This window comes from Salmo salar, chromosome 07 (assembly GCF_965601325.2).
Source record: "Salmo salar chromosome 07, fSalSal1, whole genome shotgun sequence".
In the NCBI taxonomy this organism is placed as follows: Eukaryota; Metazoa; Chordata; class Actinopteri; order Salmoniformes; family Salmonidae; genus Salmo; species Salmo salar.
In genome coordinates, this window is record NC_138297.1 from 57,555,001 (window position 1) to 57,672,500 (window position 117,500).

Genomic DNA, 117,500 nt, shown 5'->3' on the forward strand with positions numbered 1-117,500 from the left:
TCAATTTACAAAAAAAACCCCGACGTTTTCGTCTTTTGAGCTTATAGTCATGAAATCTATGCAGCCTACTCAATCACTTTTTATAGCTACTGTTTACAGGCCTCCTGGGCCATATACAGCGTTCCTCACTGAGTTCCCTGAATTCCTATCGGACCTTGTAGTCATAGCAGATAATATTCAATTTTTTGGTGACTTTAATATTCACCTGGAAAAGTCCACAGACCCACTCCAAAAGGCTTTCGGAGCCATCATCGACTCAGTGGGATTTGTCCAACATGTCTCCGGACCTACTCACTGCCACAGTCATACTCTGGACCTAGTTTTGTCCCATGGAATAAATGTTGTGGATCTTAATGTTTTTCCTCATAATCCTGGACTATCGGACCACCATTTTATTACGTTTGCAATCGCCACAAATAATCTACTCAGACCCCAACCAAGGAGCACCAAAAGTCGTGCTATAAATTCTCAGACAACCCAAAGATTCCTAGATGCCCTTCCAGACTCCCTCTGCCTACCCAAGGACGTCAGAGGACAAAAATCAGTTAACCACCTAACTGAGGAACTCAATTTAACCTTGCGCAATACCCTAGATGCAGTTGCACCCCTAAAAACTGAAAACATTTGTCATAAGAAACTAGCTCCCTGGTATACAGAAAATACACGAGCTCTGAAGCAAGCTTCCAGAAAATTGGAATGGAAATGGCGCCACACCAAAGTGTGTCTTTGGTGTGTCTTCCGACTAGCTTGGAAAGACAGTACCGTGCAGTATCGAGAGCCCTCACTGCTGCTCAATCATCCTATTTTTCCAACTTAATTGAGGAAAATAAGAACAATCCGAAATTTCATTTTGATACTGTCGCAAAGCTAACTAAAAAGCAACATTCCCCAAGAGAGGATGGCTTTCACTTCAGCAGTAATAAATTCATGAACTTCTTTGAGGAAAAGATCATGATCATTAGATGCAAATTACGGACTCCTCTTTAAATCTGCGTATTCCTCCAAAGCTCAGTTGTCCTGAGTCTGCACAACTCTGCCAGGACCTAGGATCAAGGGAGACACTCAAGTGTTTTAGTACTATATCTCTTGACACAATGATGAAAATAATCATGGCCTCTAAATCTTCAAGCTGCATACTGGACCCTATTCCAACTAAACTACTGAAAGAGCTGCTTCCTGTGCTTGGCCCTCCTTTGTTGAACATAATAAACTGCTCTCTATCCACCGGATGTGTACCAAACTCACTAAAAGTGGCAGTAATAAAGCCTCTCTTGAAAAAGCCAAACCTTGACCCAGAAAATATAAAAAAAAACATCGGCCTATATCGAATCTCCCATTCCTCTCAAAAAAAATTAAAAAGCTGATGCGCAGCAACTCACTGCCTTCCTGAAGAAAACAATGTATACAAAATGCTTCAGTCTGGTTTTAGACCCCATCATAGCACTAAGACTGCACTTGTGAAGGTGGTAAATTACCTTTTAAGTAATGGCATCAGACCGAGGCTCTGCATCTGTCCTCGTGCTCCTAGACCTTAGTGCTGCTTTTGATACCATCGATCACCACAATCTTTTGGAGAGATTAGAAACCCAAATTGGTCTACACGGACAAGTTCTGGCCTGGTTTAGATCTTATCTGTTGGAAAGATATCAGTTTTTCTCTGTGAATGGTTTGTCCTCTGACAAATCAACTGTAAATTTCGGTGTTCCTCAAGGTTCTGTTTAAGGACCACTATATATTTTACCTCTTGGGGATGTCATTCAAAAACATAATGTTAACTTTCACTGCTATGCGGATGACACACAGCTGTACATTTCAATGAAACATGGTGACGCCCCAAAATTGCCCTTGCTGGAAGCCTGTGTTTCAGACATAAAGAAGTGGATGGCTGCAAACGTTGTACTTTTAAACTCGGACAAAACAGAGATGCTTGTTCTAGGTCCCAAGAAACAAAGATATCTTCTGTGTTGAATCTGACAATTAATCTTGATGGTTGTACAGTTGTCTCAAATAAAACTGTGAAGGACCTCGGCGTTACTCTGGACCCTGATCTCTCTTTTGACGAACATATCAAGACTGTTTCAAGGACAGCTTTTTTCCATTTACGTAACATTGCAAAAATCAGACATTTTCTGTCCAAAAATGATGGAGAAAAATGTATCCATGCTTTTGCTACTTCTAGGTTAGACTACTGCAATGCTCTACTTTCTGGCTACCCGGATAAAGCACTAAATAAACTTCAGTTAGTGCTAAACACGGCTGCTAGAATCTTGACTAAAACCGAAAAATGTGATCATATTACTCCAGTGCTAGCCTCTCTACACTGGCTTCCTGTTAAGGCTACGGCTGATTTCAAGGTTTTACTGCTAACCTACAAAGCATTACAAGGGCTTGCTCCTACCTATCTTTCCGATTTGGTCCTGCCATACATACCTAGACGTTTGCTACGGTCACAAGATGCAGGCCTCCTAATTGTCCCTAGAATTTCTAAGCAAACAGCTGGAGGCAGGGTTTCTCCTATAGAGCTCCATTTTTATGGAATGGTCTGCCTACCCATGTGAGAGACGCAGACTCAGTCTCAACCTTTAAGTCTTTATTGAAGACTCATCTCTTCAGTTGGTCCTATGATTGAGTGTAGTCTGGCCCAGGAGTGTGAAGGTGAATGGAAAGGCACTGGAGCAACGAACCGCCCTTGCTGTCTTTGCCTGGCCGGTTCCCCTCTTTCCACTGGGATTCTCTGCCTCTAACCCTATTACAGGGGCTGAGTCACTGGCTTACTGGTGCTCTTCCATGCCGTCCCTAGGAGGGGTGCGTCACTTGAGTGGGTTGAGTCACTGACGTGGTCTTCCTGTCTGGGTTGGCGCCCCCCCCCCCCCCCCCCCCCTTGGGTTGCGCCGTGCGGAGATCTTTGTGGGCTATACTCGGCCTTGTCTCAGGATGGTAAGTTGGTGGTTGAAGATATCCCTCTAGTGGTGTGGGGGCTGTGCTTTGGCAAAGTGGGTGGGGTTATATCCTGCCTGTTTGGCCCTGTCCGGGGGTATCATCGGATGGGGCCACAGTGTCTCCTGACCCCTCCTGTCTCAGCCTCCAGTATTTATGCTGCAGCAGTTTATGTGTCGGGGGGCTAGGGTCAGTCTGTTATATCTGGAGCATTTCTCCTGTCTTATCCGGTGTCCTGTGTGAATTTATGTATGCTCTCTCTAATTCTCTCTTTCTTTCTTTCTTCTTTCTTTCTTCTTTCTTCTTTCTTTCTTTCTTTCTTTCTTTCTTTCTTTCTTTCTTTCTTTCTTTCTTTCTTTCTCTCTCTCTCTCTCTCGGAGGACCTGAGCCCTAGGACCATGCCTCAGGACTACCTGGAATGATGACTCCTTGTTGTCCCCAGTCCACCTGGCTGTGCTGCTGCTCCAGTTTCAACTGACTGGCTTTCTTGATGTCTATAGTATTTTCTCTGGTATGCAATCTGGTATGCAATTGGTAAGAAGAATACCCCTCTTCCCACAGGTGTGATTACTACCTCTGAGTGTTTAGAGGTAGTCACCTCATACAAGTACTTGGGAGTATGACTAGACGGTACACAGTCCTTCTCTCAGCACATATCAAAGCTGCAGGCTAAAGATAAATCTAGACTTGGTTTCCTCTATCGTAATCGCTCCTCTTTCACCCCAGCTGCCAAACTAACCCTGATTCAGATGACCATCCTACCCATGCTAGATTACGGAGACATCATTTATAGATCGGCAGGTAATGGTGCTCTCGAGTGGCTAGATGTTCTTTACCATTCGGCCATCAGATTTGCCACACATGCTGCTTATAAGACACGTCACTGCACTCTATACTCCTCTGTAAACTGGTAATCTCTGTATACCCGTCGCAAGACCCACTGGTTGATGCTTTTTTATAAAACCCTGTTAGGCCTCACTCCCCTCTATCTGAGATATCTACTGCAGCTCTCATCTTCCACATACAACACCCGTTCTGACAGTCACATTCTGTTAAAGGTCCCCAAAGCACACACATCCCTGGGTCGCTCCTCTTTTCAGTTCGCTGCAGCTAGCGACTGGAACGAGCTGCAACAAACACTCAAACTGGACACTTTAATCTCAATCTCTTCATTCAAAGACTCAATCATAGACACTTACTGACAGTTGTGGCTGCTTTGCGTGATGTATTGTTGTCTCTACCTTTTTGCCCTTTGAGCTGTTGTCTGTGGCCAATAATGTTTGTAACATGTTTTGTGTTGGTACCATGTTGTGTTGCTACCATACTGTGTTGTCATGTGTTGCTGCCTTGCTATGTTGTTGTCTCGGTCTCTCTTGTCGTGATGTGTGTTTTGTCATATATATATATATATATATATATATATATATATATATATATATATATATATATATATACTGCTCAAAAAAATAAAGGGAACACTTAAACAACACAATGTAACTCCAAGTCAATCACACTTCTGCGAAATCAAACTGTCCACTTAGGAAGCAACACTGATTGACAATACATTTCACATGCTGTTGTGCAAATGGAATAGACAACAGGTGGAAATTATAGGCAATTAGCAAGACACCCCCAATAAAGGAGTGGATCTGCAGGTGGTAACCACAGACCACTTCTCAGTTCCTATGCTTCCTGGCTGATGTTTTGGTCACTTTTGAATGCTGGCGGTGCTTTCACTCTAGTGGTAGCATGAGACGGAGTCTACAACCCACACAAGTGGCTCAGGTAGTGCAGCTCATCCAGGATGGCACATCAATGCGAGCTGTGGCAAGAAGGTTTGCTGTGTCTGTCAGCGTAGTGTCCAGAGCATGGAGGCGCTACCAGGAGACAGGCCAGTACATCAGGAGACGTGGAGGAGGCCGTATGAGGGCAACAACCGAGCAGCAGGACCGCTACCTCCGCCTTCTTGCAAGGAGGAGCAGGAGGAGCACTGCCAGAGCCCTGCAAAATGACCTCCAGCAGGCCACAAATGTGCATGTGTCTGCTCAAACGGTCAGAAATAGACTCCATGAGGGTGGTATGAGGGCCCGACGTCCACAGGTGGGGGTTGTGCTTACAGCCCAACACCGTGCAGGACGTTTGGCATTTGCCAGAGAACACCAAGATTGGCAAATTTGTCACTGGCGCCCTGTGCTCTTCACAGATGAAGCAGGTTCACACTGAGCACATGTGACAGACGTGACAGAGTCTGGAGACGCCGTGGAGAACGTTCTGCTGCCTGCAACATCCTCCAGCATGACTGGTTTGGCGATGGGTCAGTCATGGTGTGGGATGGCATTTCTTTGGGGGGCCGCACAGCCCTCCATGTGCTCGCCAGAGGTAGCCTGACTGCCATTAGGTACCGAGATGAGATCCTCAGACCCCTTGTGAGACTATATGCTGGTGCGGTTGGCCCTGGGTTCCTCCTAATGCAAGACAATGCTAGACCTCATGTGGCTGGAGTGTGTCAGCAGTTCCTGCAAGAAGAAGGCATTGATGCTATGGACTGGCCCGCCCGTTCCCCAGACCTGAATCCAATTGAGCACATCTGGGACATCATGTCTCGCTCCATCCACCAACGCCACGTTGCACCACAGACTGTCCAGGAGTTGGCTGATGCTTTAGTCCAGGTCTGGGAGGAGATCCCTGAGGAGACCATCCGCCACCTCATCAGGAGCATGCCCAGGCGTTGTAGGGAGGTCATACAGGCACGTGGAGGCCACACACACTACTAAGCCTCATTTTGACTTGTTTTAAGGACATTACATCAAAGTTGGATCAGCCTGTAGTGTGGTTTTCCACTTTAATTTTGAGTGTGACTCCAAATCCAGACCTCCATGGGTTGATAAATTGGATTTCCATTGATTATTTTTGTGTGATTTTGTTGTCAGCACATTCAACTATGTAAAGAAAAAAGTATTTAATAAGATTATTTCATTCATTCAGATCTAGGATGTGTTATTTTAGTGTTCCCTTTATTTTTTTGAGCAGTGTGTATATATAGATATATATATATATATATATATATATATATATATATATATATATATATATTATTTTTTTATTATCCCAGCCCCCGTCCCCGCAGGAGGCCTTTTGCCTTTCGGTAGGCCGTCATTGTAAATAAGAATTTGATCTTAACTGACTTGCCTAGTTAAATAAAGGTTAAATAAAAAGGCTCACCTCACACCCATATAGACTCAACTCACACCCATTTGAAACATTAAAAAAATCCCAAAATAAATGTACAAACAGGGTATAAATAAACATCTCAATAACTAGAAATAAATAAAGAGGAGGGTCTAAGCTTCTATCGAAACTTGTGTTTCAACTCTAAACAATGAGTGCAGGAGGAGAGGTAGTTACAATGGAGGTATCACTGATCAGCTGTTTAGAGCAAATCCCCCCCTATGTCCCCTATGCTCATTGTGCATGACTCAACACATATTAAAAAGTACAATATGCAATATGTATTGGTGTTCAATTGTTCAACATAAATGGAAGGTTCCCGGGCCCATAAGTAGTTTGGTCGTGACCAGGGTAGACCTGTAGTGCCATCTTGTGGTACTTCATGACCATGCCTCCCTTCACTACCACATATTAGGTCAATTAGACTCACATGCAGACACCCAGCGTAACTTTTCCTATGACTATTCTAAACAATATAGTCATATATAGTTTTAATGTGAGGTTTTCTATGAAGTCATTGGGCGTGTTCCTTTGCCCAGGCGTTGCTGACGCCTGCCAGATCTTAAAACGCTTGAATAGGTATTTTACGTATCAGCTAACCACATCATATGTTATAACAATCTGGTGCCCGACAGCACAGTCGATTACGTGGCACACAACCATTGGTTGATGCAAAGTCTGAGCATGGGAAACCGACCATTGTTTAATTTGAGTAGGCTATTGACAAGGAAAATGATTGATCTTGAGGACTTACCAAACAGAGAGGAGGGTTGCTTGTGAAAGCCTTGACAGTCCTTGGTCCAACTCAAGTGAGCAACTTCTGAATGTGCATTTAGAGTTGGTTGGAGTGAAAAGCCATAGTTTCTGCAACTGAGAATTGAATACTTTCTTGGGGATATTCTCATTAGGGAAAAAGATGGTCCTCTCTTTGACTCCTCCGTCCTCTCTCCTCCATGACCCGGGAAACCGATGAGTGGTCGAGGGAGTGTCAATTATTCTTTTTTTTTTGTATTTTATTAGGATCCCCATTAGCTGTTGCAAAAGCAATAACTACTCTTCCAGGGGTCCCCACAAAACATGAAACATGGCATAATACAGAGCATTAATAGACAAGAACAGCTCAAGGACAGAACTATATACATTTCAATTAGTTAGTAGGCGAACGGAGGAGTGTCCTCGCCTCCTCGAAAGCCTCGTCTCGCAGAGGAAGCACAAGAGTATCCTACCTGAGTACATTGCGGAAGAGTTTTGAGATCCACCACACCCCCCTTTGAAACAGCTGTTGTTTACTCAGAAGAGAAAAGCTTGCACATATTAAAAAACGATATGCTACTTATCCTTTTATCTATGACATGTCTAGTACAACTAGCTAAATCCCTTTTTACTACTACTATACACATTTCATTTGGGATTCCACCCCTGTCCATGTCATGTGCATGATGGCACACTAGTGAAGGAAGTGAGGAGAGTACAGAGGACGGAGGAGTTGAGAAAATGAATTGGGAGAATCTCATTTGCATACTCCTCGTGTTCTCTTCTTGCCTGATAGGACATCCAACTAGTTCAAATTGCTGCCATACAAATTAACAGACAACATATTTCTGGAAAAAAATGAATACTAAACATTTTGAAATACAAAAGAATCAATGCAATTGTGTTGTTTGCATCACTTATTGCCCAATGTTACATATACGGAACAAACTTTTAAGTGACTATACTACACCAAGAATAAATATTTTTCCTAGAAATGTATTGAATTTCAGAAACTCACCTTTTTGACAATTTACAACACAATTCGGAGAAACATAATTCACTTTTTTACCATTGTTGAAGTCCACCATTTTCAGCGCCAATCTCTGAACGTGTAAGTGTCAAGTGTATAATAGGATCTCTTCTTGACGATCGTGGCTTCCTTTTATGTACTGATCGGGTTCAGACACTTTACCAGGTGTTTAAAGACACTGTTACATATATGTAACATTGGGCTTTAAAGGGTTAACAAGGTGATCAACTTTCCCATATTAATTTTCAGTACTTCAGTATTCGTTGCTTGTATGATAATCAGCAGGACAACAAGACGAGTATAAGAGGAATATACTTTTTGGATTTGACAGAACAATAATGATTAAATAAACTGAGATGGCTGTATAATATGCTACACACTTTAGATGATATTATGTTGGAATGCCTTGGTAGATGTATGCATAGCTATCATCACATATCACATACAAAAACATTGTCAGGAAATCAATATACAAAGAAACACCCACCTTGTTTTATTTGTACAGATATTTAATATTTAGACTTGGGGCAACAGCCGTTGTTTTTACAGCACAATTTGCATAATTTATCAATACCTCCTGTGTACAATCACAAAACCATGACATTAGATTTTTCTGTTTACATAGAAGTGGAAAACCAGACGGATTTTACAAGCATAATCTTTGTACAGTCAGCATACATCTTTAAATAATCTGAGAATTATTCTTCAGAATTTCGTTCCCCTCGTAACGTTTGATCTCTCTGTCTATCTTTCTTTTTAAATAGAATTTCTGGACACAAAAATAGTATGAACGAACCACCAACTAAACATGCAACATCCATTGTTGTGAGCACATTTAAATTCTCCTGCAACTACTTGAGTTGATAAGATAAGGTTTGTCTGTGTTTGTATACTCTGGTAAAACTCTGTTGTGTCCGGTGTAAGGACAAGGTTTATAAGGTCTTTACTCCAAATATCTCCTGTAGGTATTCTGCCATGTCAAGAGAGTAACATACTGCTTGTGTTTTCATCCCGTGATCATATGCGTTAATGTCAGATATCAAGGAAATATTTCGGTTTCCTCTTGTAGAAAAAAAATATATGTATTTACAAGGTAGGAAACAAAGAGATGGCATTTCCGGTGTGTGTGTGTGTGTGTGTGTGTGTGTGTGTGTGTGTGTGTGTGTATATCTTAGCTAGACCACACACATAGGAAAGGGAGGTCACTTTCAGGAGGACTTGGCCATGCATGGTGTGGTATGGAGAAACTACTCACCCACGCTTGTATCAAAAAGGATCCATCTCAGGTGGGTAACCATTTTAGATAGAACATCAAGTCATTACATTGTTCAACTTTTTTTGGTCATTTTTCAAATTACATATATACTGGAAAAATACAACTATTTAAAAGTGGGGGTGCGTAAAAACTCAGTGAAAAGCTGGAATCTGGTGGGAATGTGTCTCTGGTGTTAAGAAAGTGTATCCTTAGATTCTAGTCTATGTGTAGCTCAGTTGGTAGAGCATGGTGTTTGCAACGCCAGGGTTGTGGGTTCGATTCCCACGGGGGGCCAGCACAGGAAAAAAAAAAAAAAACGTAAGAAATGTATGCATTCACTACTGTAAGTCGCTCTGGATAAGAGCGTCTGCTAAATGACTAAAATGTAAATGTAAATGAGTCACTACTGTGTGTGTGTGTGTGTGTGTGTGTGTGTGTGAGAGAGAGTCTGCTGGGACATTGGGCTGAAGACTGAGATTCTGGGTTGAAATACAAGCACTGGATAATTTTGCTGAAAACAAAATACCTTTCCAATTAGCTATGTACTGTACATCTAACATGTGATGATGTAAAAAACATATGAAAACAACAGCTTATGTGCAATAAATAAAGTTGCATTTAACAGTATGAGAAAGCATACTTATACAAATCAAATCTTAAAAGTTATATGTTCTTATTCATTCCCAAACTTGAAAGCAGTAAAAAAAAATATACATGTGAACAATACACAAACAGAATAACCCATTGTCCCTTAAAATGCATTGCTAACTCAGACTGTAGAATCTAGATTGACTCATATAAGTCAGACACAACACGAAGTCTATGTTGCATAGAATCAGCTGGATAAAACCTGTGGTGTTTGGTCAATGTTTGGCAAAGATCAAAGGTCAAAAGGTCACTATCAAACCAACCAGCCCTCACACACCTTGACCCTAGGCAGGACATCACTCTGAGTGTGTCCTTTCAACTGAAAGCCATGTTACACACCTTCAAACCTCACAGGTCCATAGCTTAGAGATGCACACCAGCCCATAGCAAAATAATGTGTCACCAGGACTATGAAAAAAATACCAAAATGTAATCATTGTAGCATTTCTTAATCAAAGCAACTTTGATTGAACTCACCTACAAACAATAGACCCAGCTACCAACCTCTCCCCATAGACAAACAGAGAACCCCAATAGGATAGTTTGTACCTAGACATGTGATGGAGATAGACATACCAACAGAAACAGTCCAAAGCATGCCGCATCCACTAACTCCCCCACCCCACCCACCCATCCAATGTATAGATAGACAACTGTTTGGAGGGGACCCTGATATATGAACCATGGGACACACTTTACTATACTATATGGTCAACTATATTATATTACTATAATATATGACTATATAATTTATTTAATATATTCATTTGATATACTTATATATATATATATATTATATTTCTCTACGAGTGGGGACATACTGTATATTCATCTATACATTCCATAACTTGACAAAGTGCTAAGTAAAACATGACAGTGTGCATGTGAAGAGATATTTCAAATGTGTGAATGTAAGGAGAAGTCAGAACTACGCTAGTCTTATGCATAGCAGTTCACTGTGTATCTTACTATGAGAAAAAACAGGCTTGAATCACAGCTAAAACCTGTGCCCAATATTTCACATTCCAAAAATAATACATTAAGCCACAATCATCCACAACGGATTGTCTGTGATAAGAATATATCTATTTATCTCTCACAACGACAGTGTACTCAACTATATACAAAGTCAACCTCATAGGCAACAATGCAACTTTTCACTGTCACGTTCATTAGGTCACCCAACCTTAACATTTTGCAACTGAAAACTAAAATGAGCATTTCTTCCTGGACAACAGCAGGTAGTCCCCTCCTTGTTTCAGTCTGTTTTCTTCCATTTGGTGCCTAATAAACATGACCCTGTGCACAAGACTACCCAGTCTGTTTAAACCACACCAATTATACTTAGAACAATGTTTATATAATATATCTGATATATCAGCATCTAAATTTACATCTAGAGAAAGAAGAGAAAGGGAAATATTGTTGTCCCAAAATGTAAAAACATGCTTGTCAAGGGCCAGATGAGGGAGTCATTTCAAATGGACAATTAGAATTAAAGTGAGAGTATGTCACAAAATATACTGTGCGTCCCTGGATTCAAAATTCTTCATTCATCATTCAGTACTTAAACAATTGAGGAGAATAATCAATAAAACTCTAATAATCATAATTATAATACAAAAATAAGAGGTGCAATCTCCATAGAATAAATCTTCAACATTTAATTCCCAAAATGCTTCATAAATGAATTAAATTCTTCTAACAATATAGAATGCCATGAGGGGAATCCACAGGTAGTTATAATTTCATTCATAAATAAAAACATCTTCAGTCAAATAAAGCAATGAGAGAATTTAAACGTGTCCATCCCCTGTATTTATGTGTCAGTCTCTTACGATCATCTTTCTTTGTGGTGTGTTTGAATGTGTTTGTGACTGTGTGTGTGAGCGTGTATGTAATACCTGGTTGATTCTGTTCTTGCTTTGTTGCCTCAATGTCCTCCTCCCTCCCCTGGCTACACTACTTCCTGTAAACACAAGGTAATTTCCTGTAAACACATACCTACTTCCACCCCACGACCCTTATCGCCAAATGCATGTCAAACAAAGGTTCTCTCCCCAATCCCCAGTCACAGCTCAAGCAATTCAAACTCTGACCCCTGACCCTTGACACCAAAACTCAAGATCCACAGGATACGTAAGAGATGTCTAACTCCCGCACTCTAACGGTCCTCGCCCCCACCCCAGTGGTGGACCTGTGAGTATGTCCAGTACGTCCATAAATAGTGGATCAGTGATGGAGACAGTAAACTCGAGCGCCCTAGCCATCCTCGTCTTTCTCTCTGTGAGTTAAGAGCCTATAGAATAGACAAGGTTAATTGTAGGTTCTTTAGGAGTGGATCTGAGCAGAGCTAGCCAGCAGTTTGTGCCAGCTGACCACTCGCTTCCGCACGTCCACCTTATCCAGCCAGATGTAGGCCTCTCCGATCAGGGTCTTCTTAATGAACTTCCCCCCATTGGACACCAGGAAGAGCTGGACAGAGGCGAGAGAAGAGTTAGACAACAGGAAGAACTGGACAGAGGAGAGAGAAGAGTTAGACACCAGGAAGGGCTGGCCAGAGGAGAGAGAAGAGTTAGATACCAGGAAGAGCTGGACAGAGGAGAGAGAAGAGTTAGACACCAGGAAGAGCTGGACGGGAGAGAGAAGAGTTAGACACCAGGAAGGGCTGGCCAGAGGAGAGAGAAGAGTTAGACACCAGGAAGAGCGGCGGGTGCCCGGAGGGCGGCCGAGGAGAGAGAAGAGTTAGATACCAGGAAGAGCTGGACAGAGGAGAGAGAAGAGTTAGACACCAGGAAGAGCTGGACAGAGGAGAGAGAAGAGTTAGACACCAGGAAGGGCTGGCCAGAGGAGAGAGAAGAGTTTGACACCAGGAAGAGCTGGAGAGAGGAGAGAGAAGAGTTAGACACCAGGAAGAGCTGGACAGAAAAGAGTTAGACACCAGGAAGAGCAGGAGAGAGGAGAGAGAAGAGTTAGACACCAGGAAGAGCTGGACAGAGAAGAGTTAGACACCAGGAAGAGCTGGACAGAAAAGAGTTAGACACCAGGAAGAGCAGGAGAGAGGAGAGAGAAGAGTTAGACACCAGGAAGAGCTGGACAGAGGAGAGAGAAGAGTTAGACACCAGGAAGAGCTGGACAGAGAAGAGTTAGACACCAGGAAGAGCAGGAGAGAGGAGAGAGAAGCGTTAGACACCAGGAAGAGCTGGACAGAGAAGAGTTAGACACCAGGAAGAGCTGGACAGAAAAGAGTTAGACACCAGGAAGAGCTGGACAGAGGAGAGAAGAGTTAGACACCAGGAAGAGCTGGACAGAGGAGAGAGAAGAGTTAGACACCAGGAAGAGCTGGACAGACGAGAGAGAAGAGTTAGACACCAGGAAGAGCTGGACAGAGGAGAGAGAAGAGTTAGACACCAGGAAGAGCTGGACAGAGGAGAGAGAAGAGTTAGACACCAGGAAGAGCTGGACAGAGGAGAGAGAAGAGTTAGACACCAGGAAGAGCTGGACAGAGGAGAGAGAAGAGTTAGACACCAGGAAGAGCTGGACAGAGAAGAGCTGGACAGAGGAGAGAAAAGAGTTAGACACCAGGAAGAGCTAGACAGAGGAGAGAAAAGAGTTAGACACCAGGAAGAGCTGGACAGAGGAGAGAGAAGAGTTAGACACCAGGAAGAGCTGGACAGAAAAGAGTTAGACACCAGGAAGAGCAGGAGAGAGGAGAGAGAAGAGTTAGACACCAGGAAGAGCTGGACAGAGAAGTGTTAGACACCAGGAAGAGCTGGACAGAAAAGAGTTAGACACCAGGAAGAGCAGGAGAGAGGAGAGAGAAGAGTTAGACACCAGGAAGAGCTGGACAGAGGAGAGAGAAGAGTTAGACACCAGGAAGAGCTGGACAGAGGAGAGAGAAGAGTTAGACACCAGGAAGAGCTGGACAGAGAAGAGTTAGACACCAGGAAGAGCAGGAGAGAGGAGAGAGAAGCGTTAGACACCAGGAAGAGCTGGACAGAGGAGAGAGAAGAGTTAGACACCAGGAAGAGCTGGACAGAGAAGAGTTAGACACCAGGAAGAGCTGGACAGAGGAGAGAGAAGAGTTAGACACCAGGAAGAGCTGGACAGAAAAGAGTTAGACACCAAGAAGAGCTGGACAGAGTACCCGGAGCGCCAAGTCTAGGTCCAAGAAGCTTCTAAATAGCTTCTACCCTCAAGCCATAAGACTCCTGAACAGCTAATCAAATGGCTACCCCGACTATTTGCATTGCCCCCCCCCCCCCATACGCTGCTGCTACTCGTTGTTATTATCTATGCATAGTCACTTTAATAACTCTACCTACAGTACTGTAGATGTACAATTTACCTCAATTACCTAGACACCGGTGCCACCACACATTAACTCTGTACCGCTACCCCCTTTATATAGCCTCGCTACTGTTATTTACTGCTGCTCTTTAATTATTTGTTATTCTTATCTCTGACTTTTTAATTTTAGGTATTTTTCTTTGTATTTTCTTAGAACTGCATTGTTGGTTAAGGGCTTGTAAGTAAGCATTTCACTGTAAGGTCTACTAGACCTGTTGTATTCTGCGCATGTGATAAATACAATTTGATTTGATTTGAGAGAGAAGAGTCCTGTTTAGAACAGACATCTAGCAGACACTTTGATCCAGAGTATTCTTGGTAACCAGGACCAAACATTGCGTGTGAGCGAGCTGGCCAGCTACTCGATTTATGTAACTTTCTGTCACAAGAGTTCATATCCAGCGTGACACACAGAGCATGTGATATAGGGGGCAGCAGTACAGCACACATACGAGCATCTTACGTATTATACTTTAAATGTCATATAACAGTATCTAAGACAAGAAAAGAGATGCACGAGGTAAATAGACATTCAGACAGACAGACAGACAGACAGACAGACAGACAGACAGACAGACAGACAGACAGACAGACAGACAGACAGACAGACAGACAGACAGACAGACAGACAGACAGACAGACAGACAGACAGACAGACAGACAGACAGACAGACAGACAGACAGACAGACAGACAGACAGACAGACCTGCAGAGAGTGGCCGGTGGGGTTCATGCAGAATCTGAAGGTCTCGTTGAAGGAGGGCTCGCGGTCGTGACGACATACCCGGGTCTTCTTCTTGATGATCCTCTTCTGGGTCGCAATGTTCACCACATACAGCTTCACATAGAGGTCTGTAGACACACACACTTGCACTCATATAAACACACACTACATTTGTCACAAAAGAGTTATCTTCTATATGTGTGTGTGTGTACCTGAATTCACATGTATCTGTAGCATTTGAGTGTTTGTTTGTGTGCGAGCGAATGTGCATCGACATGAGTGTGTAAACGTGTGTGTGTGTACATGTTTGTGTGTAATGTACATGTGCATATAGCAGTACCTGGCAGGTGGTCTGGAGACTTGAACTTGTAGGTGATGTTTCTGCACTGGAGGATCTCCAACACCAGCTGGTCTCCCTCTGTCTTCAGCTCCTTCCTCAGAGCTATCTTGATCTCTCCCATTACCTGGGTCTTACCTACACACACACACACACACACACACACACACACACACACACACACACACACACACACACACACGTGGAGGTCGGTGCCGTTTTAAGATGAGGGAGGACAACAACAAAAAAATTTACGAGCATGGCCTTATTTCTATTACAGCACATTGGATGACTGTCAGTCATATTCCATTCACCCAATTCAATGTAACAGCAATAGGTTTAGCTACTACATGATACTACAATTTTCCCTGTACCCATCATGAGGTTGCTACAACCTAGTCTGTGAATGCAAGTTTACAATGTAGGTGCACAGGTGGAGGGAAATTTGAGTAATCAAAGTGACAGACATTGACACATTCACTCTTGCCTGCCTCTAGCTGAGCTAGGGTGTAATCATTAGTCCAACAATTGAATATGAGAGTTTTCATTGGACAAATTCAGGTATGTTGATCCCCCGTTTCGTTCCGTTTGCTTCCATTTAAGAAACTTTTTTTTTCAACAGAATCGGCGGAATGAATACACCCGTGATCACATACAAACACAGTTCACTTTGATCCCTTTGATCGTTGTGTAATCCCTTATCACATCTACATGCTCTCCTCCTCTCACCTTTTCCCTTCACTTGTGGATTTCACTGCATTAGCTGCCTGTGACCAGGCAAAACAAACTTTCCAAGCCAAACCTTCATATCATAACTGCTAACTGCTACACACAGCCTACATCGTTGTCACCATATTAACGTCATAGTCAACATAGCCACTAGAACTAATGTGTTAGTAAACCCGCTATAATCATGCAGTGCAGTGTACAGTCAGCAGCAAGCAGTTTAGCAGTTACACCAGCGGGCCCCTGTGGCAATAAATTAATCAAACCAAAAGCTTACCTTGACTTGGAAAAGTTCCAGTGTTGGATAGCCATATCCAGCTAGCTAACATTGCATCCCTCTCTGTTTGAGCCGGTTTGTTTGAGTAGGCTAAACTAGCTAGCTGCATTCGCTAGCTAAGTGAAAGTGAAAAAAATACAACTAAATATATCGCTCTCTCCTTCATTTTTAAAGAAATGAATTTGTTCAAAACTGTTCAACTATTGTCTTCCTCTTTGAGTCAACTACTCACCACATGTTATGCACTGCAGTGCTAGCTAGCTGTAGCTTATGCTTTCAGTACTAGATTCATTATCTGATCCTTTGATTGGGTGGATGACATGTCAGTTCATACTGCAAGAGCTCTGATACGTTGGAGGACGTCCTCTGGAAGTTGTCATAATTACTGTGTAAGTCTATGGAAGGTGCTGAGAACCAATAGCCTCCTAGGTTTTGTATTGAAGTCAATGTACCCAGAAGGGGACGGAAATTAGCTGTGCTCCGGCTACACCATATTGCTATCCTACAGAGTGCTGTTGCGTCTACTGTCGACCTTCATTGCAAAACAGTGTTTTAATAAATGATTTGCTGTCGTGAATATATTTAGTATAGTTTTATCTAAAAGGATAACTTTTTTAATGTTTCACTATTTTAATGAAATTCAATAAAGATGATGGTCCTCCCCTTCCTCCTCTGATCACTAGAGTGTTCCTTCCATGACACGTGTCAGTACTGTATGAAGTATGCTCATAAGGTCAGATGAATGTGACTGGTGCTGTCACTTCTTGATGACTTATGACTTCACACCAATCATAACACTCACACTGGGGTTCAACTAAACCTGCCCTAGAGAGCAGACCAGCTAACCATAGTTATATCTGAGGGAGGTGTTGACACATATTGTACACACTGAAGCTCACAAGGACATACTCACACCTATACACACACATGCATGCACACCATAGAATTACACTTCCACCTCCAGGTGGTATACACACACACACACACACACACACGCACCACTGTGACTTACCCTCAGAGTCCATATTGGACATTGGTGACATCATCACGTCGGTGCCATTTGGAATCTTCCCACTGTCCGGAACAAGATCATATCAAAATACAGAAATATATACACTGAGTGCACAAAACATTAGGATGTAAAATACAGTATATACAATAACCAAACTCACAACCGAGGGACCTGGAAGATGGCACTGTCCACGGCATTAGTCCCACCCTCATCCTCCAATAGGCTGTAAGCACTGCCACTCAGACCGCTGTCCAATGAGGCGGCTGTTACCTGGGCGTCGCCGGACCTGCCGGGCCGTGCTGTATGGAGATTGGACCACACAAGTCATGAAAGAGAGAGGAAGCCCTATATAGGCCTGGTTGAGAATGTACTGCCTTATGTGGGTGCACTATAGCTCTCAATAAAGGCCTGGGTAACTGTCTCCTTTGGTTCCATTTTTTATATAGTATTACACTACCCATGCCTACTGTTACCATATTATATATTATTTAGCACTGAGTGTGATGTATAGCTCTTCCACTTTATGTGACATAACATGGTGTGTGTGTGTGTGTGTGTGTGTGTGTGTGTGTGTGTGTGTGTGTGTGTGTGTGTGTGTGTGTGTGTGTGTGTGTGTGTGTGTGTGTGTGTGTGATCTACAGAATAAGGGAAGCCAACACCTCTCATCCAATACACACCAAATTGAATAGCACCACAATATTATAGAAGACAGACATGAAGCATACATGTATGGGCAGATGTAGTAACATACATACAGAATCATCCCTCACACATAAACAACATTTTCAAACGGCTTCATCATTGGACACACAGAGAGAACACAAGGACATAGACACATAACGATCCAGAGAAACAGTATCAAACATTAAGCAACATAAATATGTTCACAACAGACCAAACAAAAGACCCACAGACCCTATTACACGTTAGTAATCTAAATGTTGGACTACGTGTGTGTCTCTGCTTTGTGGGGCTAACTAATCATCTTACTCTAAAACACATTGACATAAAGTTTCTTATAAGCAATTTTACATTTGTTATGCAATCATCACAATTACATCTTAGTAACTGATCGTAGTTTCAAAACTTGAATTGTTTAAATGCCTATTTATGTGTTTGCTTTGCAAAAGTTACGTATAATAAATGCACTGTTTATATTCACAGCAACTTCTACAGTAAGTAAGTGTGTAACTGACTGGGTTTGACCTGGGTCTTCTTTGTTCCACAAGACTGTGTTAGCCAGACGAGCTAAAGTCTAGGCACTTTGGGTCTGGCAAGGTTATACACAAAACCACCTCTGTTACATAAGTGCAGTGGTGAGATAGATATAGAGTATGACTGGTTGGTTGTGAATGGCGTGGCGTGGGATGTGTGAGTCACGTGACATGAACTGGATCTATGCTGACGCTCTTCTCTCTCAGGCCTCTCGACACGACAAGAAAAAATAAATGTTTGCTAATACCATTTAATGACCCAAGGGAAAAACGGAGTAAAAAAGTGTACAGGTACTTTATAAAGTATTATAAACTGCCCTGAATGCTGATTGGCTGAAAGCCGTGTTATATCAGACTGTACACCATGGGTATGACAAAACATTTATATGTACTGATTTAATGACGTTGGTAACCAGTTTATGATAGCAATAAGGCACCTTGGGGGTTTGTGACATATGGCCAATATACCGCGGCTAAGGGTTGTGTCCTAGCATTCCGCATTGCGTCGTGCTTATGAACAGCCCTTAGCCGTGGTATATTGGCCACATACCACACCCCCTCGGGCCTTATTGCTTAATGGTTTTATGGTAATTGCTGTCAAAGCCTGATTTATTGTTAGGGAACAATGCCGGAGCCCTGGATTGATAGTCTATTTCCTGGTATTAGCAAACTGTGTCTCGCTGCATGAATCTCTGGCTGTGTGGCTGGCTGTGTGGCTGGCTGTGCGTTAGCTCTTTCTCTCTTTCTTTCTCTCTCTCTGGTCACAATCTCTCCTAATATCCCTTTCTGTCTGTTGTACCTTGTCAGATCTCTTTCTGTCTGTTGTATTGTGTCAGATCTCTTTCTGTCTGTTGTACCTTGTCAGATCTCTTTCTGTCTGTTGTACCTTGTCAGATCTCTTTCTGTCTGTTGTACCTTGTCAGATCTCTTTCTGTCTGTTGTATTGTGTCAGATCTCTTTCTGTCTGTTGTACCTTGTCAGATCTCTTTCTGTCTGTTGTATTGTGTCCGATCTCTTTCTGTCTGTTGTACCTTGTCAGATCTCTTTCTGTCTGTTGTATTGTGTCAGATCTCTTTCTGTCTGTTGTACCTTGTCAGATCTCTTTCTGTCTGTTGTACCTTGTCAGATCTCTTTCTGTCTGTTGTATTGTGTCCGATCTCTTTCTGTCTGTTGTATTGTGTCAGATCTCTTTCTGTCTGTTGTATTGTGTCAGATCTCTTTCTGTCTGTTGTACCTTGTCAGATCTCTTTCTGTCTGTTGTACCTTGTCAGATCTCTTTCTGTCTGTTGTATTGTGTCAGATCTCTTTCTGTCTGTTGTATTGTGTCAGATCTCTTTCTGTCTGTTGTATTGTGTCAGATCTCTTTCTGTCTGTTGTATTGTGTCCGATCTCTTTCTGTCTGTTGTATTGTGTCAGATCGTTTTCTGTCTGTTGTACCTTGTCAGATCTCTTTCTGTCTGTTGTATTGTGTCAGATCTCTTTCTGTCTGTTGTATTGTGTCAGATCTCTTTCTGTCTGTTGTATTGTGTCAGATCTCTTTCTGTCTGTTGTATTGTGTCCGATCTCTTTCTGTCTGTTGTATTGTGTCAGATCGTTTTCTGTCTGTTGTACCTTGTCAGATCTCTTTCTGTCTGTTGTATTGTGTCAGATCTCTTTCTGTCTGTTGTATTGTGTCAGATCTCTTTCTGTCTGTTGTATTGTGTCAGATCTCTTTCTGTCTGTTGTATTGTGTCAGATCTCTTTCTGTCTGTTGTACCTTGTCCGATCTCTTTCTGTCTGTTGTATTGTGTCCGATCTCTTTCTGTCTGTTGTATTGTGTCCGATCTCTTTCTGTCTGTTGTATTGTGTCAGATCTCTTTCTGTCTGTTGTACCTTGTCCGATCTCTTTCTGTCTGTTGTATTGTGTCCGATCTCTTTCTGTCTGTTGTATTGTGTCCGATCTCTTTGTGTCTGTTGTACCTTGTCCGATCTCTTTCTGTCTGTTGTATTGTGTCCGATCTCTTTCTGTCTGTTGTATTGTGTCAGATCTCTTTCTGTCTGTTGTACCTTGTCAGATCTCTTTCTGTCTGTTGTACCTTGTCCGATCTCTTTCTGTCTGTTGTACCTTGTCCGATCTCTTTCTGTCTGTTGTATTGTGTCAGATCTCTTTCTGTCTGTTGTACCGTGTCAGATCTCTTTCTGTCTGTTGTACCTTGTCCGATCTCTTTCTGTCTGTTGTACCTTGTCAGATCTCTTTCTGTCTGTTGTATTGTGTCCGATCTCTTTCTGTCTGTTGTACCTTGTCAGATCTCTTTCTGTCTGTTGTATTGTGTCAGATCTCTTTCTGTCTGTTGTATTGTGTCAGATCTCTTTCTGTCTGTTGTATTGTGTCAGATCTCTTTCTGTCTGTTGTATTGTGTCAGATCTCTTTCTGTCTGTTGTACCTTGTCAGATCTCTTTCTGTCTGTTGTATTGTGTCAGATCTCTTTCTGTCTGTTGTACCTTGTCAGATCTCTTTCTTTCTGTCTGTTGTATTGTGTCAGATCGCTCTCTTTCTGCAGGTGTGCGTTAGTAGTATCCCAGCCTGTCTCTCTCCGGCTGCAACAATCTTTGCAGTCAGTCACACGACAGAGACGTGCGACTCTCACCTCCTTCCCTCTGTGGCCTCTCTTCAGACATGGCTTTCCTGAAGGTCAGGTGTCTGCCGTCTGCTTGGCTCCCATTGGCCGATGCTGCCGGGCCCGGCGGGGCGGGGAGCGAATCGGATTGGGCTTTCTGAATGGTGAGCACGCCCACTATGGTGTGTCTGTGGTGCCTCAGGGAGAGGCGGCCTCTTTGGGCTGGGGGGTAGGAGACTGGAGGGGGTAAGGGGCGCAGGCGCGGGACAGGGTCACGCCAAGGGGGTAGAGGGCAGAGGTCAAGGCCGGGGGCAGGGGGCGGGCAAGATGGAGACTCAGAAAGCAGGAATATCATCACCATTGAAACCAGCTTTACTGTCAGTCACATGCAGCCACAGTGCGCTGTGCACAGTCGCCCCGGCCCTCCACATCACATAGGGGTGGGCCGTGGGCCGTGGAGCGTGGGGCGTGCAGCGTCTACTGATGTGCATTGTGGTCCAAAAAAAAAAAAAAAAGGGTGGGTGGGAGAGGGGCAGTGGACTGCATGCACAGCCATCTCCGAGTAGAGTAGCTTCAGAAAGCCGGCCATTTTGGTATAAAACAGAAACCAAAATAAGTCCAAAACACAGGGAAAAAAAGGGATGAATGAAATTTAAACGGAGGGAGAGGGTTAGGTTGGGAGACTTTCTTCTGAGTTCATCGTTGTAAATGCTTGGATCAGGTAGCTGAAACGATTCAAGTGATATATAAGTGTAATTCCTAGCCTTCCCTCTCTTCGACCATGACACCATGACTAGTCCAAACTGAATAAAATATACTGTGTCTACTAATCTACTGAGTCTACTGTGTGTACCATGGTAGTCATTGACTTGATTAGTCATGTGAGAGCTCTGGCAGTGGTGCTGTGTTCGGACACTGATTGACAATTGGTCCCAAAGTGACTTTTCAAAAGCCCTACTTCTTAGTTTGGAGTCAGTCTTGTTTAAGATCATCGTTGTCATTCTGTGACATTGTGTTAACTGTCTTACGAAATGAATTAATACAAGAACATTTAAAAGAATGTTTGAAACAAACTTGGTTTAAGGGAGGATGATTAAGACTGCAACCTTATCATTTGTTATTTAAACGTTTAGTTCCAATTTATGACATAATTTAACAGAGGGTTTAGTGTCTGTTTTTAGAAACGTTAGTTTAATTGTAGTAATTGTATATTTCCTTTTTATCAAACTTTTAATCAATGAAGTATAAAATGTTTTTAACAGCAATCTTAGTGGCTCTGGAGGTTTGTTGAAACAGGGTAAACTTAGGAGTAAACTTAAGTGTAAACTCTAAAACAAGAAGTGCTAGAATACGGTAAGTGTGATGCTGGATCTACACACCGTGGGAACATACAGAAGAGAAGCAGTGAGAGGGGGGGAGTACGGAAGGCACCAGAAGTAGGAAAAAGAAAAAAAAGGAGGGGAAAAAAATAGAAGGAAAGGGGGAAAAAAGAGAAAACAAAGAAAACAGCTGAAAGTGGACAGAAGGGGAACAGATGAGCGCAAGGCGGCCATGCTGCGGAGGCTTTATTTGCGTCTTTTACTTGGTTGGAGGCGGTGCTGTTGCTGCGAAGCCGGAGCTTCACCCGTTGCTACAGCGACACCGCCGTCGCCATCCTGCTGGTGTTGCCTTGCACTTTTGCGAGGCGCCGCACGTGGAGCCGCACGTGGCGTATGTTGGCTGTGGCCCTCGGACGGGGAAGGCTTCGATGTGCCGGGGCTACTGTGAGATTTCTCAATAGTGGGCACCTGCGTGTCTAGAACAACCAAATTCACCAATTACCATCTATTATTACCATTAAAGCTACCATCTGTTGTTGTGCTCTTCTGTTTTTACATCAGGGCTAGATAGCTACTAAGCTACATGCCACATTCTGTAGCGCCCTGTTTAAATGACCCTTTGGAAGTGGGTATTTTCCAATTGTTTGGGCCACATAAGTTTTCCACTTAAATTTGGGGTTTTCCAATTAAGTTTAGGGTTAAGACTGAGGAGGTGGGGGTTGTTTTCAAGCCTTCCATGGCCATGTTGTGTAAGGACGGGAATGGAGGAAGCTGAGAGTAGGAAAAGTCTGAGCTGAGGGGAGTCATGGCAACAGCAGAAAATAAAAACATGGCAAAGCAAAGAGCATGAATCCAAAGCTGTAATGGGTGAGTCTGAATAGTGAGGGAGAAGTGACAGAGGAGGGATAGAAAAAGAGACAGAGAGAAAGAGAGAGACAGGCAGAGAGATAGATAGGCAGACAGAGAGAGAGACAAAGACAGCTAGAGAAAACAAGAGAGAGAAGTGAGAGACAAAGACAGATAGAGAAAACGAGAGAGAGAGAGAGAGAGAGAGAGAGAGAACGAGAGAGAGAGAGAGAGAGAACGAGAGAGAGAGAGAGAGAACGGGGGGACGAGAGAGAGAGAGAGAACGAGAGAGAGAGAGAGAGAACGAGAGAGAGAGAGAGAACAAGGGAGAAAGGGAGAAAGGGAGAGAGAACCAGAACAGGTACAGATAGAGAGAAAGGAGTAGGGTAGGCTGTTCATGATGACTAAGAGGTCAGAGGGAAGGGAAAGACAGAACCTCTCCTACCCTTGGCTGGATCAGGGAAGATCCCGTGGCTCCGGCTCTTGATGACCGACGACTTGGGCGAGTCCTGGTTCCCGTGGGCGGGGGTTTTGGGGGAGGCGTGCTGCGAGGGGGGCTTGGGCGAGTCCTGGTTCCCGTGGGCGGGGGTTTTGGGGGAGGCGTGCTGCGAGGGGGGCTTGGGGGAGTGCTGGCGCCCCTGGGCTGAAAGAGAGCGCCGGTGGTGCTCTCCCTCACTCTGTTCCTTCAGAGGGAGCCAGCGTGGGACGTTATCCATGTTAGCTGTGTTGGACAGGTCCATCAACACCTAGAAGAACACCCACACACATCCCCTTTAACATCAAGAACACCCACACACATCCCCTTTAACATCAACCTCACATAGTGGATGGCTGCTACTTATAGGTAACTTACAGCAGCATCACGGTAATGTATGTCACCCTCACAGAAGTGCTATGGACAAAATGCATGTCTCTCTCTCTCACCTCTCCCAGAAAGTCGTTGGAGGAGCACTTGTCGTAGTCCCACACGCTCACCTCCAGCAGCTTCTTCCTCAGCTGAAACACACCGCGCACACAACACACGCACACATTATTATTCCTCGAAACTCACAAATGCAGTTTTCACAGTAACCAACACACGTGAAACACACAGGACATTGTGGTTATTCCAAAAGCAGTTAGTGATACTGTACCAGTACCTGTTCCAGGTGGATGTTCTTATAGATAACAGTCTGGTTCCACTCTGGGTTCAGACTCTGGCCAGCTTGTTTTGATCTCCTCTTATTCTCAGCACTGGAATCACACACAGACAGAGCAGGCCATTAGCAAGGTATATACACACACACACACACACACACACAAAACACAGAAATTCAGAGCACAATAGCACAATGTTAGGGTGCAGGGCACAATGAAAGGAAGTAGCGAGCTATGTTAAGATGTAGGGCACAATGTAAGGGGGTACGGAACAATTTAGGGCACAATTAAAATGGAAGACTATAGGGAACAACACTGGATACAATGGAAACCACAATATCAAGAACAACGTCAGGGTGTGGTACAAAGTAAAACACAATGTTAGAAAAACAATTTAGGGTATTTTATATGTCTGACAGACATGTAGGGAAATGAGTTATGGGAAAGTGGGGAATCATATGTTAGGTCATATCGTAGCGATTAGAGGTAGAGTCTACTGTAGTATGCATATTAGAACACAATCTAAGGAGGTAGGGAACAATATGAGGGCATAGGGCAGAAGTGTACAATGCATGGGAGTGGAAAGGTGTTAGAGTGAGTACACAGTGACTTGCTGGGGTTATACGCTCGTCACCAGCTCCACATGCATTGGGCCCTGAGCCTTCAACTCAATCGTCATCACAATCCAGGTCCAACCTTACTACAACCTAACAGCAACCATCAAAGTCAAAAGTCAGAGTGGGCAAATCACATACCTGGCATTCTGGACAACCATGACCTGACTGAATGGGTCCAGCATGCATTAAATATAAGAACAGCATACAAAAACAAGGGTCAGTGTCAGGGGGAGGGTGTAGGAGTGTGTGTGGGGTGTGTGTGGATGTAGTTTTGGTGGGGGGGTTAAGTGAGCAGTGAGGGTTCAGGTGTGTGTGTGGGGGGGGGGGGGGGCAGGTGTGTGTGTGTGTGTGTGTGTGTGTGTGTGTGTGTGTGTGTGTGTGTGTGTGTGTATTTGGGGAGGTCAGTAACAGGGAAGTGGACATGGGGCACAGGATATGTGTTGGGGCAGTGAGAGAGGAATGTGTGTATTGTGAGTGTGCATTTTCCCCCAGCGTGTGTGTGCTTGTATATGCATGTGTGTAACACTATAAAAGTCCAGTGGTCTCTAAGGACTCCATAGATAAGGGTAGGGTAAGTGGGAGAGCTGATTACAACATGACATAATCACATTGAGCACTGAGATCCAGACGGCTACAGTGTGGATCGTATTACGAGCTATTATGAGTCTTATCGATTTCCCTGCTCTATTCTGCCTAGCAACAAGAGCAAAGGGGAAAACTCAGCAGAACTACATGGCAAAATATAACATCATTTACATCATGTTTAGGGTATTACATGTGTGTCGTTTGACGCTGGTTAGGTGTTAATGACTCACTTCATAAAAACTAGGTATCAAATGTCTACATAGAAACCGTTCCCGAGAATGGTATTTACATTTCATGTCATGTGACAGGCTTGTAACAGGCTTATCATAGTGGCATCATGGAATTGATCTGACATCAGGTGTGGGTGCATAGAACACAAAACATGCCATGGCCAGCTAAAATCAATCGTTAATCGATTTTAAGATGAATGGGAGTTCGTTTTGAGCTTTCCAAAATGGCTTCCTTTTGAAGTGGTCTAGCCATGGTTTTAATGGTAATTTTGGTTCTATGCATTTCTTCCGTATGAATGCGTTTGTCTACATGACCTGAAATTCATAAGGCCTTTTACACACGTGAAACACCCTGAAACTAAACTAATCACCTTTCCAGTGTTTTATATACACTTAACACAATTACAGTAACACTTTACCACACAACCATTCAACACTGCTATCGATAATGCTTCCACTGCGATATGACACAGTTCCTTATTAACTCACAGTGATGGACATCCGATAAGGAAATGCTCTGGTAACATTACAGAGCATAGATACATGGACAGAGCACAGCAACAGAGCAAGGATGAAAAGTGAAAGAGTTACATAATGGCTGCAGTGTGTAGGCTACTATAGGTGATCTGTGAAGTATACTTAACTTCTCTCACCAAAGAGATTGTTCTCTCCTTGACTTGACTTGTTCCAGTGTTTCTGTCCCTACCTCTCTGCTTTAGTCTAGAATCCAAATGGAATACCACTCCTCACTGCAAACTAAACTGTATATACTTTCAATTCAATTAAAAAAAAAGTGATATTCAGTTTGGATTCCAGACTAGCTTTCTTTCTTTGGTAGGGTTGTAGAATTCTGATAAGTTTCCCAAAATTCCCAAGTTTTCCAGAAATCCGGATCGGAGGATTCCGGATAAGCCGCTTATTCTCTCCTGACTCCAAGAATCTTCCAGCCAGGATTTTATTTAGAAACCTGGGAATTTTGTGAAAGTTATCAGAATGTTGTAAACCCTACTGGTAGCGTATCCAACAGACTCACCCCCTCCCCGGTAGGAGGTAGACTTTGACGAAGGGGTCGGAGTAGCCGTTGTTGTCTCGGGGGGCCAGGTTCCTGGCTTGGAGCACGTGAACAATCAGGTTCCCCAGCTGCTTGTCATAGTTGATTTGAAGCTGCAAAATCAAGAGACGGTGGAATCTCAACGAGACAACTGGTCTTAGTAAAACACCTTATGAAGTGCATGGATATACAAGCAGTGGTGAGTCAAGGAATGTCAAAACAAGGCTTGGTCAGCTGACCTGTATCTCTCCAGTAACAGGGTGGGATTGTGTCTTCACTGCGTCCGCAGACTGGAAGATGAGAGAGAAACACATTTAAAAACAGCAAGAGTGTGTGTGTGCATGCAAAGAACTGTCAATGAGTACAGAATTATGCATAAGATTAGTTAGAAACGCTTTCAAACTAAAATGCATACAACATACAGTATGTGCCAATATAGAATTTCCTCTATTGAAAATTAGACAGTTCTTTTGAACATAAAATATGTTCTAGTCATGCAACCAGAAGATGACGCCTGTGTTCAATTTATCTCCACATCATCCTCCACCCGTTCACCTTGCTGCTGTGGCGTTTCTTGCTGACGGAGGGCGACCCCGGCTGGCCCGGACTCTGGATGGCGCTAGAAGTGGCCGAGGCGGCGCCTGAGACGGCAGAGTGGGGTCCTTTCTCTCCCCCCACCGTGGAGGAGGAGGACGTGGCGGTGGTAGGTGGAGGAGCCTGCTGCTGGGACACCTTCTGTAGCTCTGCAGCCAGTTGCTTCGGATCCACCCCCGGAGACCTGGGGGGTCTGTCACCTAGAGCACAGACACACACGTATGGACACAAATTCACAAAGAGAAACACACACACACACGTTTGAAGTTATGGAATCATTCACTGTGGTAGAGGCCATAGTGATTGAAATATTCTAGTTGCAGAACCTTAAGGGATTTTGTACCTTTAGTGAGGAGAGTCAAGAGAGAGAGGGGAAGTTGAGAGAGAAGGGGAAGGACACCCTGGGGTGAAGAGGCTAAGCTCTTAGTCTACCTGGTTTGTTCTGGTCTGGGAGATCAAGGTGCTGAGAGCCCTCAGAGTCAGCCAGCATGTTCAGATCTCTGAGAGAGAGGGAGAGAGAGAGGGAGAAAGTGAGAGAAAGTGAGAGAGAGCAAGAGAGAGTGGGTAAGAGAGAGAGAGAGAGACAGGTTGGGAAGAGAGAAAAGAGAAAAAAAATGTGTCAAAAAGAGAGGACAGAAATGAGTGTGAGAGAGAAGTCACCAGTAAAGTGAGGGAGTGCGAGGCAATGAGATGAATTTAGAGAAGACTGAGATTTTAAAAAGAAATGTATTCTATGTGAATCAGAAACGGCCCACTCTAGAGAACTACTGAAGCTAATGAAGACTGCTCACTTTCAAATATTTGAGGTGGAACCCCCGCAAGGCTCTTACCAGTGAGTGTAGGTGGCTGTGCTCAAATATATCTTAAGGCTTAAATTCCTCCTCCTCTATCAAATCGTGACGAACGATAAAGGGAGAAGAGAGAGAGGAAGGTAGCTGGACAGAGAGAAACTGAGAAGGAGAGGGAGAGACATAGAGAGAATGAGAGTGACAGGAACAGAGAGAGAGAGGTAGCCTAAGACCAATAAGAAAGGGAGAGACAGTCACAGAGAGAAAGTGGGACGAACAGGGCGAGGAAGAAATATGCTCACAGTCTCACGCAGAGTTCTGCCTCGCCACACTGCTGTACCACAAGCCCCTGCACTTCCTCGTAGGTCTTCCCCGTCAGAGGAAGCCCGTTCCACTCCAACACCTGCATTCCTATATTCCCCCACACACACACACACACACACACACACACACACACACACACACACACACACACACACACACACACCACCACACACACACACACACACACACACACACACACACACACACACACACACACACACACACACACACACACACAAACATAGTTAGTTTATTATATGAAATGTATCACACCTAATTCTCACACTCAAAAACTGAAACCAATTAGCTAAGTGTAAAGTGTATCACCTCACACACAAACAGAAACACACCACACCATCATCAATAACACACAGTACCAATGAGTCCTGTTTTAACACCACAACACACTGCTGTGCAGCCTCCTATAAACGCTAACTCTTTCTCCAACAACCCCATGCTTCGAAGAAAGTTAAACCACATGACCACAGGGTCAGTAGCAGGGTTTGGATCAATTCCATTTCAATTCAGTCAGTACGAGATCACATTCAAATTCTAGAATTGAAAAGTGTTGCTTTTTCACGTCTTCTACTGAAGTTTTCATTCACTTCCTGAATTGAAATGGAATTGACCCTGGTCAGTTCAGGAAAAAGCACCACACACACACACACACACACACACACACACACACACACACACACACACACACACACACACACACACACACACACACACACACACACACACACACACACACACACACACACACACACACACACACACACACACACACACACACACACACACACACACACACACACACACACACACACACACACACACACACACACACACACACACCAGTCCTTACAGCACTGCAACGAAAACACACTCTGTGCTGTCCAGCAGCACTCACACAGGTGAAAGCGAGTCTTGACGTAGGCCAGGTAGACTCTCTGACTGCGCCGGTGCTCCTGAGCTGTGTTACCCACATGGAGTTTCACACTAGTTACTCAGTGACACAGTATGGCAGTATGACTCATCACACACACTCGGCCTGAGCCTTCGCACCTGCTAGAATTGACACAATTCTGTATTCACACCGCTCACTGTGAGAAACCATGTTCCAAAGTTTCAGCGGAAGTGTCACCTTACACAGAGACACTTTGTTTGGAACTGACACAGTCATAGCTGCAGCTCTCCATGGTAACGTTTTCGCTGACAAAACGATGAGCTCTGCTAGAGTGAAAGGTAACAGTTTCACTAGGCTACTATCCATCTCCTTCAGGCCTGGATGTTTTAGTCATCGGATAATAAATACTTCTGGTGAATGCAACTTCTTGGGATCATCTTAAATGTGTGTGTTAATGAGGGCATGCAGATATGTGGAGTAAGAAGAACATGTATTTAATTTGAATGAGGATTGATGATCTGCACTGTTTGGAGATGGACATTTATCAGGGCCGTGTTCAGTAGGGAAAACATCTTGAAACAGAGAGCTACTGGATCTGAATTTGTACAATAAGAAGAACACAGGTGTTCATTATCAGGTGCAAAATGTTTTGCGATGGTGTGCCCTAATGAACACAGCCCAGGTGTTGACTGTATGCAGAAGAGCTTGAAGATGGTGCCTCCACAGCTGACCTATTAGACGAGTGCAGAGGTGAGATCCAACCTGTCACAGCATTGATAAATACACACACAGGTCCAGACCAACCTGTAGTTAAAGATCATTCTCAGACAGCTGATACAGAGGAATAACAGCTGTTATTCAATTTATAAAAATGTTATTTAACCTTTATTTAACTAGGCAAGTCAGTTAAGAACAAGTTCTTATTTACAATTCAAGCTCATGATAAATCAGAGAGAGAGGGAGGGAGGGAGGGAGGGAGGGAGGGAGGGGGAGGAAGGGAGGGAGGAAGGACAAAGATAAATTGAAGGAGGAGAGAGGTCAGGTGCAGGGAAAAAGGGACAGAGATAAGGGAGGGAGGGAGGGAGGGAAAGATGAAGAAAAATGGGGAGAGAGGGCACACACACACCGAATGCATGCACGCAAACACAATAACACAGACACACACACAGTGTGACAGATGGATGGCCCTAGCTCCCACCAGGTGGCTCTGGGCTGTATCTCTTCCCTCTTCTCTTTACAGTCCTCCGACCCACCTCTCATACATCAGGCCCCAGACAGCCCCTACAGAGGCAGGGGCCACAGCCGTGCTAATTCACAACCGTCCAGCATGGACCCTGTACAACCCCCAGACTGAGACAGAGAGAATGAGAGAGAGACCAGAGAGAGAGAGAACGGAGAGAGACCAGAGAGAGAGTGAGAGAGATACCAGAGAGACCAGAGTGAGAAAGAGAGAGACCAGAGAGAGAGAGAACGAAGAGAGACCAGAGAGAGAGTGAGAGAGATACCAGAGAGACCAGAGAGAGAAAGAGAGAGACCAGAGAGAGAGAGACCGGAGAGAGACCAGAGAGAGAGTGAGAGAGATACCAGAGAGAGCAGAGCGAGAAAGAGAGAGACCAGAGAGAGAGAGAACGGAGAGAGACCAGAGAGAGAGTGAGAGAGATACCAGAGAGACCAGAGCGAGAAAGAGAGAGACCAGAGAGAGAGAGAACGAAGAGAGACCAGAGAGAGAGTGAGAGAGATACCAGAGAGACCAGAGTGAGAAAGAGAGAGACCAGAGAGAGAGAGAGACCGGAGAGAGACCAGAGAGAGAGTGAGAGAGATACCAGAGAGACCAGAGTGAGAAAGAGAGAGACCAGAGAGAGAGAGAACAAAGAGAGACCAGAGAGAGAGAGTGAGAGAGATACCAGAGAGACCAGAGCGAGAAAGAGAGAGACCAGAGAGAGAGAGAGACCGGAGAGAGACCAGAGAGAGAGTGAGAGAGATACCAGAGAGACCAGAGCGAGAAAGAGAGAGACCAGAGTGAGAAAGAGAGAGACCAGAGAGAGAGAACGAAGAGAGACCAGAGAGAGAGAGTGAGAGAGATACCAGAGAGACCAGAGCGAGAAAGAGAGAGACCAGAGCGAGAAAGAGAGAGACCAGAGAGAGAGAGAGACCGGAGAGAGACCAGAGAGAGAGTGAGAGAGATACCAGAGAGACCAGAGCGAGAAAGAGAGAGACCAGAGAGAGAGAGACCAGAGAGAGACCAGAGAGAGAAAGAGAGCGAGAAAGAGAGAGACCAGAGACACAGAAAGAGAGAGTGAGATAGAGAAAGATACACAGCACCACTGGGCGTGGTCTCCCTCCAGTCAAATCAATAAGTCTCATGAAATTCATTTCTGTTAATAGGACACAGCCATCCATCTTCAGATAGTGTTGTATTGACAACTGGCCAGGAGTGAGACTGTCTAGGGATAAATGGACAATGCTTACTGCTTGTTGTGCCTAAGGCACCTTAGTTTGGATTCAGATCTATACCACTCTGGGCCCTAGCCCTACCACTGAGTTTTAGCACATTCCCAGAGATGTAGTAGTGAAATAATATGGGTAAACCCTGACCGAAGGTCAAGATGACAGGAGTAAAGTAACAGAAACTCTAATGTGAACATTGCTAAGTTGGAGTAATAGTTGCTAACTTACAAAGCCATTCCGAAACATACAATGCATTTTGAGCTTTGATTGAAGAAAACCTGTGATATCATTACATTCAGAATTCTGAAAGCGCTTGGGTGAAATCTCTCAAACATTTCGTTCTCTAAAGCTCCCCTCCCCATGGACCATTGCCTGGAGGTGACAAAACAAAATGCAAATTAACTTCTATTTTTGTCATCTCCGTGTCATTCCCCCTCAGTCCTCACATCTCACTCAAGTCAGATTCCTCTCAAACCATCTGTCAACAGTGAGGATAGAGAATGACAGGAGAGAAAGGTAAACAGAGAGAGATACGGACAGATAAACAAATGGATTTAAGGAAACAGACAGATGGAGAAAGACAGATAGAGCTACGATTCCTTCTTCTGATAAGAATCACTCATGTCCAGGCTTGGACTACTTGATTCTTGCAACTGATTGATTCTTAAAGGGGAAGTACATTTCACATATAGAAATGTCTCTCTCAAATGTTTTTTTGAGCAACATAAGCACTTGACTGATATACCCATTTTGCACCATTTCATATTCATTATGGCCACGCAGAAAATGAAAACAAGCATTTCTTATGGGACGAGTTCAGGTATTCCCTTCCTGGTTCAGTCAGTTTGGTGCCTAATGAATACGACCCAGAAGTACAGTATATATCCCAAGATTTGTGAACTTAACTTACCCTCTAGTATCTTCCCAGTCTGTTGGGCAACTCCTCCAGGTAAGACTTTAGCTACGTAGGCTCCGATGTCTCCGTTGGTCCCTGGAACCTCTTTACCTCCCACCACTCTGATACCCAATCCATTCCCTGGAAATGAAGAGGTAGAAACCCACAAATGAGTGAGAAGCATGAACACACACAACTATACACATGCACGTACAGTGGTCAGACACCCATTAAGAGTATGCATGCACAGGAATATGTATCCAGAGTAGAATGTAGACACACACATTTATGTGCACGCACTCACACACATACATACATACACATGCACACGCCCACATGCAGACACACAGTAGTTTAGAGATCAGTCATTTAAACTAAAGAGTAAATACACGCTTATCACACTGACACAGTCATCCAAATCCCACAGACAAATGGTTCATTTTAGCACTTCTCCACATAAACAAGCACCTTCTTTGTGGCCTGCTGTCTAATTGCAAAAAGCTTATCCGGTGTGTCAATGATACGCCATTTTGAGCCAGGATGGATGACTGATAAGAGTGGAGATGTGCCAAATCAACAGAGCAGCCATGAAATGTCTACCCCATTTTGGGTCAAGACAAACATTAAGACCTGTCACTGTGTTAAGACAGCTGTGTTTATGACAGATTGTGTCCATGTGCAAGGTAAACTGTGTTTCCCTTACCTGATACGCTGCGGTCCTTGGGATCCCTCTGCAGTTTGACTCTGGTGTGAGGAAAGGGGTAGTAAACAACCTTCCCCTGAGAGACACATACAGGAAACTACATAAGTATTTTATAGGCTATTACACCTCAACAGATAGCTGCAGTTACGGATACAAATGCATGCTTGAAAATGTCTCCACAATTATGTAGTCATGAATATGTATGCAATTAGTTTGGGTTATTTCTGCAAGAAAGAATAAACAGTAAAGCATTGTTTAAAAGTCTGTGCATACGGGCATTTCTCAACTTTATGACTTGTGCCGTGGGTGGGTGTGTGCGTCGTGGGTGGGTGGTTGCGTGGGTGTCACCTGTCTCCTGTCCGGCCCTTGTCCGTTCTCTGGTCGTCCCTCGCGTGGTTTGTCAAACCAGTCCGTTGCCTCTCGCTGTAGGTGGTAGGCTTCAGAGACAAATAGGCCATGATCATTAACCCTGTCAATCAGTCCCTTCTAACCTATCAGTGGGGACAAGCTTTCTGATTGGTTGGAAGAGGATTGCATGCTGGAGAGGGGACATGCAGTTGAAACAGGAAGGAAGAGAAAGAGGCCTCCAAGAATGGTAAAAATGTAATAATTTAGGGCATTTTAAGATATAAATGACAAGCAGCTAAATGATAATACTTTCCTGTTGAAATATTTAACGCCAGGGGTAACTTTAACTTATCTTAGCTTATGGCAGATGTAATTTATTGGCATTAATGTTTGGCATGTTTTTGGTGTCATGTTTTTCATACTATCATGCCAACCTGACCAATGCTCTTTTTAGTTACTATGGCACAGTATAGGGTTAGTCCGTTTTCTTTCCATAGTTTATCACAACCAGCACCAGTTACTGTACAGTATGTAACCATGGTAACAGTCTGATGTTTAGGCCAGTGTAGCTCACTTTTAGAGTGCTGGTAAATGTGAAAATAAATGTACGGTTCTGTATCTTTAGATCAGCATTGACAAACTGCAGGTTTGAATTTCTGATTGGTGTAAAGCAACGTCCCTGACTCATCAATAAGGAACAAACGGTACACAGAAGCCAGCTAACATCGACCAACATTGAGTCATATTGGAAATACATGTTGACGTCTGGAATGGTTAAGATGTTGGCTTATGGATGATTGACAGGTAGGGGGCAGGGGAGGAGAATGGAACTAACATGTTTAAGGTTATGGTTAAGGTATTGTCTACATGTTGGCTTATGGATGATTGACAGGTAGTTGGCAGGGGCGGGGCAGGATAATGGAACACCCTAGAACTAATACTCTACCGTTTGGGATATTCTCATGTGATTGTGGGGGATCATCTCTGTTCAGTGCCAGCATGGAGTCACTTAGGGCTGTAACCAAGGGAAATTGATAAACATGGAGTTTTCTGCCCTATATGACATCATGTAGGTCAAAGGGTCAAGTTCTACACACTTATTATGGGATAGGGTCATAGGGACTAGGGTGTTTACTTCCTGTCATGACAAGACCTATTGGCACAGATGTAGATTTTGTTGTTCATATGTATATGAAATCAAGTAAACGGTGTTATGAAGGGGATTGTTTTAAAATAGACAGGGTTGTCAGCAGAATAGAGATGGAGACATAATCGTGAGAGAAAAGAGAACTGTAATGCCTGCATTTTGTTGGAGCATGCGTAAAAGACCCAGATAAAGAGTGACATCACAGAATCAGGAAGAGCTTTGTTCATGCTACAATAAACATTATATTCCCCATGCAACATGTACAACAAAGGTATGACACCCATGCACGTATTCAGACAAACACATGCAAATTAAATGTATTTATTATAGATTAACGGAACATGCATTAACATAACATGCATTGGAAAACCCTTAGAGATGGACATGTGAGAAAGAATTCTAGAAAAGAGAGAAAGGATCCTTCCCATTCATATAGAAATTGTCAAGTGTATATCATCCAAATAAGAAATACTGCACTGATGCAATGATAATACTGTATGTATCTGACTACCACAACAAAATACATTTAAACCTTCCAATAGATCTGTAATAGGCCTATCATTGTCTAAATAGATCATGTATAATGTAACATAACATGCAGTGTTCACACAGATACACATTCCTATGATGTATCATATTTTGTCCTCAATTGAACTACTGAATTTGAAATAAACATCAAATATCTGAAGGACAAAGCAATAAACACATTCCATAACATTTTGCTAGCCAGAGGTACTTTTTCAATTTATCACTTTTGAGAAAGCGAGGCTCTTTTCCCATTTCCCTGCACAATCTGACCTGAGCTTTCAAGTAGAGGGATTATTCTACTCCCAACACCTGGGCATTACATAAACAAGCAAGTTGTGAAATACTACGGAAGTCCTCTAGGACTTAATGTACAAAACCATATTTTCAAGTATGTCAGTTATAGAGCAGAAATGACAACATTTAGCAAACTACACTGCTGATCAGTTTCAGAGAGAGAATGCTATTGGAGGAAGGATACCTTCTACATATATATAAGTGACAGACATTCTAGAGTAACATACATAGAGCTTAAATAGGAAAATATATCTTATATAGTGATTCCAACGCAGACACAATCACATGCATTTAGAGACCAGAAGAGACCCAAATGAGGGATTAAACACCAAAAGACATCAACATAGACAAATACAAAATACAGCAATTACATTCAGTAAAGTCAACTTGTCCTTTGTATTGAGACCAATACATCAAATCAAAGGAAGAGGGAATGAATACATTCAGAATAGACAATAGATGAAGAAACCAGTAAAGACACAGATAAGACATAAAGAAAGTCAAAAGTCATGGGTGGTGCAGGTGGGTGGTTCATTGGGTGGTATATTGGGTGGTATATTGGGTGGTATATTGGATAGTTTATTGGGTGCATACAAGCAGAGTCAGTTTGAAATAGGAAGAAAACAATTCTGAACTGATGCCGTTGTTGTTTACCTTCGCAGTCCGACATGGTGCCCTGGAGGTCGTCCATCAAGACGTAGCCCCGCCCCCTCGTTGGCTCTTCCCTCAGGTGCTGCTGCTGCTGGGAGTCCTGCAGGGAGAGGCACGAACCAAACTGGTCCCGTGAGTCGGCCGAGATGGGTGGCAGGGGCCCCGCCGATGCCCGCGCCATGCCCATAGGCTGGCCCACAGGACTCAACGGGCTCTCCTCCTCAGAGTTCTGCGCCACGATGGGGATGCGCCCCCGGCCGCCCTGCACGATGGGCAGGCTGGTGGGCTTGGCACGCCCTGATGGCATCTGGTAACTATCTGAGGCCGCCTCACCGTCCCCCTTGAGCCTCAAAGAGGAACTGGATAGGTCCCGTTTGAGTGAGAGATCCAGGCCATAGACGGAGTTGGGCCTAGAAGAGGGCCGTGACCGGCTGCCACTGGGGTAAGAAGTCGAGTCCAAGGCCAGGCTCTGGCCGAAGTTGAGCGAGCCAGCCAAGTTGGCACCCAACGTGGAGCCCAGGTACTTCTGCTGCTCTGCAATGTTCTTGCGTAGTCCAAAGGTGATCTCGTCCTGAAGGAGCCGGCTGGATCTGGGAGAGGCACTAACGTTACTGGACCCTAAATAGCTGGTATAGTCTGTCTCCAGACTCCTGCCGTCTTGCATCGAGGAGTACTTGGAGACTTTGGGATCGGTCAGCGGGGCTTTGTGCTTTTGGTACAGCATGGACGCCGGGAGCTGCTTGGCTGCCTGCTTCTCTAGGGTCAGCCGGCTGATGCTGTATTTCTCCGTCTTGGGGTAGTGTCTTTGGGAGTAACTCTGGGAGGAGGAGACACCCGAGCTGGGGGTGCCGTAGTAGTTGTGGGAGAGACCCGTCAGCGGGTCCAGGCTCTCTGTTCCCCCTGTGCTCCTTCGGAACTCCTGCTTCAGCTGCTGCTTGAGGAGCTTCAGCTCGTAGGGGTCATCCATGGAGTCCTCATCGTCTGGGGTCTTTCCATACCCGGAGTGGAGCCTGGAGCTGGAGCCCAGGTAGTCGGTGGAGGTTAAGTCGGCTGCACTTCTTCGCAACAGCCTTTCTGCTTTAGCCAGCTCCTTCTCAGCCTGGGCGTAGCTGGATGAAGCCAGACTCGTGGAGCTCTTGGCCAGCTCTGCCGCATCTTCTAGGAGGACGTAGCTTCGTGGAGTGTGGTGGTGGTGCTCCACGTCTCCATAGAAGGAGTCGGCCGACACGTTGGACATGGGGCTGCCAGCCATACTGCCCCCCACCTCCAGGGCCCGGAGGTCCAAGTGGTTACCGTACTTGTCGTACCTGACCCCTCCCATGTAGGCAGAGGACACGGGGTCGGGCTGTCGGCTGATGACTTCGTACTTTGACGACGCGTCCAACTCTTGGATCAGGGCCGCCTGCCTGGCTGCCTTCTGCTGGAGAAGGAGCATCTGGTGGTAGCTCTGCTGCTGGGAGCTAGACAGGGAGGGGACTGAGGAGTAGATGGACTGAGACTGGTAGGACTGGGGGGACTGGTAAAGTGACTGCTGCTGGTACAGCGTCTGGCTCAGTGGGTACTGGTACTGGGAGTATGTGCCATACTGGGCCTCGTGTGTGGTCTGTGGTGGCACAAAATCATCCAGCTCTGACTGGGGTGCCGTCCTGGGGCGCTCCAGCCCGTGGCTTCCAATCTCTTCATCTTCTCCACTGCCGCGGCCGCTCCGTGTCTCCCGGATGTTGCTGACCTCGCTGTCTGACATGTAGTCACGATCCTCGGCCACGCTCTGCAGGTAGGCCCGCTCCCTCTTCTCCCTCTCCTTGAGGAGGGCGTCTTTCCTGCGGTTGATGCCCATCTCCAGGTAGCGTAGCTTGGCGTCGATCTCCTTCTCTTCTTCGTCCAGCTCCGCCTGCTTGTGGCGGAGCTTGGACGACTCACGCTCCACCATATCCAGCTCACGGTCGATATCCTGCAGGATCTTGGCCCTCGCCATGTTGGTGTTGCGGCACATGCGACGGCGGGCCGAGCCAGTGCTGTAGGCCGTCTGGCCGGCGGCTGTTGCCTCCTCCTCCGAGGGCGGGTTGGGCAGGGTCCTTTTCACCTTCTTGCCGGTGCCAGTTGGGGTGCTGCCCGACGAGCTTTTTCCCTGGCGGAGAAAACCAAAACAAACAAATAGTTATAAAAACGAGAATAAATTGCTTCTTTAATTATTTATACTCAAGCGTCACATTGTGATTTCACACTGAATGGGTACAGCATCTGAATGATGACTTTCTCCAAACCTTTACTACATGGACTAAATTAACTGGAAAGAAGTGTTAAATCTTTCATGATTTCAATTATCTGATTAAATTAATGGATGACTAAAATAGAAGAGCGATCTCTATCCCGGTGTCTCTGTGTCCTGATTACAATCAGGCACGGACAAGAATCTGGTGTCCTCAGAGTGAGGGAAAGCTTATTGAGAAACACAGCATATTGATTGCTGGTGAGTTTCACAGGAAGATACTGTATGTGCCCCTGGCCATAAATGTTACTTACTACCTTAAGAGCAGCCTAAAAATATGTAATTTATTCACATTAAACCCCTATGGATCTGTGGCATATCAATACTTTCCTACAAGCTCAGCTGTTTGTCCACCCCTTGTATGTACAGTATGAGGAGCTCTGTGGTGTGTCACTCAGGCAGAGAACTGATTTATATACCCCGGGAGAGGGCCAGAGGAACAATGAGAGGCTTGATTAAGTATGTATAATGCTTGGCTGGTATACCATATACAGTGCCTTCGGACAGTATTCAGACCTTTTAACTTTTCCCACAATTTTTTTTACGTTACAGCCTTATTCTGAAATGGATTAAATAAATAAAAATCCTCAGCAATCTACACAACCTATATACAGTACCAGTCAAAAGTTTGGACACACCTACTCATTCAAGGGTTTTTCTTTATTTTTACTATTTTATACATTGTAGAATAATAGTGAAGACATCAAAACTATGAAATAACACATATGGACTCATGTAGTAAACCAAAAAGTGTTAAACAAATCTAAATATATATTGTATTTGAGATTCTTCAAAGTAGCCACCTTTTGCCTTGATGACAGCTTCCTAGAGCTGGTCACCCGGCCAAACTGAGTAATCAGGGGAGAAGGGAGGTGACCAAGAACCCGATGGTCACTCTGACAGAGCTCTAGAGTTCCTCTGTGGAGATGGGAGAACCTTCCAGAAGGTCCACCATCGCTGCAGCACTCCACCAATCAGACCTTTATGGTAGAGTGGCCAGACGGAAGCCACTCCTCAGTAAAAGGCACATGGCAGTTTGCCAAAAGACACCTAAAGACTCTCAGATCATGAGAAATAAGATTCTCTGGTCTGATAAAACCAAGATTGAACTCTTTGGCCTGAATGCCAAGGATCACGTCTAGAGGAATCCTGGCACCATCCCTTCGGTGAAACATGGTGGTGGTAGCATCATGCTGTGGGGATGTTTTTCAGCGGCAGGGATTGGGAGACTAGTCAGGATCGAGGCAAAGATGAACAGAGAAAAGTACAGAGAGATCCTTGATGAAAACCTGCTCCAGAGCACTCAGGACCTCAGACTGGGGCATAGGTTCACCTTCCAACAGAACAACGACCCTAAGCACACAGCCAAGACAACGCAGGAGTGGCTTCGGGACAAGTCTCTGAATGTCCTTGAGTGGCCCAGACAGATCCCAGACTTGAACCCGATTGAACATATCTGGAGAGACCTGAAAATATCTGTGCAGCGACGCTCCCCATCCAACCTGACAGAGTTTGAGAGGATCTGCAGAGAAGAATGGGAGAAACTACCCAAATACAGGTGTGCCAAGCTTGTAGCGTCATACCCAAGAGGACTTGAGGCTGTAATCGCTGCCAAAGGTGCTTCAACAAAGTACTGAGTAAAGGGTCTGAATACTTATGTAAATGTGATATTTCCGTTTTTATTGTAATACATTTTTATGATAAAAAAATTGTTTTTGCTTTGTCGATATGGGGTATTGTGTGTAGATTGATGAGGGATATATTTTTTTTAATCCATTTTAGAATAAGGCTGTTACATAACAACATTTGGAAAAAGTCAAGGGGTCTGAATACTTTCCAAAGGCACTGTCTCTGGATACCGCCCAACTCTAGTATTTATAACCTACTGTAAGTATATATCTTAACTTAATCATCTTCCATTACATTTTGACTATGTCTGAAAGCGGTCCCATGGAAACAAGTTGAATGAAAAAAAATGATATGAACACACTTCTATACCTGTGGTGTTTATGAAATTCAAATGTTATGTTTTAATACAACTAGTAGATACTAAACGAATAGCTGTAACCTTTGTACTAAGTCATTTGCAGTATCTCAAATATATCCTGATCTAGTTAGTCTGGTTGGAAAGAAAGAATGTGGAATATCTACCAAGGATACTACCAGTCCCAAATCACATTGAAGAGGCACTGTGCAATGACTCAATGTATGAAATATGAAAAATGGAAACTCTTCTAGAAAATTGCCTCCAGTCTTGCGGGCTTTGCCTTCAAACTAAAATGCCAATATAAATATATCAGCTTTAGTGCAGCAATGCCTTTGAAAGGGCATTCTATGAGAGACTCATATGAATTTAGACAGCAAACTCGCCAAATGAATAGCAAGCTGGGGGCTACATTAGATCTGTATGAGAGAAACGGAACTGCAATAAGACATCATTTTCAGGGCAATAATGGAGTTGCGTTATGACAAGAAGTGCAACCTGGAAATACATCCAAATCTGGTTTCAAAACAGAACAGAAATGCATCCAAATCTGGTTTCAAAACAGAACATTATCCTGGATTATGCTCTACTTTGTTTGTCCAATGTCACAGTATATCATACTTCGAAAAACTCAAACTCTAGTTGTCTTAATATAAAATGACAAAATAAACCCAATTATCTATAAATAATAATATGCATGTGTTAGAGCCCTTTTGTACCGTTTCTCCTTGGGGTGAGAAAACTGACCTTTTATATAAAGCCTGCGTGCCTAAGGGAGAAACTCTATGCCCATTTGAATAGAACACATCACAACTGCAAACATTTATTAAACCAGAACTCACGGAGTAACCGTCGCCATACTGGAAACTGGATGATGCCCTCTCCTCTCCAGTGGGACTCATGGGCTTGGGGTCGGACATGGATCTCTGCATGGCCTTAGGTCCCTTGGGGCTGCCGGTTGGAGAAACTTTGGTCGGATCAGTACTCCCTCTTATTCTCTGTGGGCTTGTATCACCCAATGATTTCTCATAGGACACAAACTCAAGGGATTTGCTCGGGGATATGCAGGGAGATATGGGAGAGTAGAGAACATTGGGGGATTTGGGCGGGGCCTGAAGTGAGGAGGGGTCAGCTCTGAGGTGGCCAGACTGTTCTATCTCCAAGGGCGTGGGCCGTCTCTTGTCTTCCCAATGTGGACTTTCCGAGTCGGAGAGCTCCATCCTGGCGTCCATTCTTACATTCCCCGCAGAGTCTGTCTGTATGGAGATCTCAGAGTGAGCCTGAATGGACATATCGGAAGTCTGTCCGCCTCTGTCCCCCCTTGACGTGCGAGGCCTGCTACGTCTGGCCCGAGCAGGCTCCCACTCCTCCTGGTCCTCATCGTCCGTCTGCACGCAGCTGTCTACGCTCTTCTTGGCCGTGCTTCTCTTCTTCCTCCCCGCCGTGTAGGCTTTATCGACAACACTGTCCTCGTCATCCGTCTGACACCCACTATCCATGATTTTCCGGGCCAGCTCGGTGCCGTCCGGCCCCAGGACGACTGCCTCCTGCTGGCCGTGCCCCAGCAACACCTCCCCCGGGTACATCTTCCGGAACTTCTGCTCCTCCAGTTGTGCCCGGAGCTGCTCCTGGAGCCTCTGGATCTGCTCTAGCTGCTGCTGCTGCTGGGCATAGGTTTCCTTTTGCATCATGAGGTGGGCCTGGCGCTCATCCTCCTGCTGGCACAGGATGGCCTGCTTCATGGACTGCAGCTCTTCCAGCTCCTTCTGCACCAGCATCTGTTCCTGCTCGCGGAAGCGCTGGATCTCCTGACGCTCCCACTCCAGTTCTTCAGCCAACCGCTGCTGTTTGAACTTCTCCATCTCCAGAATCTCACGCTGCATCTGGTACTGGCCCTCCCCTGGCACACAGGGCGAGGACAGGGCCTCCAGCGAGGCGGCGATAGCCTCCAGGGACGCGTCCGTGTACGAGTCCAGCCTTTCCAGGGCCAGGGTGACCGTTTTGGTGGTGAGGGCCGTGGAGGTGGATATGCCATCTTTAGCGAGCTCCAGGTTGAGGGGGACGTCCCCTTGATCATCTGCAGAGGTGGTGGAGATGAAGCTGTTGGACCGAGTCATGGGCTGGTTCTGGAGAGTGGACAGGGATGGCATGGTGTCGCTGGTGTGCATGCCCGCCGACAGGGAGTTGTAAGTGGTGCTAAATATGGACCCAGGTTGTGTGGTGATGGCATAGGGCGATGGGATTGGTACTGAGACTGAAGAGTACACCACCCCATTGGAGGATCTCAGGACACTGCTCGTGCCAAAGTGTGTCCCAACAGCTCCATTGACTCTGGCTTGGGAATATGGGGGGATTATCATTCCTGAATATAACCCTGAGCCTTTGGTGGAGAAGTCCAAAGCTACACCTGTTGGGGAAAATACATCTATTGAGTCCACAAAAACAGGTAGCCTTAGTGGTGAAACATCAGACAGAAAACCATGCTCCATCGAAAGCAATGCTCCATCGAAAGCCATGCTCCATCCAAATAAATAAAAAAGCAACAACAAAAATGGAAAAACCTCCAGTCTTGCCAGATCATGGATGATGTAAAGTCAAAGCAAACAGCATGCAAGCACATGCATCGGTGTACCAAAAAATGATCATAAAGGTAGAATGAAAAAAAAGGTAAAATGTCCATGCAAACAACTCATGAAAAAAAAGAAGTGAACGAAACAACAAAATACACTAAAATGCCACAGGATCAGCCATGAATAAGCAGAGGCATCTCAAAGTGACATTTCAGCGAGAGGTCGGTGATGTCACTGCACAAACCTGCATCAGATGTCTTGGAGGATGTCAGGTCTACTGCACCCTCTGTGGTGCCATGGAAATTGTAACTGTTCTTGCTCTTATAGAGAAAAAGCCCGGCCTCAGCCAGATTGGTGTCGGACATGGAGGGTTTGATGCAACCGAAGCCCCTCATGTTGTAGGGTGAGCGGTCATATTGGTAGTGGTCGTCTCGGTAGCCGAAGCGGTCTTCGGGCAATGGCGTAGTGGGCTGCTGGGTGGTGCAGCTACCTGTAAATGGCAGCTTGTAGACAACATCACAGCAGACGGCTCTTCTCCCAGCCGTCAGGTCCACGGGTTTCCCATCCTCTTCTATGATCACAGCCGTGACCACTTCTGCGGAGGAAGCGTCGACCGAAACCACGGTGTTGAAGGGTTTGGCTGTGCTAAGGTCCACTGCACCTGCTACTGTCGGCATCCCGCTGCTCAGACCATTAGCCACACACCCTGGGGCAGGGGTAGGGGCGATAGTGACAGGTGTCTGGAATGTCCCTAAGCCTGTACCAGGTCCTACAGAAAGGTTAATCGGGATCTCAGCATTGTTGCTGGTTGTGGGCTGTGCATCTATGGGCCGATAGATGATCTGACAAACAGGCTCGAAGGCTTTGTTTGTGGTTGTAAGCTGAAGGGGCAGAGAAGGGACTTGGGATATGTTGGTATTTTCGTAACTTTGTATGGTGGCAGCACATGTAACTATGGTGATGCTGTCAGTCACTATGGAAACACTGGTCGACTCAGTGCTGAGATTGACCACTGGGGACTGCACTGCACTTGTCTGACGACTGTTGATGTCTGTGGCCAAGGACTGGCGTCTAACATCTGACGAAGACAGATCCACCACTTTCATGGCCGATTCTGAATTCACCTTCATGGTACGAAGGTCTACTACCTCCCCTGGCTGGTAGCCCTGTGGACTCTGTGTCTGTTGTGGTTTAGGTTTCTCCAGTGAGATTGGAACACCGTTCGCTCTTGGGGCTGGAGGTGGGGGCGGCGACCTTTCGTGTCGGACAGACACCATGGTTCTTTGAACTTCTGTCGTCACAAACTGAGTGACCTGCCCTAACCTGACCTCTGGGGGTGGAGCGGATGCTGAAATAGCCTCAATGACATGACAGGAGCTTGACACAACTTTCTCTGGCCCACATATCTCTTGACTTTCCATGGACTCAGTGATGCGAGTGAATGCCAGGGGCACCCTATTTGTGTGTGGTGGAGGTGGCTGTGGTTGTTTCTGGGGTTGAGGATGTGGTTGATACTGTGTTTGAGGTTGAGGTGGAGGTTGGGCATGTCTTGAAGGAGATGCTGGACCTGGACTGGATGGGGCCTGGGTGGTGATCCCTTCCACTGGAGAGCTGGGCTGGGATGGCAGAGTTATAACCACATAAGTTTCGTGTCGATTGCCGTATCGCGGAGAAGTGGGGGATGGGTGACCCGAGGAGTGACCCGAGGAATGACCTGAGAAGTGACCTGGCCTGCTTTCAGCTGTGGGGCTCAGATTCAGGGCTATATCAGCATGGCCTGTGTGGAGGGCAGTGGGTCTTGGATATTGGATGTGGGCAGGAGAGCCATGCTGAGAGACAGGTTTTGGAGCAAGGGGTGGTTTGATGTTTTCCCCTGGCCTGTGGCTGTACCCCATTCCAGCAGGGATGGCTGGCTTTGGAGGAACCGGTGGGGGGACATGAGGCTGTCTTACCGGCGACCCTTGGGCTGTTGTCATGGCAACATGCTCTGACCTGATTATAGCCTGAGATGGAAGCGGAACAGGGGGTTTCCTGGGGTAAACCGATGGCTTTGGCATGGTGGGAGGGGGCAGTGGAGGGGGTTCAGGAATGTCTGCTTTTTCCTGAGACAGAGCCCTGTGCAGGATGGCTGGTTTGGGGGGTACTGGTGGGGTGGTTGACACTACACTGGGGACAGTGGGGGTGTACTGAGGGAGGGTGGGTAAGGGCGATACACTGGCAACAGCAGGGGCTGAGGACTTCATACTAGACAAGTCCATGACATCCTGTTGGGTTATGTCCAGAGGCTGGTCAGCCTGGGAAGTTTCAATGTGGGTCTGTGGTTGGTCTGAAGTTGTTGATGAGGGGACCTTGCAAGCAACTGATTTGGACTCAGTTTCTGCAGCAGCTGTTAAGGGTGTCTGATCAGCTTTAGGAATGTCTGATGAAGTCTTTGGCTTATCTTGACTTTTGGTCTCAGTGGCCTCTTCATCAGCGTCCTCCTCCCCTGAGGAGCACTGTGTAACCCTCAGGTCTGGTATGGGACGCAGAGCCCTTCTGGATTCAGTGCCTTCGAACTCACCACCAGGGGCCGCCCCAGATATATCAGGACCTTGCTGTGTCGGGCTAGTCCCAGGAGTCAGAACTTTCTTCATGAGTTCCTCATACGCAGCCTCAGCATCGAGCAGTGGTTTCCCATCCTTGCCTATAGTAACTGTAACACTCGTGGAGCTGGTTGGCTCAGTGGGTTGCAATACGATCTCTGGTGTGGGTCTTTCTGACACGGACTGTGCTTTTTTCAGTTCCTGCTCCAGCTGCATGAATTCTTTCTTCTTCTCCATCATGTCTTCGTAAACCTCATCTGGAGATCTCAGTATTTTGGGCTGAGCTGGCACTGAGATTTTCTCAGACTTCTGCTGCTGGACTTTCTTTCCATTTTCATCAACAAGGGACTCATAGGCATAATCTTCTATCAGCATCCCACCATAGAGGGACTCTTTCCCCGGAGGGATGTCCACCTTTTCCTTTGTGGGTGTTCTAGCCTTTAGCATGATCTCTTCGTAGGCTTCGTCTGCAGTTTTCAGGGCTCGTTTTTCAGGGCTTTTATTAGCACCTTGATCAGCTGTTGGAGAGTAGAGAGAAACAGATGTAGGAAGTTGGTATACTTTCTGTACTGCTGCAATCTTTGCAGCATTGATCTCAACTCCCTCTGGTTCTGACTCGATGCTGGGAGAGAAATCGGATAAAGATGATCGCCTGAACTCCTCCATCTCTGCCTCTTGCCTCAGCTCTTCTGTCGGGGAGGCATCTTCAATGGGAGAGAGGTTGCTGGGCGGCGTTTTGGGACGCTCCCGCCTCCTCTGAGCTCTGATCTCCTCTTTGTCCTTCTTCGACTTCTTCCCAGAGCCTTTCTGCTTCTCCTGTTCTCTTAGCAGCTCCTCCTCCTCTCGTAACTCCTCTTCCTCAGAAGAGTCTTCGATGGTGGGTAGACCTTGGCCTTGTTGTCTATGCTTCGCTTTCCTGTGCTGTTTCCCCTCGCCACTGTGCATGCGGCTGGGACTACTGCTGTCACTGTCCTCATCCAAAGAGGACAGGGATGTAGGCGATGTCCCAGGGGTGAAGCTGGATGCGTGCAGGCTGGAGGACCCATCGCCCCTGGAGCGATCATCAGGGGAGTTGGTGAGGCTTTCCATCTCAAGTTCTCCATCATCTGACGTACCCGGTATGCGCACAGGGGTGGTAGTCGTGTTGAGCTCGATGGTTCTGAATTGGCGTACTGCCACGACTCTATCTGCCGAAGGCTGTTCCCCTTCCTGAGAGTCTGAGACTTTGGGTTCCGATCCCTCTTTCCATGCCTTGTCAGGTTTATCCAGTGAGAGTTTCCGCTCATCTTCGTCCTCAGGGCTGATGGTGTTCTTCTTGAGGAGCCGCCTGCCTTTTGCCATTGCACTTCTCTCCTTCCCCTCCCCTTTCTCCTGCTCCATTCGTTTCCTGTCATGATCTCGGATCTTTCGCCGGATGAGGTTTTCTTCGTCGGACGGCGAAGCATCCTCGTTCTCACTCATCTCCATGATCTGTTTACGAATGAAGTCTTCGTCATCCCCTGACATGGGACTATCTTTCCCTAAGCTCTCACTGCTGTCCTCCAACGAGTCACCCCTGATGTCTGTTGGCACCAGCAGCTTTTTCTTTGCTGAGGCGTCCTTCTTCTCTGAGAGTTCTGGGTCATCCTCTGTGCTGGGAGATTCAGGTGAGAGGGGTAGCACCTCAAGTTTGCGTCTGGTCTTGAGTGAGTCGGTCAGTTTGTCCGAATTGTCCTTTGGTTGTGTAGCCTGGGCCTCTAGTATGGGAAGGACAGTGCTCTCCAGCTTAGCAAGGTCTGAGGGGCTGGTGGGACTGCTATCCTTGGCGACTGTGTTTTTTTCTCCAGGGTCTTTCAGCGTTGCCTGTAAATTAAAATAATAAAACACAATTATTGTATAATAAATATGTAGATGATAATCATCCATAATTGATCATAAACATTACATTATTTGGAACATTTAAAATGGATATATGAAGATGTATAAAGGGAAGATATTTTTTTTACAACTAATGTCTGTAGATTATTTTACATAACTAAAAGGTCTGTAGAAACATTTGTGAAAAGAGCCCTTCTGACTTGAATCATCTAATTCTCAGCCACTACTGTTGCTACATACTACAGTCACCTCTCCAACTGCATCCACTTCAGCCTCTATTATCCCTTGAATTTCAGGCATTGACTTCTCTTCATTCAGGGGTTTGTCTTCGTCCTGTTTACCAACTACAGGGACTAGGGTGTCAGGTTCTACTACAGGGGCTGGGGCTATAGACACATTTATAGATACAGTTTCAGATGTTTTAGTCTGCTCTGGTGTTGTTTTGTCTTCTACGCTGCCCTCTCTGTCACTCACAGCTTTCACCTCTGATACTGAAATAGGTTCCTGCTTTTCACTAACTACAGGTGGTGACACAACCACTTTCTCTTTCTCTGGCTGAATGCTCTCAGACACAGAGTCTGTCTTTGGAGTTTGCTCAGATTCATCTTCTTTGGATAATTCTTTCTCTTGCACTGCTTTCTCATCACACACAGTAGGAGTTGGCTCCCTACTCTCAGCTATAGACACCTCTTGTTTATTTTCAGCTATGCTGCCAGCTTCTTCTCCTTCCTGTGTGGGTTTCTCCTCAGAAACGTTCTCAGGGGCTTGTGGCTCACTAGCAGCAGATGATAGTGACGATGCCTCTATAGCTTGTTCTAAGTGCTCTGTTTTGACCTTTTCTTGCTCTTTAGCTTCAGAAGCTGGGGGAGTAGACTCATCCTGGGCTTTTTCAGCCTTATTATCGGCTGTTGGCTCTGGTTCAACCTTGGTATCCACAGATGTCAGATTTTCCTCCTCCGGACCTACACGTTCTGCTCCAGCCTCAGTTTCATCTGTGTTTTTTTCTACTACTGGTGCTGGAGCTTCTACAGCCTCCTGAGGTGGGATCTGATCAACTTTAGCTGATTGTGGTTCAGGTTCTGGGAGCTGTTCAGGGACTTTTTTCTCAAAAGGGGATGGTGAAACTGACTCCTCGGATTTGACTTCTGGGCTGGGTTCAACCACTGTTTCTGACTCTGTCCTTTCGGCATCTCTCTCAGGGCTAACGTTTTCTGGTTCAGCAGCAGGAGGTGCAAGAGAAGCCTCTGGTACTTTCTTTACTCCTGCCTCACTTTCTACAGGCTTCTCCTCAACTTGGGCTGGCGGAATTGGCTCTGCCTCCTTCTCTACAGACTTCTCCTCAACTTTGGCTGGCGGTATTGGCTCTGCCCCCTTCTCTACAGGCTTCTCCTCAACTTGGGCTGGCGGAATTGGCTCTGCCTCCTTCTCTACAGGCTTCTCCTCAACTTGGGCTGGCTGAATTGGCTCTGCCTCCTTCTCTACAGGCTTCTCCTCAACTTGGGCTGGCTGAATTGGCTCTGCCTCCTTCTCCTCAACTTGGGCTGCCTGAATTGCCTCTGCCTCCTTCTCTACAAGCTTCTCCTCAACTTGGGCTGGCGGAATTGGCTCTGCCTCCTTCTCTACAGGCTTCTCCTCAACTTGGGCTGGCTGAATTGGCTCTGCCTTCTTCTCCTCAACTTGGGCTGGCTGAATTGGCTCTGCCTCCTTCTCTACAGGCTTCTCCTCAACTTGGGCTGGCTGAATTGGCTCTGCCTCCTTCTCTACAGGCATCTCCTCAACTTGGGCTGGCTGAATTGGCTCTGCCTCCTTCTCTACAGGCTTCTCCTCAACTTGGGCTGGCTGAATTGGCTCTGCCTCCTTCTCTATAGGCTTCTCCTCAACTTGGGCTGGCGGAATTGGCTCTGCCTCCTTCTCTATAGGCTTCTCCTCAACTTGGGCTGGCGAAATTGCCTCTGCCTCCTTCTCTACAGGCTTCTCCTCAAATTGGGCTGGCAGAATTGGATCTGCCTCCTTCTCTACAGGCTTCTCCTCAAATTGGGCTGGCAGAATTGGGTCTGCCTCCTTCTCTACAGGCTTCTCCTCAACTTTATCAGTAAATAGAGGAGGAGATGTGGCTACAGACTCAACTGCCTCAGTTTGTGGAACAGTCTCTACCTCTTTAGGCTGTTCACTCTCAGCAACTACAGGGGGAGTTTCTTCTACCGCAGGGGGCACCTCCTCTTTTTGTGAAGGCACAGGCTCTAGCTCTGCTGGTTTGGGAGATGTACAATCCTCTACCGGCTCATTAGGGGCTTCGGGAGCTGAGGCCGAATTCTCTACAATCTTAACTGGTGGAGCAGGAGCCACCTTTGGCATCTTAGTCTCCACAGCCGTCTCCACAGCTGAACTCTCTGCTACTGGACCTGTATGTACTGAAGACACCTCAGTTGGAGGCTGTTCAACAGTAGTTGCTTGAGGCTCTGGCCCTTTAGGTTTCTCCTCCTGCTCGGTGACTGCAGGAGGTGTAGGAGCTGTCTCCTCAGCTTTAGGTGGATGGCTAGGTTCTTCCTCAATCACCACTGCTTTCCCTTCCTCCTCAGTGACTACAGGAGCTGGCGGTACAGGCTCTGGTGATTGGTCAGGTTGGACAGTAGTTTCCTGTGTGACCGTTTCAGGTGTTGGAATCACCTCTGGCTCTACCGGCTTAGCTTCCTCTTCAAGAACCTTCTCTAGGATGGGCTCCTCTTTCTCACTACCTGCAGAGAGAGACGGTGAGATCTGCTCTGCTGTAGACTCACTCTGCACTGTATCTGGGCTTGGAGTTGGCTCGGGTGCAGCCTCAACAGGCTTTTCTGACTCATTCTCTACAGGGGGGGCAATGACAGGCTCCTCTACAACTGCAGGCTGGAAATCTGATTCTGCCTGAGTAGTGTCGGGTGGTGACTGTTCTTCTGTAACTTTCTCTGGCATACTCTCTGGATGATTCACTACCGGGGCCTCGACAGCACTCTCTGCTACACTCTCTGGCACAGGCTCATCCAGTATAGTCTCAGATATAGCTTCCATCGCTTCAGCCTGCTCTGGGTCTTTCTCCACTGCTGAGGCTTCGACAGCACTCTCCACTACACTCTCTGTCACAGGCTCATCCAGTATAGTCTCAGATATAGCTTCTATCGCTTCAGCCTGCTCAGGGTCTTTCTCCACTGCTGAGGCTTCGACAGCACTCTCCACTACACTCTCTGGCACAGGCTCATCCAGTATAGTCTCAGATATAGCTTCCATCGTTTCAGCCTGCTCTGGGTCTTTCTCCTCTGGGACACTATCAGAGGGAGGGGTGGCATGCTCAGGTGGGATGGGTGTGGTGTCTGTGTTTGCAGACGCAGCGTCTGGTGTTTGGGGCGGGGTGCGTTCTGTTACTACCTTGGACATGGAAAGCGTCTGGGTGTCTTCCTTTGCTGCTGCTGCTGCCTCTGCCTGAGTAACTGAGGGGCTTCTTGTTAATGGAGAGGCAGCAGCAGCAGCAGCTGGGGAGGCAGGGACTTTGGCAGGGGAGGCAGGAGGGGTAGGGGTAGCTGTGGGTAGTTGCTTCTTCACAGGAGATGGTGGAGGGGGTATATCGCCCAGCTGGCCAGAGAGAGCTCTTTGGGTCTGGCAGTTGAGACATAACCATTCTTTCTGTAAGACAGAAAAACAAAGAAAATGTTAGTTATTGTTGACCTTGTAAAAATGCTCACTCACTCTAATACATAGTTGTTGTAGTGGATGATTAAAATGTTGACTTTAATTAGTAATTATGTTTTATGATCATTATTAGAAAACTGGACCCACGGTTTTGTAACACTTGGACTATGCGTAGACACGGGGCCAGTGTAGCCTATTCTAGTTCAGGCAAGCTTTTTACATTTATGTAACTTAACAGATAGTCCTTTCATAATGCATGGTAATGGCACAGAGGTTTACCAATGCATGTCAGAATGACTCTGGCAGCGTGTGCAGACATTCCACAGCAGAGCCAGGGTGGAGGCTGTGTGTGTTTGTGTGTGTCTAGCTGACCCATCAACACAAAATGATTTTACACAGTGCATCCATCAGGATGAACACATATTAGGCCCTATGACTTAATGACACAAGACCATAACCCCAGACCACTGCGCCCCTTAGTCCCATGTCCTAAATTCAGCATGATGTACAGTATATTAGGGATGAGCAACTGTTGGCCCACGGCCCCCCTTTTGAAGGCCCTCACATCAATTTCCACAAAAATATTAGTATTATTTTTTAAATGTTACCTTTATTTAACTAGGCAAGTCAGTTAAGAACTATTTTTGTTTTACAATGACGGCCTACCGGGGAACAGTGGGTTTAACTGCCTTGTTCAGGGGAAGAACGACAGATTTTTACCTTGTCTGCTCGGGATTCAATCCAGCAACCTTTCGGTTACTTGCCCAATGCTCTAATCACTAGGCTACCTGCCGCCCCATAGTACAACAAACATTTGGAACTAATTTGGGGTCTCAATTTACTGTTGCAAGCTAGAATAGTAGAATACACAATATGCCGTTTGGAAATGTGGTTGTGCATCAGCAGTTTTTCTGTTGTTATGTCAGTCACTGATAGTCAATCAATTAGCCATGTAATCAAAACAATTTAAGATTGCTAAGTTAGTTTAGCGGCCAGCTATCTAAACTTGTTATTGTGGTCGAATGATCGGCTGTGGGGCCCCCATTTGATTTTGTTTGTCAGTCTCACTCAGATCATATTAAAAACAGCTAATTTTCCTATAATTGCATGAAATTAGTTATAAAATTGCTAAATGTTCTCTCCGCCACTTGGCAAAATGTGTAGAATTGCAGCAAACTTGCTTTAAAACTGCAACATTTTCTCTACACCCCATGGCAAAATGTGTAGAATTGCAGCAAACTTGCTTTAAAACTGCAACATTTTCTCTACACCCCATGGCAAAATGTGTAGAATTGCACAAAATGTCTCTCTGCTGGGTTCTGATTTTTTGTAGCCCCCACCCCCATCAAAGTTGCCCATCCCTGATCTATGTGTTACATTCCAACCGCAAGCGAGGTTAGCTCAGACCACAGGTCAGTGGAACACTAATGTTTCTGACAAGGACCTTACAGTGGGATGAACTGAAACATCTTATGTCAGACCAATTCAATCTGTCAGTAAACCCAGCTCAAAGGCAGGCAATTAAAAGTGTGCATTCAGTAAACGGTTTATCCTGCGTAGTGCGATGACTTCGGCATTGTTTATTCTTCCCATCCCCCGCTTGGGACCGAACCGGCCCTCTATCTCTGAAAATAACCAGAGTGCATCAGCAAGAAAGACAACAAACCGCCACGAGTACAGCTGTTCAAATCCTTCGTCTCGGAGGGCCTCTAATTCTGTCCTGTCATGGTTATCTGACTCAAGTCGACAATCACAGCACTAAAGAAGTCATTACAGAAGGGCTCCACTGAGAATTGTGGTTTAAGTGTTGTACCTGTTAAGACAGTTTAATATTCGATATCTCGACAAGAAAGGAGAGAAAGAAACGATGGTAAACGTTTGATTCCTAGGGACTCTGGGTCTTACACTGTAGCACACCAGAGCTAATGTAAGTAGGACTAACGATGGAGAGACGTTGTACTGTATGTGTAGTTGTACTGTAAGTGTATTGGTAAAATAACACATCCACGCACCATACATACATATTCTCTCTCTCTTGGGGTCTAGTCAGCATGGGTCTAGCCACCCCTCCAGTCTCCGTTTCAAGTAAACACCCTATTTCCTGCATACCCGTTTTGTGTGCCTCCACAGGCCAGTAACGTGGGTGTGTGCCCTCCTGTGCCTGGCTTAAATGCGGGGCTTATGCTAAATCCATACCAGATGGTGTGAGGCCTGCTAAGCAGTGGTGGAAAAAGTACCCAATTGTCATACTTGAGTAAAAGTAAAGATACCTTAATGGTTGCCTCATAACGTTCTCCATGTTAAATGGTTGGCATGAAGTTTAGAATGGCATTTTGTTATCATACGATTGAAATGGAGAGTGTGTGTAAAAAAGAGCAAGAAAGAAGAGGAGAGGGGAGGGAGAGAAGAGGAGAGGGGAGGGAGAGAAGTGGATAGGAGAGAAGGGGAGAGAAGAGGGGAGAGAGAGAAGAGGGGGAAAGAGAGAAGAGAGAGAGAGAGAGAGAGAGAGAGGAGAGAGAGAGAGAGAGAGAGAGAGAGAGAGAGAGAGAGAGAGAGAGAGAGAGAGAGAGAGAGAGAGAGAGAGAGAGAGAGAGAGAGAGAGAGGAGAGGGGGGGAGAGAGAGAGAGAGAGGAAGGAAATAGAGTGAGAGCAAGAGAGGAAAGAAACAGGGAGCCGTAGGATTTCACCTTTATTATATATGACTTCATTAATAATATCATAATGCAGCCCCATAGCCATTCCTACCCTATGTAGAGGTCCCTCTTTCTACAATACAGGATGCCGTGCCACCCCCACAGGGCATTGGCTTTCGCAGCTTGACTGCTCCATCCATTTACACCACAGAGAGCAGCTCGAGAGGCAGAGAGATGGTTCCAGATTGCCACTGATAGGGAATAATGAGAGCCCGGACAGAGCCAGTCAGCCACAAGATCTGTCGCTTCAGCTTCAAACCACTTTTACCCTTGTCATCACCGACGCTATCAGAGATCTGCAGCCTACGGTCCTTGGATATCACCCATCCACCAGATCACCACCATAAAAAGCATCCTGTCTCTCCATCTCTGTACTTGTCAAATACACACGTGCACACAAACACACACCCTGTCTCTCTCTCTCTCTCTCTCTCTCTCTCTCTCTCTCTCTCTCTCTCTCTCTCTCTCTCACATGCACGTGCACACACACATGCACACGCACACAGACACAGTGATACAGACACAGTGATCCACACACAAACACAGACTTCCACACACAGACACAGTGATCCACACACAAACACAGACTTCCACACACAGACACAGTTAGCCACACACAAACACGTATATGCACATGTGTCACACTACAACTTTGTCGTATTGAAATGATTTAACCCCTTTAAGCCATTACATTGACTCCCTGATTGAAGCTAGGATGCTAATGGATGTTCATGTTTTCCTAACTAGCCAATTACAAAGCATTCCTGGTAACAGAGCTCTGCAGCTTCAATTCCTTGAATTTAGAGCCCAGTCTTGTCCAGTCTTGTCCAGCACCTCATTAAGATGAGAGAAACGATGAGTCATGTCACAGAGTGTGTGCCATCAGTTGGTCATCATAGTAGCGATGGGGGATGTATAATCATCAGCATCCTCACATTTGTATAGCTGTGTGGCTGTACGGCTGTATGGCTGTATGGCTGTGTGGCTGTATGGCTGTGTGGCTGTGTGGCTGTGTGGCTTTATGACTGTATGGCTTTATGGCTTTATGACTGTATGGCTTTATGGTTGTATGGCTTTATGACTGTATGGCTTTATGGCTTTATGACTGTATGACTTTATGGCTGTATGGCTTTATGACTGTATGGCTTTATGGCTTTATGACTGTATGGCTTTATGGCTTTATGACTGTATGGCTTTTATGACTGTATGGCTGTATGGCTGTATGGCTTTATGTGGGATCCACCCTCTCATATACATCCCTGTGGGTTGTGAATCAGCCATGCTGCTGTTTGCTAAGCACACACACACACACACATATACATACACACACACACACACACACACACACACACACACACACCACACACACACACACACACACACACACACACACACACACACACACACACACACACACACACACACACACACATACACACACACGGTATCACAGCTATACAGTGATATGCACATCCCACATGGATCTGGGTATAACATACTGTAGAGAGAAAGATAGTAAAAGGAGCAGCATTAGTGCGGGAGCCTTTCCTCTCTTTACTAGAACTATACAACCCTGACTTTACAAAAGAGTTCAAACGTTCAAGGACGCTACAAGAAACAACACTTTCAAACTACTAAACTACCTCAAGTCTCAAGACATTAACATAAAAAGTCTGAGATGATTCAGCAAATCTGATGAGTCTATCCTCCGTGTTGGGTCATTGGTTCCTCCTCTCAGGGGAGGTAAGCGACGTGAAGGTCAAAGTGATATCCTTTTATTACAGAGGAGAGTCCTACAAGGGTTTTACCTCCTACATTTGGTCAAGTCTGACATGAAAATTCCAATGGGTGGAGAAGGGAGAGGATATTTGAGGTGACTTCACCTGTTGCAGATAGTAAATTAGCTAGTCAGTATTAGTGTTTCTTAAATTATTTTAAAAGGGAGGCTTCTGATATGAAATAATTTCCCCCACATATACGGATATAAATGTAGTGATTTAACCTGCTTTTAAATGGGCCAAATCTGGTCTCTGGGGATGGGAGTATCACACTTTAACCAACTAGACCATCAAAATCATTTGGTTCAACTGTGCACCACATTGTCATAGAAACTACACTTTGACATTTCTCTGGTTAGTTTGTTTTCATAGAAGGTTGAATCCTTAGCAACCTGCCCAGTGTTGAGAATATGTTGCTTGGTGTACTGTACAGTAGACCCGCATAGCTACAGTACTGTAGCAGGTGTCAAAGCTGTGTGGCTAGAAAGCCTTGTTAGTGCGAAGGTCAAGTAAGGAGTTGAGGTGTTCATTAGGATTTTCTCTTATCTGCTATTGGCAGCATCACTTCAGAGTTTCATGTCATCCAACACACAATGTCCAATGAAATATTCACAACATGGATTCAACTATCCAGCATTACATTCCAAACCTTTCTACTAACCATACAAACACTTCCCAAATACAATTACACAACAAATACTCTCTGACACCAACATATGTGTACCTCAGTATTGTCTTTTCCTAGTGTTTGACAGGAGTAAAGAGGTGCTGTTGTGTCCCAGGTGGTTTGGGTTTGTTTCCCAGGAGGTTGGGGTGTGTGTTAAGGGATACTGACAGGGAAGGTGAGAGACAGCACCATATTTACTCTGAGCTAGGTGAGAGACAGCACCATATTTACTCTGAGCTAGGTGAGAGACAGCACCATATTTACTCTGAGCTAGGTGAGAGACAGCACCATATTTACATTGAGCTAGGTGAGAGAGAACTTAGGAAAGGAGGAGAAAGGAAGACCCAGCAAAACTAGGTAGGTGGGTGTGTCCGTCTGTCTGAAGTGTTCCGTTTTGCCATCTGTCTACTGAACTTTGAACCCAGTGTTATTTTGTGTGTATCAGCTTTTTGCTTCATCGTATCTTACACAGTACATTAGGTCAGTTCGCCAGCTGCAGTTAAAATGGGCTTATCAGCTGGTGTGTGTGTGTGTGTGTGTGTGTGTGTGATCGGGTTTCCCCTAGCGGGTATGTCTATACAGATGGACAGGTGTGAGATGCTAGCTTGCCTGTGCTACTGGAGGCAATGAGAGAGGGATGGAGAGGGGGATCTCCTCTCCTCCTTTCAGTTTTAAAGGAGGGATAATTAAGACCCACAACAGCCTGCGGTAATGAGCGGCATTTGGAGTTCGGCTGCTGTTTTTGCTTTTCTGTTTGGGGTGAGAGAGAAAGAGACTGTATCACTTTGTGACTGACAGACCTGGGATCAAACACCAAAATCATGGCAAATATACTCAACAAAAATATAAACGCAACATGTAACGTGTTTGTTCCATGTTTCATGGGCTTATTTCTCTCACATTTTGTGCACACATTTGTTTACATCCCTGTTAGTGAGCATTTCTCATTTGCTAAGATAATCCATCTACCTGACAGGAGTGGCATATCAAGAAGCTGATTAAACAGCATGATCATTACACAGGTGCACCTTGTGCTTGGGTCAATAAAAGGCCACTCTAAAATCTGCAGTTTTTTGTCACACAACATAATGCCACAGATGTCTCAATTGCATGAGGCAGCATGCAATTGGCATGCTGACTGCAGGTTTGTCCAACAGAGCTGTTGCCAGAGAATTTAATGTTAATTTCTCTACCATAAGCCGCCTCCAATGTCGTTTTAGAGAATTTAGCAGTACGTCAACTGGCGTCACAACCGCAGACCACATTTAACCACGCCAGCCCAGGTCCTCCATATCTGGCTTCTTCAACTGCGGGATCGTCTGAGACCAGCCACCCGGACAGCTGATGAAACTGTGGGTTTGTACAACCGAAGAATTTCTGCACAAACAGTCAGAAACCGTCTCAGGGAAGTTAATCTGCGTCCTCTTCATCATAACCATGGTCTTGACCTGACTGCAGTTCGGCGTCGTAACCGACTTCAGTGGGGAAATGCTCACCTTTAATGGCCACTGGCATGCTGGAGAAGTGTGCTCTTCACAGATGAATCCCGGTTTTAACTATATTGGGCAGATGGCAGACAGCATGTATGGCATCGTGTGGGTGAGCGGTTTGCTGATGTCAACGTTGTGAACAGAGTGCCCCATAGTGGTGGTGGGGTTATGGTATAAGCAGGCAAAAGCTATGGACAACGACCACAATTGCATTTTATCAATGGCAATTTGAATGCACAGATATACTATGATGAGATCCTGAGGCCCATTGTCGTGTCATTCATCCGCCGCCATCACCTCATGTTTCAGCATGATAATGCACAGTTGCAAGGATCTGTACACAATTCCTGGAAGGTGAAAATGTCCCAGTTCTTCCATGGCCTTCAAACTCACCAGACATGTCACCCATTGAGCATGTTAAGGATGCTCTGGATCGACGTGTCCGACAGTGTGTTCCAGTTCCCGCCAATATCCCGCAACTTTGCAATGCTATTTGAAGAGGAGTGGGAAAACATTCCATAGGCCACAATCAACAGCCTGATCAACTCTATGCGACAGAGATGTGTCTTGCTGCATGAGGCAAATGGTGGTCAGACCAGACACCCCTACTTTCTTTTAAGGTATCTGTGACCAACAGATGCATATCTGTATTCCCAGTCATGTGAAATCCATAGATTAGGGCATAATGAATTTATTTCAATTGACCGATTTCCTTTTATGAACTGTAACTCAGTTAGATCTTTGAAATTGTTGCATGTTGTGTTTATATTTGTGTTCAGTGTAGTTTAGCTGGGCTTGATTGATTTTGCCTGTTGGTCTGGAACCAAAAGAAAAGTCCCAGGAGTCAATGCTGACAAAACTAGCCTCCTCTCCACTAGCACTAATGCTAACAATACTAGTCTCCTCTCCACTAGCCATAATGCTAACAATACTAGTCTCCTCTCCACTAGCCCTAATGCTAACAATACTAGTCTCCTCTCCACTAGCCCTAATGCTAACAATACTAGTCTCCTCTCGACTAGCCCTAATGCTAACAATACTATTCCCCTCTCCACTAGCGCTAATGCTAACAATACTAGTCTCCTCTCCACTAGCCCTAATGCTAACAATACTAGTCTCCTCTCCACTAGCCCTAATGCTAACAATACTAGTCTCCTCTCCACTAGCCCTAATGCTAACAATACTAGTCTCCTCTTCACTAGCCCTAATGCTAACAAAAGTGGTTTTGTACTCAATAGCTTGTTAGCATTTTATTAAAGCAGCATGTAGCTGGCACACGTACATCCTCTGTGACATCCAACCCCTCCTACTGCTTTCCTCAATCATCCTGTTCCTCCTCTCCCAACCACCTCCTCTCCTTTGTTCACACTCATCCTTCTCTACCTCCGCTAATCACGTCTCTCTTCTCTTAAACATCTCCCTCAGTTTCCATCACACTCATTTTCTTCTTTTCCCTCCCCCTCCCCCTGCCTCCTCTACCCTTTCTCCCATTCCCTTCCAACTAAAGGCTACAACTAACGTTACAATTCAAGATCTTGATCAGCTTGTCAAGTTCCTGAACGCCTGTGAAAGACTAGACCAGTCAGAATATGTAGAATCGCTGATACTCAAATGCGTCACAGGTCCAGGTTAAGCCTACTCCTAGACTCAAAAGCACTTTCAAAAGTGACTCTCCATTGGAAGTGTTTTTGAGTCCAGGAGTAGGTTTAACCTGAGCATGCGAAATAAAGGTCTGCGTCTTTCACAAGTGTGTGTGTGTGTGTGTGTGCGTCCCTTAGTGTTGCACGGTATACCGATAGTAGAACATGAAAAACGATTCCGTAATAGAACTTTTGTTACTTTCGGTACTTCTGTCAAGTCTGTCTATCAGCCCAGCAGATGTCTCCTTATAGTTCTAGAGCACCGTGCCTGTCAAGTCTGTCTATCAGCTGATGTCTCCTTATAGCTCTAGAGCAGCGTGCCTGTCAAGTCTGTCTATCAGCTGATGTCTCCTTATAGTTCTAGAGTACCGTGCCTGTCAAGTCTGTCTATCAGCTGATGTCTCCTTATAGCTCTAGAGCAGCGTGCCTGTCAAGTCTGTCTATCAGCTAATGTCTCCTTATAGCTCTAGAGCACCGTGCCTGTCAAGTCTGTCTATCAGCTGATGTCTCCTTATAGTTCTAGAGCACCGTGCCTGTCAAGTCTGTCTATCAGCCCAGCAGATGTCTCCTTATAGTTCTAGAGCACCGTGCCTGTCAAGTCTGTCTATCAGCTGATGTCTCCTTATAGTTCTAGAGCAGCGTGCCTGCTCCACTTCCTCATTGCTAGCTCTAGCCTGTTCTAAGTAACCACTGAACTAACTGGGCTGCATCACCACTTATGCTGAATAGAAGTTAACACACCTGAATAATGCAACACAGTAGAAATGTTGAAACTGCTAATTACTGTTCCCAAAACAATGTACAGGCTAGAACACTACAGTGCAAGAAGATACTGGTAGCTTCCAGCTTTGAAAGGATAACTTTCCTTGCTAACTTACAGCTGAAGCCAACACCAATTCACAACCCTGGTATTTCAAAATATTGCTGATTACAAAGCTAATTGTCACCAAAAATGTTACTCATTCACTTCGTTTACCCCGGCTCACAACTCCCCCAGTCAAGATCATCTTTGCTTCAGCCTAGAAAACTGACTTTGTGTGTGAATGACATCACGGGTCTTAAAGAGACAGCGCACACTTTTATAAAATAAGATATTGCTTCTTCTATACAAATGTTGTTGATCAGTACAATAAAATAAGTCAAAATTGGAAGGTAAACAGATTGTTTTTCATCTGTAGCCTCATGAAATCAACCAAAACAAGCTCAATAACTCAATGCATGCACACACTCCTATTGAATATGCCTTCACCTGTATTGTGAACAGACCTAGACTACATCTTGATTTACCCAATGATCAATAGAGATTTACCATTCAAATAAATTATTACCATTATGCTGTTATGTAGATTGGTTAAAAAAATGCAGTGAGTCATTAATGAATACATTCAAAAATCAAACATTTCAAATGATATTGAACACACAAGATCTGTCCGGATCAAGTGCCATTGATTTAGCTAATATGTTGTTTTTTGTTGTTGCATTGGTATGGTTTTGGTATCACTTTGGTATGAGGTATCGTGATGGTATTGAGTATTGGGATACTAAACCTGGCATTGAAGTAAAAATTCTGTGTGCATACGTGCCCACGTGCGTGTGTATGACATATATCTGGCAGTGTGTCTGTGTATCTATGCATCTGACATAAGCCAAAGCTGACCTGACGCAAATACAACAGCTTGCGCTATCGGAACCAGGGTCTCAGTGTGTGTCTCTGTGCATCTCCCCCTCTCAATAGGACTTAACACTGGCACCTCATCGATTTCCTGGCGCCGGTATCTTTTGGCCACAGTCGCTCACTTGGCTTGGCTAAAATATGGCTTACGTCTCCTAAACCTCCAATCCCTCGTAAATGTGCTGTAGATAAAGAAGAATCATGACCCAGTAATAGGTCTGTATAACAGGGGGAGCTGTACCGACTAGGGACCTGGAGGTCTGCTAACCCCATATGTCACACAGAGGAAAACCCCAAACAGATACTACAAACACTTTACTACATGTGATGTTCAGGCAGCTTCCATTTGAAGTTGGACCTTTTACATTTCACACTACATACTATTGGTCTGTGGGAAAGGGAACTACATTCACCAGGCCTCCCTAAAACTGACCCATAGTCACACATACTTTATTGGGTGTACATGCTAAAGTTTTCTCTCTTCCTAAGACTCACACACCTCCATGGTCGAGAGAGAGAGAGAGAGAGAGAGAGAGAGAGAGAGAGAGAGAGAGAGAGAGAGAGAGAGAGAGAGAGAGAGAGAGAGAGAGAGAGAGAGAGAGAGAGAGAGAGAGAGAGAGAGAGAGAGAGAGAGAGATATGATTTCCCATGGCGCCCTGTAGTTGCTTGTATCCTCAGTAGCTCTTTTATAGCTCAGGCTATTTTTGCCCATTTCTGTCCTCGGGGCAAGTGATGGCAGTGAGAGTGACGGTAGTGTATACAGAGACAGACAGAGACACACACACACACACACAGAGGGACGCTCAAAGACACACACACACACAGAGGGACGCTCAAAGACACACACACACACACACAACACACACACACACACACACACACACACACACACACACACACACACACACACACACACACACACACACACACACACACACACACACACACACACACACACAGGGAACTCAGGTCTACTGTATACAGCAGACTTGGCTGGCATGGTGGATTAGTAAGGCTTAGGAGAGAGAGAGAGAGAGAGAGAGAGAGAGAGAGAGAGAGAGAGGTATGCTTACGTTAACACTGCACAAGGCTGTGTGTGTGTGTCTCTATGTGTGTGTCTGTGTACAGTATTGATGCTTTCCATTTGTCTCTGTGTGTTTCTGTGTCTGTATCTCTGTATGTGTGCATTTCTTTGTCTCTGTGTGCGTCAATCTGTGTGCATCTCTGTATGTATGTACAGTTGAAGTTGGAAGTTTACATACACCTTAGCCAAATACATTTAAACTCCGTTTTTCACAATTCCTAATACTTAATCCTAGTACAAATTCCTTGTCTTAGGTCAGTTAGGATCACCACTTTATTTTAAGAATGTGAAATGTCAGAATAATAGTAGAGATAATTATTTATTTCAGCTTTTATTTCTTTCATCACATTCCCAGTGGTTCAGTAGTTTACATACACTCAATTAGTATTTGGTAGCATTGCCTTTAAATTGTTTATCTTGGGTCAAACGTTTCGGGCTTTGTGGGCTTTGTGATGGCCACTCCAACACCTTGATTTTGTTGTCCTTAAGCTATTTTGCCACAACTTTGGAAGTATGCTTGGGGTCATTGTCCATTTGAAAGACCCATTTGCGTCCAAGCTTTAACTTCCTGACTGATGTCTTGAGATGTTGCTTCAATATATCCACATAATTTCCCTTCCTCCTGAGGCCATCTATTTTGTGAAGTGCACCAGTCCCTCCTGCAGCAAAGCACCCCCACAACATGATGCTGTCACCCCCGTGCTTCACGGGTGGGATGGTGTTCTTCGGCTTGCATGCCTCTCCCTTTTTCCTCCAAACATAACGATGGTCATCATGGGTAAACAGTTATATTTTTGTTTCATCAGACCAGAGGACATTTCTCCAAAAACTACAATCTTTATCCCTATGTGCAGTTGCAAACCGTAGTCTGGCTTTTTAAAGGCGGTTTTGGAGCAGTGACTTCTTCCTTGCTGAGTGGCCTTTCAGGTTATGTCGATATAGGACTCGTTTTACTGTGGATATAGATACTTTTGTACCTGTTTAATCCAGCATCTTCACAAGGTCCTTTGGTGTTGTTCTGGGATTGATTTGCACTTTTCGCACCAAAGAACGTTAATCTCTAGGAGACAGAACGCGTCTCCTTCCTGAGCGGTATGACGGCTGCGTGGTCCCATGGTGTTTATACTTCCGTACTATTGTTTGTACAGATGAACGTGGTACCTTCAGGCGTTTGGCAATTGCTCCCAAGGATGAACCAGACTTGTGGAGGTCTACAGCTTTTTTTCTGAGGTCTTGACTGATTTCTTTTGATTTAACCATGATGTCAACCAAAGAGGCACTGACTTTGAAGGTAGGCCTTGAAATACATCCACAGGTACACCTCCAATTGACTCAAATGATGTCAATTAGCCTATGATTAGCTTCAAAAGCCATGACATAATTTTCTGGAATTTCCCAAGCTGTTTAAAGGCACAGTCAACTTAGTGTATGTAAACTTCTGACCCACTAGAATTGTGATACAGTGAATTATAAGTGAAATAATCTGTCTGTAAACAATTGTTGGAAAAATTACTTGTGTCATGCACAAAGTAGATGTCCTAACCGACTTGCCAAAACTATAGTTTGTTAACAAGAAATTTGTGGAGTGGCTGAAAAACAAGTTTTAATGACTCCAACCTAAGTGTATGTAAACTTCCGACTTCAACTGTAGATACCGATGAACTTACTGTATGTATGTATGTGTGTGTGTGTGTGTGTGTGTGTGTGTGTGTGTGTGTGTGTGTGTGTGTGTGTGTGTGTGTGTGTGTGTGTGTGTGTGTGTGTGTGTGTGTGTGTGTGTGTGTGTGTATGTATGTATGTATGTATGTATGTATGTATGTATGTATGTATGTATGTATGTATGTATGTGTGTGTGTGTGTGTGTGTGTGTGTGTGTGTGTGTGTGTGTATGTATGTGTGTGAGCCAAAAGAAAGACATTCCTGTTCATATGCTAGCAGTGTGGGCTGAAGCAGGCTTACAGGGTGGGAGGCAGTGTGGGCACCAACCTGGAATAATAAGGAGACTACAGGAAACGCCATACAAAGCAAAGAAATAGAGGTGTGTGTGTTTGTGTGTGTCCAGCCAAAATAACACAGAGAGTAAGCAGATCATTCAGGGCAGAGGAAACAGGTGGGGCGTGTGTGTGTGTGTGTGTGTGTGTGTGTGTGTGTGTGTGTGTGTGTGTGTGTGTGTGTGTGTGTGTGTGTGTGTGTGTGTGTGTGTGTGTGTGTGTGTGTGTGTGTGTGTTAGTATATAGGGCCGGGACGATACCAGTATTGCAATACTATCTTGGCAAGGAAACAAAACAAAGCGGATTTAACTTCTTTATGAAAACAAGCACCATTTTGTTGTCATCCAGAGTCACATTTTTATTTATTTTCCAAGGTATAGAACACAATATTTTCCATACGGCAGGTTTTTAAAAGGTTTTTAAAAGGTGTACCCAGCTAACCACAGGTGTACCCAGCTAACCACAGGTGTACCCAGCTAACCACAGGTGTACCCAGCTAACCACAGGTGTACCCAGCTAACCACAGGTGTACCCAGCTAACCACAGGTGTACCCAGCTGACCACAGGTGTACCCAGCTAACCACAGGTGTACCCAGCTGACCACAGGTGTACCCAGCTGACCACAGGTGTACAGCCTTTCATTTATCCAGGATGAATAATGTCACATCTTATTGGTCCTGGAGACCTATTGGATAACAAACACAAACTTCCTCAGATAAATACATATTTATCTTTGATATGATGGCCAGATAGAAAAGTTGAATGTTGGATCATGAACCTAAATGTTGGATTCAGCTTCCCCATGATGGTGATGGTGTCTACTAGAAAGTATAATAAATGATATTATATGACTACAGCATATTCATTGTCTCTGTATGTTGGCACAGAGACATGTCTGTGAGGTTGTCCACCAGAGCAGGCTTTGGAAATGGCTTAGTGAATGTTGTAGCTCAGGTGTCAAGGTTCCTCTCCCTGGGTTATATAATATCATTCTGACAAGGGCCTTGGATGCTGACTGATGTGAGCAACAAGGCAGTCTCATACAGTAGTGTCTGCATCGCAGCAGTCTCATGCGTTACTGAGTGGACTATAAATATAATATAACAAAAATGATTTGAAATGAATAAACTGCATATTGTTATTCTAACACACCTGATTCAACTAGTCCACTAATCAGCGAGCCCTTGAGGTGTGTTAGTGCTGGGCTGGAACAAAAATAACAGGGAAGAAGTTTTAAAGTGTTGTGCAGGGCAGAAGCCACTTCAGAGACAGAATCAATGTATTTTATGCTTGATGAGAGCAAGAGTAAGTATTGTCAAACAGTAGAGGCAGAACAGTAGAGGCAGAACAGTAGAGGCAGAACAGTAGAGGCAGAACAGTAGAGGCAGAACAGTAGAGGCAGAACAGTAGAGGCAGAACAGCCAGAGATCCTTGAGAACAACATCTAAACTACTAAAGAACAGATTAGATTTGATTTGATCAGCTGATGGGTAGAAGAGAAATAAAAAGAGGGAGAAAGAGAGGGACAGAAAACAAAATGAAAGAGACCGTAAGAGAGAGAGAGGGACAGAGAGACAGAATCTAGGTTCCCATCCATTTGTCAAAAGATTTCCAAGCAAATATTCTAATATTCGGACAAAAAAAGGAATTATAATCCACCTGTATAACGTCATTTGTTTGATCAACATTTAGGAAAGGTTCCCGACAATGTTCTGTTTCCATCGGGCCTGTTTTCCCTTTTTTATCTGACATGTAAAGTTCTTTACTCAAATAAACATGGAAACAGAGAAATGAACAGAGATAATAACAGAAGAGAGAGAGAGAGAGAGGCTCATATTGAGGAAGGTTAAGGGACACCTCCTCTGACTGGGACAGGCTTCCTGATGCCCTTTAAATCCTTTTAGGAAGCAGAGATTACTTTTTCTACAGCACGCCTACACAGCAAGCAACACACACCACACACCAAACAAACACCAACACACACCACACACCAAACAAACACCAACACACACCACACACCAAACAAACACCAACACACACCACACACCAAACAAACACCAACACACACCACACACCAAACAAACACCAACACACACCACACACCAAACAAACACCAACACACACCACACACCAAACAAACACCAACACACACCACACACCAAACAAACACCAACACACACCACACACCAAACAAACACCAACACACACCACACACCAAACAAACACCAACACACACCACACACCAAACAAACACCAACACACACCACACACCAAACAAACACCAACACACACCACACACCAAACAAACACCAACACACACCACACACCAAACAAACACCAACACACAGATAAATGCTCCTTCAGACTCAATGCAATGCATGCACCAATCCCCACACATACACACAACCCCCTAAACACACACACACACACACACACACACACACACGAACACACACACACACACCACACACACACACACACACACACACACACACACACACACACACACACACACACACACACACACACACACACACACACACACACACACACAGAGAAATAAACACAAACAAATACACAAACAGGCATGTCTGCTGACGAAGCAGAGAAAGGGGTGGATGAGTCAGTGTACTGAGGTAGGTAGACTGAGGCAGTAGCAGCCTCGTTCACATGGCCATCCAGCACCACGCTCTGTCCTAGACCAATGACTCACATCATCTATCTATTCCACTTCATCACAAAGGACTCAGGGCTCTACGTAGCTCTCCATCAATCACCACAAGTTCAGTTTCATGAAGCATCCTTGAATGGATTGGATCAGATTAGATGCGTGTCTCGTTGGGTTGAATTGAATTTCAGCTCAGTTAAAATCAGGTTTGGGATCGAAATTCAACATGTATAAATCAGGAAATTAGGACTTTTTCAATTAGTATGTTTTTCAGTGAACCTTTTCAATCCATGATCAAAATGTCCTATTCATTCTCCACTGAGTAAAGATGAATTTACATAGTCCCTGAAACATGGTGGTATTTCATCTCTGTCGGTTATACTCTGCACCTGGGTTGTGTTCATTAATGCACACTGTCACAAAGCGTTTTGCATTGGAAATGAAAATGAGCATTTCTTATTGGACAAGTCCAGCTAGTCCCACACTATTTCAGTCAGTTTTCTTCAGTTTGGTGCCTAATGAACAACACCCTGATTTTGAGCAAAACAAGTATTTTGGTTGCAGTGTTAAGACACACTGGTCCAGAGACACCTAATCTTTGGCTCATTAGGCCGTCTAAGAACATAATCACCTAGGATGCTGATCTCACCAACGTAATTACACATTTCCCCGAGCCTTGGACTTAATTCGAGGAATACGCTGCTCCTCATTACTGCCAAAGATGGGCCAGTACGACAACACAGAGATACATACCAGTCTATGATATTGGTAGCATTTTATATTGAGTTGACCTGTGTAGTCCAGAGGCCGTAACCTGAGGGCCTTTGCTCCTCTAGGAGCTAAAATTAGTAGGTAAAGTAAGTGCCACCTGTGTAGTAATGAGGTAATTACACTAGTAACAACCTTAGGGTACATAGTAGTACTATAGTAACTAGCTGTCTGAGCCAACACAAAGACACATGAGGATCTATGATGTGTGTTTTACCTCTATTTTAACTGTCTTTTGAAGTACTGTATGACATCACAGTGTATGTGTTTCTACATACAATAATGTTAAATAAACCTATACGTAAATGATGAACTCCATCAGAAAATGGAGAGCCTCTTCAGTGACGTTGTGTCATAATGGAGTGGCGGCCATCTTGTTGGGCGTGGTGGTGGAGTCATGGTTCTCACCATGTGACAAGGAGTTAGTCTGCTTAATCTCCTCGGAACACCTTAAATAGACCAGTAGCATGATTACTAAGGGAACGGGCCACGTGCTACGCCGTTAAACACTAAACTACAAACTAGCATAGTGAAGCTAGCATGTGAAGCTACACCAAACCTGCCATCGCGTGAGCTCAACTATACCTGCTTTCAACACTTTCACTGCTTTCACTCAAGGTTGAACAACTTACACTGTGAGTAGCTCCTAAGCCGAGCCAGACATGGCCGATAACAAATACAATCTAGTCACAGTTCAACCAAACTTGCTATTAGAATTGAGAAACCAACGCTACCCGTATTACACCCTATTGACCTGTCAACCAAAATATACAAAAGTTACACAGTAGACAAGCAATAAGTAGGCTACTGCTGTATTTTCCCATCAGAATACTGTTTGACAGCGAGCTTTGATTCTCCAAACTGAATGAAATTCTGTGCAGTTCTTCCATTAATATAATTTGATGACCCCATAAACCATCTGTTCTTGTGAACTGAATGTAAGTGATGTATGTTAATTCAGCGTCAATGGGACACGCTAGTAATAACACTCTATAACCCCCAGGAAGATGAGAAATCAAAGAGTATTTGGTTCCTATGACCACACACACACACACACACACACACACACACACACACACACACACACACACACACACACACACACACACACACACACACACACACACACACACACACACACACACACACACACACACACACACACACACACACACGCCACTCTCTTAGATTACAGAGTCAAGTGGCAGCCTTTTGAAGTGTAAATGGTGCTCAGTAATGAGATGGCCATTTAAATGGCATTCATGTAGCCTTATTAACCTAGCCCCACAATGGCTTAGTTAGACTACAGGGCAGCTAGGAGGCTAGGGAAGGCTAAACGCATCAACCACAAACCACTCCTTCAAAGGTCAAACACGTGCAGCAGTCATGACAACCAAGACCGTGACCAACGTTCAGGTTCACTTATGGTAAGAGGGGTACCTTTAAACAGGGTGTCAATATTTGTGTCCTGATTACAATTGGAAGATATAAAAACCAAATTGACTGCAGACGTGGTTTTTATATAGCCAGTGAGTGACTGAACAACATGGAGTGTACAGAAGACTGTAGCCCTAACCCACCTACTGTAACAATGGAAACAGCTGAAATCCTTGTATGGTGTGTGTACCTTTCATCAGAACTGTTTCTATTTTAGCAGTAGTGAAACCTGTACTGGTCTTACCTCACCAAGATGAGGTGTGGGGTTGAAGCCACACAGGTTGCACACACTCTTCTTGCACTCAGTGCAGTTGCTGTAGTTAGGGGTGTCTGCTGATCCAACGTTCAGCTCCACCTTACACAGAGGGCAGTTTTCCTGGGCCCCCGAGCCTGGGGCCGGAGTAGGCGGCTCCCCCGCTTTCAGAGGCTCTGCGGGGGGCTCTGCTTCAATGGACTTCTGGTCCTTCAGCAGGGAGACGGCACGTTTGGGGGCCTTCTTGAAGGCAGGCGGGGTGTCAGGGCTGTCTGAGTCGGGGGGAGACCCGGGAGCGGAGAAGGGAGAGTCCGGTGGAGAACTGGGGGGAGAACCGGGGGCAGAGAAGGGGGAGTCTGGGGGAGAGCCGGCAGGAGAACCGGCAGGAGAATCGGCAGGAGAACCAGCTTTCTCATCCACAGAGTCCACAGAGTCGGTGGTCATGAGGTTGGTGGCCGAGCTCAAGATGGACGAGCCAAAGCCGAACATCTGGGAGGCAGCCGCCGGGGGCTTGGCTGTCTCGGTAAAACCACCGAACCCGCTGAACATCTTTCCCGTCACCGACTCTGCTGTTTTTTGGGGACCAGCAGCGGCTTTGGCCCGATCAGGTTTGGCTGATCCAGTGAACCCACCAAAGCCACTGAACATTGTTCCCGTGATGGACTCGGCCGCCTGGGAGGCAGCGGCTGGAGGCTTGGCCACGTCGGTGAGTCCCCCTAGGCTGATGCCCCCCAGGCCCCCGAAGAAGCTGGACTCCTGTTTACTTTTGGCCGGTGAGGGCTGGGGGCTGCCTTTCGGGGAAGATGGGCCGGGGGATTTCTGTTTGGGCGTGGTTGGAGGGGTTAAGCCTCTGTCGGAGATGCTCTGCTGCTTAATCAGTAGATTGGGCTTCTTGCCATCTTTTCCAGGGTCTTTCCTTGAGGGTGAAGGAGGGGCAGAGCCCTTGCCCATCATAGGAGGGTCATCCATACCACCCATAGCCCTCTGCATCTGGCAGTTGAGACACAGCCACTCTTTGCCCTGAAAAGATCCAAAACATGGTCAGACACACATACGACACACACATATACACACATGTACTGTATGGCCGGGACGGTACCAGTATCGCGATACTCATTAGTAACGTGGCAAGGAAACAAAACATGAAGCGGATTTAACTTCTTTAGGAAAACAGCCCTAATGTTGGAAACAAATACCATTATGTTGCCATCCAGAGTCACATTTATTTATTTTCCAAGTTATAGCACACAATATTTTATATAGAGCAGGTTTTTAAAGGACCAAACAGTATGTTCTGCTTTGTATTTTTATTTTTGCCATGAAAACAATATTGTGATATCACAGCCCAATATCACAGCCCTAATACAGGTACACCACACACACACACACACACACACACACACACACACACACACACACACACACACACACACACACACACACACACACACACACACACACACACACACAATCCTTTCCATTAACTGAAACATCCCAGTAATTCAGAGAAAAAACTACTTCATTAGTCAATTTCAATAACATGCATGATTCTCTTTTCACACTGTAAATTGTTTTTCGCTCGGTTCATGAGGGATTTAAAAGCAAATTGAATGATTTATACTAATTACGTGTTGCAGTAACGGGAGCTGTATTTGCAGATCGTGGCAATTTGCAGAACCACCATTAAATGTACTACTCGACAAGGCTGCATTACAAATGGAATATTTCTCTAATTTGAGGCAAAAATCCTATCATCACAAACCATTTTATTTGTTTTATTTGAGATGTTTATTGGTCGATTCATTCTTGAAATACAAGAAAAGTACTCTGATGAAAGTAGATGCCTTTCATGCTTAGTTAGAAATGGGAAACTACTGTATTGATGCATCTGTAACACTTTATAAATATATCATTAGATAATCATACTGATTTCCTACACGATATATACTGTATGTTTGTTCTAAAGATGGAGTTTCGTCACATATCCTGACAACTAGCTTAGCTACAGTGCAATGTTTTTGTTCCCTATACAGGACATGGCCTTGGTTACCATTGTCTACAACAAGAAACCCTACAAAAGAGGACAATATTGACATGGTTATTATCAGTATCTTGCATAGAACAACACTCACATTTCCGTTCCCTCTTTGTGATTACCATGCTCAATAATTCTACCCCCAGAAAAAGAGATGCTAAATATGATCACTTTGTGATTCTGCTGTTTTATCTGATAACGTGTGCAAAGATATACTTTTTTGAGGGGCACTGATGACCAAATCTTTGAATTCATTATTTGCATTGTATTTTCTGTATATCTATCTATAATAAATACCTTATATAGATAAGTATCAGATCACCTGCCCCCCTCAGTGTCAACAGGCATGATGCCCCGGGGGTGTATGGCTCGTGTGGTTGGTTACTGAAATCCGCCAGTGGCCAGCGGTTGGAGGCTTCCTGTGCCCATGACATGAGTCACCTTGATAGCTTCCCCACTGTCCATATGGCCCCTCTGTTCCTCAAGCTGTGTGACGTTAATATGAGGGGCATTTCCAGAGCTAGGCCTGACTGCATGGGCATCTCTGAAATGCTAAATGCTCAAAGGCTAATGCTAAAAAGGCTAATGCTAAAATGGCTCATGCTAAAAATGCTAATGCTTAAAAACTATCGCTCGGCTTCTTTAGATATCAGACTTAACTGTTGGTTTTTATTGATTCACCTTTTTTATGTATATTTTGTACTGTAATGGTGTACTGTGCTTCTCTTGTGAAGTTGAAATGTCATTTAGACATGCTGGGTGAATTTTGTACTAATAAACAGAAACCGAAAACTGAAACTAATTCAAGGCATGCGTTGGTTGTTGTATCTATGCAACGACACTGGCAGTAGACATTTAATTGAATGAAGTGTCTGATACATCTGAGACAGAATGTGATGCGAAAAAACACCATATAATAGACCTCAGTCAGTACAGACTACAGTACAAATACATTTTAAGGGTAAGAGAGAGAGCAAGAGAGAGATAGAGAGGAACAGCGACAAAGGAAGTGTGGGAAAATTGAAATACGGGGGAGAGAGAGAGAAAGGGTAGTATAAATATATACCAGAGAACAGGAGAAAGAGAGAGAGGAAGAAAGCAAGCTAGAGAGAGAGGGCCTTCTCTTACCTCTGAGTCTGGGGGGCTGAATCCACATAGGCTGCACACCTGGTTCTTACACATGGTACAGTTGCTGTAGTTGGGCGGCTCCTTGGAGCCCACGTTGAGCTGGGTACTCTTGCACAGCGGACACAGTCCACCTCCAGGTGGTTTACCAGGGCCTTGTGGACCAGGGGGACCCCCAGCTTTAGCTGGCCCGCTTGGCTGTGCACCGGGGCCAGGGGGTCCTTGCTGCCCAGGGGGGCCTTGACCGGGGCCAGGGGGTCTAGGTCCTTGCTGCCCAGGGGGGCCTTGACCAGGTGGTCTGGGCCCTTGCTGCCCAGGGGGCCCTTGTCCAGAGACAGGGGGTCTGGGTCCTTGCTGGCCAGGGGGGCCTTGACCAGGTGGTCTGGGCCCTTGCTGCCCAGGGGGCCCTTGTCCAGAGACAGGGGGTCTGGGTCCTTGCTGGCCAGGGGGGCCTTGACCAGGGGGTCTGGGCCCTTGCTGACCAGGGGGGCCTTGACCAGGGGGTCTAGGCCCTTGCTGCCCGGGGGGTCTGGGCCCTTGTCCGGGGCCAGGGGTTCTGGGCCCTTGCTGCCCAGGGGGTCCTTGACCAGTGGGTCTGGGCCCTTGCTGCCCAGGGGGTCTGGGCCCTTGCTGCCCAGGGGGTCTGGGCCCTTGTCCAGGGCCAGGGGGTCTTGGCCCCCCCTGCTGGGGGCCCTTGCTGCCCGGCCCTGGGGGCCCACCTTGGGGCTTCTCTCCAGGCTTCTCTTCCTTGTCAAACAGGCCAAATGAGGGCATGTTGACCCCGGAGCCCATGGAGGTGACCTCGGAGGACATGGAGGACATTCCAGAGGACACCTGGGACGTCATGGACGAGACAGCGTTAAGCGGGTTGGCCCCACTCAGGAAGCTGGAGCCAAACATGCCTGTTTTCTTCTCCGGGTCCTTAGGCTCCTGCCTGAATCGGGACTCTAAGAGGCTGAGGGACGAGGGACTGCGGCCAGGGGCCGGCCTGCCAGTGGGGCCCTCTCCAAACGCGTCTACGGTGCGACTCTTGCTAAGCCGACCAGAGTGTCCAACTCCTGGCTGCTGGGGCCGCTGCTGAACATCTGCCTCCGAGGGCCTGAGAGAGAGAGTGCGAGAAAGAAAGAAACAAAGAAATAAAGAAACGAACAAAGAAGAGTCATTTGGCAGTACAAATGGAAATAGATGGTGTGTATGAATTTCAATACTCTGTGACTTCCTTTCTTTCCCTCCTTTCCTTAATCTGTACTGATGTGACAGAGCTGGATAAGTGAAAGCAAATTGCCATAGGCTTCCACCATATTGTTGCATTTTCAGATCAGTGAAGAGGAAGGAGAGGAGACAAGGAGGGGAAGCTACTTTACACTATCAAATGGCTGATATTTGCCGGTTGCCAAACTTAGAGATGAGACTGATTAAACACTCATGATCACCATCGCCGCAGAAGAGCTCCTAAATACATCATTCAACACACATACAGACACATATGTATTCAAAATAAACAGATCTTCCAAACAACCAAATCATTAAGAATGATAATCGTTATATGACAACTCATCACTCAAATTCTACAGACATCTCAACAATCTGGTTTGATGTGTTGTAATAACATAGCCTACGTAACTACAAGGCCTACATGAGATGTGGCTTTTGGGGGTATTGCGCAATACTGTAGGCTAAATGCTCAATGATGAAATGCACTTAAGCCTCTGCCCGACACAACAAGCTAACCTTTCACCCCAAAGCCATTGGACATAGGCCTATCATCAGCACAGTGAGCACAAAGCAAGCATTGCACCAGCCCTAGGCTAGTGCTGATGGGAAGGTGAATCACGCTGAATGACATCTACAGTTGAGAGATCATGGAGATATAGGAGAGTGAGAGACAGCTCAATGGGGTAAGATGAGATGGCCTTATTAGATGGAGCTGAGAGGCGGGATAGACAGCCTCGACTGAGATTGAACCTGTCACGTAGATGATAGATAGATCAATGCCGAGCACGAAATAAGATCAAACGGTTCAGGTTTGAAACAGTGAAGCATCATTGTGAATTTGAACTGCAGGTAAAGCATGACTTACAGAGAAAAATAGCTTGCCATTTGAGGCCAACAGACCATAAGCTAATTGGTGTTTAAAAGGAAAACTCCACCCAAAAACTATCTTTTGGTATTTGTTTCATTAGTCCATTGTTGACATAGTCCCAACATGTTTTGCTTGTCAGAAATCAAGTTTTCAAGTTATGTAACTTTCAAAATACAGAAATCATCCCTGTATGATGTATTTTGCATCATGTGATGCAAAACGCAGCATAATATGATGCAAAATACATCATATGTGGATGATTTCTGTATTTTGAAAGTTACATATCTTGAAAAAACTTGATTGCTGACAAGCAAAACATTTTGGCACTATGTCAACAATGGACTAATGAAACAAATACCAAAAGATCGTTTTTAGGTGGAGTATTCCTTTAAGTGCCCAAAACAGCCCGCCAGTTCTGCCATTGGCAACTGTTGGTTTCAGCACCATGGAAAGCAACTAGCTCACAGACAGACCGCTCATCCACTTGGCTAATGCGCTTCCTTCCACAAGATGTTCGATATCTTTCCATTTCCAAAATGAAATTCAAAACCCACTTTCAAGAAGCAATAAGGGGGAATCAATGACTGTGATGACATTTGCGATCGCTGTTCTATATATAGTCACATTAATATGTATGTATCCCCTCCCCCTATTCTGGCTTGGGTAATAATAACTGTTCTCACCAACAGAGCGAATTAGTGATAAGGAATTTGTGATAACGTGTATCGTGTGCCAATGTATATTTTAATGATATACTGAGGGAATTGTTGGTCAATAGGGGACACACAAGCAATCCCATTCAACACCATTGATGGCTTGTTATTTACACAGCCAGCGTCGGCCTGAATATCGACTCTTGACATATATTTGCAATAGAAGCTGCGTAAATACGATTAGGCTATGATATAGATATATAATTGACAACATTGGAACGGTTATATACAATGTTGGCACCGTGAGTGGAGAGACTATTTGTTTGGTGTGATAGCGTCCTTCGTGGGGAAAAATACAGTGGCTTGACAGAGTAATTTTTACCCAGGAGGCATTTCGATTCTTTACAAACGCTGGTGTCTTACCACCGATTTTACAGAGGCTATCCTTCGATAATGGTACAATTAAACGATTTACGCAGTAATTCGCATGCAAATAATTGTTACAAGAGATTATTTCAGTATCATACCATTTAGTGCATTCTAATATTTGATCTGATGCGGTATTGTGAACGAACTGACAAATTGTCCAGCATTTTATTAGATGCTTTAATTTAATAAATTAAGCGAATTAACAATTTAGGGTAAAAACAGGATTGGTCTTATGCCTATCAATGCTTCAAGACTATCTTTGTAAATGTCAATAACAACAACCAACTATCCCATTTTTGAATGGTATCATCTATTCCCATGGTAAATGTGAATGGGTGTGAACATGCATTCTCCTTTCCTGTGCATTCATAGTGATACACGGCTGACAAGCTGCAGTGCTCTGCCAAATCAAAACACGGCATAAACACACGCCTTTCCTTCTCTTTCATGAGTAGGCCCGTTAAATGACGGGGTACAGAGAGGAGTGGACATTTTAAAGTGCACAAAAATGCCAGTAAAATCCTGCCTTCGAGCGGGCGCGCCCCCGGGCTTGTTGGCTTGCGCCCTTGACATAGCCGCGGCGAGTTGCTTCCTGTCGTCCTCGCTGAGTTGGCTCAGGTCCACCTGTGCCCCCGTGGAGGTCCGAATGAAGCCTCCTTTCCCGTCCGGTGCGAGCCCCTCCGGTAATCCAGCAAGCACCCCTTCGCCGCCTTCGAGGCTCGCTTCGTTCCCCATGATGGCCCTCCCGCCGCCCCCCGTTTCGATTTCGACGCGACGCTCTGCGTTTTTAGCTCCAAAGAACGTGGTGAAAAGCGGTGAAAACGACCCCCCTCGACTCTGCGTGCATCTCAAATTATTTCTCCATCTTTACATCGCCCTCTCCCTCGTTCTCTCAGTTCTGTGTTGATATCGCGCATCTCTTCAGTCGATGGACGACGGTTTTCCTTGTGGGTCTGTTTTCAGTTCTATCCTACTACACCACATCCTCTCCCTCTCTCCCTGCGCTCTCAAACGCGCATGTTCCGCTTCTGACAGGTGACAGAAGACTTCACTGAAGGAATATGTAGGCTTTAAAGGGATCAACGTTAACCGTTAAAAACATAACGTGTAGGCTACAGAAGAGCTCTTGTTAGTTTAAAGGGGCAAGTGTATTTTCCTTTACTCATTTGTAACCTGAACGACAATGACACGACCTAAGTTGCTGACTATTGATTTCTGTAATACATGATGTCCTTGTGACATTTTGGCTATTATGTAAATATCACGATGATCATGTAATCTTAAAGTAGGCCTACAATGAGTGGGTTCAAGTGATTAGGCGTCCACACACACACACACACACACACACACACACACACACACACACACACACACACACACACACACACACACACACACACACACACACACACACACACACACCTAAATGCCAGTGATATGCCATTATAGCATTGTAGTGCTCTGGGTCAAGAGTGCAGGTGTGCATGCTTTTGTTCCAGCCAAAATGCCTCTTCGATATATTATCAACATTTTGATTGATTTAATTGAAACTAAACTCTGCAAATCATGTAGTTCTCCACTACCAGACTGGCAGCATACTGCCCTGCATCCCACTGCTGGCTTGTTTCTGATGCTAAGCAGGGTTGGTCCTGGTCAGTCCCTGGGTGGGAGACCAGATGCTGCTGGAAGTGGTGTTGGAGGGCCAGTAGGAGGCATCCTTTCCTCTGGTCTAAAAAAATATTAGATCATGTAGGATGCTGTCTTTTGGATGTGATGTTAAACAGGTGTCCTGACTCTTTGTGGTCACTAAAGATCCCATGGCACTTATTGGAAGAGTAGGGGTGTTAACCATGGCGTGCTGGCTAATTTCCCAATCTGGCACTCACACCTAATCATCCCCAGTTTACTATTGGCTCATTCATCCCTTGTAACTATTCCCCAGGTTGTTGCTGAGAATGTGTTCTCAGTCAACTTACCTGGTTTAATAAAAACTACCAGAGTTGGTGAACATGGGGCTTGGATGAGACTTCATTTCCCAGAGTGCATCACTGTGGCTGGATCTGTTTATCTGCACTGAACCTCAATTAGCTGCTTTTTCCTCATACTTTACCCATGACACTATTCAATCAAATCCTATTACCAGGTTTTTAGGGTGTTCTGGTACAATTTGGATTCATGTTCCAAGCAGAATAATGTTTATAGTTTGGACATTCATGTAGCATGTGGCTAATCTTGGAAAAAAAGAAAACAGTTTTTGACTGAATAGGGCCCTTGTGACTTGACTGATATGCATAAACAGTTTGGTATTTACTCCACGTAAACAGTTTGGTATTTACACCACGTAAACAGTTTGGTATTTACTCCACGTAAACAGTTTGGTATTTACACCACGTAAACAGTTTGGTATTTACACCACGTAAACAGTTTGATATTTACTCCACGTAAACAGTTTGGTATTTACACCACGTGAACAGTTTGGTATTTACACCACGTGAACAGTTTGGTATTTACACCACGTAAACAGTTTGGTATTTACACCAAATGTATTAATCTACATATAATAATCATTAAGTGGGTGCTTACATTTGTCCTATTTCACACATGTTCAAATTTGATTGTTGTTGTTGTTGCATATCCCACTCCCCCTGAGACAGGAATCAGACATTATTGACAGCGACCCTGGAGCAATTAGGGTTAAGTACCTTGCTAAAGGAACATCAGCAGATTTTTCACCTAGTCTGCTTGGGGATTTGAACCAGCAACCTTTCGGTTACTGGCCCAACACTCCTAACCACTAGGCTACCTGCCACCTGAACATGATGCCTAGTTTATGGGGAAAATATGTACCCTTCTTTTAATTCGTAACAGATTTATACATAATATTATCAAAAAAACATCCACAAAATGAAAACTATTCAGCACAGTTGTAGCTCAAGTGGAATTCCACACTCACTTCCTCCACACACAGGGATTCTAATTCTATATTTCAAGCAGGCACACCATCCAGATCACTGGTTATGATATTAAAGAGTGTCCACTGTGCTTTCCATCTGTGGGATGCGCTGTCATGTAATGGCCAGTGCTTATTCACAGCTTACAGAGCTCCAGGCTGGATGTGTCCTCTGTGTACCGAGCTTTAGGCTCTCCCTCCCTGGGTAACAGCAGAGGAGAGGTCCTAGGGTGGGAGAGTCATTGCGGTGAGCAATTTCTCTACAGATATCTTGTTATTGGCTGTGTTTCAATCTAAAAGATCCCTCGGCCTAAATTCATGGCCCTCATGGATAAAAACAACTGGGTAGGTGTAATCACTAGATCCATCTAGTTCCCACCATATTGCTTTCACCTATCCAGCCCTATCAGACCTGTGAAGGGGAGTGAACGAGGTCAGAGGAGAGGGAACATCCTCTTGGAATAAAACGCAGCCATTAACTTTTAATGCTGTTTTACTTGTGTTTATTATAGCATTGGATGGTCGTTGTGTTTATTATAGCAGTGGATGGTCATTGTGTTTATTATAGTATTGGATGGTCATTGTGTTTATTATAGTATTGGATGGTCATTGTGTTTATTATAGCAGTGGATGGTCATTGTGTTTATTATAGTATTGGATGGTCATTGTGTTTATTATAGTATTGGATGGTCATTGTGTTTATTATAGTATTGGATGGTCATTGTGTTTATTATAGTATTGGATGGTCATTGTGTTTATTATAGTATTGGATGGTCATTGTGTTTATTATAGTATTGGATGGTCATTGTGTTTATTATAGTATTGGATGGTCATTGTGTTTATTATAGTATTGGATGGTCATTGTGTTTATTATCAGTGGATGGTCATTGTGTTTATTATAGCAGTGGATGGTCATTGTGTTTATTATAGCAGTGGATGGTCATTGTGTTTATTATAGTATTGGATGGTCATTGTGTTTATTATAGTATTGGATGGTCATTGTGTTTATTATAGTAGTGGATGGTCATTGTGTTTATTATATTATTGGATGGTCATTGTGTTTATTATAGCAGTGGATGGTCATTGTGTTTATTATAGCAGTGGATGGTCATTGTGTTTATTATAGTATTGGATGGTCATTGTGTTTATTATAGTATTGGATGGTCATTGTGTTTATTATAGCATTGAATGGTCATTGTGTTTATTATAGTATTGGATGGTCATTGTGTTTATTATAGCAGTGGATGGTCATTGTGTTTAATATAGTATTGGATGGTCATTGTGTTTATTATAGCAGTGGATGGTCATTGTGTTTATTATAGTATTGGATGGTCATTGTGTTTATTATAGCAGTGGATGGTCATTGTGTTTATTATAGTATTGGATGGTCATTGTGTTTATTATAGTATTGGATGGTCATTGTGTTTATTATAGTATTGGATGGTCATTGTGTTTATTATAGTATTGGATGGTCATTGTGTTTATTATAGTATTGGATGGTCATTGTGTTTATTATAGTATTGGTTGGTCATTGTGTTTATTATAGTATTGGATGGTCATTGTGTTTATTATAGCAGTGGATGGTCATTGTGTTTATTATAGTATTGGATGGTCATTGTGTTTATTATAGTATTGGATGGTCATTGTGTTTATTATAGCATTGGATGGTCGTTGTGTTTATTATCAGTGGATGGTCATTGTGTTTATTATAGCAGTGGATGGTCATTGTGTTTATTATAGTATTGGATGGTCATTGTGTTTATTATAGTATTGGATGGTCATTGTGTTTATTATAGCAGTGGATGGTCATTGTGTTTATTATAGCAGTGGATGGTCATTGTGTTTATTATAGTATTGGATGGTCATTGTGTTTATTATAGTATTGGATGGTCATTGTGTTTATTATAGTATTGGATGGTCATTGTGTTTATTATAGCATTGGATGGTCATTGTGTTTATTATAGTATTGGATGGTCATTGTGTTTATTATAGCAGTGGATGGTCATTGTGTTTATTATAGTATTGGATGGTCATTGTGTTTATTATAGCAGTGGATGGTCATTGTGTTTATTATAGTATTGGATGGTCATTGTGTTTATTATAGTATTGGATGGTCATTGTGTTTATTATAGTAGTGGATGGTCGTTGTGTTTATTATAGTATTGGATGGTCATTGTGTTTATTATAGCAGTGGATGGTCATTGTGTTTATTATAGTATTGGATGGTCATTGTGTTTATTATAGTATTGGATGGTCATTGTGTTTATTATAGCAGTGGATGGTCATTGTGTTTATTATAGTATTGGATGGTCATTGTGTTTATTATAGTATTGGATGGTCATTGTGTTTATTATAGTATTGGATGGTCATTGTGTTTATTATAGTATTGGATGGTCATTGTGTTTATTATAGTATTGGATGGTCATTGTGTTTATTATAGCAGTGGATGGTCATTGTGTTTATTATAGCAGTGGATGGTCATTGTGTTTATTATAGTATTGGATGGTCATTGTGTTTATTATAGTATTGGATGGTCATTGTGTTTATTATAGCATTGGATGGTCATTGTGTTTATTATAGCAGTGGATGGTCATTGTGTTTATTATAGTATTGGATGGTCATTGTGTTTATTATAGTATTGGATGGTCATTGTGTTTATTATAGTATTGGATGGTCATTGTGTTTATTATAGCATTGGATGGTCATTGTGTTTATTATAGCAGTGGATGGTCATTGTGTTTATTATAGTATTGGATGGTCATTGTGTTTATTATAGTATTGGATGGTCATTGTGTTTATTATAGTATTGGATGGTCATTGTGTTTATTATAGCATTGGATGGTCATTGTGTTTATTATAGTATTGGATGGTCATTGTGTTTATTATAGTATTGGATGGTCATTGTGTTTATTATAGTATTGGATGGTCATTGTGTTTATTATAGTATTGGATGGTCATTGTGTTTATTATAGCAGTGGATGGTCATTGTGTTTATTATAGTATTGGATGGTCATTGTGTTTATTATAGTATTGGATGGTCATTGTGTTTATTATAGTATTGGATGGTCATTGTGTTTATTATAGCAGTGGATGGTCATTGTGTTTATTATAGTATTGGATGGTCATTGTGTTTATTATAGTATTGGATGGTCATTGTGTTTATTATAGCAGTGGATGGTCATTGTGTTTATTATAGTATTGGATGGTCATTGTGTTTATTATAGTATTGGATGGTCATTGTGTTTATTATAGTATTGGATGGTCATTGTGTTTCAGTTGAACAGAACAGGCTTCTGAGAGTTTCAATTGTAAACATAGTAAGGCAGTAGACTCCTCCTCTCTCAGTAGTCTCTCTCCTCTCTCTTGATCTTTCCATCACTTTCCCTTCTCCTTTCCATCGTATCTTTCCTCTCTCTCTCCCTCTCTTTCCTGCTCACTGTCGCTCTTCCTCCCCTCTACCCCTCTCTCACTCTCTCACTCTCCCTTTCGTTTCCTCTATTCCTCCTCCTCCCCTATCCCTCACTCATCCCCTCCCTCTCTCCCCCTCCTTCCTCTCCCTGGTGGTGACAGTGTGTGTGTAGATGGAGGTGTGTTTTAGTCAGGCGCTGGGTGCTGTCTCCAGTGATAAACTATGGTATTGAACAGAGAGCCTTCCCCACACTGGGCTGGCCACTGGAGCGAGCCCTAATGGCCTGAAGTCTGTGGAGCGGAAACAGCCCATACGCGCTCCACACACACACACACACACACACACACACACACAGGCATACACCCTTCACACCCACACACACACATAAGCGTGCATACACTGGTGTACACACTCATATCCGTACAGTGACGCACACTCATTTGCATACATGTATACACACTATGTGTGTGTGTGTGTGTGTGTGTGTGTGTGTGTGTGTGTGTGTGTGTGTGTGTGTGTGTGTGTGTGTGTGTGTGTGTGTGTGTGTGTGTGTGTGTGTGTGGCTAAGCCAGGGAAGAATGTAATGGAATCTGGTAACCAGATCACACACACTGGGCTGTGTTCATTACATTTTAATACACACCTGAGGGCCAAATGTGGATCACTAGTTTCATTTCAGTCTGAGCTATCCAAAATAGATCCAGAAGATTTGTACAATATTAATAGAAATGCCATAATATATATTTCACATAGTAAGGGCTCAATATAGAAATATATTTCTCTTACCAAAAGACAAGACAAGAATAAATATGGAGGGATACAATTCCTACCACTGAAATCCTACAGTAAGTGTTCACTGAAATATGCAACTAGTGAACCTCCAATCACCAGCATTGGCAATTCCAAGGCAAATCCCTCCCACTCTGCAGCAACAGGTGTCAGAATCAGAAAGTTATTTTCATAAAGAGAGAGAAGCAGTCACTTACCTTTGTCAGGGTGTATATCCTGTGTCTGTCCTCTACTATCCACTCTGAGAACAGGTTCCTCAGTGGTTCCTCAGTAGCGCTAGCCCTGCGAGCGGAGCGATGTTTAACCAGAGGTTTATTAGTCCTGAGCCCTTTCTATTCCCATTAGCGACCTGGCACACGCCTAACTCTGCCCTTAACACCAGATTCTTCTGACCGCTGACCAGAGAGAAGCCCTGAACTAAAAATATTTTTAAAGGAACAGTGTACTCTATCTCCTTCTCTCTCTCTCAAGACACACCTCATAATCCTCTTTACTCTGAGAGATAGGCCAATCACGAACTATACTATAATCTGTTGTTGTACACCAGCAAAGTTCAGTCTGTCACTCAGACGACTCCGACTAGGGGTCAAATCTGGGGTCAAATTTCACCTTTCATCAGGTAAAATTACATCAATCTTCAGATCTGATTGAACTGAAAAGGGATTGATCACAAGTCGGAGAACACCTTTGCTCATGGTGTAAAACCATCAGTCAACTCCTAAAGCAAACACCAGTGAACATCCCAACATGAGTAATACCGCTAGGGTGTATTTCAAAACATGTATACAATATGCATACTGTTGCGTTCAAGCAGCTCGCTGTCAACAGAGTACTGCATCTTTTCCTCTGTCTGAGAAAACCACGCAGTTAAATTCACCACAATGCCTAGACAGCCATTTGGTTACATAACATATCTATCTAAACTCTTTGTTCCTCGCACACTTCATACCGCCAAACTGATTTACAGAGCTCTGGGTCCTATTTATTAGGCACCAAACAAGAGAAAACAGAATGAAAAAGGGAAACTAACTTAAGCTTGTCCAAAACGTTTTGCTACGGTGTGTCCTAATGAATACGACCCTGTTTTGGTGAAGTAGGATGACGTTGCCCCTAGACACTGACGCTCTAAGGTCAGTTTTGTGTTTTCCTCATCATTGTCAAGTTAGGGTTGGAGAAGGGTAAGCTGATAGATCTGCAGATCAGGACATTCAGGCATTGTCTGCCAGGATTTGTTTTGGTGCTCTGACCTCACCAGGAGGGTGAGGGTGATTAATAAAGGACATCAGGTTCTTCTGTTCTTAACGGGATTTACAGGTCAGAGAAGTCCCTGGTCGCATTCCCCTGTTCGGATGTTGCATGCATCAACCAATGGTTGCGTGCCATGTCATCGACCATGTCATCGACTGCCAGATTACTATAAAAAATGATATGCTTAGTTGATACATAAAATACTTACTTGTAAGATCTGTCAGGAGTCAGCAACGCGTCTTAACCATTGGTTTCCCTTCGAATGGTTAAGGTAAGGGTCAGCAAGATGGAGACTGGCATGACCCATAGTCCATCATGACCCATAGAATTTGCTGATCCTAGATGGGGCATGACAGTAATACACTTTTTACACTATTGAGCTGAGCTATACTGTTTCAGCGTTGTTATACATCCACCATAGCTGCTGGAATCATGTTGGAAAGGGAAAGAAGTAAGCTCAGTACAGTACAGTTCAGGTAGGCATGCCTCTTACCTGTCTTCTCAATACAGTCACTCCACCAAATTTGCATTTAACCTTTATTTAACTAGGCAAGTCAGTTAAGAACAAATTCTTATTTACAATGACGGCCTAGGAACTGTGGGTTAACTGCCTCGTTCAGGGGCAGAACGACAGATTTTTACCTTGTCAGCTCTGGGATTCAATCTAGCAACCTTTCAGTTACTGGCCCAAAGCTCTAACCACTAGGCTGCGCGTCACAGCTGGTGATGTCACTGTAACAAGGCCGGTCCACTTGGTACAGATTAGGAGGAGGAAGGTGGAGAGAAGGTGATTAGCCAGGCTTGTAACAGATGAGTCACACTGAAGGACACACACACATACACACACAGGCAGAAAAAAACAAACATGCATACACACGCATACAAACAAAGAAGGCAAAAACACACGCCTACGTACAGGTCTACATACTGTATATTAATTCAAATACATTATAAACATTGCGGTAAACATTCAAGGTGAAAGACACCCTGAACACATTCAAAACAACATGGGTTTTGACTACAGCAAATAGAGGATTCTTTGAGTGCAGTAATCTCCCTAGGGCAAAAACAAACCATACAAACTCCAAGGCAACTCAAGTCTCTGACACAACTTTCTCAAAATAACCTACCCAAGCAGTTGTTCTGTAGCCTGGTCCCAGATCTGTAAGTGCTATCTTGCCATATCCTTGTCACTCATTGCCACACCGATAGGTATGTCCTTCCACTTAAAGGTCGACTTTGGGCACCAAAAACGGTCCAAGTCCGTCTCTTTCTCAATTTTCAAACCAAAAGGGGGTGTGCCTTTGGTGGTTCATTGATGTGTCATTCTGGTGATTTGCGCCGTGATTGACACAGCTAGTTCCTTAGCTAAGCTAGCCACTATAGCTAGCCTCCTCCAGTATGTGTTGACGTCATTTCACAGGATGTATTTTTTGGACAGAAGCTGTCGACATTGGTAGGAAATGGCACTTCTGTAGCCAAATATCTTATTAATAATTTTTTTTGCTTTTAAGCGTTAAATGGCCTGCTATGATGGTTCATTTATCGGTTATACCGTTTAAAGCCATTTGTTCCCCCCCCCTCCCAAAGTCGACCTTTATAGCTGGAATCCACATTAGGGAATGCATCGCCACTGTTTACCCCAGCACATTTGTTTTTGTTCATGAAACAGGAGAGGAGCATCATGGTAAAAAAAAGTGCAATAAATACTTTGCTGTTCTATCGTGCATGCAATAATGTGAATCGATTTCTGAGGGAAAAAAAACATTGTTCGTTGTTTAAAGTAATTTCTTTATATTTGTAATATCGCAAACGGATGTGACAGTTTCACCATTACTGATTCCAGCTTTAAAGAGCCACTGAACACACTGATTGGCACGTGTTTTTTTGTTGCTCATTAGAAAAACAAGTTTTCAGTCTTGGAGGTGTGTTTCCTGACCGATTCAGCATTTGGTTAATGATGTTTGTCCCCCATAAGACACTGTAGACATGGAAGCCTATTTCACTTCCTCAAAATCCCCAGAATAAATCTAAGACAACTCAAGAAATCTGTAATGAATTTTCTCGTTTTTGCCGAGGATGTTTTAGTTGCGCAATTTTACATCTGACTAAGGTGTTTGGTGCAGTATTTCTCAAGTAAAAACATGAACAACGTGTTGTCTTATGTAAACAAAGTCGGAGCTCCTGGGCAGTGCTGGACAGTTTCACTGTCACCGCAGCTGTTCACCCCATGTTAGTGGGCAAATGGACAAAACCTTCATTTTAGACTAGAATGACATCAATTTGAACAATAAAATAACAGTTTCTGACTCATATCGATGACGCATAGGCTGTTTTCAAAGGGATTTGTTGCTTTTTAAGTCTCTTTAACACTGGACACTATACGTCTGTATTCCATCCACTCAGGAGAATGGCCACAGAGGAGATATTGATCACCTCATCAATCCTAACCTATAGCAATCAATAGCCTCACAATCAAACCCCCAGTGGGGAAGATTTTATGAGGTCCAACCTGTGTGTGTGTGTGTGTGTGTGTGTGTGTGTGTGTGTGTGTGTGTGTGTGTGTGTGTGTGTGTGTGTGTGTGTGTGTGTGTGTGTGTGTGTGTGTGTGTTGGCATGAGGGGGGGGTTGTGTGTGTCTGTGTGTGTGTGTGTGTGTGTGTTTTATGTGGATTAATTGTATGTGTGAATTTTGTTTTGATTGACAAGTGTGTGTGTTTACGAGGTCGAAGGGTGTGTGTGGTTGAACCTTGAGGCTTTGTGTGTACAATAGGATCCATCAGACATGAATACAACATTCCCAGAGCTCACTGAATCCTCTCACACTTCTCCTGGGAATAGCTATGGAAACTGGGAAGAGAGAGAGAGAGGAAAATGGGAGGTGAAAATGATATAACTGACCACTGTTAGAAATGTAAAACCATCTCTGCTTTTAGACCTGTACATAAGACTAAGTGGTGTTCTTGAAGTCGTCACAGTGCTGGGGCTACTCACTATCTGTTAATGAGGTCTTCCAAGCAGGGGCGGAAATCCCGGGGGGGACGGGGGGGACACGACCCCCCCATCCTGGGAAAAATATGATTTGTCCCCCCCAATATATCACTGAAACATAACTATGTAATTTAAATAATATTAATACTACGCAATGAAAGCAATTGTGCTGATTATAGACACTTAATAGCGCGTTTTTAAGTTTCAAAAGATTGCGACCCCCCCGCCCTTTGCCTCACAATGGTTTGATCCACTGCCAGTTCCTTAGCTTGCTACGTAACTGCCGTGAGGTTCATCCAGTCAATCGCGCACACACACACTAGCTGAATATGCAGAGCTAGCGCGCAAATATTAACTATTAAGCTAGCTAGTACCTATTCCATTTATGTGGCGTCGTCAAAGATGGAATCAGCATGCAGATGATGTAAGTTAGTGCTTCAAAGTCCCTGTGATAAGGTTAGCGATAAACTGAAGTCCAAACTGAACAGAACTACATTTACATTTACATTACATTTAAGTCATTTAGCAGACGCTCTTATCCAGAGCGACTTACAAAATGGTGCATTCACCTTATGATATCCAGTGGAACAACCACTTTACAATAGTGCATCTAAATCTTTTAAGGGGGGGGGGGGGGGTTAGAAGGATTACTTTATCCTATCCTAGGTATTCCTTAAAGAGGTGGGGTTTCAGGTGTCTCCGGAAGGTGGTGATTGACTCCGCTGTCCTGGCGTCGTGAGGGAGCTTGTTCCACCATTGGGGTGCCAGAGCAGCGAACAGTTTTGACTGGGCTGAGCGGGAACTGTGCTTCCTCAGAGGTAGGGGGGCCAGCAGGCCAGTGGTGGATGAACGCAGTGCCCTTGTTTGGGTGTAGGGCCTGATCAGAGCCTGAAGGTATGGAGGTGCCGTTCCCTTCACAGCTCCGTAGGCAATCACCATGGTCTTGTAGCGGATGCGAGCTTCAACTGGAAGCCAGTGGAGAGAGCGGAGGAGCGGGGTGACGTGAGAGAACTTGGGAAGGTTGAACACCAGACGGGCTGCGGCGTTCTGGATGAGTTGTAGGGGTTTAATGGCACAGGCAGGGAGCCCAGCCAACAGCGAGTTGCAGTAATCCAGACGGGAGATGACAAGTGCCTGGATTAGGACCTGCGCCGCTTCCTGTGTGAGGCAGGGTCGTACTCTGCGAATGTTGTAGAGCATGAACCTACAGGATTGGGTCACCGCCTTGATGTTAGTGGAGAACGACAGGGTGTTGTCCAGGATCACGCCAAGGTTCTTAGCACTCTGGGAGGAGGACACAAGGGAGTTGTCAACCGTGATGGCGAGATCATGGAACGGGCAGTCCTTCCCCGGGAGGAAGAGCAGCTCCGTCTTGCCGAGGTTCAGCTTGAGCTGGTGATCCGTCATCCACACTGATATGTCTGACAGACATGCAGAGATGCGATTCGCCGCCTGGTTATCAGAAGGGGGAAAGGAGAAGATTAATTGTGTGTCGTCTGCATAGCAATGATAGGAGAGACCATGTGAGGATATGACAGAGCCAAGTGACTTGGTGTATAGCGAGAATAGGAGAGGGCCTAGAACAGAGCCCTGGGGGACACCAGTGGTGAGAGCGCATGGTGCGGAGACAGATTCTCGCCACGCCACCTGGTAGGAGCGACCTGTCAGGTAGGACGCAATCCAAGCGTGGGCCGCGCCGGAGATGCCCAACTCGGAGAGGGTGGAGAGGAGGATCTGATGGTTCACAGTATCAAAGGCAGCAGATAGGTCTAGAAGGATGAGAGCAGAGGAGAGAGAGTTAGCTTTAGCAGTGCGGAGAGCCTCCGTGACACAGAGAAGAGCAGTCTCAGTTGAATGCCCAGTCTTGAAACCTGACTGATTAGGATCAAGAAGGTCATTCTGAGAGAGATAGCAGGAGAGCTGGCCAAGGACGGCACGTTCAAGAGTTTTGGAGAGAAAAGAAAGAAGGGATACTGGTCTGTAGTTGTTGACATCGGAGGGATCGAGTGTAGGTTTTTTCAGAAGGGGTGCAACTCTCGCTCTCTTGAAGACGGAAGGGACGTAGCCAGCGGTCAAGGATGAGTTTTGTGAGCGATGTGAGGAAGGGGAGAAGGTCTCCGGAAATGGTCTGGAGAAGAGAGGAGGGGATAGGGTCAAGTGGGCAGGTTGTTGGGCGGCCGGCCGTCACAAGACGCGAGATTTCATCTGGAGAGAGAGGGGAGAAAGAGGTCAAAGCACAGGGTAGGGCAGTGTGAGCAGGACCAGCGGTGTCGTTTGACTTAGCAAACGAGGATCGGATATCGTCAACCTTCTTTTCAAAATGGTTGACGAAGTCATCCGCAGAGAGGGAGGAGGGGGGGGGAGGGGGAGGAGGATTCAGGAGGGAGGAGAAGGTAGCAAAGAGCTTCCTAGGGTTAGAGGCAGATGCTTGGAATTTAGAGTGGTAGAAAGTGGCTTTAGCAGCAGAGACAGAAGAGGAGAATGTAGAGAGGAGTGAGTGAAAGGATGCCAGGTCCGCAGGGAGGCGAGTTTTCCTCCATTTCCGCTCGGCTGCCCGGAGCCTTGTTCTGTGAGCTCGTAGTGAGTCGTCGAGCCACGGAGCAGGAGGGGAGGACCGAGCCGGCCTGGAGGATAGGGGACAGAGAAAATCAAAGGATGCAGAAAGGGAGGAGAGGAGGGTTGAGGAGGCAGAATCAGGAGATAGGTTGGAGAAGGTTTGAGCAGAGGGAAGAGATGATAGGATGGAAGAGGAGAGAGTAGCGGGAGAGAGAGAGCGAAGGTTGGGACGGCGCAATACCATCCGAGTAGGGGCAGAGTGAGAAGTGTTGGATGAGAGCAAGAGGGAAAAGGATACAAGGTAGTGGTCGGAGATTTGGAAGGGAGTTGCAATGAGATTAGTGGAAGAACAGCATCTAGTAAAGATGAGGTCAAGCGTATTGCCTGCCTTGTGAGTAGGGGGGGAAGGTGAGAGGGTGAGGTCAAAAGAGGAGAGGAGTGGAAAGAAGGAGGCAGAGAGGAATGAGTCAAAGGTAGACGTGGGGAGGTTAAAGTCACCCAGAACTGTGAGAGGTGAGCCATCCTCAGGAAAGGAACTTATCAAGGCGTCAAGCTCATTGATGAACTCTCCAAGGGAACCTGGAGGGCGATAAATGATAAGGATGTTAAGCTTGAAAGGGCTGGTAACTGTGACAGCATGGAATTCAAATGAGGAGATAGACAGATGGGTCAGGGGAGAAAGAGAGAATGTCCACTTGGGAGAGATGAGGATTCCAGTGCCACCACCCCGCTGGCTCGATGCTCTAGGGGTATGCGAGAACACGTGGGCAGACGAAGAGAGAGCAGTAGGAGTAGCAGTGTTATCTGTGGTAATCCATGTTTCCGTCAGCGCCAGGAAGTCTAGGGACTGGAGGGTAGCATAGGCTGAGATGAACTCAGCCTTGTTGGCTGCAGACCGGCAGTTCCAGAGGCTGCCGGAGACCTGGAACTCCACGTGGGTCGTGCGCGCTGGGACCACCAGGTTAGAGTGGCAGCGGCCACGCGGTGTGAAGCGTTTGTATGGCCTGTGCAGAGAGGAGAGAACAGGGATAGACAGACACATAGTTGACAAGCTACAGAAGTGTTGTTTCTTGTATTATTGTCTCCTGTGTCTTTAGAGAACTGTTTCACTTTGAGATCCTTTTTCTTCTGTCCTGATTTTCTCTTTTTTTTCTTCTGTTAACTAGATATTCTTTGTTGTTCTTCGTTAGCTAGCTAGCTTCTTCCAAAAGAGTCCCTAGCAACTGCTTAGCAACTGGTAAACAATTCAGCTTGCTAAGATAACTACAATTACAACTAACTACACTCTCATCTACCATTGTCTTAAATATATTTAATGGTCTCGTTGCAAAAGCTAAATTGTCGCAAGGGAACTTTTATTTATTTATTTTATTTCACCTTTATTTAACCCGGGTAGCAAAGATTATAGCAAACACCACTGAAACTGAATTGGTGCTCGCTAGCTTTGCAAATTCAGCTATTGTTGGAAGCCAGCCAATATGAAACAAACTAAAATTACAAAAGGTTGCAGCATATGTTGTGTAAATGGTGAACTCATACAGCTGTCAACTCTTGTCATTTTAATCCGTTTCACATTTGCTAGCTACCTTTTAGATCGAAGCCCATATAGAATGATTGAAGATGATAGAAGCCCATCTCCTACTGTAAATAACCTACACACTGTGTGTGTAGCCAGCCAGGTAGAAAAATAATAGACGGACATCAGAGTATTTTTCAATACAACAAAACGCATAGTAAGAACCCTAGTAGCCTAATATCTCAAAGACTAGTTGATAAAATGTTCATAAGAAAGAAATGAAATTCTAATGGAAATGTTTCACAATGATGTCATTAGGCAGAGCAGGCAACAGATGGCACACAGACAGCAGAGTTGGGGACAGATATGCAGGGACAGACTGGCAGAGAGAGGGAGTCTCAGGTAAGTTTGTTGAGTCTTTGTTTGGCAACATTATGAAAGGTTCTCAATTTTTTTGACTTGTAAAATAGGAACATAATTGGAAAATGCCATGGATACCCCCACTCTCAACTTAAACTGGTGTCTGAACTAAGATTTGTTAAAGGCAATGGTATTGCTGTTGTGATTAGTTGTGTAGTTTTGGGAACCGGTAGTTAGGAGTACGGCAAACACCTTATTTCTTTGGTTCCTCAATATACATTTACCATATTACAATGTAGGCTATGTGTTACAGCACTACTTTTGGTGTCCCCCTCAGGAATTGCTCTTGAGAAAATTTCATGTAATTGTCCCCTCCAAAGTGGATATCAGATTTTCGCCCCTGCTTCCAAGGGCTCGGTCTAGACTCAAAATGGCCGCCAGTGACTTCTCTGTTTCCTCTGGGAGTTTCTGCAAAGCAACCCTTCAAGAGTCAAGCGTTGCCATGGCATCTATGAACTCCTGCCGCCTGAGGGGTCGTAACTATGGGGTGAGGGAGGGTTGGAAATCCCACATCAAACAGTCAAGGTGCTCTGTGTGTTTGGCTGAATTTGTGTACTCAAGAGCAGCCTCTAGGTATCATTGTTTTACAAAGTGCTTAACATTAGCCTTATGCTAAGTTGTGGGCCAACTGGGGTATAAAGAGAGAATAGGGTTCAGCTTGGTACAGATGTTGAGAGGAAGAGATGAGGAAGAGATGATTAGAGAAAGCATGGGAGGGAGAGGGAATTAAATAAATAGAAAGACAGGAAATAAATAACAGAGAGATATTTAAGGAGTAGGTCTGTGTGAGCGCTGTCTTGTCATGGACCTGAATCTCCTCTCCCTGCTGACAGAGTTGATGTTCCTAGAATCCTTGGAGCCCACTCCTGGGCTGCGGAACGAGTGTGAGTCAGAGCTTCTGAAGAGCCCAATCTGGGAGTCGTGAGGAGACTGGGGGGGGGGGGGGGGGGGGGTCTCTTATTAAGAGTTAGAATAGTAGAATACACCAGATGCAATTTCTAAATGTGTCGTGCATCAGCAGTGTTTCTCTTGTTATGTCACTCCATTAGCCATGTCAGCTAACAATCTATAGACTGGTAGATAGTCTAGCCAGCTATCTAAACTTGTAGTAATCGTGAGTGAATACCTGACCTCCAGGGGGACCCATTGATTGTGTTAGTCATTCTCACTCAGCTCTTATATTAACACGGCATAAGTCATTACAAAATGTGTAGAATTACAGAAAACTTGCTTTAAAACTGCTAAATTTTCTCTACGCCCCATGGCAGTGTTTTCTCTACGCCCCATGGCAATGTTTTCTCTACGCCCCATGGCAATGTTTTCTCTACGCCCCATGGCAATGTTTTCTCTACTCCCCATGGCAATGTTTTCTCTACTCCCCATGGCAATGTTTTCTCTACGCCCCATGACAATGTTTTCTCTGCGCCCCATGGCAGCGTTTTCTCTACGCCCCATGACAATGTTTTCTCTACACCCCATGGCAATGTTTTATCTACGCCCCATGGCAATGTTTTCTCTACGTCCCATGGCAATGTTTTCTCTACGTCCCATGACAATGTTTTCTCTACGCCCCATGGCAATGTTTTCTCTACGCCCCATGACAATGTTTTCTCTACGCCCCATGGCAATGTTTTCTCTACTCCCCATGGCAATGTTTTATCTACGCCCCATGGCAATGTTTTCTCTACGCCCCATGGCAATGTTTTCTCTACTCCCCATGGCAATGTTTTATCTACGCCCCATGGCAATGTTTTCTCTACGCCCCATGACAATGTTTTCTCTACTCCCCATGGCAATGTTTTCTCTACGCCCCATGGCAATGTTTTCTCTACGCCCCATGGCAATGTTTTCTCTACGCCCCATGACAATGTTTTCTCTACGCCCCATGGCAATGTTTTCTCTACGCCCCATGGCAATGTTTTCTCTACTCCCCATGGCAATGTTTTCTCTACGCCCCATGGCAATGTTTTCTCTACTCCCCATGGCAGCGTTTTCTCTACTCCACATGGCAATGTTTTCTCTACGCCCCATGGCAATGTTTTCTCTACTCCCCATGGCAATGTTTTCTCTACTCCCCATGGCAATGTTTTCTCTACTCCCCATGGCAATGTTTTCTCTACGCCCCATGGCAATGTTTTCTCTACTCCCCATGGCAATGTTTTCTCTACTCCCCATAGTAATGTTTTCTCTACGTCCCATGGCAATGTTTTCTCTACTCCCCATGGCAATGTTTTCTCTACTCCACATGGCAATGTTTTCTCTACTCCCCATGGCAATGTTTTCTCTACTCCCCATGGCAATGTTTTCTCTACGCCCCATGACAATGTTTTCTCTGCGCCCCATGGCAGCGTTTTCTCTACGCCCCATGACAATGTTTTCTCTACACCCCATGGCAATGTTTTATCTACACCCCATGGCAATGTTTTATCTACGCCCCATGGCAATGTTTTCTCTACGTCCCATGGCAATGTTTTCTCTACGTCCCATGACAATGTTTTCTCTACGCCCCATGGCAATGTTTTCTCTACGCCCCATGACAATGTTTTCTCTACGCCCCATGGCAATGTTTTCTCTACTCCCCATGGCAATGTTTTATCTACGCCCCATGGCAATGTTTTCTCTACGCCCCATGGCAATGTTTTCTCTACTCCCCATGGCAATGTTTTATCTACGCCCCATGGCAATGTTTTCTCTACGCCCCATGACAATGTTTTCTCTACTCCCCATGGCAATGTTTTCTCTACGCCCCATGGCAATGTTTTCTCTACGCCCCATGGCAATGTTTTCTCTACGCCCCATGACAATGTTTTCTCTACGCCCCATGGCAATGTTTTCTCTACGCCCCATGGCAATGTTTTCTCTACGCCCCATGGCAATGTTTTCTCTACTCCCCATGGCAATGTTTTCTCTACTCCCCATGGCAATGTTTTCTCTACTCCCCATAGTAATGTTTTCTCTACGTCCCATGGCAATGTTTTCTCTACTCCCCATGGCAATGTTTTCTCTACTCCCCATAGTAATGTTTTCTCTACGTCCCATGGCAATGTTTTCTCTACTCCCCATAGTAATGTTTTCTCTACGTCCCATGGCAATGTTTTCTCTACTCCCCATAGTAATGTTTTCTCTACGTCCCATGGCAATGTTTTCTCTACTCCCCATAGTAATGTTTTCTCTACGCCCCATGGCAATGTTTTCTCTACTCCCCATGGCAATGTTTTCTCTACTCCCCATAGTAATGTTTTCTCTACGTCCCATGGCAATGTTTTCTCTGCGCCCCATGGCAATGTTTTCTCTACTCCCCATGGCAATGTTTTCTCTACTCCACATGGCAATGTTTTCTCTACTCCCCATGGCAATGTTTTCTCTACTCCCCATGGCAATGTTTTCTCTACGCCCCATGACAATGTTTTCTCTGCGCCCCATGGCAGCGTTTTCTCTACGCCCCATGACAATGTTTTCTCTACACCCCATGGCAATGTTTTATCTACGCCCCATGGCAATGTTTTCTCTACGTCCCATGGCAATGTTTTCTCTACGTCCCATGACAATGTTTTCTCTACGCCCCATGGCAATGTTTTCTCTACGCCCCATGACAATGTTTTCTCTACGCCCCATGGCAATGTTTTCTCTACTCCCCATGGCAATGTTTTCTCTACTCCCCATGGCAATGTTTTCTCTACTCCCCATAGTAATGTTTTCTCTACGCCCCATGGCAATGTTTTCTCTACTCCCCATGGCAATGTTTTCTCTACTCCCCATGGCAATGTTTTCTCTACTCCCCATAGTAATGTTTTCTCTACGCCCCATGGCAATGTTTTCTCTACGCCCCATGACAATGTTTTCTCTACTCCCCATAGTAATGTTTTCTCTACGCCCCATGGCAATGTTTTCTCTACTCCCCATGGCAGCGTTTTCTCTACTCCACATGGCAATGTTTTCTCTACGCCCCATGGCAATGTTTTCTCTACTCCCCATGGCAATGTTTTCTCTACTCCCCATAGTAATGTTTTCTCTACGCCCCATGGCAATGTTTTCTCTACTCCCCATGACAATGTTTTCTCTACGCCCCATGGCAATGTTTTCTCTACTCCCCATGGCAATGTTTTCTCTACTCCCCATGGCAATGTTTTCTCTACGCCCCATGACAATGTTTTCTCTACTCCCCATAGTAATGTTTTCTCTACTCCCCATAGTAATGTTTTCTCTACTCCCCATGGCAATGTTTTCTCTACTCCCCATAGTAATGTTTTCTCTACGCCCCATAGTAATGTTTTCTCTACTCCCCATGGCAATGTTTTCTCTACGCCCCATGGCAATGTTTTCTCTGCGCCCCATGGCAGCGTTTTCTCTGCGCCCCATGGCAATGTTTTCTCTACTCCACATGGCAATGTTTTCTCTACGCCCCATGGCAATGTTTTCTCTACTCCCCATAGTAATGTTTTCTCTACGTCCCATGGCAATGTTTTCTCTACGCCCCATGACAATGTTTTCTCTACGCCCCATGGCAATGTTTTCTCTACGACCATTGCAATGTTTTCTCTACGCCCCATGGCAGCGTTTTCTCTACGCCCCATGACAATGTTTTTCCACGCCCATGGCAATGTTTTCTCTACGCCCCAGCAGGAGACCACATACCTTCTTTTGCCCTTATATCCATTGTCCCATTCTGTCTATTATAAAGAAGTGATGTTGAACTTCCATAGGTCATCTTTACAGTACGGGGATCTGTGTGCCCTCTAGTGGCAATCACATGACAACAACGGTGACTTGCATTTCATTACAGTCTACAATAGGCCAACCTACACACAACCACAAACAAACAAACCTCTGGGTTAGCAAACATGTGGTGTCTTCCTATTCATTCACCTGATTAAGACACAGTACAAACATATTCTTCCACATAAGAGATATGAGTGGAACCTCGAGCAGTGGAGGCTGCTGAAGGGGGGAACGGCTCATAATAATGTCTGGAACGAAGCGAATGGAATGACATCAAACACATGGAAACCGTGTGTTTGATGTATTTGATACCATTCCACTTATTCCGCTACAGCCGTTACCACGAGACCATCCTCCCCAATTAAGGTGCCACCAACCTCCTGTCGTCAAGAGAGCCTCTTTGCCATGGTAACACTAGGCATATTTCAATCCATCTCTAAATCCGAGATAGCTTGTTGTGAGACATGTCGGTGTTACATTCCTACCTACCAGCTGTTTAGCCTTGTCTACGCTGCAATACAGACCTGTCATTGACACAACAGAACAGAATGCCTCAGTTCAAAGCTACATGAATATGCATAGATGTAGCTTAATTATGCTTGTTGTAATGGCCGTGTTCCAGGTTGATGTTTTTGCAGTCGTGCTGCACGTTTCCGAGGATTGCTGTGTCATTAATAGGTTGTATGTATCAAGCATCTCGGAGTAGCTGACATAGGATCAGATTTTGTGTTTTAGATTATAATGAGTATGATTATATGGACAGGGGAGACCTGACCCTAGATCAGCACTCATACTCTGAGACACTTGATACATACAACCCCTGATGATTAGCGCAACACAACTGCAAAAGGTTAAGTGTACCCCCTGGGCCACTTAACCTGGATCAGCACCGATGTTTCAAGCAGTGAGCAAGTGGGTGCCTCTGCTTTGAGGAATCTAGGGGTGTATCTCAGTAATCTAAAATGGATTCCTCTCCTTGTCTCCTTTCCGCCATTGGCATCCACCATATTGCTTTCAATTTTCAGATGAGTACAGATGAAAAAGAGACGAGGGCAGGAAGCTACTCCAGACTATTGAGATGCACCCGAAGAGAGTAGTCACTGCAATGTCAATGACATAATAAACCCTGTGCTTAAACAGTCTTTATTACCAAGGGGTACAAATATGCTGTAGTGTGTTGTTTATCATTGGTAGTCACCTATCACACCATTCCAAATGTGTGTGCGTGCACATGCACACGCATACATTCACCACAGGAGGTTGGTGGCACCTTAATTGGGGAGGATGGGCTCGTGGTAATGGCTGGAGTGGAATGAGTTTAATGGTATCAAATACATGGTTTCTATGTGTTTGCCATTGCATGAGTGCCGTTCCAGTCATTATTATGAGCCGTCCTCCCCTCAGCAGCCTCCATTGCCCCCCCCCACACACACACACACACACACACACACACACCACACACACACACACACACACACACACACAGCCCTTGTGCTCTCGGGGCAGTACCCATGGTAACGAACCCTGTGAATTCACTACACGCTTGTGACTCTTGGGGCTTGGGAACATAGATTGTGCTACTCTCATCAGTTAAGCTGAGGTTTCCACATGCACACTCTCTCTGCGTGACGGGGGGGTGGGGTGTGTGTGTGTGTGTGGTGTGTGTGTGTGTGTGTGTGTGTGTGTGTGTGTGTGTGTGTGTGTGTGTGTGTGTGTGTGTGTGTGTGTGTGTGTGTCAGTCAGAGGGTTCAGGGAGTATGTGCCCACACAGAGAGTGGTAGAGAACCGTTTAAGGTATCTGCAGGGATTCAGTGGTAGAGCACCATTTTAGGTAACACGCTGTGCCACTGTAGGCAATTAGAGTGGAGATGACGACCTCACGAAGGCCTTTAGTGGCACTGTGTTAACTGTTAACCATCTGTGTCTCCACACCAGTAGAATCTTCAAAACTATAGACATAGGGTAACACACAGCGTAAGACATTGTGGCTGATGAACATAAACAGCTGATGGTCATTGCATTCCAGTCACATAACTGATATACAGGGATCTTAGACTACTAACTAAAGTGTTAGAACAGGGGTGTCAAACTCATTCCATTGAGGGCCTAGTGTCTGTTTTTTTTTGTTAAGACCTAGACAACCAGGTGGGAGGAGTTCCTTACTAAACAGTGACCTTAATTCATCAGTCAAGTCCAATGGCGGAGTTAAAACCCACAGACACTCGGCCCTCCGTGGAATGAGTTTGACACGTGAACTAGAATGACAACAGCTAAAATGCAATCCCCTGAAAAGCTCGGTAGAAATGGAAGTCCATTGGAACAGAGAATAGTGTCCTCTTGTGGCTAATCTAAAACATGAACCTCCAGTTGAATTATTCATGGCTAGGGGGTGTTTCCATCACTGCCTGTTACTTATACAGTATAACATATCAATTACCTTTTTTTTAACACATAATTTCTGCCTTTAGTCAATGAAATCTCTCTATGGGAGCCGTGGTCAACCCACTGAAGGATGTGGACAGAGAGCTGGTGATTCTACTAGTATTTACTATACTCAGCACTGAGAGCCCACTCTGGCTGCGTTTAAACAGGCAGCCCAATTCTGATCTATTGACACTAATTGGTCTTTTAATCAATCAGATCGGATCTTTAGCCAATAATATCAGAATTGGGCTGCCTCTGTGTAAACACAGCCACGGTGATTCAGCACATACCTTAGAACTGAGTCACATCTTCTTCCATGGTCTGGGTTCAGATGGTATCCTCTGGTGAAGGAGCAGGCTTCACTGTCTGTTGGAAAGTATTTTTAAAAACGTTTTTAAAGAATATATAATACTGTGTAATTCACCATAATATAATTCCAGTAAAAGTATGTTTTTCATCAGCTCAACCTTTTATCTGTGTGTTTGAGTGTGCAAACTGACTGCTCCCAGTCCCACCTGTGACTAAATGTGATAAAATGGCACAATTTGAAATGACTGTACAACACAATCAAAAGACATTTTGTCAACTCAGATTCACATGCATCATACTGTACCATATATAACTGGACAGAAGTTACAAAAAAACAACAACAAGGCTAGGTTTTACAGGAAATGTTTAATTAGACAACTGAACGCATGCCAGGAAGAGCCATGTTACAGCAGGGGTATCTGTTCTCTCCTCGTCCACCCTACACACCGTGAGAGACCGGAAACATACCACAAACCACCAGGAAACCTTGCTATCTGCGGTCCATTATTGCATTGACACATCAGTCTTGTTGTATACTGAGGGGGAAACACACTGTTGTATGAAAAGTTGAAGGTCTTAATACATGTTTTGGGGTTGGAGTAACATCACTGGGGTGTATTCATTAGCAGACACCATAGCAAAATGTTTAGCTACAGAAAACGATTTGCAACAAAAATGTGCGTTTGTTATTGGACAAGTTCAGGTTAGTCCCTCCCCGTTTCGGCCCGTTTGCTTCTGTTTGGTTCCTAGTGAATACACCCCTGGTACATGTTGGCATCTTTGTTTTGGCAAAAAGGAAGAATATTCACATCTCTCTTACACATGTTGCCTACAGGACTTTTACCTCTCACAGGAAACATCTAGAGACAATAGAAAAGATGCACTTAAGTAGCATTCACATGCAGCTTTAACTCAGCGTCCTCAGACTAGGTTTAGAGTTGAACCTTTTCCTTACTAGTTCTTACATAGAAATTCACAGCTAATGTTTATCAGGTTTTGGGTAGTATTATCTTACATAAAATGAGTATTTGGGATGAGCGAATGAAATAGGTGGATGGGATTCCAAACTCCAACGAAGAAAACTCCTAGGTAGAAAAATCCCCCATTTACGAAAAGACCAGAAGAGACAGACACATAGAAGAGGGCTTGAGAAGCTTGTGCTTATCATCCTGAAGGCTCTCAGTCTGGATAGTGTAAAACACACAACAATCCCCTGCTCCCACTCTCAGTCTGGATAGTGTAAAACACACAACAATCCCCTGCTCCCACTCTCAGTCTGGATAGTGTAAAACACACAACAATCCCCTGCTCCCACTCTCAGTCTGGATAGTGTAAAACACACAACAATCCCCTGCTCCCACTCTCAGTCTGGATAGTGTAAAACACACAACAATCCCCTGCTCCCACTCTCAGTCTGGATAGTGTAAAACACACAACAATCCCCTGCTCCCACTCTCAGTCTGGATAGTGTAAAACACACAACAATCCCCTGCTCCCACTCTCAGTCTGGATAGTGTAAAACACACAACAATCCCCTGCTCCCACTCTCAGTCTGGATAGTGTAAAACACACAACAATCCCTGCTCCCACTCTCAGTCTGGATAGTGTAAAACACACAACAATCCCCTGCTCCCACTCTCAGTCTGGATAGTGTAAAACACACAACAATCCCCTGCTCCCACTCTCAGTCTGGATAGTGTAAAACACACAACAATCCCCTGCTCCCACTCTCAGTCTGGATAGTGTAAAACACACAACAATCCCCTGCTCCCACTCTCAGTCTGGATAGTGTAAAACACACAACAATCCTCTGCTCCCACTCTCAGTCTGGATAGTGTAAAACACACAACAATCCCCTGCTCCCACTCTCAGTCTGGATAGTGTAAAACACACAACAATCCCCTGCTCCCACTCTCAAACCCGTGGTTCACTTCCAAAACACGCCCCCCGGGAAAAAAGGGAGTCCTTGACAGAGGAAGTCCGTCGTCATTGATCTGTCTTTGTTTCTCAACGTGCCGCAGTTTCTTTTCTTGATTATTGATGAGCCAAAATACCAGAATATCAAAAATAAATGCAACCCTTTCACAAAACAATGAGAAATAAATAATCAGTGGTGTTCTGGTTGTATATATTTACATACATAAAGAATCGTTTTGTTGTTGTATGTATATGTACAGAATCAATAGGCAGTCTGTTTTCCAGACTGAGCACGAACATATGACTGGAATTAGAAGTTCACACGCAACTCCAGGAGAAAGCAAAGAAAGAAAAATAACTTAAAGGGGCAGGTCAAAAATTCTACTACATAATTGTTTACCCCTACAGGGGTGCAGTGTTTTGTAGGGAGAGAGAGAAGTAAATATCAAATTAAAACAGAAAATATATTTTTCTTTCATAGGACTCCTTTAACATAAAAAAACCTTACATAGCGAGTAACTGGCAAGAAATAGCTTATTCAAATCATGAACATTGATTGACTACGACATGCACAATGCTTTTCAAGCCTTGGGAGGAAGAGAAGCTTGATTTTGCTGCACAGATCACAGGCTATTGTGGATTTTGTCGTTTTATATTGAATAATTCTGTTATTGAACTACAAACAATATGCAGGGCATCGTTGTGGATTGTTAACCAGCTAACTGTGCCCCATTTAATCTGTTTGACCTATAAGACAGTCAAGCTCTATGTACAAGCCCAAAGTGCTCATTCATGAGAGTCATTGTGAATCGAATCAATTGAATAAAGTTGAGCAGACGAACTGTATTATGGGAATTGCAGTCCACTCTCTGAAAATGACTGTGCTTCTTTTGATGTATTTCGGTTCTAGTTTGCAATCAACAGGACAAATTATTCTTTATCCTTATAGTTCTTCCAGTCTCTATATAGTGGACAATCCTCTTCCTTCTGCGCATGTCAACAAGGCCAGTAATGGACGTCCCTACTGAACTTTAAAGTCTTAATCCCTTCTGAAATGTCTTCTGAAATGTCCTGTAGGGGCCATTGTCCAAACTTGCCGAAATTTCTGAATATGTAACATGTATCATCCTCACTTAAAATGAATGTTTTTTTAACCCCATCCCAGTCCTATAAGGAAGTAGCGTCTGTACAGGAGGGCTATGTGTCCGCCAGATAACTCGGTCCCCTTGCAACACGGACCTGGACTACACAGTTCCTCAAATTGTACCCCCTGGGCCACTATATCCGCATGGTTAGCATGTACAGTACGCATACGATTCCAGTTTAGCCTCAGTCTTCAATGTCTTGTTAGTCGCCAGTCTTCTCCAAGTCTTCACAGGGTATTTGCAGTGTGTGTGTGTGTGTGTGTGTGTGTGTGTGTGTGTGTGTGTGTGTGTGCTTTATATGTATGTTTTAGAGCATTCCATTGGGACGGTATTTTTCTGTCTACATATTATGTGTGAATGAGCATATGTCCATGAGTATTGCATTATGTGGGTTCCTACAGTATATCTTTATGGGATAGCAAGTCTATATTTTAATGTACAATATGTGTGTAAGTGTGTGTGTTGCTGTGTGTGTCTCAGACACTCCGCGGGGGTCTCTGTTGCTCGTGGGTCCTCCTGTTTCGCCCCTTCTTATTCTCCTGCATCCGCCTCCACTTGGCCGTGTGCTGGGGTCCACCTCTGGCCCCACTACCAGGCACCTGGGTTCCCCCCAGGGCGCCTTGGCCCTTCTGGGGGCTCTGGGTGTTGGGCGTAGCCTGAGAGTTCTGGGCATTCTGGTTGTTGTTTTTAGGGGCCTGTGCCTGGGTCAGCATACCTGCATGGTGTTGCACCTTCTGGGTGTTCGTGCTCCGGGGGCTCCCTTCTTTGTTCTGCTGCTGCTGCACCGTAGGATGCCCGCTCTGCTGCTTCTGGGCATTGGGTGCACCTGCGCCAAGAGGACTACTTTTAGGCTTTAGGCCTGAGCTTGGAGCTCCGCCGTCAGGCCTAGCCAGACTTTGGTCATTGGTGGTGATGGTGGGGGTTTTCAGACGCCGCTGCTTGCGCTCCTTCCGCCACACACGCTCGCAGAACTCCTCCACGCTGTTCAGGTCAGGGTGGTCGAGGAGGGAGAGGAAATCCCTGTACCACAGCTTGTGTTTTGTCGAGTGCCCTGTACCAGCAGGCCCACCTGCACCACCAGACCCACTACCTGCGCCACCAGACCCTCCAGCTCCACCCTGAGGCCCACCAGGCAGCAGCTCACCCAGCCTCTGTGTGGGGATGACCTGGAGGGAGAGGCGGAGGAGGGGCTGGATGAAGCCGTGCTCCACAGCGTGGCAGGTGTAGACGCCTGAGTCGGCCTGGGTGAGGATACGGATGAGCAGGCCCTGCTCCGTGCGGATCACCCTGTCCTCCGACTTGATCTGGACAGAGAGATGGAGAGGGAAATGAGGGGGAGGGGAGGAAAGGGAGGGGGGAATTGAAAGGGTGGGGTGGATTCAATATCCACTCAATATGGTTCCATTTGAGTGCATGGCAATCGATTATTAACAAACTGAAGCAATTTCGAGTAATCATTTGTGAAGGTTTAGTGTGATTGCAAAGTTATTGAAAATGATTGGGACGTTATTGAGAATGATGGTGAATAGGACACATCTTGCATGCAGAGTGTGTGTGTACCCACCTCATGTTTGCGGTCCTCGTTGGGTCTTTGGAGCTGCCAGTAGATGAGGGCTCTCTGGGACTTGGGACTACACTCCAGGAACATGCTGCTGTTCTCCACTCCGTACACACTCCTGTCCTCCACATGACCCAGCCCGTCCACATCATCTACACAGACACAAGGATAGGGTTACCAGAGAAACACCACAGTGTGTGTGTGTGTGTGTGTGTGTGTGTGTGTGTGTGTGTGTGTGTGTGTGTGTGTGTGTGTGTGTGTGTGTGTGTGTGTGTGTGTGTGTGTTGGGGGAGGGTGGTGCATGCTCCTGAGTGGCACAGCGGTCTAAGGCACTGCATCTCAGTGCTAGAGGCATCAGTACAGACCCTGGTTCCATTCCAGGCTGTATAACAGCAGTCTAAGGCACTGCATCTCAGTGCTAGAGGCATCAGTACAGACCCTGGTTCCATTCCAGGCTGTATCACAGCGGTCTAAGGCACTGCATCTCAGTGCTAGAGGCGTCACTACAGACCCTGGTTCCATTCCAGGCTGTATCACAGCGGTCTAAGGCACTGCATCTCAGTGCTAGAGGCATCAGTACAGACCCTGGTTCAATTCCAGGATGTATCACAGCGGTCTAAGGCACTGCATCTCAGTGCTAGAGGCATCAGTACAGACCCTGGTTCAATTCCAGGATGTATCACAGCGGTCTAAGGCACTGCATCTCAGTGCTAGAGGTATTAGTACAGACCCTGGTTCCATTCCAGGCTGTATCACAGCGGTCTAAGGCACTGCATCTCAGTACTAGAGGCATCAGTACAGACCCTGGTTCCATTCCAGGCTGTATCACAGCGGTCTAAGGCACTGCATCTCAGTGCTAGAGGCATCAGTACAGACCCTGGTTCCATTCCAGGCTGTATCACAGCGGTCTAAGGCACTGCATCTCAGTGCTAGAGGCATCAGTACAGACCCTGGTTCCATTCCAGGCTGTATCACAGCGGTCTAAGGCACTGCATCTCAGTGCTAGAGGCATCAGTACAGACCCTGGTTCCATTCCAGGCTGTATAACAGCAGTCTAAGGCACTGCATCTCAGTGCTAGAGGCATCAGTACAGACCCTGGTTCCATTCCAGGCTGTATCACAGCGGTCTAAGGCACTGCATCTCAGTGCCAGAGGCGTCACTACAGACCCTGGTTCCATTCCAGGCTGTATCACAGCGGTCTAAGGCACTGCATCTCAGTGCTAGAGGCATCAGTACAGACCCTGGTTCAATTCCAGGATGTATCACAGCGGTCTAAGGCACTGCATCTCAGTGCTAGAGGCATCAGTACAGACCCTGGTTCAATTCCAGGATGTATCACAGCGGTCTAAGGCACTGCATCTCACTGCTAGAGGTATTAGTACAGACCCTGGGTCCATTCCAGGCTGTATCACAGCGGTCTAAGGCACTGCATCTCAGTGCTAGAGGCATCAGTACAGACCCTGGTTCCATTCCAGGCTGTATCAAAACGGTCTAAAGCACTGCATCTCAGTGCTAGAGGCATCAGTACAGACCCTGGTTCCATTCCAGGCTGTATCACAGCGGTCTAAGGCACTGCATCTCAGTGCTAGAGGCATCAGTACAGACCCTGGTTCCATTCCAGGCTGTATCACAGCGGTCTAAGGCACTGCATCTCAGTGCTAGAGGTATTAGTACAGACCCTGGTTCCATTCCAGGCTGTATCACAGCGGTCTAAGGCACTGCATCTCAGTGCTAGAGGTATCACTACAGACCCTGGTTCCATTCCAGGCTGTATCACAACCGGAGTCCCATAGGGCGGCGTACAATTGGCCCAGCGTCGTCCAGGTTAAGGGAGGTTTGGCCGGGGTAGGCCGTCATTGTAAATAAGAATTTGTTCTTAACTGACTTGCCTAGTTAAATAAAATAAATACAAATAAAATGTATGGGTTTTATGTGGGCACACGTGTGTATTGGGGTGAAGGTTGCATGTCTGCACGCACTTGTATGTATGTGTGTGTGTGTGTATGTGTGTGTGTGTGTGTGTGTGTGTGAGATGAAAGCGTCAAATAAAAATCTAAAGAGTTTGTACCATGATGCTGCAGGTCAGAGCACTGGGAGAGGGGATCTCCATTCCTGATGTCCTGGCGTCTCGTTCTCCTATGAAACAACCAAAAAAACATACACACGTTAGATTGTGTTCCCAGTGAGTTAATAAACGTCCCTCACACACAACATATCAACCTGTTTGTGTTGGTCAGGCCACTCACTGCTCTGTTTCCTCAGACTTATTTCCCTCCTCAGTTCCATCGGGAAGGAGCCAGTGATTGAGGGCTCTATGTACTGTGATGTTTCTACCACTAGAGGGCAATCTTAACCAGTGGCACAGCTGACACGCGTGTGCAGTACAACTGAAGAACAGAGCAGAACTGTTTATTTCACCATCAGTCCTCTGTTAAGTCTGATGCTATTGAGTGGGTGGATAAATAACAAGAGAAAAAAATCACATTTAAAAACATGTCAACCTTTTGCTTCTAATAAAGGAATGATTCATCATTCAGGGACATGTCATTACTAAACATGAAAATCCTGACTATGTCCTCCACGACTTGAAAGACCCTTTAGTCCATACAGTGTGTGTGTGTGTGTGTGTGTGTGTGTGTGTGTGTGTGTGTGTGTGTGTGTGTGTGTGTGTGTGTGTGTGTGTGTGTGTGTGTGTGTGTGTGTGTGTGTGTGTGTGTGTGTGTGTGTGTCTTTCTGCTCCATGTACTGTACATGTTCATGCCGATTGCGTGTCCGAGTCATATTATAAGCCGTGTTTTTACAGATGCATTGTGGACATTTTCACAACCTTGCTTTGTACTGGCTAACAGATAACATGCTTCCCTGTGCTCCCTATGTGTTTCCTGGTTCTATGGTTCCCTGGTTCATCACCACTAAGATCATAGGCTCTTACGTGTCATAAAAATCTGAAGGGAGAGAGGGGAGCACAGCCAAAGGTGGAGGGTCTCTAAGTCTCGTGTCAGGGTTTCTATAACCGTACAGGACATTTATGAGAGAAAGAGAGAGAGAGAGAGAGAGAGAGAGAGAGAGAGAGAGAGAGAGAGAGAGAGAGAGAGAGAGAGAGAGAGAGAGAGAGAGAGAGAGAGAGAGAGAGAGAGAGAGAGAGAGAGAGAGAGAGAGAGAGAGAGAGAGAGAGAGAGAGAGAGAGAGAGAGAGAGAGAGAGAGAGAGAGAGAGAGAGAGAGAGAGAGAGAGAGAGAGAGAGAGAGAGAGAGAGAGAGAGAGAGAGAGAAGAGAGAGAGAGAGAGAGAGAGAGAGAGAGAGAGAGAGAGAGAGAGAGAGAGAGAGAGAGAGATTGGAGGAGCTGCAAAGGTGAAACAGATGGAGGGAGGTTTGGTTCAGGCTGATCATTCCTGTATTGGATAGTCAGATTGCTCTTCTCACTCTCTCTTGCGTTCTTTCTCTCTTTCACAAACGCACACACACACTCATGCAACAACTCACACCCGTCCAGCCACACACACACAAATATAAACAACATGTACACACACCCATTTACCCACCCACACACACACACATAAATACACTTACACATTCATACATCCCCTCCGACGCACACACCCTGCTCCTACCCAACACACAGACACACAGACACACAGACACACCCTGCTCCTACCCAACACACAGAGACACAGACACACAGACACACAGACAAACAGACACACACCCTGCTCCTACCCAACACACAGACACACAGACACACAGACACACAGACACACAGACACACAGACACACACACACCCTGCTACTACCCAACACACAGACACACAGACACACAGACACACACACACACACACCACACACACACACACACACACACACACACACACACACACACACACACACACACAGACACACACACACCCTGCTCCTACCCAACACACAGACACACAGACACACAGACACACAGACACACACATACCCTGCTCCTACCCAACACACAGACACACACACAGACACACAGACACACACACACCACACACACACACACACACACACACACACACACACACACACACACACACACACACACACACACACACACACACCCTGCTCCTACCCAACACACAGACACACAGACACACAGACACACAGACTCACACATACCCTGCTCCTACCCAACACACAGACACACACACACACACACACACAGACACACAGACACACACACACACACACACACACACACACTCACACACACACACACACACACACACACACACACACACACACACACACACACACACACACACACACACACACACACACACAGACACACACACACACACCCTGCTCCTACCCAACACACAGACACACAGACACACAGACACACACATACCCTGCTCCTACCCAACACACACACACACACACACACACACACACACACACACACACACACACACACACACACACACACACACACCCTGCTCCTACCCACACACACACACACACACACACACACACACACACACACACACACACACACACACACACACACACACACACACACACACACACACACACCCTGCTCCTACCCAACACACAGACACACAGACACACACACACACACACACACACACACACAACACACACACACACAGACACACAGACACACAGACACACACACACCCTGCTCCTACCCAACACACACACACACTCTTCCTACATTTCCTCCAAAGCATTCCTGTCTTTGGCTGTCTGAACACGTGCAGGGCAGTCCGAGTGCCTGCTGAGCTGAGCCCGGACGTCTGGTTCTCATTTAGCTGGAGAATAAAATATTTGGAGAGTACTGGAGCGCCCCAGCAGCCCTTACCAAGGGTGTACCACCACCCCTCTACTGCCCTCCTTCTGAGGCTCCTAGTCAATTCTCTCATACTTCCCTAGCGTAGATGTTGATCTTAGGTCAGTTTTTGTATTTGGTGTGTGTGGCTATGTGGGTGTTTTATAACTCTTGGCTGTAGGGTGAAGTGGTTCTAACACTGCTACTGGCCAGGACTGTGTGTGTGTGCGGGGAAGCATGTTTTTACCACCCCTGAGCTGTGGAATGCACAACAATCACACAAATTGAATGTGTGTACCAGTGTATTTGTGTACGTGTACAAAGGCAAGAAAAGTATGTGAACCCTTTGGTTTACCTGGATTTCTGCATAAATTGGTCATCAAATTTGATCTGATCTTCATCTAAGTCACAACAATAGACAAACACAGTGTGCTTAAACTAATAACACACAAATTGTTGTATTTTTCTTGACTATATTGAATACATCATTTAAACATTCACAGTGTAGGTTGGAAAAAGTATGTGAACCCCCTAGGATAATGACTTCTCCAAAAGATAATTGGAGTCAGAAGTCAGCTAACCTGGAGTCCAATCAATGAGACGAGATTCGAGATGTTGGTTAGCACTGCCTTGCCCTATAAATAACACTCACAACATTTGAGTTTGCTATTCACAAGAAGCATTGCTTGATGTGAACCATGCCTCGAACAAAAGAGGACCTAAGATTAAGAATTGTTGACTTGCATAAAGCTGGAAAAGGGTATTTACCTAAAAGCCTTAATGTTCATCATTCCACGTTAAGACAAATTGTCTATAAATGGAGAAAGTTCAGCACTGTTGCTAATGCAAAGATGACTGCAAGAGCACAGCGCATAATGCTCAATGAGGTTAAGAAGAATCCTAGAGTGTCAGCTAAAGACTTACAGAAATCTCTGGAACATGCTAACATCTCTGTTGACGAGTGTACAATACGTAAAACACTAAACAAGAATGGTGTTCATGGGAGGACACCACAGATGAAGCCACTGCTCTCCAAAAAAAAACATTGCTGTGCGTCTGAAGTTTGCAAAAGTGAACCTGGATGTTCCACAGCGCTACTGGCAAAATATTCCGTGAACAGAGGAAACTACAGTTGAGTTGTTTGGAAGGAACACACAACACTATGTGTGGAGAAAAAAAGGCACAGCACACCAACATCAAAACCTCATCCCAACTGTAAAGTATGGTGGAGGGAGCATCATGGTTTGGGGCTGCTTTGTTGCCTCAGGGCCTGGACAGCTTGCCATCATCAACGGAAAAATGAATTCCCAAGATTATCAAGACATTTTTCAGGAGAATGTTAGGCTATCTGTCCGCCAATTGAAGCTCAACAGAATTTGGGTGATGCAACAGGACAACGACCCAAAACACAGAAGTAAATCAACAACAGAATGGCTTCAACAGAAGAAAATACGCCTTCTGGAGTGGCCCAGTCAGAGTCCTGACCTCAACCCGATTGAGATGCTGTGGCATGACCTCAAGAGAGCAGTTCACACCAGACATCCCAAGATTGTTCTGTAAAGAGGAATGGTCCAAAATGTCTCCTGACCGTTGTGCAGGTCTGATCCGCAACTGCGTTTGGTTGAGGTTGTTGCTGCCAAAGGAGGGTCAACCAGTTATTAAATCCAAGGGTTAACATATTTTTTCCACCTTGCACTGTGAATGTTTACACCATGTGTTCAATAAAGACATGAAAATGTATAATTGTTTGTGTGTTATTAGTTTAAGCAGACTGTGTTTGTCTATTGTTGTGACCTAGATGAAGATCAGATCAAATTTTATGACCAATTTATGCAGAAATCCAGGTATTTCCAAAGGGTTCACATACTTTTTCTTGCCACTGTATGTGATATGTGGGCATATGCGTGTGTGTGTGTGTGTGTGTGTGTGTGTTCTTACCGCTTGGCGGTAGGGAAGTAACGGGAGCACTCTGTTCCATCCCAGGCACAGTAGGGGTCACGGGCCAGACAGCACTCAGCGCAAGCCTTCCCGTACACCTCACAGCGGTGCAAAGGCATCTGGGAAACGCCTAGCGCCGAGCCCAGGTACAGCTGTTGCTGTTTGGTGGAAAGCTCCATTGCTGTGATGGGGGTGGGCTCCTGCAGAAAGACACAGTTAGAGAAGATATAACACTCTGATTAATTTAGACACCCCCCTCATAACTCCCAATGGATTTCCCTACTCCTCCCTTTTATTTCAGAGCTAGACATTGATCATGTACCCTTCCCTTCCCAACAAAATGACAGATGTTCTATTAGACTTCCTTGAATATTTGCCTTGTAAATGCAATCAATTATGACCATAACCAGTTTCCCAGTGTGTGACCGTACCCTGAACACGGTCATCTCCTCCAGGACCACCTCTTCCAGGTCATGCCAGCTCTCTCTTGGGATGGTAACCACCTTCAGGACCGTGCCCAGGTCTACAACAGGAAACATACGTCAGTATTCAGTTATCTATCTGACCCTAACCACCTTCAGGACCGTGCCCAGGTCTACAACAGGAAACATACGTCAGTATTCAGTTATCTATCTGACCCTAACCACCTTCAGGACCGTGCCCAGGTCTACAACAGGAAACATACGTCAGTATTCAGTTATCTATCTGACCCTAACCACCTTCAGGACCGTGCCCAGGTCTACAACAGCACACATATGTCAACATCAGTGTTTATTATGCATGAATTATCAGGTAACATACCTTAATTGTACATATTCTAGATATCCTTCTACTGTATAATGACACTTTTCATTTCAGTTGTCCCTTACATACTTCATAGTATATTCCCATAGAGAGAACACAGAAGGAATTATAGTTCCACTTCAATGCATGTCCTTGACTTCACATTGCTTGTATTCAATACACTACAATATAACTGTACAATCACTCAAGGTCAAAAGAAGGAGGCAACAAATCATTGCAGGATTTCCTTTTTTAGTTGATGTCAAGGTGAGCTTCGCTGAAGGGGACATTTGCTTGGCTTTTGCGCTCACGCAGCGTAACAACCTTGAGCACATATCCAAAATTCCCCCCCAAAAAACATGGACTTTTTTATGTAGCATTCAACCAGTTGGATTGCTAATTTTAATAAAAAAGGATCATCTAAAAATAAATGAATCATATCTCACTGACCTGTTCCAATGAACATGACGTCGTACTGTCCGTCCTCGGCCTCCACCTTGTCCACCACTAGCTGGGAGAACTGGTAGTCCACATCAGTCCTCACCACGATGGGACGACCCCCGATGGGGTGCACAGGGTTAAACATGGCCGGGTGGCCCCGCGCAAAGGTGATCACATCATCAGGGAGGTCCTTGGTGGAGTCAAAGCCCCCAAACGTTTTACTGGGGCACTATGAAGAACAAGAGGCTATAGGTCAGTTTTAATACATCTATGTGTCTGGAACTGAGGTCATAGCTGGGGCACTATGGATAACAGGAGATTCTAGAGTTAACAAGTCACATTTAATACATCTATGTGTCTGGAACTGAGGTCATAGCTGGGGCACTATGGATAACAGGAGATTCTAGAGTTAACAAGTCACATTTAATACATCTATGTGTCTGGAACTGAGGTCATAGCTGGGGCACTATAAATAACAGGAGATTCTAGAGTTAACAAGTCACATTTAATACATCTACAGTGAGGGGAAAAAAGTATTTGATCCCCTGCTGATTTTGTACGTTTGCCCAGTTACAAAGAAATGATCAGTCTATAATTTTAATGGTAGGTTTATTTGAACAGTGAGAGACAGAATAACAAGAAAAAAATCCAGAAAAATGCATGTCAAAAATGTTATAAATTGATTAGCATTTTAATGAGGGAAATAAGTATTTGACCCCTCTGCAAAACATGACTTAGTACTTGGTGGCAAAACCCTTGTTGGCAATCACAGAGGTCAGATGTTTCTTGTAGTTGGCCAACAGGTTTGCACACATCTCAGGAGGGATTTTGTCCCACTCCTCTTTGCAGATCTTCATTAATGTGCTTCTTCTTGAGCCACTCCTTTGTTGCCTTGGCCGTGTGTTTTGGGTCATTGTCATGCTGGAATACCCATCCATGACCCATTTTCAATGCCCTGGCTGAGGGAAGGAGGTTCTCACCCAAGATTTGACGGTACATAGCCCCGTCCATCGTCCCTTTGATGTGGTGAAGTTGTCCTGTCCCCTTAGCAGAAAAACACCCCCAAAGCATAATGTTTTCACCTCCATGTTAGACGGTGGGGATGGTGTTCTTGGGGTCATAGGCAGCATTCCTCCTCCTCCAAACACGGCGAGTTGAGTTGATACCAAAGAGCTCCATTTTGGTCTCATCTGACCACAACACTTTCACCCAGTTGTTCTCTGAATCATTCAGATGTTCTTTGGCAAACTTCAGTCGGGCATGTATATGTGCTTTCTTGAGCAGGGGGACCTTGCAGGCGCTGCAGGATTTCAGTCCTTCACGGCGTAGTGTGTTACTAATTGTTTTCTTGGTGACTATGGTCCCAGCTGCCTTGAGATCATTGACAAGATCCTCCCGTGTAGTTCTGGGCTGATTCCTGACCGTTCTCATGATCATTGCAACTCCATGAGGTGAGATCTTGCATGGAGCCCCAGGCCGAGGGAGATTGACAGTTCTTTTGTGTTTCTTCCATTTGCGAATAATCGCACCAACTGTTGTCACCTTCTCACCAAGCTGCTTGGTGATGGTCTTGTAGCCCATTCCAGCCTTGTGTAGGTCTACAATCTTGTCCCTGACATCCTTGGAGAGCTCTTTGGTCTTGGCCATGGTGGAGAGTTTGGAATCTGATTGATTGATTGCTTCTGTGGACAGGTGTCTTTTATACAGGTAACAAACTGAGATTAGGAGCACTCCCTTTAAGAGTGTGCTCCTAATCTCAGCTCGTTACCTGTATAAAAGACACCTGGGAGCCAGAAATCTTTCTGATTGAGAGGGGGTCAAATACTTATTTCCCTCATTAAAATGCAAATCAATTTATAACATTTTGACATGCGTTTTTCTGGATTTTTTGTTGTTGTTATTCTGTCTCTCACTGTTCAAATAAATCTACCATTAAAATGATAGACTGATCATTTCTTTGTCAGTGGGCAAACATACAAAATCAGCAGGGGATCAAATACTTTTTTCCCCTCACTGTATGTGTCTGGAACTGAGGTCATAGCTGGGGCACTGTGAAGAACAGGAGATTCTAGAGTTAACAAGTCACATTTGATACATCTATGTGTCTGGAACTGAGGCCATAGCTGGGGCACTATGGATAACAGGAGATTATAGATTTAACAAGTCACATTTAATACATCTATGTGTCTGGAACTGAGGTCATATGTATTTCATGTTGAGCCGTGTTATAATTAGTAGGAAATATGGTTATTGAGATTATTGTGATGAATACTAATGTTACGTATCCCTTTCGTAAGTCACATTACCTTGCTATAACTATTGATCTTCATCACTTCTATAAATCTAGACATGTGTGTCATCAGTCACTTGCTACTTCCATACGTAAATATGGGTTCTAAGTATCAGTTTAAATGACTTTGTCTATCAGCTTCTAAGTAGCAGCTATGAGGTGCTATAACCTGTCATAACCACCATATGACTCACCGTGCCAGGGCGGGGGTAGGGCACCCTCCCCTGGAAGGGTACCCACTGGTAGGTGGGCCCATCTCGGTGGGCATAGGGACCCAGGAAGACCCTCCGGATGTCTGCCATGTTGTACATACACACTGCTGAGCCTTTGAATATGTTACTGTAGAGGGGGAGGAGGGAGGGAGGGAGGGAGAGAGAGAGGATGAGAGGATGAGAGGAGGTAGAGGGAAAGAAAGAGAGAGGGAGAGAGAGAGTGAGAGAGAGAGGGGGGAGAAAAAGGCTGTGAGACCCATCACCTTCACAACATAAGACAATAACAATATCCAGATTTGATATTATAGCTGTAGAAGAGGACAGAATCAAAGATCACTCTGACATACAACAGACAGACCAAGAAGAATGTTGTCATCATTTAATGGAGAGGATGACGGTGAGGAACATGGCTGTGATAGAATCCAGCTTCCAGAGAATGGACAGGAATTTAGGCTGGTTACCAACGAGCGAGACCGTAATTCACCTCTAATGGAACACAGTTGGCGGGAATGATGGGAATGCTGTGTTGCAGTATTCCACCACTGTAGGTATTCCAATGGACAATTCCATAATGTGTTTCAAGTGGTAAAGTGTATCCGTGTGAATCGTAGGGCTGGACAGAATCATTTACAAGAAATTCAAGACCATAAAAATTCCTCTAGAATGAATTCAAACAAATCCATATACTGCCATAAAATATTAAATAATACATTTTAATTGACTAAATGCACATAATACTGATTATTTATGGACATGCAGTAGTTTATTGGTACATCTCAAACTATACCCTATTCACCTGTGGCTTGGGTAAAGTAGTGCACTGCGCTATACAGAGAATAGTATCACTTGAGATTAGAGCTGGGCGATGTGGAAAACAATCCATATCACAATAAATTGCCTGAATTGATGCGATAACGATAAATAGAACAATTACGTTTATAACAGCAGTGTTCAACTGCACAAATATTACAAAAATAAAAAAGTGGAAAACATATTTCTTTGCAACAAGGCCTATTGAGCAAATGACACTCACTGGAGTATCTGACATAGGCTTTGGAAAAGCAGCTGCGATTCGGCGACCAGTGCAGCGAGTGCCGCTGGCTGTTGAGAAGCTTTCTTGACATGGACATAATGTTTACTATCACACGGCTAAACTTTGTTTAACCAGCTAAACAGCTGCTCTTAGTGAAAATCTTTCTAAATCCGAAAATGGACACAATTCAATGGTTATCAATCAACAAAGAGGTAAGAATATGTAGGCTATAAGAATATGTTGAAGGCTGGCTGTATTGGGTGCAGATGACTGAACTGCTTACTTTTGTGTCTCTTCAATGAATATCCCATAGGCCTCTACATTATGGACAAGGTACGTGTATGAAAACCATTATCAAAACAGCTTTTTTCATTCACATTTACCACAAAAACCAAGGTATGAATACTGTTGTATGTATGTTTTGTTAATCATCTGTATAATGACTATTTTTGGGATTCACAGACTTCACTCTCCGTACACCTCTGATGAATATAACAGGAAACCTGTTAGATCACCATGCACTGCAAAATCATTCTGGCTATGGATACCGAGAACAACAACACATTAACATCAACACGCCAGAGGATATACACATTGGACTTGGGCCTCTGCTGGGAGTTTACCTCATATTTAGATGTATTAATTCTGCTTTGCTACTAAAATCGTAAAAAACACTGACAACTACAATATGATGTTATTGTTGTTATTGTAATGCATATTATTATGATTATTATTAATAATAATACTACTATTAATAATAATAATAGGGGAGGGGAGTTAGTTAAAAAATGTACTCCAAAAGGTTCTTCAAGAGGTTATTCGAGGAACCATTAAAAGGTGTTGTTAAAAGGGGTTATTTGAAGAACCCTTTTAAAAGGGTTCCCCGACAGTTTCAATTTGAAGAACCCCTAAAGGATACTCCAGGAACCTTTTATTTTTAGAGTGTACAGCACAAACTGATCTGGGACCTTGGCTATGAAGCACAAACTGATCTGGGACCTTAGCTATATAGCACAAACTGATCTGGGACCAGGCTAGCAGTGATGTGGGGGGTACAGGAGCATCTGTCCCCCCAGAACCCCAGATATCAGTAAACCACTAAAGATTAATGGAGGAGCTTTTGTAAAATGTTAATTAGGGAGAAATGTAATTAACCGCTGGGCATACACAAACACTCCAATCCCTGACACGCCTGAATGGTGGACATTGAATATTGAATACACACACACACACATACACACACACACACACACACACACACACACACACACACACACACACACACACACACACACACACACACACACACACACACACACACACCACTGGTATCAGTACTATCGATCTATCAGCAGCAGCCTATGGGCCTCATTAAGTGGAATATTAAAAGCCAGTCCCTGAATCCCCGGCTCTATTCATCTCTGAAACAGGCCACTTACAAAAACAATTAAACCAGTCTAATTCCTCAAAGCCTGTAATTGAATTTTCAAGTGCTGTGTTACACTACATGCATTAGAGATGGTGGAGAGGAACAGACCCGCACAGTGATTGGTTAAACAAAATGATGGGCCTGTTTTGTTTGTTAACGAGCTTGGCCTCTCCCTCTCTCTCCCCCCCGCTATCCACCTCTCCCTCTCTCTCCCCCCCTCTATCCACCTCCCTCTCTCTCTCTTCCCCTCTCCCCACTCACCTCTCCTCTCTCCACCCCCTCTCTCTTCTCATTCTCTCTGTATTCATTCTTATTATTAGGTCTGTGATTAATGATGAAGTGTTTGTCCTAATCGTGTGGCGGCGGCTCCAGACAATGCCGCTCGAACACGGCATGCCGAACGCCGCCAGCCGCCTAATCCATCATCTGAAGAAGCACCCCTCGCCACCATTGTTTTTCGCCTCCCGCCGCTTTTAACTCGCTTATTTCATCTCGTACTGCCCAACAGTGTGTACAGTACAATAGAATCACGGCTCTGGAGGCTACCTCTGTCGAGGTTTGAGCGTTGGCCAGGGAGAGGGAGACGTGTTCTGGGGAGCGAGGATTGTGTCCCCCCTCCCCCACCCCACTACCTCTCCACCACTTAATGAGATTTAGCTCCAAGGTTCCACAGAGTTTTACAATGAAAGGGGACAGGTAGCAGAGAATGGGGAA

At 44.9% G+C, this 117,500-nt stretch overlaps 2 protein-coding genes across 4 annotated transcripts in view; both read right to left on the reverse strand.

The window, feature by feature from the left end:
- Positions 1 to 8,418: 8,418 nt before the first annotated feature.
- LOC106597326 (protein piccolo) lies at positions 8,419 to 74,214 on the reverse strand. Of its 3 annotated transcripts, XM_045722240.2 has the most exons (25): positions 72,730 to 74,214; positions 69,558 to 70,586; positions 51,165 to 51,419; positions 43,571 to 47,750; positions 41,599 to 43,163; positions 36,507 to 38,631; positions 34,830 to 34,898; positions 33,884 to 33,972; positions 33,536 to 33,611; positions 32,848 to 32,973; positions 28,558 to 28,666; positions 27,900 to 27,967; positions 27,429 to 27,667; positions 27,113 to 27,163; positions 26,856 to 26,986; positions 25,146 to 25,172; positions 24,393 to 24,486; positions 24,178 to 24,249; positions 23,699 to 23,999; positions 22,671 to 22,883; positions 17,438 to 17,576; positions 17,278 to 17,339; positions 15,266 to 15,400; positions 14,908 to 15,053; positions 8,419 to 12,326 (listed from the first exon to the last, which is right to left on the reverse strand). In XM_045722240.2, the coding sequence occupies exons 1-25, from the start codon at positions 74,035 to 74,037 to the stop codon at positions 12,183 to 12,185; spliced, it is 12,753 nt and encodes a 4,250-aa protein (XP_045578196.2). In that variant the 5' UTR covers positions 74,038 to 74,214; the 3' UTR covers positions 8,419 to 12,182. The 3 variants fall into 3 exon arrangements, with proteins under 3 accessions (XP_045578196.2, XP_082833914.1, XP_082833913.1); XM_082977788.1 differs by lacking the exon at positions 34,830 to 34,898; XM_082977787.1 differs by lacking the exon at positions 25,146 to 25,172.
- A 25,354-nt stretch (positions 74,215 to 99,568) lies between these two features.
- Positions 99,569 to 117,500, reverse strand: part of LOC106597410 (semaphorin-3aa) — a 75,588-nt gene continuing 57,656 nt past the window's right edge. The window contains exons 10-16 of the mRNA XM_045722241.2: positions 114,307 to 114,451; positions 111,832 to 112,051; positions 111,030 to 111,121; positions 110,599 to 110,798; positions 105,911 to 105,978; positions 103,848 to 103,993; positions 99,569 to 103,587 (exon numbers count right to left, since the gene is read on the reverse strand). Of these exons, the coding sequence (XP_045578197.1) occupies positions 102,760 to 103,587; positions 103,848 to 103,993; positions 105,911 to 105,978; positions 110,599 to 110,798; positions 111,030 to 111,121; positions 111,832 to 112,051; positions 114,307 to 114,451 (1,699 nt within the window). The 3' untranslated portion in view covers positions 99,569 to 102,759. The remainder of the gene's footprint in view (positions 103,588 to 103,847; positions 103,994 to 105,910; positions 105,979 to 110,598; positions 110,799 to 111,029; positions 111,122 to 111,831; positions 112,052 to 114,306; positions 114,452 to 117,500) is intronic.

Excerpts from the sequence above, each read along its gene's own strand:
- LOC106597326 (XM_045722240.2), bottom strand. The coding sequence starts at position 74,037 with ATGCAACAATATGGTGGAAGCCTATGGCAATTTGCTTTCACTTATCCA. Across the intron at positions 22,884-23,698 it reads CTTCCCTGATCCAGCCAAGG|ACACGCAGGTGCCCACTATT; the intron begins GTAGGAGAGGTT and ends TGGTTGTTCTAG. Across the intron at positions 12,327-14,907 it reads CCACCGGCCACTCTCTGCAG|CTCTTCCTGGTGTCCAATGG; the intron begins GTCTGTCTGTCT and ends GCCTCTGTCCAG.